Source organism: Pteronotus mesoamericanus, unplaced genomic scaffold (genome assembly GCF_021234165.1).
Source record: "Pteronotus mesoamericanus isolate MK-2021 breed Mesoamerican mustached bat unplaced genomic scaffold, CSHL_Meso_final scaffold_705, whole genome shotgun sequence".
Classification (NCBI taxonomy): Eukaryota; Metazoa; Chordata; class Mammalia; order Chiroptera; family Mormoopidae; genus Pteronotus; species Pteronotus mesoamericanus.
The window spans coordinates 13,924,716-14,047,112 of NW_026555326.1; the positions used below are offsets into that span (position 1 = coordinate 13,924,716).

The window sequence follows — 122,397 nt, forward strand, 5'->3', positions numbered from 1 at the left end:
ATCCTGCGGGGCTACCCCCTGGCCTCAAGGGCTGACCATGTTTCCTCGTCCACACATGCAAATGCCACCTTGCCAGTGTAGCAGTGAAGGTAATGAATTAGGCTTATTTTCCCTTACTTTGGAAAAAAGAAGCTGGCTCAGAATTCTAAGGTGCTCCTAGTCCTTTGACATATCTGGTCCTCTGATCCCTCCCTCCCTCCCTCCTTCTCTCCCTTCTTTCCTTCCTCCCTCTCTCCTTCCCTCCTTCCCTTTCTTTTTACCTTTATTCATTTCTAATCTAAATCCTTTCCCTTTCTCAGTCAACACTGGCTCCCCTCTCCACCCCTGCCCCGAGGTTATGTAGAGAAATGATGCCACCAGCTGGCCAAGTCTAAGAATTTCACTTTGGGCCCTTTCATTTGATAAAATTTAATAAAATAAGGTCCTCATAAAATATAATAAACTTCTTGAGATGAATAGGATCTTTAAGATCATCTAGTTCAAGTTATAATTTTATAGGGTATGAAAGTGACTTGCCCAAAGCCACCAGGGAAGTAGTGGCAGAGTCAGGATTTGAGTTAAAAGTCTCTTGACTCCTAGAATCTGGTTCTTTCCGTTATATCACAAAACTCTTTAGTTATTTTCACCTATAATCTCTTCCCCTTTTCTGAGTACAAGAAGCACCATTCCTTACCTGTGGGAAGCTTCTAGGCCGCAGATGGAAACAGGATATGGACGGAGGGATGATGCAGTTTATTTTTATTTATTTTAGAGGTTTTATTTATTTTATTTTTAGAGGGAAAGGGAGGGAGAAAGAGAGGGAGAAAACCATCAATGTGTGAAAGAAAAGATGCGCAAGAGATGGACCGGCTGCCTCTTACATGACCCCAACTGGGGACCTGACCAGAGACCGGGCATGTCCCCTGACTTGGAATCAAACTGGCGACCTTTCAGATTGCAGGCCAGCACTCAATCCACTGAGCCACACCAGCCAGCGCTCTAGATGGTTTTCATTTACAGCTGCTGGGAGATGAGGAGGAACTGGATTAACAAAAATGACTTCACAGTCCCTCACATTTATATACTTCACCAGCCCCATTTTCTGTCTTAGTAGAACACAAAGACTTGTAGCAGTAGATTATGGTGTCTGTCTAACTTCTAATGACATGGCCTTCCCTCATTACTGAATATCCATCCACCCCTCCTCAGCCCACAAGTCTCTCCACCCCCCATCCCTGTCCCTGCACTTCAGAGCCTAGGCAAAGAGGATGGGAGGTGGGGAGGCCAGAGAGTCTGAGTTATCTTTCTACAGAGCAAAAAGAGAAAAAAAACTCTGCATTTGTGGCAGAGGAGACTACTGTATTTTGCTGTCCATAGTGTGTACTTTTTTTGCCCAAACTTTTGATGGGGAAAATAGGGATACGTGTTATACATGGGTAGTACTAATTCCATATCTATATAAATGTTTTAAATTCTTATATTTATGCTTATGCGTTAAAAGTGTAACTCTGGAAAGCAATAACAATATCCATATTCAAAATAATACCCTGGAGTACAATACTTGGTTTTATATGTAAGTAAAAAATTGAATTAAAAAATTAAAATGAAAGATTTTTTTTCCTGAAAGTTTGGACCACAAATGTGGGTGGACATTATACATGGCAAAATACAGTAGAGGCTTGGGGGACTACCCCTAATCCAAATCCCCAACCCAACATTAATCCACTCAGCCACCATCTCATACTCCTTCATAGGTCTGAAGGATCTGTTGAAGAAAATCCCCTAGTCTTTGTAAGGGGAATGGGCAGCTCTAATGTTCTGAGTCAATCTCTCTCTCTGTCTCTCTGTCTCCCTCCCTCTCTTCTTCTTCCCTCTCTCCCTTTTCTCAACTTCATATATATATTTAATCCTTACCTGAGTATATATTTATTGATTTTAGAGAGAGAGGAAGGAAGGGGAGGAGGGAGAGAGAGTGAGAGAAACATCAATGTGACAGAGATGTGAGAAACATTGCTTTGTTGCCTCCCATACAAGCTTTGACTAGGGATGGAACCTGCAACCTAGGTATGTGCCCTGACCTGGAATCAAACTTGCAAACTTTTTGGTGTACAGGATGATGGTCCAACCAAGCCCCCTGGCCAGGGGTCAACTTCATATTTTGGAATAGTTTTAGATGTACAGAAAAATGCAAAGGTAATGAGAGTAATCCAACTCTTTTATTTTCCACATTAAAACTGGAAGAGCATCAAAATTAAAAATCTTAGGGATAAATCTGACAAAAAGTGTGCACTATTGGCACACTGAAAACTACAAGGCACTACTGAGAAATTAAAGAAGACATAGAAAAATGGAGAGGCACAAGTTGTTCATGGGTTGGAAGACTCAATAACTTGGTTTTCCTCATAATGGGCCTGTAGATTTATTGCAATCCTAGTAAAAATTCTAGCAGCCTTAAACAGTTTTTAATTAATTTACTTATTGATTTCAGAGAGAGAGAGGAAGGAAGGAAGGAAGGAAGAGAGAACAACATTGATTTGTTGCTCCACTTATTTATGCATTCATTGGTTGATGCTTGTGTGTGCCCTGACCCTGGATGGAACCCACAACTTTGGCATATAAGGACAACGTTCTAACCAACTGAGCAACCTGGCCAGGGTGCAGCCCTCTTTACAAACAGGAATTAAGTCCTGGCTGGGTGGAGGCAGTTGGATGGAGTATCGTCCCATGCACTGAAGGGTTGTGGGTTCCATCCCCGGTCAGGGCACATATATAGGTTCTGGGTTCAGTCCCCTGGTTGATCCCTGGTTGGGGTGCTGACTGGAAGACAACCAATTGATATTTCTCTTTCACATCTCTCTCTCTTCCGCTTTCTCTTTCCTCCTTCCTCCCTCTCTAAAATTAATAAATTTAAAAAAATAAACTAAACATGCTAGGCAAACAGGACCTCTCTGGCACCCTAGTCTGCTGGGTCCCTGGATTGACCCACAGGGGTCAGGCACCAGTGCAGGTGTCAGCCAGCCCACACTTACTCCTCCGAGCCTCCCCTGGGCAGTTGTAGGGCAGCTATCAAGACTCTGAGTATGTTGGGTGCAGGCACAGAGCACCTCAGAAGATAAAATAACATAGTCCTCCCTTTTTGATGTTTTGTTTCTCTTTATTAAGGAACTATTAGACGCTAAGGCAGACCGCTCCCCTGAGTGGCAGCAGCATGAGAGGACACAATAGCCCTGCCCAAAGGAGGGACTCTGCCCTGGCCTGGTGGTGCTAAAACCTGACTGCTGAGTACAGACTGGCAGCCACAGATAGTAGATCCCTGGCTAAAGGGGGCACAGAATGGTATAGAGACACTTAAGGAGAGTCTGGAGCCGGAGGCTTTGGGGAAGGAACTGAAAGAGCAGCTGGCAGGATCCCCGTGTTGACTCCTCCCCCATATGGCAGCAGCCATCTGGCTCAGGCAGACCACGCTCCTGAGCAGCAGCAGTGTGAGAGGACCCAATAACCCCTCCCCTACAGGGAATTCTGCCCCACTCTGTGGTGCCTAAGCCTGACTTCTGAATGCAGAGTAACTAGATTAACAACTGAAGGAGACAGCCAGACAGTAGATTCCTGGAAATCTCGAACAGACTGCCTAGGGTCAGAGAGGGTCACCATCTGACATCATCAGAGGCAGATCCAGAAAGAAAAAACAGCGGTCTCCTACCATAGAAGTTCACACCACAAAGTCAAGAAGTCAAGACAGATCAGCTTAAGAAGCAGAAGCAAAAAAGAGTCTCACAAATCATGGGAAGACAAAGGAACACCCCCCAGTCAAAGGGAAAGGAGGAATCCCCAGAAAGAGAACTAAATGAAATAGAGGCAAGTAAACTATCAGATATACTCAGTTCCAAACAGTTCTAAGGAAGCTCAATGAGCTCAGTGAGCTCAGAGAGAACGATAAAAAACTACAAAGCAACTATGAGGAACTTACTGCAACATATATCAGCATTAAAAAAGACATAGAAACTATCAATGATTTAAATCCATTTTTAAATTTTAAAATAATTTAAATCCATTATAAAGTCTCAGTGATTAAAACAACATCAATGAAATAAAATGAGCATTCTAGAAACAAGTGTATATATCTGTCTAACAATGTAATATATGATTAAATTGATGTTTCAAATCAATGGGTAAAATAAAGCTTATTCAACAATTAAGGTGCATGGACCAATATTACTTGAAATAAAACAAATATAGAGCACTATTTCACACATTATACAAGAAGTATTCAGGTGAATTAAAAATCAATAAGCAAAATCTAAGGAGTTTTAGGAGAAAACACAAAATAATATTTTTCTTATCCTGAAGTACCATATTCAAACCCAGAAACTATAAAGTAAAATATTGACAATATGACTATATTAAACATTTAAGACTATATAGTAATATACATATAAAAAAAGTTAAAGGACAAGTACTAGAATAGGAAAGTATTTGCAACATATCTAAAAAAGGGTTAATAGTTTTGTTTTTTATTAGGGAAAAATTCTATAAGCATTTATTTTAAAAAAATGGATAAAGAATACAAGAAAGTCATTTAAAGCTTTTTAAAAATAATAGAAATAGGCAAGAAATATACAAAAACAGGTTTAGTTTCAACAAATAATGAACAATTAAAATAACACATCATTGTCACAACCAGATTAATAAGTATTAAAAATATTGGTAATAGCAAATATTGGTGACTGTGAAAGGAACTGGGTATTTTTAGATCCTTTTTCTTCATCTTCTTAAAGCAGTCCCTTTATCATATTTTGCAATGCTGGTTTGGTGGAGGTGTATTCTTTTAGTCTTCTTTTGTCTGGGAAACTCCTTATTTTGCCTTCCATTTTAATGGAGAGTCTTGCTGGGTAGAGCAGTCTTGGTTGCAGGCCTTTGCTTTTCATGACTTGGAATATTTCTTGCCATTCCCTTCTGGCTTGTAGTATTTCTGGTGAGAAGTCAGCTGCTAGCTGTGTTGGGGCTCCTTTGTATGTTACTACCTGTTTCCCCCTCGCTTCCTTTAGGATTCTCTGTTTGTCTTTGATATTTGCAATTTTAATGATGATGTGTGCTGGAGTGCGCCTCATTGGGTTGCTCTTGAATGGGACCCTCTGTGCTTCCTGGACTTGTGCGACTTTTTCTGTGTGACGTTGCTGCCACTTAGGGGAGTGGTCTGCCTGAGCAAGATAGCTGCTAACGCACGGGGAATGAGTCAGCACCAGGATCCCCCCAGCTACTCCCCCTCAGTTCTCTCCTCAAAACCTCCTTCCGCAGTCTCTCTTCAGACATCTCTAGCTCACTCTGCCCCTGCCTTTGCCAGAGACCAGGGTAAGTGGTTGCAAATAAAAATGTGTGCATTGGCACTTTAAATGTCTCTTTGTGTCACCAGCTGCCTGTCTCTGGCAGAGAGCAACCCTGCCACTTTTCGCAGCTGGCTGTTCTCTGTGTCCTTTTTGAGCTCTGGTGCTGTAGGCTAGAAATCCTTCCTTGTGGTTTAGACCCTGCTCCTCTCAGGGGGATCCAACTGGCCGTTTCAATATCCTTCTGGTGCTGCGGCCCGTGGGTACCCTGCCCACATTCATTAGTCTGTACCGCACTCCTTACCAATTAGGTTGTGCTAAAGTTGATTCTTCTGTCTGTCCAAGGTAATAAGTCCCCTCTCTTGCTATTGTTCAGTTGTTTGTTCCAGGTGGTTTCTCCACAATTGTAACTGTAATTCCAGGTTGGTCCTGGGAGGAGGTCAGTGTGACTTTCACTCACTCCTCCACCATCTTGAGTCCTCACCTCAATTTATATTTAAATTTATTTATTAATATAAAAATTCAGCAGCCAAATACAGAAAATATGATTTTTGAAAATATCAAAGTTATATCTAGAAATAATTGATAAAGAACTATTAACCTTTCAACAATTAGACTAATCTTTGAGAAAATTTACTGACATGAACCTTTGAATGGTACTTTTTAAAATTAAAGTGAGTTAGATTGTCTTTCAAAATGTTTAATGGCATCAAAAACTAAGGCAGAGATAGAGGTATCAGAGTAGATAGAAGCTACACTTACCTTTTTCCAGGACCAAACTGGAATTACAGCTAAATTATAAAACAATCATCCTGAATAACCAACTGAAGACAGGCTGAAGAGAAGCCTTATAACCAACAATTTACAGAAGTCACATTAAAATGGTAGGAAGGGCAGAGATACAAAAGGCGCTGGCTCTCTCCCATGGGTGGTAGTTTAGGTTCTGGAGGGATATCTTAGCTCTGGTGGGAGGGTTCCCCCGAAGAAGCCTGGGCTCTAAACCCCTGGCTGGGCTCTTCAACCTAGAGCACCAGAGCCCGGAAGAGGCAGCTGTGAAAAAAGGGCTTTCTGAAAACCAGGGAAAGATGGATAGAGAAAAAGTCACCCTCTTAAAGGGCCAACACATGAAATTTTGTTTGTAGCCACTCACCTTAGGCTCCAGTGGAGGAAGGGCAGAGTGGACTAAAGTTGCATGAGAAGAGTCTGGGTTTTGTGGCTCTGGGTAGAGAGTTAACATCATTTTTCTTGGGTGGAGCACTCCCCTCCTTGCAGCATCAGCCTGGGGGAAATATTAGCCCCACTCTCTGGACCCCCTGTAGCCCCATGCTATGGAGCTTATGCTCTGCTGAGGAGTACAGCTAGAGGCTCTTTCAGTGACTGGGTCTAACAGATACCTGCAGGCAGAGACAGATCTTTGGGTGGTTGAGGACTTGTGCTGATCTGCCCCTGGGACCATTGCTGGTAAAAGCCAGCTTTGGTGAGCAGCTTGGTCCTTCCAGCCTGCACCCAGGTCAGCAGAGACAACCACAAACTATGGATTGCTTGTAGCTCCAAACAGGTTGTTCAGAGCCAGTCACAAGCAGCATCAGATATTGATCTACACCAGAGTCCCTCCCAAGAGGCCCAGACCAACACATCCAGTGGCCAGCTTCAGACAACAACAGAGTAGGTTCCAATAAACTTCACAAGCAGCATATCCAACAGGAGATCTCAGCAGGCACCAAACCCTGCTGAAACAATTTCCGCTTCATGTGGTCAGCACCTAAACAGCAGTTTGCACACTGTCTCTGGGGTTGAGATTCATAATCAGTCAGGCTGAGGGATGATCCCAAGCATGAACAGGCCAATAGCAATTAAGACTCAATTACATCATGAGGGCCCACATAACCCACACAAGGGACATTCCTGGAGCACCCAGCCCAAGAGATTAAGGAGACTGCACCAGAGTCCCCATAGGACACCTATAACATAAGGTTACCTATGAATACTAGGAATCATAGCAGATCTATTTAATACATAGAAAAACAATGAGGCAATAAAAAGAGGGTAACAAAGAAATAATCCCCAAATGAAAGAATGGAAGAAATCTCTAAGAAAAGAGCTAACTTAAATGGAGGCAAGCAATTTAGCAGATAAAGAGTTCCAAGTAATGGTTGTAAAGATGCTCAACAGCATGAGAGAGGGCATAGAAACCATAAAAAAAAAAAAGACCAGATAAAAGTGAAGAATACACTGGGAGGGATAAACAGTAGGTAGGATGAAGTAGAGGATCAAATTAGCCATTTGGAAGACAAGGTAGAAATAAGCACCCAATCAGAGCAGCAAAAAGAAAAAAAGATTTTAAAAAATTAATATAGTTTAAGGGACCTCTGGCACAACATCTAGCATAAATACACCACAATATAGGGATACCAGAAGTGGAAGAGAGAGAAAGAGATTGAGAACCTATTTGAAGAACTAATTGCTGAAAACTTCCACAGACTGGTGTCAGAAAAAAGACTGACAAGTTGAGGAACTGCAGAGTCTTAAACAAGATGGACCCAAAGAGGTACACACCAAGGCATATCATAATCAGAATGGCAAAAATTAAAGACAAAGAAGATCTTAAAAGCCACAAGAAAAACAGTTAGATACCTACCAGGGTGCTCCCATGAGACTGTCTGCTGATTTCTCAACAGAAACATTTCAGACCAGAAAGGATTGGCATGAAATATTCAAAGTGATGAAAAGCTAGGACTTGCAACCAAGACTACTAAACCTAGAAAGGCTATCATTTAAAATTGAAGGAGAAATAAAGAGCTTCCCAGGGGAAAACAAAGAAGCTAAAGAAGTTTTTTACCGCTAAAGCAGTATTACAAGAAATGTAAAAAGACCTCCAAAGAAGAAGAAGAAAGAGGAACATAGATAAAAGAATAAAATAGCAATAAATGCATATCTATCAATAATCACTTAAATGTAAACGGATTAAATGCTCCAACCAGAAGACATAGGGAAGCTGAATGGACAAGAAAACATAACATGCATATATGCTGTCTATAAGATACCCACCTCAGAACATAAGACCTACACAGACCAAAAGTGAAAGCTTGGAAAAAAATATTCCAAGCAAATGGACAGGGGGTTGGGGGGAGATCCAGGGTAGCAATACTTATATCAGACAAAATAGATTTCAAAACAAAGGCCATAAAAAGAGACTAAGAAGGTCACTTTATAATTCTAAAAGGAAGAATCCATCAAGAAATTATAAACATTGTAAACATATATGCACCCAACATAGGAGCACTCAAATATGTAAGGAAAACCTTGAAGGACTTCAAGAAAGATATAGACAGCAACACACTTATAGTGGTGAATTTTAACACCCTGCTATCAACAATGGACAGGTCTTCCAGACAAAGAATCAACAAGGACATTGTGGCACTGAACGACAAGCTAGATCAAATGGACTTAACTGATGTATACTGAAACTTTCACCCCAAAGAAGCAAAATATACATTCTTTTCAAATGCACCTGTAACATTTTCAAAGACAGACCACATGATAAGGCACAAAACAAGCCTCAACAAATTCAAGGAAACTGAAATCATATCAAGCATTTTCTCGAGTCACAATTACTTTAAACTAGAAATCAACCTTAAGGAAAAAACTCAAAAACAATCAAATCCATGGAGACTAAGTAATATGTTATTAAACAATGAATGGGTAGGTAATGAAATCAAAAAGTTTCTGGAAACAAATGAAAATGAACACCAACAACACAAAATCTATGGGATACAGCAAAGGCAGTCCTGAAATGGAAGTTCATAACAATACAGGCCTACCTAAAAAAAGACAGAAGAATTTCAAATAAACAACCAAACCCTACATCCACAAAAACTAGAGGAAGAACAAACAAAGCCCAGAGCAAGTAGAAGGAAGGAAATAATCAAGATCAGAACAGAATTAAATGACAGAGACTAAAAGAACAATTCAAAGGATCAATAAATCCAGGAGCTGGTTCTTTGAAAAGATAAACAAAATTGACAAACCTTAACCAGATTTTTCAAGAAAAAAAGAGAGAAGATCCAAATAAATAAAATCAGAAACAAGAGAGGAGAAATGTCAACTGATACCACAGAAATACAAGGATTGTAAGAAATCACTATGAAAAACTATACACCAAGAAATTTGAAAACCTGGGTGAAATGGACAAATTTCTATAAATATAAACCTTCAAAAGTAAGTCAAGAAGAAACAGAAAGCTTGAATAGACTGATAACAGCTAGTGAAATTGAAGGAATAAAAAACAAACAAACAAACAAACAAACAAACAAAAAACTCCTAGCACACAAAGCCCAGGGCTGGACAGCTTCACAGGAGAATTTTACCAAATATTTAGGGAAGGGCTAACCCTGATTCTTCTCAAACTATTTAGAAAAATCCAAGAAGAAGAAGAAGACTCCCAAACTCTTTTTAAGAGGCCAGAATAATTCTAATTCTTAAACCAGATAAAGACACAACAAAGAAAGAAAACTACAGGTCAATATTACTGGTGAACATAGATGCTAAAATTCTCAAAAAAATATTCGCAAAATGGATCCAGCAATACTTTTTAATAAAGATCATACACCATGATCAAGTGGGATTCATCCCAGGGATGCAAGGGTGACACAATATATGCAAATCAATAAGTGTAATAGATCACATAAACAAAAGGAAAGACAAAAACCACATGACCATATCAATAGATGCTGAAAAAGCATTTGATAAAGTACAGCACTGATTTATGATAAAAACATTCAGCAAAGTGGGAGTAAAGGGAGCATACCTCAACATAATGAAGGTCATATTCAAGAAACATACAGCCAACATCATACTCAACAGGCAAAAACTAAAAGCTTTCACTCTAAGATCAGGCACAAGACAAGGGTGTCCTCTTTCACCGCTTCAATTCAACATAGTATTAGAAGTTCTAGCCATAGTGATCAGACAAGAAAAAGAAATAAGGGATCCAAACTGGAAAAGAGGAAGTAAAGCTGTCACTGTTTGCAGATAACATGATACCATACATAGAAAACCCTATAGACTCCACCAAAAACTATTCAACCTAATAAATGAATTTGGCAAAACAGCAGGATACAAAGTCAACATTCAGAAATTGAAGGCATTTTTGTACACTAACAATGAGATACCAGAAACAGAAATTAGGAGAAGAAGTCGTATTTACAATAGAAACAAAAAAAAATAAAATACCTAGAAATAAACTTAACCAAGGAGGTAGAAGAACCATACTCAGAAAACTACAGAACACTGAAGAAAGACATTACGGAAGACACAAATAAATGGAAGCATATACCACGTTCATGGATTGGAAGAATTAACATCATTAAAATGTCCATACTACCCAAAGCAATCTATAGATTCAACACGATCCCTATCAAAATACCAATGACATATTTCACAAATATAGAACAAATATTTCAAAAATTTATATGGAACCATAAACGACCCTGAACAGCCTCAGCAATTTTGAGAAAGAAGAACAAAGTAAGAAGGATCACAATACTTGATATCAAACTATATTACAAGGCCACTGTAATCAAAAACAGTTTTGTTCTGGCATAAGAACAGAGACAATGGAACAGAACAGAGAGCCCAAAAATAAACCCATGTCTCTATGGTCAATTAATATTTGACCAAGTGGGAAGGAACAATAAATGGAGTAAAAATAGCCTCTTCAATAAATGGTGTTGGGAGATCTGGATAAGTACATGCAAAAAAAAAAAAAAAAAAAAAAAAGAAAAAGAAAAAGAAAAAGAAACTAGACCACCAACTTATACCATACACCAAAATAAACTCAAGATGGATAAAAGAATTAAACATAAGTTGTGACACCATAAAAGTCCTATGGGAGAACATAGGCAGGGAAATTTCAGATATCCCATGCAGCAATGTTTTCACCAAAACATCCTCTAGGACAAGGGATATAAAGGAAAGAATAAACAAGTGGACTACATCAAACTAAAAAGCTTCTGAACAGCTAAAGAAAAGGTCAACAAAATGGAAAGAGAAGCAGCTGTATGGGAAAACATATTTGCCTATGATATGCAACTGTATGGGAAAATATATTTGCCTAGGAAACCTTGGACAAAGTTTTGATCTCCAAAATATCTGAAGACCTCACATAACTCCACACCAGGAAGACAAATAGTCCAATTAAAAATGGGCAGAGGACCTGAACAGACACTTCCTCAAGGAGGACATACACAGGGCTCATAGACACAGGGAAAAATGCTCAACATCACTAGCCATTAGAGAGATGCATATTAAAACCACAATGAGATACCACTTCACAGCAGTCAGAATGGCTATGATTAACAAATCAACAAACAACAAGTGCTGGCGAGGTTGTGGAGAAAAGGGAACCCTAGTACTTTGTTGGTGGGACTGTGGACTGGGCAACCACTGTTGAAAACAATATGGAATTTCTTCAAAAAACTAAAGATGGAACTACCTTTTGATCCAGAAATCCCACTGTTGGGATTATATCCTAAGAATCCCAGATCACCAATTTGAAAGAACTTATGCACCCCAATGTTCATTAGCAGTGTTATTTACAATAGCAAGGTGCTGGAAACAACCTAAGTGCCCATCAGTAAATTACTGGATCAAAAGAACTGTGGTACATTTACACAATGGAATATTGGAAATGGAGAAATAAAAAAGGAACTCCTACCCTTTGTGATAGCATGGATGGAACTGGAGGGTATTATGCTAAGTGAAATAAGCCAGATGATGAAAGACAAATATATGATCTCACCTGTAAGTGGAACCTAATCAATAAAACAAATAAATGAGCCAAGTATAACCAGAGACATGGAAATAACGAATAAACTGACAGTGACCAGAGAGGAAGGGGGAGGAGAATAACTGGGGAAACAAGGGGAAGGGGCAATCCAAGGAACACAAACAGAGGGGTCATGGGCGTGGACCATGGGGCAGGGAATTGACTGTGGGAGTAATGGGGGCAGGGCAAGGGAGAGCAATGGGGAAAATGGCGGGACAACTGTAACTGAACAACAATTTAAAAATTGCTACAAAAAAGAAGATACTAATGTTATAATTCACAGAACTAGAACAAATATTCCAAATATTTATATAGAATCACAAAAGACCTCAAATAGCAACAGCAATCTTGAGAAAGAAGAACAGAGTTGGAGATATAAAACTATCTGATGTCAGACTATGCCACAAGGCCACAGTAGTCAAAACAGCATAGTACTGGCATAAAAACAGCCACATATATTAATGAAACAGAATAGAGAGCCCAGAAATAAACCTACACCTTAATGGCCAATTAATATTTGACTTAGGAGGCAAGAACATACAATGTGATAAAGACAATCAATTCAATAAATGGTGTTGGGGAAATTGGACAGCTACATGCAAAAAAGTGAAACTATACCACCTTCTCACACCATACACAAGAATAAACTCAAAACAGATTAAAGACTTAAATGTTAGATGCGAAACCACAAATATCCTAGAAGAAAACATAGGCAGTAAAATCTTAGACATTTCTCATGGCAATATTTTTTTTCTGATATATCTCCTTGGGCAAGGAAAACAAAAGAAAAAAAATAAATAAATGGGACTACATCAAACTAAAAAGTTCTTGCACAGCAAAGGAAACCATCAACAAAATGAAAAGACAATCCACTGAATGGTAGAACATATTCACCAATGATACATCTGATAAAGGGTTAATATCCCAAATTTCTAACAAACTTATAAAACTCTTCCTTGGCCAGGTAGCTCAGTTGATTAGAGCATCACTCTGACATGCCAAGGTTGTAGGTTTGATCCCTGGTCAGGGCACATACAAGAATCAACCAGTGGAAAAAATAGAATCACCCAATCAATGAATTCATAAATGAGTGAAACAACAAATTGATATTTCTCTTTCTTTCTCTCTCTTCTCTCCTTCAAAAAATCAATAAATAAAGAAAAGATTTTTAAAAATAACTTATACAACTCAACACAACCCCCCCCCAAACAGTCCAATTCAAAAATGGGCAAAGGACCTGAATAGACACTTCTCAAACATGGACATACAGATGGCCAAAAGGCATATGAAAAGATGCTCAATGTCATTAATCATCAGAGAAATGCAAATTAAAATCACAATGAGATGTCACCTCCCAACTATCAGAATGGCTATTATCAATAAATCAACAAACAACAAGTGTTGGTGAGGATGTGGAGAAAAGGGAGCCCTTGTGCACTGTTGATGCAAATGCAGACTGGGGCAGCCACTGTGGAAAGCAGTATGGAGTTAACTCAAAAAATTAAAAATGGAACTGCTTTATGACCCAGTGATTGCACTTTTGGAAATTCATCTGAAGAAACCCAAAACACTAATTTGAGAGAATTTATGTATTTTTATGTTCATTGCAGTGTTACATACAATAGCCAAGATTTGGAAGCAGCCCAAGTGTCCATCTAGATTTTTTGGAATTTCTTAGTAAGTTCAGGGGAGATATAAGTAGTGTGATAATGATGGCTGCATTATAGTTAAAGTCCATGCTCATTTCAAACTTCTAGATTTTATAAAGTAGGTCATCTAGTTCCTTAAAAGATTCGTGTTTACTTTTTAAAAATTTATTTTTAGAGTGGGGAAGGGATGGCACATACCCCCATCCAAGGACCTGGCCAACAACCCACGCATGTTCCCTGACCAGAATCGAACCTGCAACCGTTTGTTCTTCAGGGCAACCCACTGAGTCATACCAGTCAGGGCAAGGTCCATGTTAAAGAATAGTTAAAGGTTTGGCATATTAGATTCCACCATCAAGGTGTATCTACATATTTTCGGTTTACATGCATTACATACATAAAATACACCTACGTAAGCATACACACATAGGAGCAATAACTTAAACATAAAATAGCTATCATGGACACTTGATGTATTTTCAGGCACTTACACTGTTAGGTTTCCTCTCATATTATAGGTATCCTATTAACTAACTACCTCAAAACACAAATCAAAATATGTTACCTCTGTTCAAACAATACTGCACCGTATTATAGAACAGAAAGTATCACAATTAGCTCAAGAACCGAGTTAGTGGTAGATTCTTTGAGCAGAGTGGTATGGAATGGTTTGAGGCAAAACTGAAACATTGAGTAACCTTAAGGAGTGGGGATCATATGGGCAATTCATGAATTTTTTTTGATCCTCACTCAAGGATATATTTATTGACTTTAGAGAGAAAGGGAGAGGGGGAGAGAGAGAGTGGGAGGGAGAAAGAGAAACATCGATGAGAGAGAGAAGCATTGATAAGTTCCCTCGTGTATGCTCCCCAACCAGGGATCAAACGCACAACCTAGGTATTTGCCTTGACTGGGTATCGAATCTGCAACCTTTTGGTGTGTGGCACAATGCTCTAACCATCGAGCCATCTGGCCAGGGCAATCATGTGATTTTTTTATCCTCCATTTTGTTTATATGTTGTATCATGTTTATTTTTAAAAAATTTTTATTGATTAGTGAGTATTGTACCAATCTTGCATCCCCTGGATAAATCCCATTTAAACATGGTATACGGTCTTTTTAATGTATTGCTGGATCATGATTGCTAACAGTTTGTTGAAGATTTTAACATCTATGTTCACCAGGGATACTGGCCTATAGTTTTCTTTCCTTGTAGTGTCTCTTTCTGGTTTTGGAACGGAGCTAATGCAGCCCTGTAAAATGATCTTGGAAGTCTTCCCTTCTCTAGAATTTCTTGGAGATGTTTGAGAAGGATGGGTGCTGGTTCTTCTTTGAATGTTTGGCAAAATTCACCTGTGAAGCTATCCAGTCCAGGACTTTTGTTTGCTGGGAGTTTTTTGGGTTTTTTTTTTTTTTTACTGGTTTGATTTCATTAGTTCTAAGTAGTCTATTCACATTTTCTGATTCTTCCTGATTCAGTTTTGGAAAATTATATGTTTCTAGGAATTTCTCCATTTTGCCAAGGTTGTCCAATTTGTGGGCATATAGTTGTTCATAGTATTTTCTCTCTTTTTTAAAAAGATTTATTTATTTCTAGAAAGAAGGGAAAGGAGGGAGAAAGAAAGGGAGAGAGACATCAATTTGTGGTTGCTTCTTACACACCTTGCTCTGGGGACCCCGCCCACAACCCACGTATGTACCCTGACTGGGAATCAAACCAGTGACCCTTTGATTCATAGTCCAGTGCTCAATCCACTGAGCCACACCAGCCAGAGCTATTCATAGCACTTTCTCACAATGCTTTGTATTTCTACAGTGTCAGGTGTTAACTTTCTCTTCTTTCGTTTCTGATTTTATTTATTTGGGTCCTCTCTATTTTTTTTCTTGACGAGTCTGGTTAAGTATGTCAATCTTGTTTATTTTTTCAAAGAACCAGTTCTTTGTTTCATTGGTCCTTTGAGGTTTTTGTTTTCTTGGTTTTTATTTTTTTGTTTATTTGTCTGTTTGTTTTTAGTATCTATGTAATTTATGTCCACTCTAATCTTTATTATTTCCTTCCTTCTGCTACTCTGAACTTTTTTGACATTCTTTTGCTAGCTTTTTTAGATGTAGGGTTAGATTGTTTATTTGAGATTTTTCTTGCTCCTTTAGTAGGCCTGTAATGCTATGAATTTCCCTCTTAGGACTGCTTTGGCTGTGTCCCATAAATTTGGGGTTGTTATGTATTTATTTTCATTGTCTCCAAGTAAATTTTTCTTTCTTTCTTGATCTCACTGTTAACCATTCTTTTTTTTTTTTTTTTAATAACATGTTATTTAGCCTCCATCTATTTGAGTGTTTTTCAGGGTTTTTTTTTAATTGAAACCAGTAATTGATTTCTAGTTTCACAGCATTGCAGTCATAGAAGATGCTTGATATGATTTCAATGCTCTTGAATTTATTAAGGCTTATCTTTTGTCCAACATGTGGTCTGTCTTAGAGAATATTCCATGTGCACTTGAAAAGAATGTATATTCTGCTGCTTTGGGATGAAATGTTCTGTAAATAATAACTTAATCCATCTGATCCAGTGTGTCTTTTAAGGTCACTGTTGCCTTGTTGATTTTTTTGTCTGTAAGATCTATCCATTGATGTCAGTGGGATGTTAAAATCCCCTGCTATTACTATATTGTTGCAAATTTCTCCTCTAATGTCCACTAAAATTATCTGCATATATTTAGCTAATCCTATGTTGGGTGCATATATGTTTACAAGGATAATATCCTCTTGTTGAGTTTTCTCTGGCTGGCAGAGAAAACAGAATTAGAGTACCAAGCATGAGAGACACAATGCACCATTACTCCTCTGACCATGGAGAAGGCCACATGTGAAAGAATGCAGCTGGCCTCTTGAAGCATAGAGTGGCCTCTGGCTGACAGGCAGCACAAGAATCAGGGACCTCAGTCCTACCATCACAACTGAATTGGGGCCAAGAACTGTAGTGAGCTTGGAAGAGCAGCCTGAGCATGTGATGAAGATGCAGCCAGCTGACACCTGGATTTCAGCCTTATGAGACACTGAGCAGAGAATGCAGCCAGTTTCGTCCAGACTTCTGATCTACAGAAGTATGAGATAACAACTGTGTGCTGTTTTAAACCACTATTTTTGACATCTGTTAATATCCCTGTGTTAGTGTGGACAGTGGCGGCTAGGGAGGTGGAGAGGAAAGGAAGAGTAGTGGCAACCAAGGAGGAGGGACAGGAGCAGATGGAGGGTTGTGGAGAAAATGAGTGGGTGAGGAAGACAGAAAGGATTAGAAATGGGGGAGAGGAAATCCCAGGGATTCTCAAGTCCAGTTCTGGGCACATTAGAGCTCCAAGGCAGTGGAAAGAGGACAATTGCAAAGATTAGGAAAAGAACACTTTTTTTCTTCTGGAAGAAATTTTACTCCAGGACAAGAAAAGCCAGGGATTTAGGTGGAGCAGGTGGACTAGGGAAGAGGCCTAAAAACCCTTCCCTGTCACTGATCCTCAAATGGATTTAATCTCTTTCCTGAGGGAGCAGCCAGGAGAACAAGAGTCTGGGACTCCTGGCATCTTGCAGGACCGGGACTGGGTACCGGGTAAGGAAGGCAGGGGACTGAGGTGACCTCGCCTCTCACTCCCCTCCCTCTCCTCCATCGTGGGTCCAAGGTGCCACCACGATTCTGAGGGGTCACAGCATGCACTCTGGACTCTGATCCAGGCACCAGAGTTCCAGGCACCAGAGTTCCAGTCACAAAGGGATGTCTCCCCACAGGCCTGGCCTTATGGCCTTTAACCCAGGCCCCACCTACTGAGGGAAGGGATGGGCTCACCTTGAGTCTCCCTCAGGGCCTGATACAGGACAGGAGGGTTTAGTCTGAGTCCTGCTGCTCCTTGCTGAGTCTGGGCCTCCAGCCACGTGACCCCAGTTCTTGCCTTCCCCTCAGGTATCGTGTCCAGACACCCAGTCCTCAGAGTGGCGAGGTCCACGCTGACATGGCAGGCAGACTCCCAGGGGCCCAGTGACTGTGCCAGCGTCACCTTCTCCTTAGGGTCAACCTCGGACTTTAGAGGTAAAAGGCAGGTGCTATGTCCACTGAGTCCTGGCCTGCGAGGGGGTTTGCACAACTGCACATCGTCCTTTTATGAGTTAATGGGAGGCATGAGACCCTGACGTGGCAGCACTGTCATTGGTGATGAGTCTTAGTTTGGGGTCAGGGGTTGGAGACCTAAGTTGGGAGTCCTGTGTTTTATTTAAATGGCCTCCTTTATTCTGAATGTTAATACATTCTATTCTACTTTATTCAGATTTATTTATAATTGCTAGCCCTTAGTGGGCATTGGACACTAAAGCCACAGACACACTAAACTTGGTCACTTGATTTCAGGAAATCTCATTCTTTGATCCCAACCTCCGGGCTGGATGCAAGTGTCTGTGGAGATCAGTGGGCCCCGGACGCTCCCTTCCTATGTGGCAGGGACTGGGTGGACCCACACTCCTCTTCTGCTCAGTAGAAAAATTTGGTCACAAGCTCTGAAGAACTGCAGAGCTAGTGAAAATATTTGCCTCCAGAGTTCACTTAATTCTGGTGCATTCAGCAGTTAAAAATGACTGCAAAACACAACTTTTTTAAAGAGCTTACTTTAGGTGTTTGAAAAGAAAGGGATGAGGCTCATGGAAGGAAGCTGAGGCAGGAAGGGGAGAAACGGGGAAGAGGAGACTTGAGGAGAAAGGGAGAAAGCGGGGATGAAAAAACAAGAAGCCGGGTGGTCACAGACCTATTTCAATTGTGGCCTCAGGCAATAGAGGCCTCTCACTCTGGAGCATTCCATTCATGGTTGGAGTTTCTTATTACCCTCCCCAGAATCTTGGCTCTACCTGGGAGGACTGAGCCTGGTTGCCTGGCATTTATCCTTGCAAAGTCTCTTTTCGCTATGGGGGGGGGGGGGGGGGGTGTCAGGGTAAGATGGTAAATATGCTTGCAAGTTTCTGGGAACCAGATCAGGACCTTGTTGAATTCTTTGGAGTTTACTGGCAAGTCAGCTTCTTCCCCCGCCCCCGCCCCCAACCCCACCTTATTTCTTTCCTTGCAGGAGGACTGCCTGCAGGGCAGGGCCTGGAGAGGTCCAAAGCACCCAAGACCTGGAAGATGTGGCTGGAGAGGTAATGGCTGAGCCGACTGTACTTCCAGGGCCTGGAGTCTGGGCGTCTGGCCAGGAGACGGAGCAAGGAGACCGGTCAGGGTTAATCAACAGGCTCTCTCCACAACATCGCAGACATTCCTTTTTCATCTCTGCCCTCCATCAGGTCTTCTACTTCCTCTCCATAAGGGCCCTTTACTAGAGCTATTCTTTCAATAGAACTGCAAATTTATATAGAGATTTTAGTACCCTTATCTGGCTATCTTCAGCTGCCAGTGGTGAAAGTTGCCTCACTCCTATCAAGTACCTGAGCTCCAGACTTTACTCTGCTTCAAGGAGAAAATGCCCCTTTCTTTTCCCAGCAGAACTGCCCTAATACAGGCCCAGTCTCTGCCTGGTGACATGGACAAGCACCCTGGGCAGATTCTCCTCAGCTTCCAGCTCCTCTATGGCCCACAACAGGTGTCTGTGACATCAGTCCATAATGACCTATGGAAGACCCATATCTCTCAAAACTCCTTTCCCTTCACCCTGAATCCATGCTCCACTACATACACCCATCACTGACTGATATGCTTTTATTCTTGCCCTTGCTGCTACCCAGCACTCCAGGATTTTTCTTCTTTCTTGGAATTATCGCTTCATCTTTGGCTTTTGTCTTCCTGGTACCTTCATGAAAGTTCTTTGCCCTTATTTGCTCAAGGAGAGGGCACTTGACCCAAGCTGAGCCAATCAGATCTGGTACTTCCCTAGAATATGAAAATAGGGAAGGACAGGTGACCTAAGATTAAATAAAAGTCTGATTTATCCACTTGAGAGAGCAAAAACACTATTATTTTGTCTCTTCTATTTATGTCCTATAGAGCTGCACTGTGAACAGAGTTTACACACTAAAGTAGTATAATAATTGACCCATCAAATTATGATTCAAATATACTGGAGAAAAAGGCAATGGGAGGTGTGTTGGAATGTGGTTGTGATGATGGAGGAATATGTTAAAGAGATAATGCCTAAAATTTGAAAATCAAGAAGTAATATATTTATTTAGAAATAAGAAGATAACTAAATAATTTGTTATACATGCTAAAAATGTGTTGAGCCACATCAGGGGACTGCTGTTTTCCTAAACAAACTTATGAGTATATATAGCATTGACATATACTCATAAGTTTGTTGCCCTAAATATAAAATAATTCCATTGCTGTATATGTATATGTACATATGTATATTGAAAGTTCATTGGACCTTGAATATAAATTTTTATGTAGTCATATTAATCATTTTTCATTAAAGGATTCTGGGTTTGGTGTCATGCACTGCACAGGGTGCCTTCCCTCCGTGGATTTATTAAAATGTTGGTAAAAATAAGTTCAAAGGAAATGGTCGGTAATTACCATCCAGTTTTGGCAAAATGATGGAGAAAAGAATATTCTCATAAAATGTTCAGAATGTGACCTGTTCCGTCTTTCTTTCAGGGTAATTAGGCAGAAATTAGCAAAATTAGAAATGTACAATATTTTAATATGGCGATTCCATTTCTAGGAATCTATGGAGTAACAGACAAGTGATGGTAGATATATGTATAAGGCTGTTCCCTGTAGTAGTACTTGTAATAATAAATGTTGGAGCCGATTTCATAACCATCAGTTAGAGAATGTTGATGGCAATGGCACTGATAAGAGCTAAAGTGTATTGAAAAGTTACTACATCTGAGGCACTGGGCTTTACGTGCACATCTCACTTGGCCCATTTTACATGTAGAAATGGAGGCGCATAATAGTCTGTGGACTGATTGGTCTTCCCACTCAGGCTGAGGTTTCACCACAGGCGTGACCCATGTTCTCTTGTCTCCCACTTTCGAGATTTCCGGTGTTTCAAATATGCTCAGCTGTAAAAACCCAACCCTGGGGAAAGTAAGGAAAGATGTATGGTGTGCTCCAAAGCATACTTTTTTACCCAAAACAGTACTCTTTGCTAGAGGTGCCATAGGAACTAGAGCCTTGTGATAAGAGGAAGGGAAGCTTGAGCATAAAGTGAGGACTCAAAGGAAAGATGAAAAACAGAATTCGCAGAAATTAATGTCCTTGAGTGGGCTCACACTACCATTTCTTCGGTTAATAGCCCAGCACACTAACTGATTAGGCCACTGGGACACCATATAGCAGCTGTGGTGGGTTATTTATCAGTCACGTTATATATAAATGTTTTGTATAAAAGTAGTCAAAAGGTATGAACTTTCAGTTAAAAGATAAGTAACTACTGAGGCTGGAATGTACAACATGATCACTGTAGTAAACACTGCTGTAGGGTATATTTGAAATTTGCTAAGAGAGTAGATCCTAAGAGTTTTCATCACAAGGAAAAAAAATCTTTGTATCTATTTGAGATGGTGAATATTATCCAAACTTATTGTGGTAATCATTTCAGAATATATGTAAGTCATGTCATTATACTGACTTAAACTTATAAAGTGCTTTATGTCAATAAAACTAGGGAAAATTGCATTATACATAATTCTCTCATTGTACAGAGGTACAGAGAAGTGTTTTCTAACCCTAAGCTGGGGCACCCTCAACTCTTGTTTTGCCTCGCCTCCCTTGCTTCTCCCAAGCACCTCTCTTGCCCAATGAGTGGAGGACTCCGATGGTCAAACGCCAGGCCCCCAGGTAACAACTGCGGCCTCTCCATCTGAAGTATCCATTTTCCAACTTTTTGCTCCTTTTTACCCGTTGTACTCCTAGCCAGTTCTCCCAGATCCTCGCGGGCGCGCCACTCACAAGCAGAAGGACAGAATCAGCTGTGCCTCTACTGCGCCGCCCACTGTCGGTGCCTTTAGGTGGGGACTCCACAGGGCAGGGACCTTGGGTTTGCCCACGATCCAGCCCCTCGCCCAGAACATTGCCCAGCACCTGGCAGGCCCCCAGTAAAAGCTGGGTAAAGGATGCATTCCACCACAAGATCCTGGGGAAGATGGGAGAGGACACCAATAATTCCACCGTGAACTATAAATTTTAGTCCTAGAGGGTCCTCAGAATGGGAAGACGTGAAAGGCTTTTCAAAAGCAGCCATTCTTTAATATCTTTATATCAGCAGCTGCTTTAGAACCATGTCAAGATCCTGATCGTGGAATCGCCTAGACTGCACCACCTGGAATGGCTGAGATTCCACCCAAGACGCTGCTGCGGCCTCGCCTGGGGGATGCTGGTGGGAGGGAGGGGGTGAGCATAGAAAGCTGAAGAGAAGAAAGTGAGTGGCAATGAGGGGCAGTCTGGAGTATGAGAAAGAAAAGGGTGCAAGGGCGGGGAGAGAAAAGACAGCTCGAGCCACCGAAAAAGAAACCGTAGCCCCTGAAAGCAAAACCAGTAAGAAAATGTTGAAGCTACCTGTGCCCCTAGCACTCACCTACAGCACTGTAGGTTGTTAGTGGCACGCGGTAATTGTACAGTGGTTAATACTATGCCCCCAGCAACCTGGGCTCGAATCCACTTAATGACGTTACCCTACTCGCTATTTTCCTCTTTAAATCCCCATCAACACTGACAATATTGTGTGATTCCCTGCTTTGAAATCGGAGACCCGGAACTTTTTTTTTTTTTTTTTTTAAGATTTTATTTATTTTTAGAGAGAGGGTGAGGAAGGAAGAGAGGGATAGAAACATCAATGTGTGGTTGCCTCTCCCGCGTGCCCTACTGGTGACCTGACCTGCAACCCAAGCATGACTGGGAATTGAACCAATTGCAGACATCCATAACGCACCAGACAGTTGAATGAGGCTCTTGAGGCCCCGTCTGGCGGGTACTCCCAGCGGCATTACCTGGCAGAGGGAGGAGGCCCGCCTAACCTTGAGGAAACGCTGCAAGTCATCAAGCGCAGGATCTGCAGCGCCCGAGTTTTCCCCAATAAACGAGGCAAAGACAGCGCAAGGGCCTAATTAGGCGGCATGGAAGGAAAGGTGGCCACGGAGACCGTGCACCTGGAACCAACTTAAAATTATGCGTAAGGCTCTGAAGAAAAAGCATCTAGCATTGCCTTGGAAAGCGAACCCTGAACATTTTGGGCAACTGAACTGATAGGTAAAAGGCAAAATCTCTGCTTTTCATCATCAGCTTGCTCAGTCTGTAATATATGACTTCTACTGATGTTTTAATTACCTTATAGTGATAGTAACTTTTTCTTTTCTTTTGGTAAAAAATTCTCCATCAATTTTAACACGTGTAGATATGTTGTAGTCATCACCATAATCAGAATACATAACAGTTTCATCTCCACAAAAATATTCCTTGTGTTCTCGTTATAGCCACATCTTACCACAATCATAAACCCTGGCAACTACTAATCCATGAATCACGATAGTTCTACCTTTTTGCGAATGTCATCAGAATAAGAGCATTCTTTCTGGACTAGCTTCTTTTACTCAGCACACTGACTTTGAGATTTGTCCAAGTTGTTCAAGTTTGTTCCTTTTTATTGCAGAGTATTCCATCTAGTAGGTATACTGCAGTTTGTCTGTCAATTAGGCTGATGAAGGATATTTTATGATTCTAGTTTTGGCTATTACAAATAAAGGTGCTACGCCCTGACTGTTGTGGCTTACTGGGTTGTCATCATTCTCTACTGAAATGTCCATGTCTTTTGCCTATTTTTTTGTTGTTGTTTCCTTATTGTTAATTTTAAGATTTTTAATATATTCTGGTCATAAGTCCTTTGTCAGATTTGTGACTTGCTAGTTTTTTTCTCTCAAACTGTAGCTTTTTATTCTCCTTTTGCAAAGCAAATATTTTCATTGAAGTCCAATTTATTCATGTTCTCTGTAATGGATTATGAGTTTAGTGTCATACTTAAGAACACTGCTTAACCACATGTCATGAAGCCTTACTAATATGTTTTCTATAAATTTTCTATTTTTACGTTTTACATTTAATCTGTGCTCTACTTTCAGTTAATTTTGTATAAGTTGTGAGGTTTAGGTGGAATTTTTATTCACATGAATGTCCAATTATTTCAACACAATTTGTTGAAGAAAGAAAAAGAAGTCTTTCTTCACTGAATTGCCTTTACACCTTTGTAATAATCAAATGGCCCTGTCTTGTGATTGTGCTTCAGAACCCTCTATTCCTTTAATTCAATTGATCTGTGTGCCTACCTCTTGGCCAATATGTATTTTACTAACTGTAGCTTTATAATGTCATAAAATTGAGTAGTGTGATTACTTTTTCTTTTACAAAAATATTTTTAGTTCTTTTAGGTGTTTTTTTGCCTTTGAGACCCCCACTCACAAACAAGAATTTGTTTACAGCTAAAATCTTGTGCCTGTATTTTGATTGGTGTTGTATTAAAACTATAAATCATTTTGGGGAGAATATAGATCTTTCTTTGATGAGTCTTCTAAACCAGGAACACAATGTTTCTCCACTTCTCCAGGTGTTCTTTTATTAGTTCTTTATCAGTTGTTACTTACAGATCCTGTACATGTTATGTTAGATTTATATTTAAGTATTTTTTGGGGGGAGAACTATTTTAAATGACATTGTTTTTAATTTTTTTGTTTTCAGTTTTTAAATTGCTAGTACATAGAAATACATTTAGTTTTTTGTATGTTGACCTTTTATTCTGCATCTCATTAATTAGTTATAGTAGTTTTGCACCGCCCCCCCCCCCCAGATTCCTTGGGATTTTCTATGTGGGCCATTATATTGTCTGTGATTTATGGACACTTTTATGTTTTCCTTTCTAAGGTGGATGTTTTTTATTTCTTTTTCTTGCCTTATTGCCCTGGGTAAAACTTCCAGTACAATATTGATAGGAGTGGCAAGAGTGAACATCTTTGCCTTATTACCATGGCCTAATTTTACCATGGCATAATTACTATGGCATTATTTTAAGGATTATAGGGAACCAGGCCACACAGCAGGAGGTGAGCAGTGGACCAGCGAGCAAAGTTTCATCTGTATTTACAGCTGCTCCCCCATCGCTGGCATTATCGCTTGAGCTCCACCTCCTGCCAGAATAGTGTGGCATTACATTCTCGTAGGAGCATGAATGCTACTGTGAACTGCACATGTGAGGGATCTAGGCTGCGTGCTCCTCATTAGAATCTAATGCTTGATGATCTGATGTGGAACTGAGGCAGAGATGCTAGCACTGGGGAACGGCTGCAAATACAGATTATCATTAGTGAGAGGTTTGACTACACAGAGACTATAATAAATCAAATGCTTGCGACTCATATCAAAACTATCAGTGAATGGCATGTGACAATTACGCTGGTGGCAGGCTGTATAGTGGCAAGTGAGTTGATGTGCTTCAATTGTATAGATGCATCTGGTAGCAGGCTTTAAGTCACAATCCGACATTTTAGTCAGCGTGTGTCCCACCCATTATTTTATTACCACTCTGTCTGTGCCTCGTCCCTGCACTGCACACATGTCTCAGTCACAGTTTTGGTAAGGCCACATGCTAACTCTAGCCAAAATGAGTAAAAAACAAATGAGGCTGGAGAGCTTCTTTCAAAAGAGGGAAAGCCCTAATGATGAGACAGCAGAAGACTCTAAGACCGCCAACAAAAAGAAAGCTACACTTAACAGAAAATACCGAGTCCTATTTAAATTACAGGTTCATTGCAACAGGTGATCCACATTCTCCAAGCCTGCTTTGTATAATACATGGTGACCGGCTATCCAAAAAGCCATGAAATTCTCCAAACTGCTTCAGCACATGGAGACAAAGCACCCTGCATTAAAAGATAAGCCTCTGGTGTTTTTTAAAAGAAAAATATGTGACCATGAAGAACAGGAGCAGTTATTGAAGGCCACCACTTCATCCAATGAGAGCATCATTCTTAGTGGCTAACTGCATTGCAAAAACTAAGAAGTCCTTACGGTTGGTGAAGAGTTGATCCTGCCTGCTGCTAAGGATATTTGTCATGAACTTTTAGGAGAGGCTTCAGTTCAAAAGGTGGCACATGTTCATCTTTCAGCTAGCACCATAACTAGATGAATTGATGAAATAGCAGAGGATACTGAGGCACAATTTTTAGAGAGGATTAATAAGTCACCATGGTACACAACCAGGTTGATGAGTCTACCAATGTTGAGAACAAGGCAACAATGCTTGTTTTGTGCAATATGTTTTTCAGAAGGATGTGCATGAGGATATGCTGTATGCACTTTCATTGCCAACCAACACCACAGCTACAGAACTATTCAAGTCTTTGAAGGATTACATATCAGGGAAACTGAATTGGTCATTTTGTGCCGGTATATGCATGGACAGAGCAGCTGCCATGACTAGAGGGCTTTCTGGTTTCACTACTCAGGTCAAAGAGGTGGCTTCTGAATGTGAGTCTATGTACTGTGTCATCCATAGAGAAATGCTGGCTAGCTGTAAAATGTCACCTGAACTTAACAACGTTTTGCAGGATGTGATTGAAGTTATCAACCACATTAAAGTACATGCCCTTAACTCACATCTGTTCACGCAACTCTGTGAAGAGGTTGACATAGAGTTCACATGTGAGGGGGGACACCCCATCCTGCAGAGTGCCCCGTGCCACTGTGGGTGAAGAAATAAGTCATACCAGACATGATTTGCCTGTCAGGAGAGGGGGTGGCAATTCCCTCCAGTGAGGAATGCCCCAGCCCTTCACTTGAAGTGGCTTTTATTGAGAACCATATGCACAGGGGCATACAGCATGCATGCAAAACTTATCAATCAATGCCTAAAGGCTATATTTACAGAAAACAGATAGAGATCATAGATAACAATGGAAGGAACAGAGAGATTTGTCTCAGGTCATGGTCTGGTAGACAGGGTGACACCTATTCAGCCCTAAAACCTGGGAAAATAAACTCATCCTATGCTCGGACCCCGAACATGAGTAACTCATTAACTGGAGAGCATTCTTAGCAAAGTAAGTTTCATAGGATTTAATGCATTCCTTTCCCAGGCCTAATTGCCCCTGGGAACTGCCTGATCCAGATCAGGGTTGTACCTGCCTCTAGTATTGTATCAAGCCTGAGTCAGGTGGGTGGAGCAGAGCAGCCAAGAGATAAGGAGACTTCTTTCAGATAGAATGAGGACTCCAGCCTTGACAAAGCCAAGGGGTGAAGGTCTTTAGCCCCTTCTCCATGTCCCCCAAGTCCTTCCCTGATGGCCCCTATGTGACTGTGTCTGTCTTAGGTTGTCCCTGCCATTGGGGGGTCTTACTAATCATTGACTAATCAGCCATCCTCTGGGGCCAAGCAGGGTGATGTGAGGAGGCTGGGGCTGCACCCCTGCCAGGGCAACAGGTTTTGTCTCCTCAGTGGCCTATTTTTCCAAGGACTCTTTGCTCAGCTCTAGCCTTGGGGTCCTCTTGCCTGTTGGTGAAGCTGCAGTCTCTGAAACCAGGCTGGACGGTTCTCAACACAAATGTCTTCCCTTATACACAGAAGTGAGATGGCTTTCTAAAGGCAGACTGCTGGCCAGAGTTTTTGAGTTATAAGAGCCGCTCCAGAGATTACTTTTAGAAAAACAGTCACCACTGGCAGCACATCTCAGCGACACAGAATGGGTCGCAAAACTTGCTTACTTGTGTGACATATTCAACCTGCTCAGTGAACTCCAACTGTTACTTCAGGGGAGAATGACAACTGTGATCAAGTTGGCAGATAAAGTGGCTGCATCCAAAGCCAAACTGCAATTATGGGGGCAATGAGTGAACATTGGGATTTTTGACATTTCAAACATTAGCAGAGATTTTGAAAGAGACTGAGCCAGGGCCTTCTTTCTCCCAGCTGGTGCCTGATCACCTATCTCAGCTTTCAAAAGAGGTTGAGCATTACTTCCCACCACAAAAGACTCCTGAACTGGGAAGGAATGCATCCGTGACTCATTTGTGAATAAGTCAGGTCAATCGACTTTGTCCGTGCTAGAAGAGGGTCAACTGCTGAAGACTACAAATGACAGTGGCCTTAAAAGTATGTGAGACAACGTCAAATCTCCATATGTTCTGGATTAAAGTCAAGATGGAATATGCTGAGATTGCCACAAAAGCACTGAGAAGCCTGCTTCCACTCCCCACATCCTATCTTTGTGAAGCAGGGTTTTCTGCAGTGACAGCAACCAGAATGGGATACAGAATAGACCGCACATAAGCAACTCACTTTAGGTGTCACTGTTTCCCTTCACCTCCAGATGGGGCTGCGTAGTTGCAGGAAAACAAGCTCAGGGTTTTCACTGATTCTGCATTATGGTGAGTTGCAAAATTATTTCATTATATATTACAATGTCATAATAATAGAAATAAAATGCAAAATAAATGTAATGAATCATCCTGAAACTATCTCCCCGACCCCCTGGTCCATGGAAAAATTGTCTTCCACAAAACCAGTCCCCAGTGCCAAAAAGGCTGGGGACCACTGCCTTAGAGTAAGTATACTTGTTAGATTCAGTGGATGATTATAAATAAGCCACAGCTGTGGTTTATGTCCTGCTAACAGTGGTTGCTCTTAGGGAAGTTAGTATGGGGGAAAGAGATTGAATTTTCCCCCTCTACCTTTTGTATTATGTTGCTTACCAAGAGAATATATTCATGTGTTTCTTATGTTTAAAAAAGAAAGAAAATGAGGAAAAAATGAAAAATGCTTCGGATGCCAATGCGGAGGCAATTTAGCTGGAGAAGGGGAGGGAGAGCCTCTTTAGGGAGAGAACTCTGAGAGGGTGCCAGAGTTCTGATAATATCACAGAGCAGACAAGGGGGCTTAGGAAGTGGGCTGAACAGCGTTCTCCCACACATGGGTCGTTTAACAGGTAGTTCTTTAGAGATCTATCCCCACCCTCTTACTCTCCTTTAAATGGTTCTCAAAACCACCTTCCTCCTCTTAAGGCTTGTCGGTGAAATGAGGGTTTGACCACAAGGGTTAATGATTTCATAATAATTGTATCCCATTTCCCACATTTAAGGATGACCAATACATACAACCATAAACAGGAGGAATATCTCTATGAACCAATATGGAGTTACTTCCAAAATATTTTTTATGTGAAAAAATGCAGAGCACCAAAGAGTGTTACACAGCATACTATCTTTTGTGTAAGGAAAAGGAGAAATAGATAAGGTGGTTTTGCAGGCAGGATAGGTAAAAAAATAATGACAATTTTTAATCTAGAGATGCATGGGAATGGAGTCTAAGATATAGAGATGGGAGGGGCTTTTTTAAAGTGTATTTTAATTCAGTTTTTATTTGTTAAGCCATGTCAATGTTTTACATATTCCAAAAGAGACTGAAAAAGCTAACCTTAAAAATGAGAAATAAAAGCAGGACAAATTAATTTAATTATATATGAAATGACGGTATAAACACATAGAATATAATTAATTCAAATAAATTTTGAAGGCAGTGTTTTTCTTTATACCCATAGTGGGGTATATCCTAAGCACATCTTGAACTTTACTTAGGAAGTTTATTTTTGGTAGTGGAATTAGTATAATAATTGTTAAGCTGTTTTGTGTGTATTGTAGGATAGAGGAAATTAGTGAAAACATTGATACTGTCAGGAATCAAGGTTATCAGCTTGGGAGAAGGAGAACAAAATATGAAATGGGAAAAGCTGAAGAACTTTATGATGTTGGATTGGAATTGGAAATATCCATATGAACTCATGATACCCACTGATAGGATCTGGAAACAGTGAGCATATTTAGTACTTCGTTTCTAAATACCATTTTCCTCTAAAAGAAATTAGGATTCTGGGGGAAAAGGAAGGGAATGGGAGGGTCGGGGAACGTGTAGCAAGGTCTCATGGACAAAACCAAAGGGGAAGAATTGAGGGAGGGAGGGGGGAGGGAGCAAGGGAAGGTGGTAGGGGGAAGGGAGAGACATTTGAAAAATGTATTTTGAAAAATGTATTTGAAAAATAAATAAATAAATAAAAATTTTTAAAAAATAAAGGAAATTAGGATTCCTTGCCTGCTTTAGGGTTGGGGAAGTAAAAATACAAGATGTGCCCAAAGATTAGTAGGGACATGTCAAAAGGTCACAGAAGCCAGTTTGAAGAGATCTTGTGGTCAAATTAGAGACCATTGGAACAGCAAACAGAATGATTGTAGCCATGGCTGGTGTGGCTCAGTGGATTGAATGCCAGCCTGTGAACCAAAGGATCGCCATTTCGATTCCTAGTCAGGGCACATGCCTGGGTTGCAGGTCAGGTCCCCAGTTGGTGGCGAACCAGAGGCAGCCACACATTAATGTTTCTCTCCCTCTCTTTCTCCCTCCTTTCCCCTCTTTAAAAATAAATAAATTAAAAAATTTCTTAAAAAAAGAATAATGACTGTAGCCCTGGCTAGTGTGGCTCAGCAAGATTGAGCTCCTGCCTGTGGACTGAAAAGGCACCAGTTCAATTCTTAGGGCACAAGCCTGGGTTGTGGGCCGGGTCCTTAGGTGGGGGCATGTAAGAGGCAACCAGTTGATGTTTCTCTTGCACATCCATGTTTCTCTCCTTCTCTTTCTCTCTCCTTTCCCCTCTCTCTAAAAATAAATAAATATAACCTTAAAAAAGAATAATAATTATAATGCATTATAACATATTTGATAAGGGAATCCATATAGATACATGTCACATACACAGAGTACATAATTCATGTACTATACTTAAAGAAAAATGGAGGAGGTTGTGTCTTTTATGGAGGAGGTTGTTTCTTTTAGAGTCCAGGCTTACAAGAAATGTCTAAGTTTTCATCTTTTTGCTGGACCAAAGCCAAACATGATAACCCCATTTACCTCGGGTTTTAGATATGTTTATATTCTCAACTGTAGAGCATGATGTGTATACATGTTGGTGCAAAGGGCATCTTTTAGTATCTGTAAGTCTGAAATTCCATAAGCCATATACCAAGAAAGAGGCCATTTTCCTAAGTGGACTTTATAGGAATCATTTCTATACGTGAAGTATGGCTCTTATTTTTTATAAAGGGTTTGCACACCAAATTAAACAAGATTTGTGACATAGTCATGGTTACAATATATTATATCTACTTGTGTTCTGGTGGGAAGTGCAAGGATTCTTATTGGTTATTTCTAAGTAACTACCAGATCATGAGAAGTAAAGGAAATTAATAAAGGCACTTTCCATAATATTAATCAATTACATTGTGCTGAGTAGTTTTGTAGGCCAATCAATACATATTATTTTCTATAGAATCATTATTTTTAAAGTTTCCTAATGGTTTACAATCTATAGTAAGATTTCCACAGGATGTTTTTTGACTAATCCAAAGACTCAGTTGGCACAAATGCCACTTAAACAATGTTTCACTCCAGTTTGTACAACAGACACTGTTAAATTGAGGAGTCAGTATATATTAAAAAGAAAATGGATCTTCTCATATACACACTAAAAAGAAAACATTAACTACAATGTGATTAGCTCTCTTGGTCCATTTAGCCCTAGTAATTAGTTCATGTTTTATTGATCTTGGGATAATCTACTTCCACACAGTAATCAGCTTTTGGGTAAAATAGTCCTGAAAATCCTTGCAAGAATTTTTGTACAAGTTGCAGCCACTTGTACAGTCTGACAAATGTCTGTCTAAGGCAGTGATATTAGCCTACACTGGGAAGTTGTACCCATAGTACTAGTTCCTGTACTATTAACAGTTAGGAATACTAGATACAGTCTTTTACTGAGGCTCTTTTAATGGTTCTTTCAAAAGTCTCAATTTCTAATCTGTAGTTATAGAAGGGGGCATTATGTAAGGGAAAGCAAGCATCACTGTGTATGATAAAACTGAAAGGCTCTGGGTAATTCAATATCAGTGATTTTAACCAGTGAGTTTCAAGAATTTTTAAAACATGCAATACCTAACTGTTTAGTGAGGGGCACTGACCTCTTACCCCTTAGACTGTAAAGTTAAAAAAGTGACAACAGTCAACACACTAACTGTCGGGTGTGAATGAATCAAAATTGTATCTTTTTCTGTCAGATTGGCAAAAAAAAATTTTTTTGGTGCACTACAGAATTTTAGAAATTATGTGTGCCATGAGATGAAAAAAGGTTGAAAATTGCTGTTCTATATCATAACCAAAAATCTCAGTATGGCCAAGAGTACAATTCTTTATAGAAATATACACAAAACAAATTAATAAGAATTTGATCAGTGATTACCCTGAGGCTTGCGCCAATTAAGCCATTAAATTATAAGCCATCCTTACTAACATAAAAGCAATGGAGAGCATTTATGCTTCGGGCATACAGATAAGATGGTGTTAAATCATTTATTCTCTCTCTCTGTGTCTGTCTGTCTGTCTCTCTCTCTCTCTCTCTCACACACACACACACACACACACACACACACTCACACACACACACACACACACACACACATCACTGCCTCATCAGCAGAGAGTTGGTATAAATAACATTGAACCTTTAGTAAGTTACAGGCCAGGTAGATTCCTGGAAGTCTTGAAGAGACTGCCTAATGTCAGAAGGGTCAACATCTGACATAATAAGAGGCAGATCCAGAAAGAAAAAACAGCAGTCTCCTACCACAGAAGTTCACACCACAAAGTCAGGAAGTCAAGACAGATCAATTTAAGAAGCAGAAGCAAAAAAGAAGAGTCTCACAAATAATGGGAAGACAAAGGAACACCCCCCAGTAGAAGGGAAAGGAGAAATCCCCGGAAAGAGAACTAAATGAAGTAGAGGCAAGTAAACTATCAGATACTGAGTTGAAAACAACATTTAAGGAAGTTCAGTGAGCTCAGTGAGCTCAGAGAGAACTACAAAAAACTACAGAGCAACTACAAGAAACTTACTGCAAACTATATAAGCATGAAAAAGGACATAGAAACTATCGATAAGAGGCAAGAGGAAATGAAAAATACAATTTCTGAATTGAAGAACATAGTAGAAGGAATCAAAAGCAGGCTAGATGAAGCAGAGGTTCGAATCAGCAAGCTGGAGGACAAGGTAGAAAAAAGCTCCCAGAAAGAGCAAGAAAATAAAAAAAGACTAGAAAAGAATGAAGAGGCACTGAGGGAAATGCAGGACAACCTGAAATGTAACAGTATCCATATAATAGGGATACCAGAAGGAGAAGAAGAGGAGGAAGGGATAGAGAACCTGTTTGAAAATTAATGCTGGAAAACTTCCCTAATTGGAGGACAGTAAAAGTCACACAAGTCCAGGAAGCACAGAGGGTTCCATTCAAGAGCAACCCAATGAGGCCCACTCCAAGACACATCATCATTAAAATGGCAAATATCAAAGACAAACAGAGAATAAAGGAAGCAAGGAATCAAGGAAGCAAGGAATAAAGGAAGCAAGGGGGAAACAGGTAATAACATAGAAAGGAGCCCTAACACAGCTAGCAGCTGACTTCTCAACAGAACACTGCAAGCCAGAAGGGAATGGCAAGAAATATTCCAAGTAATGAAAAGCAGAGGCCTGCAACCAAGACTGCTCTATCCAGCAAGGCTCTCCATTAAAATGGAAGGCAAAATAAGGAGTTTCCCAGACAAAAGAGTCTAAAAGAATACACCTCCACCACACCAACATTGCAAGATATGCTGAAGGGACTGCTTTAGGAAGATGAAGAAAAAGAGTGAAAGAGAGGGGAACACAGGTACAAGGGGAAAAATTAATAAGTACCTATCAATAATAACTTTAAATGTACATGGATTAAATGCTCCAATCAAAAGACATAGGGTAGCTGAGTGGATAAGAAAACATGACCCGCACATAGTAAGTTAGAGACCAATAAATTCAACTGAGCTGTTGTGAAATCTAATGTGAAAGGGCCTGTGAAACCTTAAAACTAAGAGTTACAGTGTTTACAACGTGTCTTTGACTAGTGAAAGGGAGTATTTGGTTTCCTTCTTATTTCAAACTACAAACTGATAAACTGTTATTTGATTAGCTGCCCAATGAACATATTTCATATCATTGCTTTTGGTCAGAAGCATTATAACTTGCATGCACTTAAACCCAAACAAAGCTCTCATATTTTTGTTGAACAGTTGTAATGCATGTGCAAAAATATTTCCCGAAAGTCAAGATTTTCAAGTCTACCTTGGTCATGTTAAATTTCAGCATCCTGCTGACAGCACCCCTAGATCTGGCAGGGTGTTCTGTGGGTTTGTCACCGTAAGTTCCTCAAAACAAAAGGCTTCTTTGTATAGTTGTGTTCATCTATAGTTCTTGCCATGCTTTTTGGTTCCCAACCAATTGTTCTAAATACTAATTCAAGTTTATCCTGAACAGCATCCACATTTGCCCTGGGGCTTTAAAAATTTCTTTATTTTTCAATTACAGTTGCCAATCAATGTTTTATTAGTTTCAGCTGTACATAATAGTGGTTGGATAGTTATATAATTTACAAAGTGACCACCCTGATAAGTCTTGCACCCACCTGACAACATATATAGTTATTGCAATACTATTTACTATATTCCCTAAGTTGTACTTTACATCTCTGTGACTATTTCATAACAGCCAATTTGCATTTCTTATTCTCTTCACCTTTTTTACCCAACCTCCCCAAAATCCCCTCCCATATGGCAACCATCAGTTTGTTCTCTGTATTTATGAGTTTGCTTTTTTCTTGCTTGTTCATTTATTTTGTTTTTCAGATCCACATATAAGTGAAATCATATGGTACTTGTCTTTCTCTGCCGAAACTATTTCATTTAGCATAATACCCTCTAGGTCCACCCATGTTTAGCAAATGGTAAGACTTATTCTTTTTTATGACTAATATTCCATTGTATATATGTACCACCTCTCCTTTATCCATTCCTCTTCTCATTAGAACATTTGATTCATTTACATAGGTATGTAGTTAATGCTATTTTATTAACTGTTTTCTGATTTTTTTAGTTCCTCTCTTTTCCTTTCTATTCTCTTGCTCTCTTCTCTTGTATGTTGATGACACTCTGTACTATTGTATTTGGAGTCCTTTCTCTTTATTTCTTGCATAACTCTTGTAGATTTTTGGTTTGTGGTTATCACATGCTTCATATATACCAAGCTATCTTTATAACAGTTTAAGTTGGTCATCATTTAAGTTCTATAATCACATCTTTAAATCACCCCTCCATGTTTGTTTCTGTCATTATTTTATTTCTTTTGTATATGTATTTGTGTATATCCTTTAATTTATTATTGATCTTCCTACTGTTGCTTTTTAATCTTTATACTAACTTTAGTGTTGGTTTACCCACTGCTTTTATTATGTGTTTGCCTTTGCGGAGTTTATTTTCTTTGCAATATTTTCTTACTCATACTTTCTTCTTCTTAGTGAAGTCCCTTTCACATTTCCTGTAACACTAGCTTGGTGGTGATGAACTCTTTCAGCTTTTTCTTGTCTAGGAAGCTCTCTACCTGTTCTTCAATTATAAATGATAGCCTTGCTGGGTAGAGTAATCTTTTTTGTAGCTCCTTACTTTTCATTACTTTGAATATTTTGGGCCAATTCCTTCTGGCCTGTGAAGTTTCTGTTGAGAAATCAGTTGACAGTCTTGTGGGTGGTCCCTTGCAGGTAACTAGCAGTTTGCTTTTCTTTTACTGCTTTTACGAGTCTTCATCTTTAACCTTTGGCATTTACATTATAATGTGTCTTGGTATGGTCCTCTTTGGTTTCATCTTGTTTGGGATTCTTTGCAGTTCCTGAACTTATGTCTATTTTCTTCTCCAGGTTAGGGAAATTTTCAGTTATTATTTCTTCAAATAATAAGGGGTTTTCAATCCCTTATTCTCTCTCTCCTCCTTCTGGTACCCCAATGATGCAAATGTTGTTACACTTAATGTTATCCCTGAGGTCCCTTAAACTATCCTCATTTATTTAAATTCTTCTTTTCTTTTTGCTACTCTGATTGGGTATTTTTCACTACCTTGTCTTCTAAATTGCCAGTTTGATCCTCTGCTTCATCTCATCAGCTATTGATCACATCTAATGAATGCTTCATTTTGGTTATTGTTTTCTTCATTTCTGACTGGTTCTTTTTTATGTTTTCTATATCCTTTTTAAATGTTTCCTATCTCTTTGTTAAAATTCTCATTGAGATAATCTATTCTTCTCCTAAGTTCACTGAGTATCCTTATAACCAGTGTTTTTTTAAGTGACTTTTTAAAAAATATTTTATTATTTATTTATTTTTAGAGAGACAGGAAGAGGGAGGAAAGCATCAGTGCATTGCTTCCCACATGCCACCAACAGGGGACCTGGCCTGTGATCCAGGCATTTGCCCCGACTGAGAATCAAACTGATGACCTCTTGGTCTGTTGGATGATGCTCAACACACTGAGCCACATCAGTCAGGGCATAACCAGTGTTTTGAATTTTACATCTGGTAAATTGCTTGCCTCCATTTTGTTGAGTTCTTTTTCTGGGAGTTTTGTCTTATTCTTTCATTTGAGACGTGTTTCTTTGTCTTCTCATTTTGACTGCCTCCTTGTATTTGTTTCTATGTATTAGGTAGAACTGCTATATCTCCAAGTCTTGGCAGAGTGATCTTACGTACTAGGTGTTTTGTGGGGCTCAGTGGTGCAGTTTCCCTGTTCACTTGACCTGGGTGCTCCAGGAGTGTCCCTTAAGTGGGTTTTGTGTGCTCTCCTGTTGGAGTTGAGCCTTGATTGCTGTTGGCGCAGAGTGTGTGGGGATCTACTCCCAGGCTGACTGAGAAGGCTAGTCATGGCTACAGCAAACAAGGTGTTATGCAGGATCTGACTTCACGAAGCCAGACTCCCTTTAGCAGGGCTGTGGTGTGTGACAAGTCCACTTTTTGCATGTGTCATTTGTGGCACTAATTGGGTGGTGCTCTGTGTGGTCTGAATCTGGTCACAGGTATGTTAATTCTGGGGACTCTTGGGAGGGGCTCCAGTGCAGGCCAAGGTCAGCTGCAACCTGTATCCAGCTGTGAACCACCTAGCGGAAGCTACAAAGTGATCTGAAGTTGGTAGCTGCCTGTGCTGGGCTTGGAGTGGTGCCTGGGAGCAGTTATGTGGTGAATTGAGGCCAACTGCCATAGTGACAGGCTTGGGGCCCCTTAGCAAGATGTGCAGGGCATGCCTAGACCAGCCACTGCTTGTTTGGGGTTTGCAGACCTTTGAGAGATTTTAGGAAAGTCTTCAGCATGGGCTCAGGCTGGCAGCTTGTATGGATTAGCTTTTGAAAGAGTGTCAGGGTACATAAATTAGATGAGGTGGGGCCTCAGAGAAACACTAGAATGGGGGTGAGGGCAGTGTTAAACAGATTGGTGAAGACTCGTATTTGGTGCTCACTTGCACCTGCAGGCTGAGTGGTGGAGGGCTCAACAAAGAAACAATGGGAACTGCTAGTATTTTACTTTCTTAGAGAGCTTCCCCTCCAGCTTTCATCCTGAAGTTAAATAATTCATTTCCTCCCTGTATGTTCTTGATGCTTTTTGAGCTGCTGTCCCTTCTCTGGAGCTCAGAGCAAGTGTTTGTAAACAAGTGAGTCTATGCTTGCGCCCTTTAAGGGGATGCCTGGGTCTGCAGTAGCTGTCTGTCTCACCTGGACTGAGTCCCTGCTGATATGCAGACGAGCAAGCTGCTGTGGGAACTCCTCTTTGGGCACTGGTGCTCTGGGCTGCGAGTTCAATGTGGGGTTGGGACACCTCACTTCTCATTGGGGACATCCACAGCTGACATATCTCCCTCATTTTTTAAATGCCACACATGGGTGTGGGACCAGTCTGGTTCTCATCTCTGCCCCTCCAACCAGTCTCCATATGGTTTCTTCTTTATCTCCTTAATTATAAGGGTTCTCTTCAGCTAGTCTTCAAGTCGTTCTTCAGGATGGTTGTTCTATAATCTAGCTGTCGTTTTGATATGGTTGTTTGAAGAGGTGTGCACAGTGTTTACCTGTTCTGCCCCCTTGACTGGAAGCCTCCCCTGGGGCTTTTTGACTGTCAATTTTATTTTTCTTGCAGCAGTATCAATTGGATCTTCTTGTAAAATTGGGTCATATGGCTACATCCCATCAATGTATCTCTACGTGGCATCAGATTTCCCTTGACCCTGACTGCCAGGAAACTTCAACTCCTGAATTCAAAACAATACCAAGGCATACTGACCTTAGCCCAGGGCTACAATCATTGCCTTCCACAAGCATATTCACTAATTAACTCTTCGATTTCTACCATATAAACACTATATCAGGAATTTTCTTTCCTTTTTCTCATTTCATCTCTCATTTCTTTCCAAGTAATATTGTAAAGCTCTGAGGTCTTTGCCATTTTTCTAGAATCTACAGGCAGCTAGGTGAGAGGGTGAAGAGACCCATTTTTTCTTTGAGTGCCAAGGGCCAGTTACTGAAAATTTCATGTCATGAAATTTTTCATTTCAATTTCATTTCCGGTGGTGCACAGCACTGGACGTGTTCTACCTCTGGTTCATGCCCATTGTCTCACTGCCTGATAGAAATTGTTTAAACTTCATTAAACCTCAAGACAATGCTGAGTTGAAAAAAACTTAGAGGTCACACTTACTATTCTCATTTTACAGCTGAGAAAGTTGAGGTCCACAGAGGTAAAGTGACTTGATTGAAGAAGCCCAATAGTTTATGGCAGAAATAATGCTAGGACCTGGGACTCTAAAAGCACAAAAGCATTCCTTTCCTGGCACCATCTTCTTTTGAGGCAAGAGAGTAAGAAGCTAGGAAAATTCCTGAGCAAGTAGAATGAGGAAACCAAGACAAGATAATTAAGCAAGGCCAAATAATTTGAACAATTCACAGACAACTAGTGAATCACAAGACCTTATCTTCCCTAACCAAGGACACTTGAGAACAAATGGGTTATACTTCTCCCTGACAAGAAAATAAATAGCTGAAATCACCCTGGTCAGTGCCCTGGCCTGGTATCTCAGTCAGTTAGAGCATCATCCCCATATGCTAAGGTTGTGGGTTCAATTTCCAGTCAGGGGACATACAAGAATCAACCAATGAATGCATAAATAAGTGGAACAACAAATTGGCATTTCTTTCTCTCTTCCTTCCTTCCTCTCTCTCTAAAAATCAATAAACAAAAATTTTAGCCCTGACCAGGGTGGCTCAGTTAGTTGGGTGTTGTCCCTCTGGGTGAAAGGTCGCCAGTTCAATATCTGGTCAGGGCACATGTCTGGGTCGCGGGTTTTGTCCCCAGTTAGGGTGATAGGAGTGGCAACCAGTTGATGTTTCTCTCACATCAATGTTTCTCTCCCTCTCTTTCTCCCTCCCGTCCCCTCTCTATAAAAATAAGTAAATAAAATCTTTAAACAATGTTTATGTATGTTCAAACCTATAAAGAATTAAAAAACTAAAAATCACCTTGGTCAGTAAGATAAAGGACAGAGGACCAACAATTAATGCCGTTTGTGTCAGCCAAACCCAGGAACAGATGAAGTCAGCGAGCAAGTACCAAAAACCCAGTTAGAGCCAGAGAGACCCAAGACAAAAGTAAAACAATAGAACCCACCAAAGAATAATCCCAAACTCCCCTATGTATTCATTTTGATGTGTCAACATATATAAAACACACCTAGAAAGATGATGACTATTCTGCTGAAACTCTCCCCTAAGATTCTTACCTGCGGAAGAGAAATAAAAACCCTCAGGACAAAGACCCAGTATTGGCTCTCTCTGGAGAATGTCCATGCCTTTTCTCGGGCAAGAACTTTTCACTTTACTTCTCCTAAACTCAAAAGGGTCCCCATGAGATTTGCAACAAGGGGGACAATGGGCGGCAGCAACTCATCCAGGTTTACCTTCTGAACCTGTCTCCACAGCCCCCTTTTTCTCTGACTTTCCAGTAGGCTAAAAGCATCCCCACCTTGGCTCACTTCTGTCATTGTGACCTTTACTCCCCAGTGAGCTAACAGCTGCCCCATCTTGGCTCACTTCTTTCCTATAATGTTTCTATGGAGCCAAAGCAAAGCACCACCTAGGCTCTCTCCTGTTGCTTCTCCTAATCCTTCCTTTGTTTCACTGTCCCCAGCTTTAATAAATGTACTCACAAAATCTCCTGGACTTGCATAAAATCTTTGCTGCATAAAGTCGAGAACCCACACACTATAGGCCAGCCTGAGGCAGACCTGTTCAAGGCCTGGTCCCCATCTGGTGACATTTTCTCTAAAGAATTTCTAAAATTATAATCTTGTGATCATTTTTTCTTTTTTATTTTTTTATTAACTTTTTTTATTTTTTTATTAACTGTTTTTATTTTTTTTATTGTTCAAATACATTTGTCTCCATTTTCCTGTCACCACTTTCCCCTGCCCCACCCACCTCCACCTCCCACCCTCAATTCTTCCCTACTTTGGTTTTGTTCATGGGCCCTTTATACATGTTCCTTGACTTGACCCTTCTTCTTCTTTTCCCTGTTACCTCCCCCCACTTCCCCTCTCATTATTGTCAGTATGTTTTTTCTTTCAATGTTGCTGATTATATTTTTCTTGCTTGTTTTGTTGATTAGGTTCCACTTATAGGTGAGATCATATGGTGTTTGTCTTTCACCCCCTGGCTTATTTCTCTTAGCATAATGTTCTCCAGTTCCATCCATGCTGTCATGAAGGGTAGTAGTTCAAGACAAGGTTGGGTCCACTTTCACCACTTCTATTCAACATGGTATTGGAAATCCTAGCTACAGCAATCAGACAAGAAAAAGAAATAAAAGGCATCCAAATGACAAAGGAGGAAGTAAAACTGTCATTGTTTGCAGATGACATGATAGTATACATAGAAAACCCCATAGATTCCACCAAAAGACTACTTAATCTAATAAGTGAATTTGGCAAAACAGCAGGATACAAAGTCAATATTCAGAAATTGAAGGCATTTTTATACACCAACAATGAAATATCAGAATCAGAAATCAGGAAAAAAATCCCATTTGCTATATTTGCTATAGCAACAAGAAAAATAAAGTACCTAGGAATAAACTTAACCAATGAGGTAAAAGGCCTGTACTCTGAAAACTACAGAACACTGAAGAAAGAAATTACAGAAGACACAAATAAATGGAAGCATATACCATGTTCATGGATTGGAAGACATCATCAAAATGTCCATGCTACCCAAAGCAATTTATAGATCCAATGCAATCCCTCTTAAAATACCAATGATGTATTTCACAGATACAGAACAAACATTTCAAAAATTTATATGGAACCATAAACGACCCCAAATAGCTGCAGCAATTTTGAGAAAGAAGAACAAAGTAGGAAGGATCACAATACCTGACATCAGACGATATTACAAGGCCACTGTAATCAAAACATTCTGGTACTGACATAAAAACGGACACATACATCAATGGAACAGAATAGAGAGCCCAGAACTTAACCCAGTACTCTATGGTAAATAAATATTCAACAAAGGGGAAAGAAGCATAAAACGTAGTAAAAATAACTTCTTCAAAAAATGGCATTGGGAGATCTGGACAGCTACATGCAAAAAAATGAAACTCAACCACCAACTTCCACCATACAAATAAATAAACTCCAGATGGATAAAAGACTTAAATGTAAGTCGCAACACCATAGAAGTCCTAGAGGAGAACATAGGCAGGAAACTTTCAGATACTCCATGCAGCAATATTTTTACTGCTATGTCCCCTAGAGCAAGGGACATAAAGGAAAGAATAAACAAATGGGACCTCATCATATTGTCATTCTTAATGTCAGTCCTTTTATCCTGAGTCATAATAAAGTGACTTGCCTGACTTAAACTCTAACCAAACTTGGATGTATGATATTTTGGACAAGTGAAATGTAGCTTTGTTTCCAAATTTAAACTTACAATTGAATCATATCAAGATACAATGATGAATTGTTTTCTTTATTTTTCAGAGTTACTGACCTTAAACACCAATTTGATTATTTCCATGGTCTTGAGAATTCCTGACAATGCAAAAGAGAGGCTCTCCCTAATGCACAACCCTACCTGTCAAGGAGTTATCATTGAGCTTTTCTTTCTAGTCTATGTCAGGAAAATAGAGGGATTTTTCCTAAACATAAAATGAATATCACTTTTCAAATAATACATGTGCCACTTTCTCTCCCTCTTCTACCCCAGTATTGTTTAAACACCTGTGTTTTCTTCCCCTTTATGGACAAACCCTGTCCTAGTTATTCTGTTCCCTATTCCCATGTTTCAAAACATTTTTCCTTGATCCCACACTAAGCACTGTGCTTCTTGTTCTACAACTGTAGAACCCTGAGAAACCTAATTTACAGACTGAGCCAATCACTACCTATTTACTTTGCTAGTTTAGTGCTTGTATAGGAATCACCTAGGAAGTTTGTGGGGAGGGGGAAGATTTCTGTGCCGTATCTCTATGGCCAGAGAGTCTTAACAAGTTCTTCATGTGTAGGGAATCTCTAGATCTGCAGCCAGTACATCAAAGATTAGAGAAGCGGGAATTCACATTAATTGCCCTTTCAGACACTAAACTTAGTACTCTCTCTCTCTGTGTTTCTCTGCCCCTATGTCTCTCTCTCTCTCTCTCTCCCTCTCTCTCTCTCTCTCTCTCTCCATATATTTATATTAATAAGGCAGTTGTGTGGATATGTATATCCATACATACACATACAACTCCCATATTATCAGACATTTAGTATAAATAACATTGAGCACTTAGTAAGTTACAAGCCAATAAATTCAACTGAGCAGTTGTGAAATCTAATGTGTGAGAGCTTTTGAAACCTTAAGACTCAGTGATTTACAGTGTTTCCAACATGTATTTGACTGGTGAAACTGATCTGCAATTTAAGGATAAAATAAGTTCTAAAATTCTAAGAATACGGCTAACATTTAAATTATTTTTGATATGGGGAGAGAATCTTGAAATCTAGAAAGAAGTTAATTTAGCAGAGATTAGACAGGCTATCACTGATCATTATGGCAAGGATAAGCCTATGAGACATTTAATTTGCCTATTTCTACATTTGGCAAGGACACAGACAGTAGCTACTGGTATTAGCAGTTTCTTCCCAAGACCTTGACAGTGTTGATTGCTTTGAGCCAGCATGGAATCCAGGTGTTGGTTGTGCCTAAGGCTAAAATTTGCCTGAGATCCAAGTTTATTGGGCCAGTTCAGATCATCCAACTATTGAAAAGAAACAGAAAGGGGACCAGGACAACCACTGACGTCATCCCTAGGCAATATTGGCCACTACCTTCAATGAACCCACCAAAACTACACTTCTCATAACCTCCTGATTACTAGACAGAGAGGCCTATAAAAGTTAAGATGGTTTATTCGTCTCTGTATGGCTTATGGCACCAAGCCATGCACTGAGCAGGCTCATTCACTGATTGAAAAAAAAGTGGTTGCAAATCTTCTCTCATCTCAACTACATCCCTGTCCCAAATCTCCTGTCAGGGAAACTGTGCTTTCTTTCTTTTTAATTTTTAATTTTTCCATTTTTATTCAATTTACTGGGATGACATTGGTTAATTATGTAGGTTTCAAGTGTACAATTCTATAATATATAATCTGCATATTGTCTGTTCACCATCCAAAGTCAAGTCTCTTTGTATCACCATTTATCCCCCTTTAGACCCTCCTCCTCCTCCCCCAACTCCTTTTTCCCTCAGGTACCATATTTTGCCATATATAAAGTGCATTTTTTTTGCCTAAATTTTTTAGGGGAAAATAAGTATGTGCATTACACATGGGTAGTACCTGAAATAACTTGTATCTGTTCTTGTGTTTTGTAATTATTTGTTACATAAAATTTCTTGTACCATATGTTCAAAAATAAATGTTAAAATTCCTTTATAATACAAAAAACAAGTATCTAAATATAAACAAACAAATTATTGAATTTCAAAATTAAAATGAAAGTTTGGGCCAAAAATATGGGTGCGCACTATACATGGCAAAATACAGCAATCACCATACTGTTGTCTGTGTCTATGACTTTTTTTTTTCTTTTTTGCTTACTCCTTTCACCCAGCCCCTCATCCTCCTTCTTCTCTGACAGCTGTCAGTCTGGTCTCTGTAACTATGGGACTGTTTCTATTTTGTTTGCTAGATTACTTTGTTCACTAGATTCCACATATAAGGAAACCATATGGCATTTGTTTTTCTCTGACTGGCTTTTTCACTTAGCATAATACTCTTCAGGTCCATCCATGCTGTTGCAAAAGGTAAAATTCTCTTCTTTTTTACAGTCGAGTAGTATTCCATTTTCTAAACATACGTCACTAGATGAGCTTTTTATCTACTCATCTAGTGATGGGCACTTGAGCTGCTTGCAAATCTTGGCTATCGTAAATAATGCCACAATGAACACAGGGCTGCATGTATTCTTTTGAATTAATTTTTCAGGTTTCTTCAGATATATTCCCAGAAGTAGAATGGCTGCATCAAAAGGCTATTCCACATTTAATTTTTTGAGGAAACTCCATACTGTTTTCCACAATAGTTGCACCATTCTGCATTCCCACCAACAACGCACAAGGGTTCCCTTTTCTCCACATCCTCACCAATACTTGCTTATTGATTTATTGATCATAGCCATTCTGATGGGTGTGAGAGGATAGCTCATCATGGTTTTAGTTTGCGTTTCTCTGATGATTAGTGACATTGCATACCTTTTCATGTGTCTATTGGCCACTTCTATGTCCTTTTTGAAGAAGTGTCTATTCAGGTCCTTTCCCATTTTTAAATTGAATTGTTTGTTTTTCTTTGGTGTTGAGTTGTGTAAGTTCTTTATAAATGTTGGATGTTAATCCCCTTATCAGATATGTCATTGGCAATATGTTCTCCCATTCAGTGGGTTGTTTTTTCATTTTTGTTGATGATTTCCGTTGCTATACAAAATTTTTTTTAGTTTGATGTAGTCCTGTTTATTAATTTTTTCTTTTGTTTTCCTTGCACAAGGAGATATATCAGGAAAAAATATTGCTACAAGAAATGTCTAAGATTTTACTGCCCATATTTTCTTCTAGGATTTTTATGATTTTGAGTCTTACATTTAAAAGTCTTTGATCCGTTTTGAGTTTATTTTTTGTGTATGGTGTAAGAAGACATTCTAGTTTCTTTTCTTTTCCTTTTTTTTTTTTTTTGCATGTAGCTGTCCAATTTTTCAAAAACCATTTACTGAATAAACTGTCTTTACTGCATTGTATGTTCTTGCCTCCTAAGTCAAATATTAATTGACCATAAAGGCATGGGTTTATTTCTGGGCTCTCTATTCTGTTCCACTTATATATGTCTGTTTTTATGCCAGTACTATGCTGTTTTAATTTTATGGAATTGACATCAGGTACCTGTGAAACCTCCAATTTTGTTTTTCTTTCTCAAGATTGCTGTGGCTATTTGGGGTGTTTTGGATTTCCATATAAATTCTTGGAACATTGGTATCTTGATAGGAATTGTGTTGAATCTCTAAATTGCTTTAGGTAGTATGGACATCTTAACAATGTTAATTCTTATCCATGAAAACAGTATATGCTTCCACTTATTTGTATATTCTTCAATTTCTTTGTTCAGTGTCTTATAATTTTCTGAGTACAGGTGTTTTACATTCCTGGTTAAATTTATTCCTAGGTACTTTTCACTGCAATTATAAATGGGATTTTTTTCTGAGTTTCCCTTTCTGATAGCTCAGTGTTGGTATATAAAAATGCAGCTGATTTCTCAATATTTATTTTGTATCCTGCTACTTTACTGAACTGATTTATCAGTTCTAGTAGTTTTTTGGTGGAATCTACAGGGTTCTCTATATACAGTATCATGTCATCTTTTCCAATTTGGATGCCTTTTATTTCCTTTTTTTGTCTGATTGCTATGGCTAGGACTTCCAGTACTATGTTGCATAAGAGTGGTAAAAGCGAACATCCCTGTGTTGTTCCCAATCTTAAGGGAAAAGTTTTGAGTTTTTCCCTGTTGAGGATGATGTTACTGTGGGTTTGTCATATATTGCCTTTAATATGTTGAGCTATGTTCCCAGTCAGTTGAGAGTTTTTATCATAAATGGATGCTGGATTTTATCAAAAATTTTTCTGCCTCTATTTGATATGATCATGTGGATTTATGCTTCATTTTTTTATATGGTGTATTGCATTTATTGATTTGCAGATATTGTACCAAACTTGCATCCACAGAATAAACCCCACTTGATCATGGTGTGTGATCTTTTCAATGTATTGATGGATTTTATTTTAATGTTTGCCAATATTTTGTTTAGAATTTTAGTATCTGTGTTCATCAGCAATATTGACCTATAATTTTCTTTCTTTGTAGTTTCTTTACCTGGTTTTTGAATTAGGATAATGCTGGCCTCATAAAATAAGCTTAGGAGTTCTCCCTCCTCTTGCAATTTTTGGAGTAATTTAAAGGATTGGTGTCAGCTTTGTTTTGTTTTGTTTTTGTTTTTGTTTTTTGAACATTTGGCAAAATTCACCTGTGAAGCCATCTGGCCCAGAATTTTTTTCTTTTTTTTAATTTTAATTATAGTTTATTGATTATACTATTGCAGTTGTCCATTTCACCTCTTTGCCCCTACTCCACTGAGCACCACCCACTCTCTCAGGCAATCATCCGACCACTGTTCATGTCCATGGGTCATGTGTATAAGTTTTTTGGCTACCCCATTTCCTGTACTGTACTTTACAATCCCATGGCTATTCAGTAACTACCTATTTGTACTTCTTAATCCCCTCATCTCTTCACCCATTCCCCCACACCCCCTCCCATCTGGCAACAATAAAAACACTCTGTTTCCATGACTCTGTCTCTGTTCTCCTTATTTGCTTAGTTTGTTTTTTAGATTCAATTGTTGATATATTTGTATTTTTTGCCATTTTAGTGTTCATAATTTTGATCTTCTTTTTCTTAAATAAGTCCCTATAACATTTCATATAATAATGATTTGGTGATGATAAACTCCTTTAGTGTTTTTCTTGTCTGGTAAGCTCTTTATCTACTCTTCGATTCTAAATGATATCTTTGCTAGGCAGAGCAATCTCGGCTGTTGGTCCCTACTTTTTATGACATTGAATATTTCTTGCCAATCCCTTCTAGCCTGCAAAGTTTCCTTTGAGAAATCAGATGACAGTCTGATGGGAACTCCCCTGTAGGTATCTAACTTCTATTGTCTTGCTGCTTTTAAGATTCTCTCTTTATCTTTAACTTTGGGCATTTTAATTATGATGTGTCTTGGAATGAGCCTCTTTGCATCCATCTCGTTTGAGACTCTGTGCTTCCTGGACTTGCATATCTTATTTTCTTCATCAAATTAGGGAAATTTTCTTTCATTATTTTTTCAAATATATTTCCAATTTCTTGTTCTTTCTCTTCTCCTTCTGGCACCCCTGTGATGTAAATGTTGGGCCTCTTGAATTTATCCCAGAGGCTACTTATACTACCCTCATTTTTGGGGGTCCTTTTTTCTTCTCATTGTTCTGATTGGTTGTTTTTGCTTCCTTATGCTCCATATCATTGATTTCCTTCTGGGCTTCATCCACTGTACTGTTGTTTCCCTGTAAATTGTTCTTTATTTCAATTAGTGTACCCTTCGTTTCTGACTGGATCTTTTTTATGTTGTTGGGGTCCTCACTAAGTTCCTTGAACATCTTATAACCAGTGTTTTGAACTCTTCATCTAATAGATTGCTGATCTCCATTTCATTTAGCTCTTTTTTTCTGGAGTTTTGATCTGTTCTTTCATTTGGGCCATGTTTCTTTGTCCCCTCATTTTGGCAGCCTCTCTTTGTTTGTATGTATGTATGAAGTAGAGCTGCTTTGATTCCACGTCTTGGTAGTGTGGCTTAATGTAGTACGTGTCCTGTAGGGTCCAGTGGGACAGCCTCCCCTATCAACCAAACTGGGTATTCGAGGTGCACTCTTTGTGTGGCTGAGTACACCCTCTTCTTGTATCTGAGCCTTGGTTGCTGTTGGCAAATCAATGGTAGGGATTTATTCAAGCCAGTCAGCTGCAAGGATTGGCTGCAAACATTTACCACCAACCTCTGCCCTTTGTGGAGGATCACCTGTTCAGGGACAGGGTGATGGTGCTCCAATGTGGTCTGTAGCTGTCCACTGGGTGTGCTGGCCCTGGGGATTCCTGGATGGTGCAGGCCAATGTCAGCCCCAACCTGTATTTTGCCTGGAACCACCCTGCCTGAGCTATAAAGCAACCTGAGACAGCTGCTACTTGTTCTGGATTTACAGATTCCTGGGTGAAGCCAAGCTATGAGTTCAGGCTGGCTGCTGCTAGTGTCTGGGCTGGGACTCACTGAAACTGGCTGTGTCTTGTTTGATAGGATTTAGGAAGTTGTGAAGCATGAGCCAAGACCTGCCATTCATATGGAAAATCAGCTTGGCTGGACTTATAAGTTGGATGGGGTGGAGTCTCTGGGAATCTCCAAGGCAGGCCAAACAGTGTTAGCCAAACTGATGAAGTCTCAGACATGGCAACAGCTTGACAGCTGTCTGAGGTGAGGGTTTAGAAAAGGGACAATGGTCTCTGCTCACCTTGATACCAGACCCTTCATTTCTCCCTGTATACAACTGGTGTCTTTCAAGATGCTACCCTGGTGCTGGAGCTCAGAGGGAGTGAGTCTGTGTGGGTGAGTCCATGTATGGGTTCTCTAGGAGGAATTGCTTGGGGCTCCAGAAGTTTCTTCCACCAACTCAATCCCCGCTGATTTTTGCAGCCAGAAGCTGTGGGGACTTATCTTTCTGGCACTGGAAAACTGGGCTGGGGGGCCTGGTGTGGGACTGGGACTCTTCGCTCCCAAAATATCCCTCCTGAATTTTTATCCACCACACATGGATGAGAGACCAACCCATTCTACGCTCCATGCTATGCACCCCTCCTACCAGTCTAGATGGATGTGGTTTCTTTAATTCTGTAATTGTCAGACTTCCATTCAACTTGATTTCTGATGGTTCTGAGTTATGGTTGTTCTATATTTTAGTTGTAATTTTGATGTGGCTGTGTGAAGAGATGCTCACTCTTACCATTCTTACTCAACATAGTTCTGGAACCCAGCCAGATCAATAAGGCAAGAGAAAGAAATAAAAGGCATCCAAATTGGAAAAGAAGAAGTAGAAGTGTCACTTTTTGCATGCTACATTTATTGGGACATAGAAAACCCAAAAGACTGCAACAAAAAACTATTAGAAATAATAAACAAATACAGTAAATTTTCAAGACCAAATTAATGGACAAAATTCCACTGCTTTCCTGTATACTAACAATGAAACTTCAGAGAAGGAAATTGAAAAAAAAACCCAAACAAGTCCTGTCTTGGCCAGTATGACTCAATTGGTTGGAGCATTGTCCCATAAACTGAAATGTTGTGGGTTCAATTCTTGGTCAGTGCACATGCCTAGGTTGCAGGTTCAGTCCCCGGTCAGGGTCTGTAAGAAAGGCAACTCATGGATGTTTCTCTTTCCCTCTCTCATCCTTCCTTCACGTCCCTCTAAAAATCAGGGGGCAGAGAGGACGCACAGTATGGCAGCAGCTGGAGGACAGGGTGGGTAAGACAGCAGCTGGCAGACAGGGCAGTCCCATATTTTCATGTGGATAAACCAGGAGGAACAGCTAGGGAGCAAGACAAACCACACAATCCAGGGTTCCAGTGCAGGAAAAGAAAGCCTCAAAACCTCTGGCTGTAAAAACCTGTGGGGGTTGCAATGGCAGGAGAAACTCCCAGCCTCACCAGAGACCCCATTGCAGAGACCTACGGGGTCCTAGAATGTACACAAACTCACCCATCTGGGAATCAGCATGAGAAGGGCCCAATTTGCTTGTGGGTAGTGGGGAAAGTGACTGAAAGCCGGCTGAGAGCCAAGCAAGTGGCATTGTTCCCTCTTGAACACCTCCCACACACACATCACAACTATGTGGCCTGGGTTGCCCCACCCTGGCAAATACCTAAGGTTCTGCCCCTCCCAATGTAAGAGTCACACTGAGACAAAAAAATATGGCCCAAATGAAAGAAGAGATCAGCCGTAGCTGGCATGGCTCAGTGGATTGAGTGCTGCCTGCAAACCAGAGAGCTGCTGGTTCAATTCCCAGTGTAGGGAATATGCCTGGGTTGCAGGCCAGGTCCCCAGCAGGGGGCATGAGAGATGCAACCACACAAAGATGTTTCTCTCTTTCTCCCTCCCTTCTCCTCTGTAACAATAAATAAATAAATAAATAAATAAACAAACCTAAAATTAAAAAAAAAGAAAGAACAGATCAAAGCTCCAAAAATAGAACAAAGTGATGAAAAGATAGCCAACCTATCAGATGCACAATTCAAAACACTGGTAATCTGGATGCTCACTGAATTGGTTGAGTATGGTCGCAAAATGGAGGAAAAAACAGAGGCTACTCAAAGTGGAATAAAGAAAAATATACAGGGGGGACAACCAAGATGGTGGAGAAGTGAGTGGAAGTCACATTGACCTCCTCCCAGGACCAACCTGAAATTACAACTAAATTGTGGAGAAATCACCTGGAACAAACAACTGAACAATAGCGAGAGAGGAGCCTTATAACCTCGGAGACAGAAGAATCAGCTTTGGCACAATCTAGCTGGTAAGGAGTGCGGTAGAGACTCAAGAGGGCAGGCGGGGCGCCCATGGGCAGCAGCACCAGAGGGATATTGAAGGGGCCGATTGGATCCCCCTGAGAAGAGTGGGGGTCTAAACCAAAAGCAAGGATCTCCAGCCTACAGCACCAGAGCTCAAAAAGTACAAAGAAAACGGCCAGCTGAGAAAAGCAGCAGCATTGCTCTCTGCCAGAGACAGGCGGCTGGAAACACAGGGAGTTGTTTAAAGGGCCAAAGCATAAATTTTTATTTGCATCCACTTACCCTGGTCTATGGAAGAGGTGGGATAAGAGTGGGCTCGAGACACCTGAGGAGAGACTGAGGAAGGAGGCTTTGGGAAGAGAGCTGAAAGAGTAACCGGCGGGATCTCGGTGCTGACTCATCCCCCATGCAGCAACACCCATCTTGCTCAGGCAGAGACCACTCCCCCTGAGTGGCAGTAGTGTTAGAGAACCCAACAGCCTGGCGCCTAGGTGGGATCCTGCCCCATTCTGTGCTGTCTAAGCTGCCTGCTGAGTGGAGAATGGCAGCAACAGATAGTAGATCCCTGGCTAAAGGGGGCGTAGAGTGGTCTGGAGACACGTGAAGAAAGACTGGGGATGGAGGATTTGGGGAGAGAACGGAGAGAGAGGCCGGTGGGATCCCAGTGCTGACTCCTCCCACATACAGCAGCAGCCATCTTGCTCAGGCAGAAACCACTCCCAGGAGCGACAGCAGCATGAAAGGACACAATAGCCCTGCCCCCAGAAGGGACTCTGCCCCACCCTGAGCTGTCTAAGACCACCTGCTGAGTGCAGAATGATTAGATTAACAGCTGAAGCAGACAGCCACAGACAGTAGATTCCTGGAAGTCTTGAACACACTGCCTAAAGTCAGACAGGGATGACGTCTGACATCATCAGAGGCAGATCCAGAAAGAAAAAACAGTGGTCTCATACCATAGAAGTTTACACCACAAAGTCATAAAGTCAAGACAGATCAATTTAAGAAGCAGAAGCAAAAAAGAAGAGTCTCACAAATAATGAGAAGACAAAGGAACACCCCCTAGTCGAAGGAAAAGGAGGAATCCCCAGAAAGAGAACTAAATGAAATAGAGGCAAGTAAACTATCAGATACTGAGTTGAAAACAACTGTTCCGAGGAAGCTAATGAGCTCAGTGAGCTCAGAGAGAACTACAAAAAACTATAGAGCAACTACAAGGAACTTATTTCAAACAATATCAGCCTGAAAAAGGACATAGAAACTATCAATAAGAGGCAAGAGGAAATGAAGAATACAATTTCTGAATTGAAGAACACAGTAGAAGGAATCAAAAGCAGGCTAGATGAAGCAGAGGTTCGAATCAGCAAGCTGGAGGACAAGGTAGAAAAAAAGCTCCCAGAAAGAGCAAGAAAATAAAAAAAAAGACTAGAAAAGAATGAAGAGGCACTGAGGGAAATGCAGGACAACCTGAAACGTAACAGTATCCATATAATAGGGATACCAGAGGAGAAGAGAATGAGAAAGAGATAGAGAACCTGTTTGAAAAAGTAATGGTGGAAAGCTTCCCTAATTGGAGGAGAAAAAAAATCACACAAGTCCAGGAAGCACAATGGGTCCCATTCAAGAGCAACCCAATGAGGCCCACTCCAAGACACATCATTGTTAAAATGGCAAATATCAAAGACAAAGAGAGAATCCTAAAGGCAGCAAGGAAGAAAGAAGTAGTAACATATAAGGGAGCCCCGATATGGCTAGCAGCTGACTTCTCAACAGAAACACTGCAAGCCAGAAGGGAGTGGCAAGGAATATTCCAAGTAATGAAAGGCAAAGGCCCGCAACCAAGACTGCTCTATCCAGCAAGGCTCACAATTAAAATGGAAGGTGAAATAAGAAGTTTCCCAGACAAAGGAAGGCCAAAAGAATACATCTCCACCAAACCAGCATTGCAAAATATGCTAAAGGGACTGCTTTAAGATGAAGAAAAAGAGTCTATGAACACCCAGTTCCTTTCACAGTCACCAATACTTGATATTACCAAGATCTTTAATACTTACTAATCTGACTGTGCCAATGATGTTATTTTAATTGTTCCTTTATTATTTGTTGAAACTAAACCTGTTTTTCTATATTTCTTGTCTATTTCTATCATTTAAAAAAAAGATTTAAATGACTTTTTGGTAGTCTTTATTGATTTATTGATTAAAGGTTTGTAGGATTTTTTCCCTAAAAACAAAACAACTATTAACCCTTTTTGAGATGTGTTGCAAATACTTTCCTATTCTATTACTTGTCCTTTAACTTTTTTTATGTGTATATTACTATATAGTCTTAAATGTTTAATATAGTCATATTGTCAATATTTTACTTTATAGCTTCTGGGTTTGAATATATTACTTCAGGGTATGAAAAATAGTTTGTATTTTCTCCTAAAATTCCTTAGATCTTACATATTGATTTTTAACTCACTTGAATATTTCTTGTATAACATGTGAAACAGGGCTCTATATTTATTTTAGTTCAAGTAATATTGGTCCATGTACCTTACTTGTTGAATAAGCTTTATTTTACCCATTGATTTGAAATATCAGTTTAATCATATATTACATTCTTAAACAGATATGTACATTTGTTTCTAGAATGCTCATTGTATTTCATTGATCTACTTGATTATTTATGTGCTGGTGTCATGTTGTTTTAGTTACTTAGACTTTATAATGGTTTAAAATTTTTTAATATTTTATAATTGACTTTGACATTTAAAAAATAAATAAATAAAATCAATCTGCATTTAAGAACAAAAGAAATAAGGAAGGAAGGAAGGAGGGAAAAGAAGGAAGGAAGGAAGAGAGAGAAAGAAGGAACTCCTACCTTTTGCGAAAACATGGATGGAACTGGAGAATGTTATCCTAAGAATATATTAAATAAGCCAGTTGGTGAGAGACAAATACCATATGATGTCACCTATAAGTGGAATCTATTCAACAAAATAAATTAACAAACAAAATAAACCACAGGCATGGAATCATGGAGCAGACTGAAAGTGACCAGAGGGGATGGGGAAAAAGGACTATGGTGGAAACAAGGGGAAGGGACTAGACAAAAAACATGTATAAATGACCCATGGACATGGACAACGGAGTGGGAATTGACTGTGCGAGCAGGAGGTGGGGGTCGGTGGGTGGAGAAGGGTAAAGGGGGAAAAATTGAGACAACTGTGATAGAATAAACATGATTAAAAATTTAAAAATAAATAAATAAACAAACAAGAAAAGGAGGAAAAATATACAGGAAACCAACAGTAAAGGGAAGGAAACCGGGACTCAAATCAACAATTGGGAACAGGAGGAAGAGATAAACATTCAACCAGTACAGAATTAAGAAACAGGAATTCAAAAAAATGAGGAAGGGCTTAGGAACTTTTGGGACAACTTTAAACTTTCCAACATCCGAATCATGGAGGTGCCAGAATGAGAAGAGGAAGAGCAAGAAATTGAAAACTTATTTGAAAAAATAATGAAGGAGAACTTCCCCAATCTGGCAAAGGAAATAGACTTCCAGGAGAGCCAGAAAGCTCAGAGAGTCCCAAAGAAGTTGGACCCAAGGAAGCATACACCAAGGCACATCAAAATCAATCAATCAATACCAATAAGCACGTCCTCAGGTGAGGATTTTTTAAAAATCCTTTTGCAATTGCAACCAAAAGAATAAAATACTTATGCATAAACTTAAAAAAGGACGTGAAAGACCTGTATACTGAAAACTACAAAACATTATTTAAAGAGATTGAAAAAGACAACAAAATGGAAAGATATTCCATGTTGATGGATTGCAATAATCAATATAGTTAAATGGCCATACAACCCAAAGCAATATACAAATTTAATATAATCCTCATCAAAATCCCAATGTCATTTCTTATTTTATTTTTTTAAGAGGTGGCTTTTTATTTTTTAAAGATTAGTTTTATTTTTGTAAGGAGAAGAGAGGGGAGGGAGGAAAAGAAACATCGATGTGTGGTTGTCTCTTGTGTACCCCCCAGTGGGAACCTGGCCCACAACCCAGGCATGTGCCCTGACTGGGAATCAAACCAGTGACCCCTTGCCTCTCAGTCCAGCACTCAATCCACTGAGCCATACCAACCATTGAGCCCAATGTCATTTTTTAAAGAAACAGAACAAAAAAGCATCAGATTTATATGGAACCACAAAAGGCTCCAAATAGCTAAAGCAATTCTGAGAAAAAAGAATGTAGCCAGAGGCATCACATTACCTGACTTCAAATTATACTACAGAGCTATGATAATTAAAACAGCATGGTACTGGCAGAAAAAGAGGCACATAAATCAATGGAATAAAATCGAGAGTCCAGATATAAAACCACGAGTACATGGGCAGGTAATTTTTACCAAAGGAGCCAGAAACACACACAATGAGGACAAGAAAGCCTCTTCCATAAATGGTGCAGGGAGAATTGGAAAGCCACATGCAAAAAACTGAAACTAGATTACAGTTTGTTCCTATGTATTAAAATGAATTCAAAGTGGATCCAAGACCTAAATATAAGATCTGAAACAATAAATTACATAGAAGAAAACATATGCTTTAAACTTATGGACCTTGGTCATAGAGAACATTTTATGAATTTGATCCCAAAGGCAAGGGAAGAAAGGCAAAAATAAATGAATGGGACTATATCAAATGAAAAGCTTCTGCACAGCAAAAGTAACCAACAACAAAACAAAGAAGCAATCAACTGAATGGGAACAACAGCACCAACAAGAGTTTAATATCTAAAATATATAAAACTCACACCAAACAAATAATCCAATTAAAAATGGGCAGAGGACCTGGACACCCCCAAGAAGACATATAAATGGCCAAAAAAATATATGAAAAGTAGTTCAACTTCACTATATATTAGGAAAATGCATATCAAAACTACAATGAGATACCACCTCACATCTGTTAGAATGGCTGTTATCAACAAGACAAGTACTAAGTGTTGCAGAGGCTGTGGAGGAAAAGGAACCCTCAATCACTGCTGGTGGGAACGTAGACTGGTACAGTCACTGTGGAAAACAGTCTGGTAGTTCCTAAAAAAAAAAAGTAAGACTAGAGTTACCATATGACCCAGTAATTCCTCTCCTGAGTGTACCCCAAAAAACTCAAAAACATGTATTATCAAGATATATGCACCCCTATGTTCATTGCAACATTATACACGGTGGCCAAGACATGAAGGCAACCAAAGTGTCCTTCGATAGAAGATTGATTAAAGAAGATATGGTACAGAGTTCTGGCCAAGATGGAGGCTTCCCTTTCTCACACAAACAAAAGAAGGATAACAACCAATTTAAAAACAAAAAACAAATGGAACTGCCATAAAATCTAACTTTATAGAAGTCCAACAACCAAGGACTTAAGAAAGAAACATTCATACAGACTGGTAGGAAGGGCAGACATGGGAAGACTGGGCAGAGGGGACATGATACAAGGCTGCGGCTGGTGGACTGAGCAGTCCCACATTCACGTGTGGATAAGATGGGAGGAACAACTGGGATGAAGCCAGACCGCACAACCCAGGATTCCAGTGCCTCTGACTATAAAGAGCTGTGGAGGTTGAGGTAGGTGGAGAAACTCCCAGTACCACAGTAGAGTTCATTGGAGAGGCCCACGTGATCCTAGAATGTACACAAGTCCACCCACCTAAGAATCAGCACCTGAAAGGGCACAATCCACTTGTGGGAAACAAAGGAAGCAAAATAAAGTGGGGTGAGCAAGCTACTAAGTGGCACTGTTCCCTCTCTGACCCGTCCCCTCATATTGCACCACAACCCTGCAAAGTGAGTTACCCCACCATGGTGAATACCTAAGGCTCTGCCCCTTACAACCTAACAGGTACACAGAGACAAAAAATATGGCCTAAATTAAAGAACAGATCAAAATTCCAAAGAACTAAGTGACAAAGAGATAGCCAACCTATCAGATGCAGAGTTCAAAACTGGTAATCAGGATGCTCACAGAAATGATTGACTATGGTTGCAGAATAAAGGAAGAAATGAAGGCTATACATAGAGAAATAAAGGAAAATATACAGGGAATGAACAGTGAAGGGAAGGAAACTGGTATTCAAATCAACAATTTGGAACAAAAGGAAGAAATAAACATCCAACCAGAACAGAATGAAGAAACAGTTCAAAAAAATGAGGAGAAGTTTAGAAACCTCTGGGACAACTTTAAACATTCCAGTCATAGGGGTGCCAGAAGGAGAAGAGGAAAAGCAAGAAATTGAAAGCTTATTTGAAAAAATAATGAAGGAAAACTTTCTCAATCTGGCGATGGAACTAGACATGCAAATCCAGGATGCTTAGAGAGTCCCAAAGATAAATCCAAGAAGAAACACACCAAAACACATCATAATTCAATTACCCAAGATTAAAGATAAAGAATCTTTTTTTTGAACTTCTTTTTTTAAAAGTATACTGTATTGATTATGCTATTACAGTTGTCCTTTTTTCTTCCCTTTATTCCTCTCCTCCCTGCACCACCCCTCCCACCAACATTCCCCCCTCCCCCTCCTTAGTTCATGTCCATGGGTCATACATATAAGTTCTTTGGCTTCTCCATTTCTGATACTGTTCTTAACCTCCCCCTGTCTATTTTGTACCTATTATTTATGCTTCTTATTCCCTGTACCTTTTCTCTCATTCGCCCCCCTCCCCTTCCCCTCTGCTCTCCATTTCTGTGATTCTGTTCCTGTTTTAGTTGCTTGCTTATTTTTTCTTTTCTTTTTTCTTTTTTTAGGTTCAGCTGTTGACAGTTGTGAGTTTGTTGTCATTTTACTATTCATAGTTTTTAATCTTCTTTTTCGTAGATAAGTCCCTTTAACATTTCATATCATAAGAGCTTGGTGACAATGAACTCCTTTAATTTTACCTTATCTGGGAAGCACTTTATTTGCCCTTCCATTCTAAATGATAGCTTTGCTGAATAGAATAATCTTGGATGTAGGTCCTTGTCTTTCATGACTTTGAATACTTCTTTCCAGCCCCTTCTTGCCTGCACGGTTTCTTTTGAGAAATCACCTGATAGTCTTATGGGAACTCCTTAGTAAGCAACTGTCTCCTTTTATCTTGCTGCTTTTAAGATTCTCCCCTTATCTTTAATCTTGGGTAATGTAATGATGATGTGCCTTGGTGTGTGCTTCCTTGGGTCCAACTTTTTTGGGACTCTCTGAGCTTCCTGGATCTCCTGTAAGTCTATTTCCTTGCCAGATTGGGGAAGTTCTCTCTCATTATTTTTTCAAATAACTTTTCAAGTTCTTGCTCTTCCTCTTCTCATTCTGGTACCCCTATAATTCAGATAATGGAACACTTAAAATTGTTCCAAACATTCCTAAACCTCTCCTCATTATTTTGAATTATTGTTTCTTTATTCTGTTCTGGTTGAATGTTTATCTCTTCCTTCTGCTACATATCATAGATTTGAGTTCTGGTTTCCTTCCCTTCACTGTTGGTTCCCTGTATATTTTTCTTTATTTCACTTTTCATAGCCTTCATTTTTTCCTCAATTTTGTGACCATACTCAACCATTTCTGTGAGCATCCTGATTACCAGTGTTTTGAACTTTGCATCTGATAGATTAGCTATCTCTTCATCGCTTAGTTGTATTTTTGGAGCTTTGATCTGTTCTTTCATTTGGGCCAAATTTCTTTGTCTCAGCATGATTGCTACTTTGGAAGGGGTGGAGCCTTAGGTATTCACCTGGACAGGCAATCCAGGTCTCTGCGCTGTGATGCTGTGTGTGTGGGAAAGGGTCCGAGAGGGAACAATGCCACTTGCTCTGCTCTCGGCTGGCTTTCAGTCACTTCCCCCACAACCCACAAGCAAATTGGACCTTTCTAGTGCTTATTCCCAAGTGGGTGTGTTTGTGTATGTTTTAGGACCCTGTGGGTCTCTCCAACAAGCTCCTCTGTGAGGCTGGGAGTTTCTCCCTCTGCCGCATCCCCTACAGGTGTTTACAGCCAGAGTTTTTGAGGCTTTCTTTTCCCATACTGGAACCCTGGATTGCATGGTCTGTCATGCTCCCCAGCTGTTCCTCCCAGTTTACCCGCACACCAATGTGGGACTGCCAGCTGCCGACTCAACTACCTGGCCCTCCAGCTACCCCTTGTCTCACATCCTCTCCGACCCAGCTGCCCTTCTCTGCCCTTCCTACCAGTCTGGATGAATGTTTCTTCTTTAACTCTTTGGTTGTTAGATTTCCATACAGTTCAATTTTTTGGCAGTTCCGGTTATTTTTTGTTTTTAAATTTGTTGTTGTCCTTCTTTTGGTTGTGCAAGGAGGGGAAGTGTATATACCTATGCCTCCATCTTGGCCAGAAGTCCTCTAAATTTGTTAAAGAGAGAATCTTAAAAGCAGCAAGAGAAAAGGAGACAGTTATCTACGAAAGAGTTCCCACAAGACTATCAGGTGATTTCTCAAAGGAAACATAGACAAGAAGGGACTGGAAAGAAGTATTCAAAGCCATGAAAGGCAAGGGCTTACATCCAAGATTACTCTATCCAGCAAAGCTATCATTTAAAATGGAAATGGAAAAGTGCTTCCCAGATAAGGTCAAGTTAAAGAAGTTCATCATCACCCAGCCCTTATTATATGTAATGTTAAAGGGACCTACTTAAGAAAAAGAAGAAGATCAAAAACTATGAACAATAAAATGACAACAAACTCACAACTATAAACAACTGAACCTAACAAAAAAACAAAAACTAAGCAAACAGCTAGGACAGGAATAGAATCACAAAAATGGAGATCACATGGAGGGTTATCAGTGGGGAAAGGGAGGGGGAGAATGGGGGGAAAAGTACAGGGAACAAGAAGCATAAATGTTAGGTACAAAATGGACAGGGGGAGGTTATGAACAGTATAGGAAATGGAGAAGCCAAACAACTCATATGTACAACCCATGGACATGAACTAAGGGCAGGGGGATTGCTTGAGGGAGGGGGGTGCATGGTTGAGGAGGTTAAAGAAAAAAATGGGAAAATTGTAATAGCATAATTAATAAAATACACTAAAAAAAGAAGTAAAATGGACTAGAAAAATTGTTTGATAAAGTGGAAAAAACAAACAAACAAAAAAAGATGTGGTTCATATGCACAATGGAATACTACTCAGCCATGAGAAAAGACAAAATACTGGCATTTGTGATAACATGAAGGGACCTTGAGAATATTATGCTAAGTGAAATAAGTCAATAAGAAAAAGCTAAAACCCATATTATTTTACTTATATGTGGGAAATAAAACAGAAACTCATGGACACAGCAATGTGGTGGTTGCCAGAGGGAAGAGGGTGAGGGGTTGGAATCATAAGGGGCCTAATATATGACAGAAGATGGTTTGACTTTGGATGGTGAGCACACAGTGCAACATACAGATCTTGTATCACAGGAATGTACACTTGAAACCTAAACAATCTTATTAACCAATGTCACTCCATTAAATTTAACCTAAAAAGAGAATAATAATTAATGAATAATAATAGAAGGATAAAAATAAAAACAAAAAACAAATTTTAAACAGAAAGTAAAGTGTTGAGGAGGATGTGGAGAAATAGGAACTCTCACATGTTGCTAGTGGGAACGTAAAATGGTGCAGCTACACATGAATGGATAAATAAATTGTGGTATATATATCCAATAGAATACTATTCAGCCACAAAAAGGAATGAAGTATTGATATATGCTACAACCAGGATGAACCTTGAAACCTTGCTAAATGAAAGAAGACAGACACAAAATATTCCATATTGTATGACTATATGATTTAACTCCTTGGTTGTCAGACTTCCATACAGTTCGATAACATATATAAAGAAAGTAGATTGATGGTTACCAGAGGATGGGGGACAGGGAGGAATGGGGAGTGACTGCTCTGCTCATTGAGTATGGAGGATTCTTCTAGAATGATGAAAAATGTTTTGAAAGTAGAGAGAGGTAGTGGTTGTGAAACATTGTTAATGGACTAAATGCCACTCGATTGTAAGCTTTAAAATGGTTAGTTATATGCTATGTGAATTTTACCTCAATTAAAAAAACATTGTACTGTATATTGCTTATGTATCTGTACAATGCTGTAACAATATAAAAACATGGACAGGAAGAACTTACAACAAAATCGCGATACTGCTGCCTCTGGTAAAGGTGGTGTGGAGGACAATAAAGGGTGGTGTAGAGAAAGTAATTAGGGGACCTAAACAGTATTTGTTAAAATAATTGAGAGAATGTTTGTTTAATAATATAAAAGTACTCTGAAATGAAAAGAAAGTGAAATTAAAGTCAGAAATACAATAGAACTGTTCACTCATCACTATTTTTCACTATTTGGTAATGCCCCCCCCCCAAAAAAATAGAAAAAATTAATGGTACAAACATTACAAATGAGATATTAATTTTATATTCTTTGGAAATTGTATTTTACATCTGGAAAATAATTAGAAACACTTATACATTTAGTATTCTAATAACTTTTCATGTATTAATTCATATAGCCCTCACAACAACTCTGAGGTAAGCACTATTATGATCTCCCTTTTAAGATAAGCAAATGTTAAGTAGCTGGCCCAAGGTCACACAGGTAAGTCATTGCTGATTTTGTCTACAAAGGTATTAGAACTACTTTGAGTTTAGCGAGGTGACTGGATATATAAAAAATAATATATTTCTGTTGTACTAACAGTAACTTGTTTAAAAAGAATTTAAACATTTTTCAAATTAGCAGTCAAAAATTTAAAATAATTATTAATATATTCAAGAAGAACAGAAGCAAAATCCAAATGAAAAACACTATCAGATTTATTAAAGGGGATAACACGACTCCAAAAAAATGTTAAATCATACCATACTTCTGGGTGGGAAACAATCATTTTGTGAACTAGTCAATACTCCCCAAGTTTAAAAATAAAGAAAATGCTTCTTGAAAATTTTTAAGTGTTTGTGCTTCAAATGACACTATTAAGAAAGTAAAACAGACAATCAACTGAATGGGAGAAAACATTTGCAAATCATATATCTGAAAAGATTTCTATCTCTAATAAAAATTGAACTCATACAACTCAGCAGTAAAATCATAACCCAATCATAACCCAATCATAAAACCCAATCATAAAATGGGCAAAGGATTCTAGTATGCATTTCTCCAAAGGAGATATAGAAATGGTGAAATCTATAAACAAATAAGTGAATAAACAATTTGTGGTATATCCAACCAATGAAATATGATTTGGCCATAAAAAGGAATGAAGTACTGATACATGCTAAAATGGATGAACCTTGAAATCATGCTAAGTGAAAGAAGCCAGATCTAAAAGATCACGTATTCTATGATTCCATTTATATGAAATCCAGAATTGGCAAATCCACAGAGATAGAAAGTAGATTAGGGGTTGACAGTGGCTGGCAGGAAAGAAAAATGGGAAGTTATTGTTAATGGGTGCAGAGTTGCTTTTGGAGTGATGCAAATGATCTGGAATTAATAGCTAACAGTGATGGTTACACAATTTTGTGAATACACTAAAAGCCACTGAATTGTACATTTAAAGTACCTCTTTAAAACGGGTAAATTTAAAAATAAGTAAATAAAAGAGTAAACTTTATGGTACATGAATTAGATCTCAATTTTTCTTACAAAGGAAAAAATAAACAATGTAATTACAATCAGAATCCCACCAGTATTGTTTTTTGGGAGACAAGGGAAAGGGAAAACAATGCTGTTTTAATCTAAAATTCATTTGGTGGGGGATAGGGGCAGGACAAATTGGGTAAAAAGAGTCAAATATATGGCAATGGAAAGAAACTAGACTTTTGGGGTGAGCATGCATAGAGTACACGATATTGAATTATGTTGTACACCTGGAATTTAGTTATTAATTTAAAAATTAAATAAACAAAATTCACTTGGAAAAAAAATACACCTGTATGTAGGAAATGTAGAAAAATGAGAATCAGCTTGCCCTAAGTACCAAAACAATACAGCAAATCAACTACGACATATATGATATATGCGGCACTTGTTTGGAGAGGATATTTATTAAATGCTGAAGAAAAAACACTATAAATTAGACTTTTTAAATGAATTTGTATTGTTAGTCCTATCGGAATATAAATTCAGTGGAAAAATAGCGCTATTATATTTATTTTAGTTACTGACTCCTTGCAGCTCAAAGAAACCCCAAATGTTGGATTCCAAAGTCAGCTCAAACTTCTCAGCTGATATTCAAGGTCTTTCATGATCTGGCCCCCGACATTGCAGCCAGTTGAACTGTAAGTACTAGATCGCAGAACAGTTTCATAACCTATTGCTGCATCACTTCTCCGCCCTCACCCAGAAGTTCAGTTTCCGTTTCTTTCAAATACATGCGTGTTAGCGCCAGCAAGTTGAGCGTTTTGTCTTCTTCACCACTGCTTATTCATCATACAGCCTTACTATACGCATTTGCCTGCATGCCTTCCCCGCCACGTTTAACTATAAAGGCAGGATCCGTAGCTTATGAATCTTTACGTTTTTACATATGCCTTCCTCTTAAAAAAATGCTTGGTGCTCAAAAATTGAAAACAAATGACCTTTGGAACGAATTATTTTCCTTTTCCTAAATAGGTAACTGAAACGTGAACTAGGCAAAAGCCGCGAGAAAACTACCCCCATCCCGCCCCGGATAGAGTCTGGACTTCCAAGCGAATATAGACAGCTCAATTTGAGGAGATACTGGCTTAATTCCAAGACTCATGCGTATTTATGTAGGTTACCAACTTGCCCACAACAAAGATGGATTCTCCCCGCCCCAATTTCGCCTTAAAATGAAGCTTAGTAACCATTTTTCTCCAGGAAGTCACACCCTACCGGTGTCAGACGCCAAACGCCTTGAAATCAACGACAGTCCAATCGGAATAGACGTTTTAACCGGAACTCCTTTCCCCCGACCGGAAGAGACTGTGCGTGAGGGCGTTGGGGGCGGAAGTGACGGGAAGGTGGTTGTAGGGTAGTTGGCGGGTGGTTGAGCAGGACCGGTCGCCATGTCCGCGGGGAGCGCGACACATCCAGGGGCCGGCGGGTAAAGCTTCGCGGGCGAGGGAATCACAGCAAGCAGGGGCCCTAGGAAAGAAGGAGGGACCGTGGGGGGCTGCGTATGGGTAGAGGGACGCTCAGGTGGGAAGTGTACGCATAAGAGGGCCAGACTGTTGAGAATGGTGGTGAGCAGGCCTGAAACTCCTGTAAAAGGCCGCGGGGATCAGAGGGAGGAAGGAACGGACTTTTGGAAGGACGAGTCGAGGGGAAGGCGAAAACGAGGGCATGTGAGACAGAGTGAAGTCTCTTAATATTGGTGACGGGAGGGGAGGAAAGTAAATACTGGAAAAAGATGGAAAGAAGTAAGGATATGGGGAAATACTGCAGTAATTTTCTATTTAAGATGGTAATTTCAAGCCTCGATAGGAGTTTTGAAGGTGTGAAGGGAACATGATAGAGAAAAAAGGGGTGCTAAGGCATAGTAAGGGAGTAGTACTATAAATGAAAGCTTTTGGGGAGCCTATTATTTTCCTTTTACTCACGTAGGCGGCGGAGCAAATGGGACCAACCAGCTCCAGCACCCCTTCTCTTCCTCCCACCGACGGCCCCAGGTGGAGAGGTTACCAGCAGTGGGGGAAGCCCTGGGGGTACCACAGCTGCTCCATCTGGAGCCTTAGATGCTGCTGCTGCTGTGGCTGCCAAGATCAATGCCATGCTCATGGCCAAAGGGAAGCTGAAACCAACTCAAAATGCTGCTGAGAAGGTATTTGCAGTTGAGGAGACTCTGCTAATTGCGATCTTAAGAGTTATTTCGTAATCCTGTACTCACAATCATTTGTGTTAGTGAAGGGGAAAACGGTACAGTAATTTAAAGATCACTTAGTTTTGGAATATCAGATGACATTTGTCATTTGTTTTTACGAGGCATTTTTGGTTGAGCTGATTACATTTATGGATCAAATAGATTGTTTGGTCTATGTTCACTCATTTCAGCTTAAGTTTATGTAATCATGTAAGGCAATAATGTAATATGTTTGTAGATATATATACATTTTCCCTAAATTTAAAAGAGAAGTTCAAATAAATTAAGTGAGCTTTAAAATGACTCTATAATCTATAGATTCAACTTCTAATGACTGCCTAACTCAAGTATAATTACACGTGAAATAAAAGAATAATTTCCATGGGTAGTAGTTTTCAGCGCAAATTGAAATTACTTGGTCATTTTATAAAATCCCTGGTATAATTAGAATCTCACAGCTAGAATGGATCTGAACTTGGAAACCTTTAACTTAACTGCCATAGTGTGCAAGAATCTTCCTACAGGATAATGAGTATATAGTGACTGTTTTGCATGAATGTAAAATAACTTGTCCAAACTCTGTAAATGGTAGGCACTGATATCTACTTAAAGAGTCACCTCAGACAGTTGGGTGTTTAGCTTTTGCTTAAAAGCCTCTAGACTTGGAGATTTTAGTGTGCTTCAGGGCTGCCCATTTAATTGTAAATAAAATTTTTAAAAATTCTTTTAGCTTAAATTTGCTGTCTTTGGTACATGTGAAGGGATGATTTCCGTATTTGAAAATGCAAGGAATGTAAGTTGATGGATATTTTAATTAGCATGTTTTTGGTGGCTATTTCACCATGTAATTTTAAAAATTATACCTCAATAAAACTGGGGGGGAAAGAAAATGAAATTTTTTGTCAGCTTTCCAAATTGTCAGTAAATAACATTAATAGAATGTTTATCAGTAGTCCTTAACCTGTCTGAATGCAGAATCAGAACTTTTAGAGAATTGGAAGTTTATCGCTCGTGTTTTTATGGTTTGCAAAGATTGCGTGAGTCAATTATCCGTTTCTAAGATACACAAGGAAATATTAAAAGGACATTGATGAAGCTGGAATGCAACTTGTATATTAAAATTCAAAATACTGGTGTTAACCATTTAGACTCACTTTTTTCTCTAAAAATAGTCTTTAAAATAGTAAATGGACTCAGCAGGAGACAGTATGGTTCATAAATACTGAATTTAGAACCAGAATACCTAGGTTTAAAACCCAGAATCCTCAATTACTGGTTGTGTGGCTTTGACAGATGAGCCTGAGTTTCCTCCTTTGTAATGGGGTTGGTAATACATACCAGTGCAGTCCAGGCCGGTAGCTATATAAATTAAAATTTGAATTAAAAATGAAATTTAAAATTTAGTTTTTTAGCCACACTAGACACATTTTGAGTGCTCAGTAGACATGTGGCTAGTGGCAGCCAGATTGGACTGCCAGCTAGAGAACACCTAACATCATCCCAGCAAGTTCCATTGGACAACACCAAAATGTACTTTTAAAAGAGGCCGTAAGGGTTCAGTGAGATAGGAAGTGTGGTGCATACTGACGTGGGCTAAACAAAGGTAAGGGGATATGTCTATGTAGTTTGCGTCCACATTTTAAAAATTTATCTAGCACAAAGAAAACTCTTTTACCTTCCTTGAGCAGATTTGAGAGACATCAGTCTAGGACAGCTGTGGTTGGAGGAGGCTATCTTTAGAATAACATTTTTTCATGTAACACTCAAATCCAGCTATCTGGAGTTGCCTGTAATTTAAATTGAGCGAAACCTGCTCAGATGTGGGGATCTTACTTGGCTTCTCACCCATTCTCTTTGTTTTTCCTTAAAGAAAGTAATAGGGTGGAATGTTAATTAGATACAGTTTAAGAGTTTTTGATATTGCAAGGGTGGAATTAGTCAAATTTGATATGTTGTGATTATAGTATTGGCACTAAGGTAATTTCCCATTACACAGATGTGATGTGTGAGTTGTGCATTGTGTCTTGAACTCTACCCTGTTTTTACTACATGCACAGCTAGATAATTTGCCCTGTAAAACATCATTACTTGGCCCTTTAGTTTTTCTTTTGGAGATAACAGCTTCTAGCCTATAGAGTTTCTATAGTTATATGATCATAAAAATGCACACATGACCAAGCTTGTAGACAAATCTGATGGTGGCCATGAAGTAAATGAGTTGTACAGGGTGTTATTTTAGCGAGGTTATATTTGCTTGTTTTATTTATAAAAATGACTGAGGAGTGTTTCCAAGTATATTTGCAGGCAGGTGAAGGGAAAGGTAAGGAGGTGGCAGGACTTGGAAAGTGTCCTTGTAAATTGGACAATGAAGAAATACTAATTTCATTAAGTAAGCTTTTTAACCTAATTTCTCTTTATAGCTTCAGGCCCCTGGAAAAGGCCTAACTAGCAGTAAAAGCAAGGATGACCTGGTGGTAGCTGAAGTAGAGATCAATGATGTGCCTCTCACATGCAGGAACTTGCTGACTCGTGGACAAACTCAAGATGAGGTGCGGAGATGTTGGGCTGCTTTGGGGAATGTTGTGGATGGGTGTGGTTTCAGAAAATATGACTACTAAATACAGACAGGCATGAGTGAGATGTTTATTAGTGGATTTGGGCCACAGTCTCCAAAGTCAGGGTTGGGTTTGATTTAACTGCAGAGGAACTTCTTAGTGAAGATAGACACAGATACGTGTGAATTCCCTAGGTTGGTCTGAGTGAGAATAAAACTACGATTTTAGGTATCTGAGAGAACTCATACCTGCCTTATTGGTGGGATGAATGGATGGGCAAAATGTGTCCTCTTACCTGTCATTGAAATTAATTGCCACATCATCTTTTTAATAGAATGTTTCCTTTTTAGATTAGCCGACTTAGTGGGGCTGCAGTGTCAACTCGAGGGAGGTTCATGACAACTGAGGAGAAGGCCAAAGTGGGACCAGGGTGTGTATGCATATCCTCTACTTTGGTGAAGGGCTGGGAATATGACTCACATTAGCTTCATATCTTTTATTCTTAGGGAGCATAGATAAATGTTTGATTAGTAGCTACTTTGGTTAATAGATATACTTGTATGTGCATGTATATGCTTTCTTGCAGAATACGGGACATCTCCAACAGATACAAGAAGTGTTACGGTTATTCTCTTTGCTACTGTGCTTTAGTTTTTTATTTCACGATGTTTTTATTAAAGGCAACAAATTATACAAAAGTATAAGAGAAGATAATTATTGTTAACATTTAATGTCTATACTTTTTAAAAAATTTTATTGATTTTTAGAGAGAGAAATACCAATTTGTTATTCCACTTATTCATGCATTCATTGGGATTCTTGTGTGTGTCCTGACCAGGAGATCAAATCCACAACCTTAGTGGATCAGGATGAAGCTCTAACCTACTGAGCTACCTGGCCAGGGCCATATATACTTCTAAACTATTTTCCCATGAAACTATTTTCCCCCAACAAATGAGCTCATACTTTGTTGTAATCTTCCGTTTTAAAAAAATGTCTTTATCAGACTCCTTAATGCCTCCCTGATGATTATAAGTTGTAGGTTATCCATGTAAATATTTCATGTCAGTTTAGTTTCATCCTTTCCGGTATTCAGTTTTTTAAGGCAGGTGCTCAGGCAAGACATTTTTAAAAAAATATTTTATTTATTTTTAGAGAGAGGAGAGAGAGAAACATTGCTCAGTTGCCTCTTGCACACCCCCAACTGGGGACCTGGCCCACAGCCCAGGCATGTGCCCTGACTGGGAATTGAACTAGTGACAATGCCCAACCCACTTAGTCACACCAGACAGGGCGAGACTACATTTTTAACATTGGTTGAAATTAAATATAATTGGGGGCAAAAATTTGCCCCTCAGTCCAACAGTATATTTCAACTTTAAATGTTCTGGGAGCTGTTTCAAACTTGTCTTTAAACGCAGTTATTTTTTTACCTACAGCTTATTGTGGTATGGTTATTGGTCACCTTCTGCATTATTATAATCAAAATTTGAATCTAAGCCACTTGTGTACTTGTAATCTAGAGTCTTGGTGTGGGCCTTCAAAGAAATGTATGTGCCACCATCACTTTGTCCCCGTTAATTTGTACAGCCATGAGCACATTTGCCCATGACCTATTAGACACCTAACAAAAAGGAAGGAATTCTGTTCTCAAACTTGGAGTTATCTCAGTTGACTGTATACTAATATTTATGAACCCATAGGAACAGATTTGATCCCTATGTGAGTCAGTTGGCCGTAAGCAACCTGAAAAGTTGATCAGTCCCCTACTGTTAAACCATGCCCTTAGAAATTAGCAATCATCATTTCCATGTACTGTATAGTCCCTTTTACTGATTGGGAAATTTTAAATGTTACCAGTTAGTTTTGGTAACTCATTTAGCTTCTCATTTGGTTATGATGAGTTTGGGATCATTTATATTTTTCTTTATAGGGATCGTCCATTATACCTTCATGTTCAGGGCCAGACACGGGAATTAGTGGACAGTAAGTAATGTTTTTGGCTCATATACACATTTTGTGAAAGGCAAAGTACAGGGCTGTGTGTAATACTGTTTATGAACTACTTGTAAATGTACATAGCGGCTTACAGATTGGGAGCCAAACACCTGAGTCACCTATAAAATGGATTAAAACTTGAATAAATGAGTATTGGCCTATGTTTATCATTGGGTACTAGTCAGTTCATTCATTTCTTTGGTATAGTGTCTTACTTTGTGTTTTTCCCTAGGAGCTGTAAACCGAATCAAAGAAATCATCACCAATGGGGTGGTGAAAGCTGCCACAGGGACAAGTCCAACTTTTAATGGTGCGACAGTCACTGTCTATCACCAGCCAGCGCCCATTACGCAGCTGTCTCCAGCTGTTAGCCAGAAGCCTCCCTTCCAGTCAGGGGTATGTTTTGTAGTGAGAGCATTCATTTACAGCTTTATCATTTCTCCAAAAATGATATATGCCAAATATAATGGACAGTATAAAGAAAAAAAATAAAATTCTGAAGTTCCATTCTGAAAGTTACCTGCTATTGATACCATATTAATGGATCGTTTAGGTTTCCAAGATGTAGTGAACATCTGAGCACACATCTCTTCCTCCTGATACATTCCAGAAAGAGGATTTTGATAGGTCAAAGAGTATGCACATTGTACATTTGAAGTTAGTGGTTTGAATATAAATATATATATGTGAACTCGGTGGTGACTGGAGGACTAAGAAGGCAGGGTCTGATGAAGCAAGACTCCGCTGATACAATCCTCCTAGAAAAAAGGGTTGGAGAGAGCAGCCCTTATTGGAGGATATCACGGGGCTGACTGTGCTACCCAACATTCTCCTCCAGTTTTACAGTATGCTGTCTTTGCTATAATTTCTTAATGTATATCAGTCGAGAGGAAGTGGGTATGTTTACTCAGTATTGGATATGGGTTTTCACCTCTTGAATAGATTTTGCTGGACAGTAAAGTGTTAAGTGTTGTAAGTACATATGTGAATTGTAGTTCTCCTTTAAATTAAGCTACCTGATGCGGCTTGTTTTTATGCACTCTTGGTAAAAATTATAGGGGTCCTTATTCTGCAAGTGATTAAAAGTATCTGGAGAATTAAAATATTTTGTGTAATTATTTTCAAGATTAGGATTTAATTATGTATTCTCTGTTTAACCAGAAGTATTCTGTTCTACAGATGCATTACGTTCAAGATAAATTATTTGTGGGTCTGGAACATGCGGTGCCCACTTTTAATGTCAAAGAGAAAGTGGAAGGTCCAGGCTGCTCCTATTTGCAGCACATTCAGATTGAAACAGGTGCCAAAGTCTTTCTGCGAGGCAAGGGTTCAGGCTGCATTGAGCCAGCATCTGGCCGAGAAGCTTTTGAACCTATGTATATTTACATCAGGTATGGATGGATGGGGCTGACAACTTTTGAATCCTTGTCAACTCAACATTACAGGCAGCAATGATTCACAAGGAGTAAAGAGAACAATGGGATTAATAAGTAGTAACACGAAGAACTTAAGTATTAACATTAGGAGTAATCATTCTATAATTAGATAATAAAATTTTTTGGATTAAGAGGTAGATTATCTTTTTAGTATTCAAGTCCTTGGGTTTTATACAAGTCTGTGATCCTAAAGTGATCTGTTATGAGCCTACAATAACTTTGACTTAAACCTATCACAGTGTTTTTTTCTTTTCATTAAATTTATTGGGGTGGCACTGGTTACAATATTTTTAAATTTCTTTATAGCAAGAAGTACTATTACTCAAAGACCAATAAAATAATGTGGTAATGATACTAGTTATACCTTATAGGGCTTACAACATTATTTTGTGTCCCTATTTTGTGGTTTATAGAATCTTACGTTTGTGCTACATTGAATATATTCAGTTTATAAAGCAGCATACAAAGTAGAAACAGAATCCTGTATCCTTTATTTTTCTGCCCTTTGAATTGTTGGTTCTTAATTCTTTGCAGTCATCCCAAACCAGAAGGCCTTGCTGCTGCCAAGAAGCTCTGTGAGAATCTTTTGCAAACGGTGAGGTACATTTGTCTGCCTGACACTCATTTAGAATAGCTGTTGCCATTTTGGACCATGTCTTAGCTATTTTTCCCACCTGTATTAGTTTTCTAGGCTGCCACACACAAATACCACAAACTGGGTGACTTAAAACAACAGAAATTTATTCTTTCACACTTCAGGAAGCCAGAAGTCCAGAATCAAGGTGTGAGCGGAGTCGGTGCCTTCTGAAAGCTGAGGGAGAACCCATCCCACGCCTCTCTCCCAGCCCTTTGTGACTGCCCGTAGTCTTGGGCATTCTTTGCCTTGTGTCAGCATAACGCCAGGCTCTGCCTCCATCTTCTCTGTGTCTGTCTTTCCTTCTTAGTATAGCAGTCTTTGGATTTAACACACACTTTAGTCCACTATGGCCTCATCTTAATAATCTATAAGCAAAAAACTTGTTTCCAAATAAGGTCATATTCTGAGCTTCCAGGTAGACGTGAATTTTGGGGAGATGCTATTCAAACCACTACACCTTTCTAGCAATTAATACTCTCTTTAACGAAGACACATTCTCCTAGTCAGGGGCACAGTTAGCATGTATGTATTCTTCAGCAACTATTTCACTATGGACTTTTGAAACATATTACATTAGTGCCATAAAATCTCAATGTTAGCAGTTATTTAGATTAATGCGTTTAATCCTGGCCAAGTTATTAGGGTGGGCATTCCAAATTCTTTTTAATACTAGCTTTAGCTAAAGTAATTGTAGAACTGTAATAGTGTAAAACCAATTAGCAATGCCTTTAGTATAATTGCTTATTTGATTATCCATTCTCTCTATTTTATAAACAAATGACCAAAAAGTTAAACCACAGGGCTGTTTTTACAGCACCTAAAGGAAGTCAGATTTGGGGGTTGAATATGTTCAACCTTGTGTTCCATCATATTGAAGGGTGCCCTTTTTGGATGCTGTTGTTTTCTTTGCTCTTGTAAAGTAACCTCATTTACTAGCTCTTGAACCAGAAGCCTTCCCTGACCATTCTCTGTCTTTTTCTTTGTTGCTACTTGAAGTTATGGACTTAGTGAAATGCTAAGAACTGGAGGGGGAAAGCACTGAATACTTATTAAACCATGAGCTCCTTGAGGACAGGTCACTCAATAATTAAAAGAATAAACAAGTTTAAATTTAATTGAAACGTTCATGGAAATATTTTAATTCCTAATTGGTTTGGTGCTCAAGTTACATAATTAGATCCCTTATAAATACTCAGAAATTAGGACTGTGCCGTATTTATTTGTTTTCCCTTCTCTTTCAGGTTCATGCTGAATACTCTAGATTTGTGAATCAGATTAATACTGCTGTACCTTTACCAGGTGTGTATGTCTTGAAGTGTTTAAGAAATATTTTACTAGTGATATTTATGAATAAAATAACGATACTTGAGGCTAGACTAACTGTGCCAGGGCACTAATAGTGTTCCCTTCAATTTAGGATAATTTGGAAAGCCATTTGCGCTTCAGTATTTTTCTTCCCTAGAGATTAAGTTTAATATTCAGCTAAAATGTCTCATTCTGCTGCAGCTGATTAAACACTTTTTTTCTTCCCCCTCAGGCTATACACAACCCTCTGCTATAAGTAGTGTCCCTCCTCAACCACCATATTATCCATCCAATGGCTATCAGTCTGGTTACCCTGTTGTTCCCCCTCCTCAGCAGCCAATTCAGCCTCCCTATGGAGTTCCAAACATAGTGCCACCAGCTGTTTCGTTGGCACCTGGAGTCTTGCCAGCATTACCAACTGGAGTCCCACCTGCACCTGTGCCAACACAATACCCGATAACACAAGTGCAGCCTCCAGCTAGTACTGGACAGGTAAGATGCCAGGACATGAAACATGATACCATTGAATTAGGAAACACTGGGGCAGGAAAGGTTGTGGTGTTATTCAGAAGTCATATATAATGTGAGGTACTGTTTTCCTGTTACCTTCCTGTGTTACTACCATCAAACTACCTGAATACTTTAGTGTGTACGTGTACATTTCATCACGAAGTTCACAGTTAGTTTCATGAGTCTTGCCACCTTACAGTTAGGAGCAGGAGTCGGCAAGCTTTTTACAAAGGGTCTGATGGTAAATGTTTTAGGCTTTTTGGGCCACTTGGTCTCTGTCACCAACTACTGCAACTCTGCTGTTGTAGCACAAAAGCAGCCACAGACAATACCAAATGAATGTGCATGGCTGTGTGCCAGTAACACTTGATTGACAAAAATAGGTAGCATGCCAGAATCATAGTGTGCCATGCTGTGGCCATGATTTACCTGTGTGACTTTACAACATTAAAAAACAGTCCTCAAGGATAAGGAGGCTCGCCTATACTGCACCTTTAGAGGATTGGAACGGAATTCCTAATCTTAGAAATATACCATAAACAGGTGTTCAAGATATATGTGAAATTGCCAAACTTGAGGATTACAAGTGCTGGGATAGCCCTGGCTGGGTAACTCACGTAGTTGCAGTGTCGCTCTGATGTGCCAAAGTTGCAGGTTTGATCTCTGGTCAGGGCACACACAAGAATCAAACAATGTATAAATAAGTAAAACAACAAATCAATGTTTCTCTCTTTCTCTCTTTCTCTCATGTCAGTAAATTTGTTTTTCTCATGTCAGTAAATTTGTTTTAAAGATAAATGCTGGTATATATTTCTCAAACCATAAGAAACCAGAATTTTAGGGGAAAAGTAGACAGCTAGCTCAGTTAGATGCATTATATACAACCCTTGGTGGCAGGGGAGTGACCAATGAGAGAGCGTGGTAATGGGTTTATGGTGGGCCCTTCTCTGTGGGCCTCTCATAGTGTGCCCACGCCAGAGTAAACTGCAACCTCGAACCATTGCCCAGCCTCCTGATCTGTGGGCTGTGAGCACTGAAGGGGTTTGTACACTGTGAAACGAAAAAAGGACTTCTGGACTAAATTCTGTTGTAGTCCCTAGTCATAATTACTTGTACCTTTTATTCTTAGGCAGAGCTGAATACTACAGTTCTCCAGCTTTGAGCCACACTCTTTTGTAATTAGAAAGCAGTATAGCAGAGTGATTGGAGTGGTCATTTTTGAGCTGTGTGATGTTGGAATATGATATAACCTATTCAGGCTTTGGTTTTCCCTCTGTGTAAAATGGGTATCTTAATATCTCAAAGCGTTGGAAGGATCAAGTAAGATAATCCAAGTAGTCAGTAAATATTAGCCATTTATTATTCATTAGAGTTTTTCTTTTAGAAGTGCTTGTTTAATCTGTACTGTCTTTTGATAACCCCTTATTCCTTTTTGGAACAACCTCTTAAAAGATTAGACAGACTTTTGACATAAATGACATAAGAGCTTACCCATGGAAATGGTAGATGAAGTTGCCTTTGCCACAAACATTAGCAAAACGTATCATCTAGAAAGAGCTAGTCACGTCAGTTGAAGAGCTCTAAGTAAGAGTGTTCTTGCTAAATAACTTCTGAACTAAGTAAGTGGCTGGAGTTTTTGTTAAGGGTCATGTTTGCTCCTAATAGCACAAATGCACAGCAAGCTTTTCCTGAGGGTTGAAAGCACTATAGAGATTATCAGTTTTATGTTCCCTTCCATGAAGGTGAGAAGGCTAGATAATACTGTTAGCAAATTATACATGAAGGAAACTAAGGACCAGAATGTAAAAGATTGATGTAGTACATGTTGATCATTGAAGTATATTGTAATCACTGTTTATTTCGCTAGGGATTCTCACACTTTTTTTTCCTCTCGGTTTGTTTTTGCCCCAGAGTCCGATGAGTGGGCCTTTTATTCCTGCTGCTCCTGTCAAAACTGCCTTGCCTGCTGGCCCCCCGCCCCCGCCCCAGCCCCAGCCCCAGCCTCAGCCTCAGCCCCCACTCCCAACTCAGCCCCAGGCACAGAAGAGGAGATTCACCGAAGAGCTACCAGATGAACGAGAATCTGGACTTCTTGGATACCAGGTTAAATAAACTACCTTGTCTTAGTTTCCTAATCTTACTTGATATTCTCCCTTTAAAGGAAGATAAATTCACATCTCTATCAACTGTCCTCCCAACAGCAGGATTCCTGCTTTCTGGAATCCATGTAGATTAGGTTTTTTATCCTTGGGGGATTAATTTAAAGCAAGAGTGATTGCTTTTGAGTGGGTTTTGTATTTGGAGCATATAAAACTCTCTACCTGGAGAGCTCTCCTGACTAACATTTGGAAGGAGTTCCATAGAATATTGTACTACTCATTCATACTCTTGCAAGCTTCTGATAGTTCTTACTTCCCTGCACATCTCACTGAAAGCTCATTCTACCAATATGTGGTTATATTTAAAACCTTGGCTTTTGGTTTACTATTCTCTAAAAGAGGGCGATATTTTTTTTTTCCAATGCCCTGCTCCCCTGCCAAAAAAGTGCCAGAAATGCAGTGATTCTGTGCATACACATAATTATAAATACAGTCATTCACTAAAGATTTTTTTTTAAAGATAAGTTTTAAAATATGTAAGTTTTGATGCAATTTTGTTTTATCAGGAAAGGCTCCTTTTTGCTGGAATCGTTGAAACACTCTTTTGAAATAAACTTAAGTATTTCTGTATTTTATAACTAGGTTTATACAGATAGACATAGCATAACGAATCACAACGTCCCTGACCATCCCGACAGAGAAAAATAAGCTCTGTTTTGACTCTAGTTATGCTCCAGGTCTCATGGAGCTGTGTAGTTCAGCTTACTTCAAATTATCAGATGAGGTACTTGACAGTTACATTAAGGAGCTAAAGTCTATACAGCAGTTGTAGATTTGCTAATGCCACTGTATTTTTCTGCTCATAGCATGGACCCATTCATATGACTAATTTAGGTACAGGCTTCTCCAGTCAGAATGAGGTTGAAGGTGCAGGATCGAAGCCAGCAAGTTCCTCAGGCAAAGAGCGAGAGAGGGACAGGTAAGTTAGTTGGAAAATAATTATATGAATGTATTCATATGCCATTTGTTTACACCATTAGTATAAATAGTGACCATTGTTACAAGCTTCCATGTTCTAAAACAAATGATAACACTTGGATCAAACTCCTGTTGTAATTGCTAGAGTAGTGGAAAGTGTGGTGGTATGACTTCCCCCATCTTAGAAGCAGTTATACTTAGCTTTGAGAAATTCAGTGCCTGCTTATTCAGGCATCTTCCTTTAATCTCATTGTCTGCATCTTGGCCTGCCCCGCCCCCCCCTTTTTTTTTCAGGGTAGGCAGTAGTTATACAATCAAGCCATTTTTGCTACTTAGAGTCATGCTCTTGAACAGGAGTCCAGCCTGCTGTCCAGTGCTTGAATTCCCCCTCCCTCTATTATTATTATTAACCTTCATAAGAGGGAGCTCACTTCTACAACAGTTCATTATGTTTTTGGCATGGCCTGGCTATGTAGACAAAGCCTCATAATCTTACAACTTGAAAATAGCTTAAAGTACAGAGGGTCAGGTAAAAAGATTGAAATTAATGGTGAAAAGGAACATGAAACATTAACTACAGGCTGTATTGTTATCCTTACTGGAGAATTTAAAATTTAATTTATCTGAGTCATGTCTGTTTTTTGTGGTGGTGTTTTTAACAGGCAGTTGATGCCTCCGCCAGCCTTTCCAGTGACTGGAATAAAAACAGAGTCTGATGAAAGGAATGGGTCTGGGACCTTAACAGGGAGCCATGGTGAGTGAGGTATCACTGGGGGGCTGTGGGGGTATCTTTAAGCTAGTAGTTTTCTAACCCGGTGTTCATTAAAGGTGTGATTCATTTAGGTATTTAATCCAACCTCTATAATCTAATGAGAATACTTTTTTTTTTTATTTATATGGACAGCATATAGTTACACAGCCTTTTATTTTCAACCGACGTGTGTCTAGAAAAGTCAGTCGACTTACATTTTATATATAACATCAATGATATTAAACTGTAGGAAATACTAATGATTGGTAGGTCATTTCAAAATTTTGTTGACTCATCTAAACACTTGGAGCTAATTGAAACAGATTTAAATAAAGATTGATTTTTTGTGTGTGTTGAGAACTGAGCCACATCTCCGCTCAAAGCTCTGTTGGTTGGGAATGGTCAGCGTGTGGCTATTATAAAAAATGTTGCTTCTTAGTATTGCAGAACTCTAGAAGTGCATGCCTATAGTCATAATAAAAAGGAACAGAAGAAAGTAAAATTTTTTCTTTTCTTCTTTTCTTTAAACTCTTTAAAAGGTGAAATATCAGCCTCCAGAGACTCACTTGCTAACTTTCCTTTTTTCTTTTCTTTTTCTTTTTTTTTTTTTTTTTTTGTGTTTCTTTTTTTCTTTCTCTGTTTTCTTACATGGTTCTGGTGGATTCACATTTGCTGATGCTGGTGCTGTTTTTCGTGTGACCTTCAACGCTTTTGGGTGACCACTGACCCTGTGACCTGAAAATGGTGTCCAACTAACCACTTAAAATTAACATCTTTTTTTTAATTAACGAATTTATGGTATTATCTTTTTTTTTCCCTTCTTGGGGAACGGGGTTGGGGTTGTTTTTCTTCATTCTAGATTATCCAGTCAAGAAGATGAAAACTGCAGAGAAGGGATTTGGTTTGGTGGCTTATGCTGCAGATTCATCGGACGAAGAGGAGGAACATGGAGGTCATAAAAATGCAAGTAGTTTTCCACAGGGCTGGAGTTTGGGATATCAGTACCCGTCATCACAACCACGAGCTAAACAACAGATGCCATTCTGGATGGCCCCGTAGGAAACAGTGGAACAGAGTTTTGACCCTCGGTGACTCTTCTTTAGCAATAATGCATGCACTTGATTTAACAAGACTTTGGCCTGTACTGGGAACCATCGTGGACCTTTGCAGAAGTTAGAGATGCAGTGTCCCATTTCTTAAAAGGCTTTCATTCCTTTTAAAATACCTTTTTCTTCAGTGGCATAGCATCTGTTAAAATTTACTTAGGATCACAAATTTGTCTCAGAAGATTTTTTTTTTTTTTTTAACAGTTGGTGAAATGTGCTTGTTCAGCAGAGCATCTCAGTGGGGTCATTCCAGTATACATTTGACCTGGTCCGGCATTTCCAAATACATAGCCCCTATTCTGACATAGACAGTTTTATTTGTATTTTGCTATTGTATGGTCAGCTTTAATAATAACTTGTTAAAAACCAAGCCTTACTATTTATTGGTGGGGAAATGATTTTAAGACCATATTTTCCTTTCGGCACTAAATCTACAAATTCCTCATCCCTATTCCATTGTTGGATTCTTTCTGTTTTGGAGAGTGCTGTTTTACTAATTTAAAATGGTCAGATATAGCTGGATCCTGGGTAGTAAAATGAAGTTTTGTGTTTTTTTTTTCATTGTATCTTTTTATTGGGATGATCCAAAGCTGGCATCCTCGGGCACACTTGTCTCACTCAGATAGCCGTTGCTGTTGTTATTGCTCGTCTAAGCTCTTGTCTTCAACTGGGTCAGAGAAAACTACTTGATCAAAAGCTGGTCAGAACTCATCATAGAAATGAAAACAGTGGTTCTGTCTCTCTCAGAACTGGTTGCAGCTAAAATAGAGAGATTTGACTGCTGGCAATAGGATGGTGGACTTAGTGACTGAAATTGGAACTTGTCTTTTTCTTGGCATTACAGGTTTTGCCAAAAGAACTTTTTTGTATCAAATACTGATGTGTGAAAGTGAAGGAGCTAGTCTGCTGAATCAGTAGTTTGAGATACGGAACTGTCATTTTTTGCACATTTGAATACTTTGCAGGCTGGCTTTGTATAAACTTACCCTCTGGTTTCCTATATGTTGTAAATATTTAGACCATAATGTCATTATTAATAAATGTATAAACTGCTTGTGGTTTCTGTTTTTTATTCCACAACCCATCCATACATTAAATTCATAAATTTGTTCACTTACAGCACAATGACATTCTAACCCCACCAGGAAAATACATGGACCCAAAAGTTTGCATACAGTTGTATGAGCTTCATGGCTTTCCAAAGTAAACCCCTGAAAGTTCAGATGAAAATGTAAAGGACTGTATCATGGTGGGTGTTTATATTTTAGCTCTCCTGTGTTAAATGTGGTTCAAGAGACTGAGTAAATGAAACATCTTTAAAAGAAATGCAAATTATTCTTCGGAAAGCATTCTGAAAAAGGAAGTAGGGTGGGCAGAAGTTTCAACAGACTGAAGATTTCCCTTCTATCCCTGGCTAGTATGGCTCAGTGGATTTGATGTGGTTTGGCCTGCGAACCAGGGGGTTGCTGGTTGGTGTACCTCCCGTGGTTGTGCACCAGGTCCCCAGTTGGGGGCGAAGGGGGGAGGGTGGGAGGTAACTACATTGGTGTTCATCTTCCCTCCCCCACTCAAAATCTTTTTTAAAAAGAGATTGCCCTTCTAGTAAAATAGAGAAATACAGTGATATTTTCATTTATTTCTGTATTCCAAGACCACCTGAAAATTCCAGTTTATTTCTTGTTGGTGGGTAGTCCATTTGTATACAACAAAACAGTTTTAATGGGTTTCATTTACATATGTTTAGAATTCAAAACTGCCCAACTACAACAGGGAGTTTAAACTGCAATACCTGACTAGTCAAGGATCCTGACCTCTTTTCCCATTGATTGTCAAATTAAAAATGACAACAGGCAACACAATAGCTGTCTTGTGTGAATGAGTCAAAATTACATTTTTTTGGCCAGATCTGCAAAAAATATTTTTTGGTGTACCACAGAATTTTAGTAATTACCTGTGCCATGAGATGAAAAAGGTTGAAACTCAACTATATTACCTGGTTTTTGACATCAGATCTACTGTTTTCAAGACCGCAAGTCATAACTTTCCTTGGGGAAATCTTGCTGTTGCTGCTGCTGCCATTAAGCCCTAAACTGAATCTCGGTTCTGTTTTGGGGGAGGATTTGGTGGGTGCCGATTTCCGGTTTCCCTTTACATTTGGTCAATTAATCACAAGCAGCAGGCAATCCTGAGTAAGTTATTTAAAGGGACCCCTATATGTCTCATCGCATCCTCCATCATCCTTGACTTGTATAAATAATAGCTTTAGCATGTTTTTGTGTGCATACTTGGAGCACAGTACTTTACCGAATAAATGCCCTTTAGTGGTGAGTCGCCGGAACTGGGCTAGAGGACCTGGAAGGGTCAGGTCCCTCCCCGGTCGCTACGTCAGGGGGCAGCTCCGCCCCTCTCGCTGGTGGCGCCATCTTCCCCCGCTGCGGGAGGGGTCACGGGTCAGTACTGGATCGTCGCCCAGAGAGAAGGAGGACGGAAGGGTGATCAGACTCGGCGTGGCCTTCACGTCCTGAAGGTACAAGCAGCGGGGCTCCTCTTGTGGCGGAAGGGTGGGGGACGTGATGGCGGCGGAGGTGCCCCTGAGGGAGGGGCGCTGTCTCAGAGAAGAACGGGAGGGGCGGAACCTTGAGACTGCGTGGGGGGGGGGGGTCGTAAGAGCACCCCTGAGGCCTGAGCGGTACTCTGCCTTTGATCCCCAAACCTTAATTTTATTTTTTATTATTAAAATTTTTTAAAAATATATTTATTGATTTTAGAGGGGAAGGGAGACAGAGAGAACATTGATGTGAGAGAGAAACATCGATTGGTTGCCTCCCCATACTGGCCGCTTCTGGGGACAGGGGATGGAACCCGCAACCTAGGTAAGTGTCCTGACCAGGAATCCAGTCCCCAACCTTTTGGTGTATGGGACACAGGCTCCAACCGACTGAGCCACTAGGCCAAGGCCCCAAACCTCAGTCTCCTTTTCAGAACCTTACTGTGCAGTTCCCCGGTCTGAAAAGAAATTCTGAATTCCTTTGTGCCTTTTATTTTTCTTTTGGAAAACCTATGATGTGTTATGGGACTGAACTGACCTGGAGCGCCCCTGCAATGCTCCAGCAGGAAGCAGGAGTGGTATGGGCATGCAGGGCACGGGCTCTGGGACTGTCCTCAGGGTTGTTGCCATCCTGAATTAAATATTTTCTTCTTTCTTGGTAGGTGCCTTTTCCTTTGTGGCAGCCCAGGAGTCTCAAGAGAATGGATTCAGGAACTCGCCCAGTTGGTAGCTGCTGTAGCAGCCCTGCAGGGCTCTCACGGGAATACAAACTAGTGATGCTGGGTGCTGGTGGTGTAGGGAAGAGTGGTAGGTGAAATTTTTCTTCCTGTTTATAAGAACTAAGGATGAGCCCTAGCTTCTGTGGCTCAGTGGATTAAGTGCCAGCCTGTGAACCGAAAGGTCACCGGTTCGATTCCTGGCCAGGCCCCATGCCTGGATTGAGGGCCAGGTCCCCAGTTGGGCTTGTGTAAGAGGCAACCCTATCGATGTATATGTATCTATCACACATCGATGTTTCTCTCTCTCTTTTTCTCCCTCCCTCCCTCTCTCTAAAAATAAGTAAATAAAATATTTTTAAAAAGAACTAAGGATGAAATTCTTTAAAAGAAATGACTTTACTCAAACCAAATGGGATACTGGCTATCATGCCATTTTGATACTTAGAATTCTCTCCGTGGGTCAGTAACCTTTGGGTGGGTTTTAATATTCATTTCTTGTTTTGAAGCCATGACCATGCAGTTCATCAGCCACCGATTCCCAGAAGATCATGACCCCACCATCGGTAAGTCAGATTGTCACATAGGTTTCTAAATAAACCCCATAAAAGTGTCTTGGTGTCAGGTTTTTGCTGTTGTTGTTTTTAAAGATTTTATTAATTTATTTTTGGGGGGGAAAGAGGGAGAGAAATGTCAATGTGTGGTTGCATTTCTCCCCCCCCCCCTCCCCGGACCTGGGCCTGGCCCACAACCCAGGCATGTGCCCTACACTGGGAATCGAACCGGTAACCCTTTGGTTCGCAGGCCAGAGCTCAGTCCACTGAGCCACACCAGTCAGGGCTTGGTGTCATTTTTAAAAAACGGTTTTTAACTTTTTATATTTGGAGCCTTTCTTGGTGTCTAATTTAACAGGAGTATCAGAGCAGTTGGTAAGCAAATGAATGTATTTTTTTCCTCACTTAATTCTATGTGGACATAAGCTATCTTTAGTTTCTGTCTTTTACTGAACATTAATGGGATACTTTCTTTGTCATATTTTTATGGTTATACTATATTGCTAGATTAAAGGAAAAGTTTAAAGGCCACTTAACAGAAACCTTTTGCTGTCACTTCTCTAAGGGTCTGACTTGAGACTGACTCTGTAGCTATGAGTCAGCTGGTTTGAACTTCCACAAAAGGAAGCAGAAAAACAAGTAGAGCCAGTCTGCTAAACTCTTTAACAGTCCAGACATGGAGAGACTGGACTTCCACTGAAGCTCTTCATTTACTTCCTTATAGCTCAAGTTCATTAAATAGTAAGGTCTTCCTTCATGTCTTTTATAATCCTTAATACTGTTAGAGTAAAAAGTAACTTTATTTTGCCTTTTTTTAAAAATTGCTTTTCTCTACAAAGACTTAAGAACATTACTGTCATTCCTAAACCATAAGGAAGCAGGTTTGATTCAAAGGGGTTATGTCTCAGTATAAAACCTGAGAGTGTTGGTCTGCCAAACTAGTATTTTCAGGATGTGACACTTTGTCATGGTCTGTGGGACTCTAGGAAAGATTTGCATTAACTCAGGCTTCCGCTGCTTTGTTTTCCACAAAGCCAGTGAGTGTCTGTGCTAACCCAGCTTTGGATGTGGTCATTTTGTATAGCATATGCTGTGGATGGGGGACAGTAGCAACAGCGCTTGCTTTTTAATGTGCTGTACTAAATTTAAAACACTTTTCAGGGATTCAAACTCTGGTGAGAATTCTAGGAATAAAACCAAGTTAAGGCTTAGGATAATGTACTTAAAATTCCAAAAATATCTTTTTTTTTCCCCCATTGATAATCAGCTACTCTCCTGACAATATGAACTGATTCACCAACAAATACTTAGGTCACTTGAGTTCCTTTTATGTCCCAAGCACTGTGGTAGGCCCTGGGGGTAGAGTGGTGAGCAAAAGGATACTGTGCCTGTTCCCATTACGGTTATAATTTAGTGTATTTTGTTTTAAACTGCGGCTGCTAACTCTAAGAAAAAGTTTATATTGTAACTAGTACACGTATTAAATATGTGTTTGCATATATCATATACATATGCACATGTAATTAAAATAACGCAAAACTGTGTACCTCACTAAATGTGGTGCACTTCTTGCATTTTCTCTTTTATTTAAGGTTTCTACTAGTTTTAAGAGAATGAGTTGGAACTAGCTCATTAAATTCATTCACAACTCACTAATCTTAATGGACTTGTAGTTTGAGAAACATTGATTTAGTGGGATCTTCACTTTGAGGAAGAGTCAGAGCAGGGGTTCAAGGAAAAAATGTGTAAGAAAATACATAAGGATTTAAGTAGCATTTGTTGAAATGATGGACATAGAGGAACTATAGCATATGGTTAAGTATATGTGGCTTTTGAGTCAAGCAGCCTTGAGTTTTAATTCTGGCTATATTATTAATTTACTGTATAATGTGGGGAGATTCAATTTTTAGAGTTTATTTACTTTTTTATCTGTAAGGTGGAGATGATAATTCCTCATTGCATTGTTATTGAATGAGTTAATGTATATAAATTACTAAGTGTAATACCTGGCATCTAATAACTTTTTTTTAATCCTCACCTAAGGACATGCTTCCTGATTTTAGAGAGAAGGGAAGGGAGGGAGAGGGAAACAAACATCTATGTGAGAGAGAAACATCAATCTGTTGCCTCCCATATGCAGCCTGATCAGGGACTGAATCTGCAACCCAGGCATGTGCCCTATCCAGGAATCAAACCCATGACCTTTCAGTTTACAGACTGTCCTTCAACCAACAGCACCACACTGGCCAGGGCTAATAACTATTTAATAAATGGTAAAGTTACTTTTTGGCCTAATATTTAAAAAAAAAAAAAAAAACTCTCTCAGAATCCTTCTTTAGTTTAGAATTGTAGGTGGCCCTGGCCGGTGTGTCTCATTGGTTAGAGCACCATCCTGTAGACCAAAAGGTCATGGGCTTGATTTCCAGTCTGGACACACACCCAGGTTGTAGGTTCAATCCCTGGTCTGGGCGCATAAACCAATTGATATTTCTCACATCGATGTTTCTTTTTTCTTTCTCCCTTCTCTCTTTCAAAAAACAATGAGAAAAGTCTTCAGATGAGAATTTAAAAAAATAGAGTTGTAGGTAAAGTTTTAAACAAGCTTAAGCTGTGGAGGGTAAAAACCTTAGGTGAAGACCCATTGTATGTATCTCAGTGGATTTAGCATGCTTCCTGAGAAAACGTGGCCACTGAAAGAACTTGTGCAGTCTGCTTTTCCATAAAATGAATTTTAAAGTAGAGTTGCATATTCCTGCATTTTGGATTCATAGTACACCTTTCTTCTTTCTGTAGAAGATGCTTATAAAATCCGAATCCGTATTGATGATGAGCCTGCCAATCTGGACATTTTGGATACGGCTGGACAGGTATCAAATCCCAGAATGCTATGAATAAAGACCTTTTCCCTCTAGTAAAGAGGAGAAGGCTTATGCCAAGAATATCACTAGTTCATGTCTTTTAATTTTTCATGCACTCTCTGACTCAGGATAGCAGGTAATCAACCTATCTCTTCTTTAATCTGAAATAAATAAGTGACATGTATGTAGGTCTAGGTTGCATCAGTACATTAATGATCCTTTTTCCCTTCTAGGCAGAGTTTACAGCCATGCGGGATCAGTATATGAGGGCAGGAGAAGGGTTTATCATCTGTTACTCTATCACCGATCGTCGAAGTTTTCATGAAGTTCGAGAGTTTAAACAGCTTATTTATCGAGTTCGACGTACTGATGATACACCTGTGGTTCTTGTAGGAAACAAGTCTGACCTAAAGCAGCTAAGACAGGTGAGGATAGAGTTAAAAATGCTGTCTGTAATTTAGTGGGATTTTGTTGTTCTGCTTACAGCGTCCTCTGTCTTAAAGTAAAAGTTTAAAATGAGCTTCTTCAGCCCTGGCTGTTGTGATTCAGTGGATTGAGTACCAGTCTGCGAACTGAAGGGTCTCCAGATCAGTTTCTAGTCAGAGCATATGCCTGGGTTGTGGGCCAGGTCCCTGGTTGGGGGGCATGCGAGAGGCAACCAATTGATGTTTTTCCTCCCCCTTTCCTCTCTCTCTAAAAATAAATAAATAAAATCCATAAAATAAAGTTAGCTTCTCCCTAACCTTGAAAATTTCCTGGTATATACTAATTTGCTATTATTTGAGATAAAATCTAAATTTTAGGAATCAGTTTACAGGACAAAATCCCTAGGTTAGTAATCAGATGACACATAGAATATGCATAAAGTCAGCAGTCCCCAACCTTTTTGGACCAAAGACTGGTTTTGTGGACAATAACTCACAATGTTTCCTGGACCAGGTTGGGGGAGGAGAGTTTCAGGCTGATTCAAGTGCCCTACATTGAAGCTCACCTCTTATTGTGCAGCCGGTTCCTGACAATTGAACATTGGGAAATAAGTCCATCAGAAATAAATCTGTTTATGCTGCATCAGAAGAAACTTAAGTTAGACTTTAAGATATACTTCCTGATGGTGCGGATTATGAGCCCTGGAAAGAGAGAATAAGAGAAATTGTAGAGGATTTTAGAATGTGATACCTTTCAAGTTAGCAATGATGTTTAAAGTTTTTCTGTTTGGTGTAGAGTTTCTGAAGGTGTAGCGAAACAGGCACTTATGAGTAGTAGCAGAAGCAATGAATGGTACACATTTTTGGAAGTAGTTTGACTCCAGAAAATCTATTCAGGGATTTATACATAAAATGTTTATTGCCAGGCTATTTATAGTAGCAAAAAATTAGGAAAAAGTCTAAATACCCAAAAGTAGGAGAAATTATAGCATACCCCTAACTGGACGTATCAATTTTGGGTTCCTTATAGTTTTCATTATTATAGTTAAAGTATACATCTGTTTGCCTTGTGTTTTACTTTCTTAAAATGAAAAGTATGAAGAATAGTAAGATTGCATGTTTGATACCTATAACTGTTCCCTGTTCCAAAAAGTTATCTTTAAAATAGAATATTAATAGATTCATATAATTTGAAGGCAGAAGGAATCCTAGAACTCATGCAGTTTAGCCTCCCAGCATTACAGAAAGCACTGCATTGTGCTTAAATACTCCCAGAATAGAGGAGCTCTCTTCCTGTCCAGGTAGCCCCTTCACTTTTCTGGGTGGTTGCAATTGTTTTCCACTGGTACCACTATAAATTTTCTCCTGTTTACATTTTTAAAGGTCACCAAGGAAGAAGGATTGGCTTTGGCCCGAGAATTCAGCTGTCCCTTTTTTGAGACATCTGCTGCATACCGCTACTACATCGATGATGTATTCCATGCCCTTGTCCGGGAGATACGTAGGAAAGAAAAGGAGGCAGTACTGGCCATGGAGAAAAAGTCTAAACCCAAAAACAGCGTATGGAAGAGGCTAAAATCACCATTCCGGAAGAAGAAAGATTCAGTAACTTGACGTTGGGAAGTGTTTGTAACTGCAGTGCTTAGTCACAGCAGTCCGGTAAAAGTAACTGATGAAGGAGGCATGCCCGCTGGGAGTTTCCAGTGATGTGGTATTTAATATATTGTCTCTTAGCTAATTCTGATTTATTAACCCAGTGGAGCACTGTCTGCTTTTAAGTCACATTAGAATTTGACCTACTATAGTTTTGGGTTCTGTTGCTATTAATTAATTAATATAAATTGTTTTTATCCAGGGGACTATGTATACCATGTGTGCTTGACTAAGCTCACAGGAAGAATTTTTTGCCATGTACTGCTACACATTATCTTTCACCTTCAGTCTCCTGGGATTATTCCAGAAAAGGACCTCAGTCTTTTCTATTTACCTTGTACTTCCTGGAGACAGAAGAAAAATAATATAGAGAAACCAGTGCTAAAGAGATCGGTGCCGAAGTTCAGCAAATAGCTGTGGAACTGACCCCTGTTGCCAGTTACGCAGTGATGAGATTTGGGAGATTTGGGCCATATGTTCTGGCTAGAAAAACAGTAGGGTCAGAACAGTATTCCCACTATGGGCCTAGCTTTGCTAAGAAGTGTACTGGGATGGGTGAGAACAAACAAGCATTTAAGATGTAATGAAGGGTTCTCTTACAAGGTTCTTTTACTCTTCCTTTTGGGCTTTGGACTTTCTTTTACCTTCAAAGGTAAACAGTTTGGGAACCTTTACTACATTACTAAACTCAATTAATCTAAATCCTTAGTTGGAACAACCATTGCTTTGTACAGGTTCATTTTTTTTCACCGGAGATGCATTCACCAATATATTTACATTAATTGTTTCCTGGTGCTTTTCCTTAGCTTCCCTGTGCTCTTTATAAGAGCTAGGCCTGGCAAAATGTTTTTAGGCCCTTCGTGAGACTGACTGAATTTTCCGTACAGAAGAGACATCAGTTTGAGTAAAATTGTATACGTGCCTCCATGACATTGACAATCACTAGACTTGGTGTTCTAAGAAAGCCTGTGGTATTTCTGTTTAGCGAGCCAGCCTTGAAGCTTTAAAATTCCCGTGCGATGAGTTTCTCATTGAAGATTTCTTTACAAGGATCTTACTAAGTTCACCTCAGGGTGTCTGAGCCTTGACAAAGGTTAGCTTAAGAGAATACCACTTTGATAATCTGCATAATTGAGAAACTGTTTTCCTGGGAAGAAACAGCTTTAAATATTGGTGGTTAGTTCTCTCTTTTAGAATCAGGATAGTTTAGTATCTGAACTGGTTATGTGTGGAGATTAAATGCAAAAGTGCTAAGAGTAGTGTAGTATATATTGAACATTACATGTCACTAAAGCAGTGTTCTTGTCCACATCAAACTCTTAAGAACAGGATTTTGTGAAGTGCCTCTTAAAGAGCACATAGCTCAACTTACTGTGTCCATTTTTATTATAGGCAGAAGGACAGGGTTTTTGTATATTTCCTTATAATCAATACTGTATGTTCTAAGCTTAAAAATGATGGTTTTAACTTTTTTAGCTGAGTAGTTGGTTCCTTTTGAAACTCCTGGAAATGTTTTTGCTACTAGATAAGTCATGTTTTATGGTACTCAAGCCATTCAAAAGCAAAAGACCCAGAATTAAATTTTGCAGGACAGTCTTACAGGAATAAAATGGTTCATGGAGAAGCATGAAGATAGAAAATAGATACAGTGCAATTCAGTTTTAACAGTATTTCACCACATAAACTAGCCCGTAGCCTTTTAAGTTTAATGCATTTGCTGTCATTACTAATGACCTAAGGAAGTGTTATTAGCATCAAGCAAGAAGTTGACAGCTATATATTTACTCGTGACAGACAAGGTAGCCGAGAACATTGCCAGAAAGATAGATCTGTAAGACAGGAGGGAATTTGTATTCTGTAAAAGAAAAAATAGAAATTAATGTTTTTAAGACTGTCACTATCAGGGCCCTCCCTCTTGGGAACATGCCTAAGCATGTGTTGCTTCTCAGGTGTGCATCTCCTAAACCCTAAGGGTCCCCGTGAGACTTGTACCCAGGGAAGCAATGGGCAGCAGAATCTTCTCTGGGGTTAGACCCCCATTTCTCTGACTCTTCAGTAAGCCAGTAGTAGCCCCTCCTTGGCTCACTTCTGTCACTGTGACTTTTACTCCCCAGTGAGCTAACAGCAGGCCCACCTTGGCGCACTTCTTTCCTATAATGTCTCTGGGGAGCCAAAACAGCCTCACCTAGGCCCTCTCCTGTTGCTTCTTCTATCCTAGGCCCTTCCTTGTTTCACTGTCCCCAGCTTTAATAAACATACTCTCAAAGTTTTAAGAAAAAAACTATCACTGTCATATATTTGATTGTTGGATTAGTTAGCCTATCAATTAGTATTCAGAATTCTCTCCATGGTGCTAAATAGTGTGAGGGGTATCACGTGTATAAGTCATATCTCTCAGTGATCATATAGTGTACATAATTTATAAGCTCTAAGTAGTCAGCTTTATCAAATTTGTGGGCATTAAAATCAATTACTGCCTGAAACATTGCAGAGACAAAAATTCAGGGACAAGTTGAAAAGCACTGGAACTATTGATGTCCGTACCAGATTCGTAAGTTACAAAATTTAGAAGCTAGTGTCTACAATTCAGAAAGGGATATATGTTTTAACTTCATGATATATTAGCAAGAATTGGTCCACTGTGATGTTTGGGGAGGAGAAGGAAGAGCCATTTTTCACTTACACCCTTGTATATGAAGATGGTTTGTATGGCACAATACAGAACTTGTAAACAAATTATTGGGCTTTTCCTTTACTTACCTATGTGGGGAGAAAGGTTTGGAATCATTGCAAAGAGTCTTTTTAAGGAAAAAAATGCCAAGTGACTTTATATTCTGGAAAATATCGATTCAAAAAAATTTTAGTGTTCACCATGTACAGAACACCTATGTCAAGTGCTAGGGAGCATGCCATGAATGCTCCTTCGTTCAGATGAGCTCTTGGGTGGGGTGACAGGAAAAACACATTGAAAATGATAGCATCTTTGCCACCTGATCAAGGGTTAAAGTTGTTTCAAGTATGTAAACTAAATGTGAGAGCATGAAGAATAAATTTTTATGTGAAGGTCATTGCTTTTATCCTCACTTCTAAATGGGCATCACTGTTTGTAGAGAGGACTTAGCTGAGACATGAAAGGGGTTTATTTTTGTGTCTTCATTATTTTAGTGAGTGGGTCAGTAACTGTCAGTGTAGTTCACTATTGAGATTGGTAACAAAGGCATGGCATTCCATTTTCTAGTGTAAGGTTTGTTGAGAAAGGCAATGGAATTACAGTCAAAGTATATATGAGCCTCTTCTGTACACTAAGCACTCTTTTAAGAGCTGTGAGGGATTCAAAGGAGCATGAAATAACCATGCTTTTGAGCGTTGATAAAATTATGAGTATAAAACATCTAGATATTGATTGTAAAGTACTGTAGTATGTTATGTGCTCCAAACTGGGAATGTTAGAGGAATTCAGAGAAGGAATTAGTATGGCTGGGCAGACCAGAGGAGCTGACTCTTTAAGAACAGGCTAACTGAGCCGTGGCTGGTGTGGCTCAGTGGATTGAGCACCAGTTTGATCCCTGGCTGGGGCACATGGCTGAGTTGCCAGCCAGGTCCCTTGGAGGCATGAGAGAGGCAGCCCATCAATGTTTCCCTCTCTCCTTCCCACCCCCTCTCTCTAAAAATAAATTTAAAAATCTTAAGAAGAAGAGGCAAATTGAGAGATTGAATTTAACCTGAATATAATAAGATCAAAGAGATGTAACTTCTGAAGTTTCTCATGCCTAGTCTTTATTGCTTATTTTCTTCTTAAGATTTTTTTCTTAATATAAATTTAGTAAGCTCCTGACAAATAATTCGGAGTGTTGCGTCTTCCAAATTTAGTCTTAAGAAGGATGAGACATAGAGTCCTTGCTAAGTTTGACAAACACTTGGCTTTGAAACATAGCCCAATACTGAAAATGTTGGATATGTAGTAATCCTGGATTTTCCCAGCTTCAAATTAAAATTTATTTTCAAATTATTCCTCTTTTCATCAGCTCAGTTGGAACTGAAACTTAGTTCCATACAAGTTCTCTGACTAAAAAATTATTCACCTATCCTCAAAATACCTCTAAATGATCTCACTGCACAAAATAATGTCTTTATCCCTTTTTTCACCAATAAGAATTGCTATGAAATAATTAGGTAAATCATGAATTAGAATAAGTAAATTTGACTTCTGGTCATGATGGAGACATGGGTAAACACAGCTTGCCTTGCACAATCACAGCAAAAATTACAACTAAACTACAAAACATCTATCACCCAGAATCGTCAAAAAATCAAGCTGTGTGAAAGTCAGCCAAGGAATTCAAGAAGTCACATTCATTCAGATGGGTAGGAGGGGCAGAGATGTGGAATGAGTAGTTCCATACCCACGTGTGGTGGGTAAAAATCAGGAGGGGTATATTGGGAGTGAGGGATCCCAGCCCCACACTAGACCACCTAGCCCAGGTTTCCAGTGCCAGGAAGATAAGTCTCCATAACTTCTGGATGCAAAAACCAGTGGGGGTTGGGGTGGCAGAAGAAACTGGGGGATTCTCAGGCATCTCCCATTAAAGGGTCTGCAACAGATTTGGGTCTCATGCAGACTCACTCCCTCTGGCGTCCAGCACAGGGGCAGCAGCTTGAAGAAGACCAGTGGCATATGGGGAGAAACAAGTGTTTGACATCAAGGTGAGTGCTGGGGGACAGATTCCTTCCAGACAGAACTCCAGAGGCCAGGCAATGGCCATTATACCTTTACTGAGCCCTCTCCCACAGAGACACATCAGAGACTCCATCAACCTGGTTCAATGGGTCCTCCTGACCAGGCAATTACCTACGGCTTCACCCCATCCAACTAATGGGTATACTTTTCTACATTAGGTCACGCTAGTAAGACAGGATGTCAAAGTAGCTCTATCTAATACATAGAAACAAACACAGGGAGGCTGCCAAAATGAGGAGACAAAGAAATATGGCCCAAATGAAAGAACAACAAAACTCCAGAAAAAGAACTAAACAATATGGATATGAGCAATCTATCAAATGCAGAGTTCAAAACATGGTTATTAGGATGCTCAGGGAACTCATTGGTTACTTGAACAGCATAAAAAAGATCCAGGCAGAAATAAAGTTTACACTAAGGAAAAGAAAAATTTACAGGGAATCAATAGTGGAGTGGATGAAGCCAAGAAGCAAATCAATGATTTGAAACACAAGGAAGAAAAATTCAATCAGAACAGCAATAAGAAAAAAGGGGAAAAAATGAGAATAGAGTAAAGGAACCTCAGGGAGAACTTCAAATTTACCAACATTTGAATCAGAGGGGTGCTGGAAGGAGAAGAGAAAGAGCAAGAAAATGAAAACTTATTTGAAAAAATAATGAAAGAAAACTTCCCTAGTTTGGCAAAAGAAATAGACATACAAGTCCAGGAAGCACCAAGAGTCCCAAACAAGTTGGACCCAAAGAGGACCACACCAATACACATCATAATTAAAATGCCAAAGGTTAAAGATAAAGAGAGAATCTTAAAACAGCAAGAGAAAAGCAGAGAGTTACCTACAAAGGAGTTCCCATCAGACTGTCAACTGAGTTCTCCAAAGAAACTTTTGCAGGCTAGAAGGGGCTGGCAAGAAGCATTCCCAGTGATGAAAAGCAAGGACCTAAATCTAGATGACTCTATCCAGCAAAGGTATAATTTAGAATGGAAGGGCAGATAAAGTGCTTCCCAGACAAGGTAAAGCTGAAGGAGTTCATCATCACCAAACCATTATTACATGAAATGTTAAAGGGACTTATTTATGAAAAAGATTTAAAAAAATGAACATTAAAATGGTAAATTCACAACTATCAACATTTGAATCTAATAAACTAAGCAAACAAGCAGAACAGAAACAACTATAGACACGGAGATCATTTGGATGGTTACCAGTTGGGAGAGGGAAGGGGAAAAAAGGGGGGAAAGGTGCAGGAATTAAGAAGTACAAGTTGGTAGCTACAAAATAGACAGGGGGATGTTAAGAACAGTATAGGAAATGGAATAGCCAAAGAATTTACACACATGACCCATGTATGTGAACTAAGGCAGGGATTGCTGGAGAGAATGGAGGGTCCTGAGTAAAGGAGGGCAAAGGGGGAAAAAATTGGACAACTGCAATAGCACAATCAATAATTTTTTTTTTTTTTTTTTTTTTTGCCCTGGCTGGTGTCGCTCAGTGGATTAAGTGCTGCTCTGCAAATCAAAAGGTCGCTGTTTCAACTCCCAGTCAGGGTACATGCCTGGGTTGCAAGGCAGGTCACCAGTTGGGGGTGTGTGAGAGGCAGCCAATTGAAGTTCCTCTCACACATGGATGTTTCTCTCCCTCTCTCAAATAAATAAATAAATAAATAAATAAATAAAACCTTTCTTAAAAAGAAAATAGCAACTGTATATTTTACTCAGAAGTTTTGCCAAGTTTTTCCTCAGTGAAACAAGTTTGGGGATGAGTCTGTTGCTATTCTTTCTTGGTTTATTGGTTAACTGTTTCAATGGTGTGCTGTTCATCTATTTGGCTAGACTGCACCAATATCCTTGAAGAAACCTAGAGCTTCCTTAGCTCTTATTTGCAGAAAGACTGATTCAGTTGAATTCCTAGAACATTCCCAGTTTAGAGAACATAACTGACTTGCTGCCTGTTTGGCATCACTATTTAGGAGTGTGGGACCAAGTATGACCGGGAGGAGCCAGGATAGATTTTAAGAAAAATGTAGTCAGACAGCATTGAGTCAACTTGTCTGTCAAGCCTTGAAGACCTATTTTCCTTCACTAGCCAGGGCTGGTGCATGGACAGCTTTCTTATGGTGAAATGAGTTAACCTACCTAAAGACTCTTAACACATGGTTTTCTCCTGGGAGAATACAATTGATTGGCAAGACAAGGCAACATAAAAACAGACTTTACATTGACTAATTAAAACAATGTATTGAGAGATCTAGGATTAAATTTGTAGGTGGAGTTAGACCACAAAGATTTCTCAAAAGGAGTAAAAGTGACTTGGAACAGAGAAGTCAAGAACTGTATATATAGGACAATTCTGATACAGGATTTGAGAGTGGGAAAGCCAAGACTATTATGTTACACACAGAATGGACATCAAGAGGCAAGTTTGGGGTTAAAGGAAATGAGCTGGCATAAAGCAAGAGACCAATAAGCAGGGATAACTGGGTAGAAAGTCATGAAGTCCAGTCTGAAGTGTACGTGGGTCCCAAATACCTGGTTATTCTTGTTATTCTTGTTTTTTCTCATTTTCTCAGTTTAGCCTCTGGAAATTTTCACTTGATAGATCTCTGATAGGAATCTAGTAAAACAAAAACTTCCCCGGGTGATTCTGATTACCACCGTGCAGGCATTCCTAGATTAGGAATCACTGAGCTGGATGATGTCAAAGTGTCTGGGAAGATCATCGCAGGACTGTGTAAAGCAGTGCTGGGTGGAATTAACAGGTGTGGAAAATTTCAGTGGGTGTATTTCTACGGAATGGTGCAGGGATGGGGAGCAGCTGGGAATAAGGAACAAGAAAAATGCACTTATAGTTCACAAGTAAGGAAACAAGGGACAAGCAAGGAAAGTTCACAAGTAAGGGACAAGGGACTGAGGACAAGCAAGAAAACTAAGCTCATACCTTGTTATGAAGGAAAGTACTGTGTCAAACAAAGGACTGGTAGGTGTTCCTCTATGGGGTATATTGAAATTTCCAATCAACTTTTTTTTTTTTTAAGAGAGAGTAAGAGAAGGAGAAAGAGGAATAGAAACACGATGCAAGAAACATGTACTGGTGGTCTTCCCCTGACTGAGGACCAAGCCCTCAACCCAGGCATGTGCCCTGACCATGAATTGAACAAGTGACACTTGGGTCTGGGGGACGATCCCCAACCAACTGAACCACACTGGCCAGGGCTCCAATCAATTTTTAAACATGAACTGATCTTGAGACAAAATTACTAAAAATGTTCAGCCTTGTCTAATAGCATAGAACAAAGCAAAACAAATCCAAACACCTTGATGAACAGCTTTTGGTTTAGTGTGTACCTTCCCCAGCACACATGATCATGTTATTAAGCCACCCAGTTGTGTTGTTTTGTTTTGTTTTTTTAACAAAAGCTGCTGGGGTGGGACATGTGTCATTTCCTGCCCTTCCCAAAGCTGGTTATTGATAGAGTTTATTCCAGTTTGCTCTGAGCCAGGAGAAAGTCTTTAACTCCAAAAATATCTCCCCCCACCAGATGCGTTCCTTAGTTTCCTAGCAGAGGAGTCTCTAAGTGAGGGAGTGGAAGTAGAGAAACTTAAAGGTTTACATGAAAATGGTGCAAATAATGTTCTCAGCTACAGTATAATCCAACATAAAATCTGTTGGCCAGGAAGGGATGCACACACATAAATTTAGTCAGAAATAACTTACACAGTCCCACCCAAAATTGTGGTCACTCTTCCTTTCATATCCATAGATTTCTCAAGAGAATATGTGGGTCTGATTGTAACTAATATACACCCACCATCACCACCAAAAAAGTAATAACAAAAACAAAACTCAACTCTAGACCAAACTTCTTTTGAAACTCTGACTCAGAATAAGTAGGAAGAAGAGACATTTACTTTAGGTCTGTTTCCTCGCTGGTATTCTGCTTTCATTTCCTAGCTGTCTGCTTTCATTCAACAAACCTTTAGCGAGTGCCTGCAACATGCCAGGCATTGTGTTGTGTGTTGGGAATTTACTGGTGAATAAAAACAAACACACAGTTCTTGGAGTCTTAGTTCTCTTCTTTGGGCACCTCTAATTGTGTGTGTAAAATCTCATGTGAGAGACTTTGATGGAATGGTGGAAGAGTGACACGGGGTAAGGCACAAGTAGGAATTTCAACTGCTTAGTAAAGAATAATTAAATATTGACTTCCAATAAAAATAGAGGTGTAGGTAAACATGCTTCACCTCCTTGCACAACCACAGGAAGAATTACAACTAGATCTCAAAACAAATAACACCCAGATACATCAGAAAATATAGCTGTATGGAAGTCTGACAACCAAGGATTTAAAGAAGCCACATTCAACCAGACGGGCGGGAGAGGTGGAGACATGGACACAGGCAGAGAGGCAGTGGCAGCAGAACAGGCGGTCCCACATTGACGTGTGGTGGGTAAAAGCTGGGAGGGATACCTTGGGAGTGAGCGATCCCAGCCCCAGGCCAGATGGCACAGCCCAGGGTACCAGTGCCAGAAAGATAAATCCCCATAATTTCTGGCTGTAAAAACCAGCTGAGGTGGTGGAAGGAACTGCCGGATATTCAGGAGACTCTGCTTAAAGAGCCTGCACAGACTTAGAATGTATGCAGACCCAGCTCCTCTGGGATTCAGCACCAGGGCAACAGTTGGAAGGTGCCAGTCATATACAGGAAGTAAATGAAGTGACTGGAAACAGAGCAAGTGCTGGACAAACCTCCAGAAGCCAGGCAAGCACCATTGTCTCTTCTCCCAGCCCTACCCGATACAGAAGCACAAAGCAGTGAAGTGGGTCCCCCCCGCCCCTGAAAATAACCTAAGGCTCTGTCCCACACAATTTACAGGTGCGTTTTCTACAATAGGGCATGCTATTAAGACAGGGAGTCAAAGCAGCCTTACCTAATACACAGAAACAAACACAGGGAGGCTGCCAAATTGAGGAGACAGGAAAAAATGGCCCAAATGAAATAACAGAACAAAACCCTAGAAAAAGAACTACATGAAATGAAGATGACCAACCTATCAGGTACAGAGTTCAAAACACTGGTGATCAGGATGCTCCAAGAACTCATCAGGTGTGGTAACATCATAATAAAAGACCCAGGAAGAAATGAAGTTTACACTAAGTGAAATAAAGAAAAACTACAGGGAACCAAGAGTGGAGGGAATGAAGCTGAGATTCAAATCAACAATTTGGAACATAAGGAAGAAACACGCATTCAATCAGAACAGCAATAAGAAAAAAGAATTTAAAAAAATAAGGATAGTATAAGGAGCCTCTGGGACATTTCCAAATGCATCAACATCCAAATTACAGGGACACCAGAGGAGAAGAGGAAGAGCAGAAATTGAAAACTTATTTGAAAAAATAATGAAAGAAAACTTCCCTAGTTTGGCAAAAGAAATAGACATACAAGTCCAGGAAGCACCAAGAGTCCCAAACAAGTTGGACCCAAAGAGGACCACACCAATACACATCATAATTAAAATGCCAAAGGTTAAAGATAAAGAGAGAATCTTAAAACAGCAAGAGAAAAGCAGAGAGTTACCTACAAAGGAGTTCCCATCAGACTGTCAACTGAGTTCTCCAAAGAAACTTTTGCAGGCTAGAAGGGGCTGGCAAGAAGCATTCCCAGTGATGAAAAGCAAGGACCTAAATCTAGATGACTCTATCCAGCAAAGGTATAATTTAGAATGGAAGGGCAGATAAAGTGCTTCCCAGACAAGGTAAAGCTGAAGGAGTTCATCATCACCAAACCATTATTACATGAAATGTTAAAGGGACTTATTTATGAAAAAGATTAAAAAAAATGAACATTAAAATGGTAAATTCACAACTATCAACAACTGAATCTAAAAAAAATAAACTAAACAAACAACCAGAACAGGAACAGAATCATAGATAGGGAGATCATTTGGAGGTTTATCAGCAGGGAGTGTGAAGGTGGAATATGGGGGAAAAGGTACGGGAGTTAAGAAGCATAATTGGTAGGTACAAAATAGACAGGGGATGTTAAGAACAGTAAAGGAAATGGAGAAGCCAAAGAACTTATATGCAGGATCCACAGACATGAACTAAGGGGACAGGTGGCAATTGCTGGAGGGAATGACAGTACCGGGAAGAGGAGGGAAAAGGGGGAAAAACTGGGACAACTGTAATATCGTAATCAATAAAATGTATTTTAAAAAGAATAATTAAATTTTAATTTGGAATTTGGTGTGAGTAAACGTAAATCGTGTTTGTCCAGTTTCATACTATTGCAGGTGACCCTCTAAAATGTTCTTGAGGACGTTTGTGTTAAGATCATGAGCACACTCTAACTTGCCTTAGTTTCTATTAGGCTCTTTTAGCATGTTTCCAGCCCAGCAATGATGGTAGAAAAATACAGGTTCTGGAGCCAGACTGCCACAGTGCCGATCCAGCCTCCGTTGCTTATTGAGCTGTGTAATTTGAAACAAGTTATTTAAAATGTGGACTTCAGTTTTCTCACCTGTTAAGTGAGAATAATAGCATATATCAAATAGGGTTGTTGGAAGAACTAAATGAGTTTTAAATGTATAAAGTGCTTAAAACAGTGCCCAGTTTTGGTATACATTCAATCATCTTAGCTATTTTTGCTCTTATTATTAAAAAGAAAATGAGTCACCGTTTATGGTCCTGTCAGAGATTTCCAATTAGATTGAGATTTAATGTAAGGTTTAAGGTGAATTACCAGCTTCCCAGGCTTGAACACAAGAGCAGTTAATGAATTCCTAGGCTTTTATCCAGATTTTTCTTTTTTCCTTTCTCTCTCTCTCTCTCAATTTTAAAGAGAGAGAGGAAAGTGGGGTGGGGGCGGAGAGAGAAACATTGAGGAATAGAGATAGAGAATGAAACGCTGATTTGTTGTTCCACTTATTTATGCATTTGTTGATTGATTCTCATATGCGCCCTGATCAGGGATCAAACCTGCAACCTTGGCATATCCGGATGATGCTATAACCAACTGAGCTACCTGGCCAGGACTCAGATTTTTCTGTTAGCACATCTATTCCCTGGCCTGTTAAGCCATAAGACCTCCTCTAGGAGTCTCTTCTTGAATACCAAGTTGGTATTTAACTTAGTACAATGTTAGACAGTTGGTATGATGTCTAGTTTGCTATCTTATAAAAGTTGTAATGATGAATATTCTCAGCTTTCTCAAAAATTTTGCCTTATGGCTAAACTTATGTTGCTCTTGAGTCATTTAAAGAGGACTCCATGCTCTGGGCGGTGTGACTCAGTGGATTGAGTGCTGAACTGTGAACCGAAAGGTGGTTGGTTCAATTTCCAGTCAGGGCATGTGCCTGGGTTGCAGGTCAGGTCCCCAGTTGGGGGGTGTGCGAGAGGCAACCACACATTGATATTTCTCTCCCTTTCTTTCTCCCTCCCTTCCCCTCTCTCTAAAAATAAATAAATAAAATCTTTAAAAAATAAAATAAAGAGTACTTCAAGCACTAGGCTGTTTGTGTTTCAAACCACAAAGTATGGAGGGATGGATAAAATCGATATGTGAGGCACTTAATAAGTCGGCAACTCTTCTTGGAGAGTTGGTTGTGACAGTGATTTTCAACCTCTATGTTTCAAGAATTTTTAAAATTTGCAATACCTATTTAGTCAGGGGCACTGACCTCTTTCTCTTTAGACTGCCAAATCAAAAAAAATGACAATAGCCAACACAAAAATAGCCACCTGGTGCAAATGAATCAAAGTTGCACCTAATTTTTAGGTCAAATTGGCAAGAAAAAAACATTTTGCATGTGTGCTGCAGACTTTTAGCATTCGTTTATGTGTGCCATGAGGGGAAAACGTTGAAAATTGCTCTGTTATAAGATGATCGCAGGAGAGAATAACTGGAAAGGTCCCACAGAATACAATGTTGTATTCTTTTTCAGTTTCCCACTCAAAATCCATTCCTCCTTCCAAAGAAAATGGCGTTTTATTCAAGAATCGAAGTCATATCACCTCTCAGTCTTTTGGCTAAAATCAAGTGCAGAGAAGTCCTAAACAGCCTGGATAATCCCACCCCCTCCCCCCACCCCTCTTGCCTGTGATTAAATCAGAAATGCCATGAGGCACATTTTGGATCAGCGAGTTTAGAGGAGAGAATAGCTAGAGGCATCTTCTTTTTCTGGGAGAGGTCCTGAAGCAATCTCCTCTTTCCCTGCAGGAAGTGAATGAGGAAGCATGAAGTGCTAGAAGTGTTTCTGTAAACATCATAAAAGGTTTCGGATTAAGCTAACATTGAATGTCAGAGTGGGCCCACAGAAAGAACCTGGGTCCCTGATGGTTTCAGTGACCTTTTTGCTGCAGTCAGCCCTGAAGCCTGCCCCCTACCTTCGAACTTCTAGTTAGGTGAACCAATACATTTTCTTAATGTTTAAGCCAATTTGAATTGGTTTTCCTGTTACTTGTAGCCAAAAAACACCCAAAGTTCCAAGTTACTCTCATTATCATTTTGTTATATGTTACTTTTATTAAGACTATCACCTACTAAAAAGAATATACAAAATCATATACATGCCATGATTGTAATCATAAGATAATTCAAACAAAGTGGAAGGAAGTGTGCCAAAATGAGTAATGTTTGTCTGTAAGTGGATTTTTTTTCCTATTTCTATGAACTTATACTTCATTTTCTATGTTTTCTATAATGACCCTGAGTGACGTTATCAGGGAAAAAATGCACAGAAAGTAAGACTGGAAGACAAAATAGTTGTTAATGTTTTGGAATTGATTTTTTCCTCTTATATTTCAGTTTTCTTATAATTAGCTTATATTAGTTGTGTAATATAAAAATGTTTTTGGCCCTGGCTGGGTAACTTAGTTGGTTAGAGCATTGTCCCTAAAATATCAAGGTTACGGGTTTGGTCTCAGGTCAGGGCACATATAAGAATCAATCAATGAATACATAGATAAGTGGAACAACAAATTCATGTTTCTCTCTCTCTTTCAAAAAATCAATAAATTAAAATGTTTTTTAATTCCTTCACTGAAAGTTTAGAAGAGCAGGGACTTTCCTCCTTCTTTTCTCACTACCCTAGGCATGTGCACAGGGAGGAGTACTTACACAGAACAGAATATATGAAAACTGAATCATTCTAGACTTTAAGGCCAGCAAAGAAATCCACAAAGAACAGTTGCAATAGTCTTACCACCCCAGTATATGATCCCAGAGTGATGTATTAACTGGTGTTCTTTTCCTTTCAGAGCATTTCTCAGTTTGTATTTATACATTTATTAGTATGATTATTTGATTAATGTTTGTTCTCTGGTAAGCTCTACAAAAACAGGACTCATATCCCCAGTGGATGATATGTGGTAGACACTCAAATAAATAGCTGTTGACTAATGAACGAGTGAATGAACTGAACTGGTTGGGATAAATATTCCCAATTACAAAGGCACACTTCTTCTCAGAACTCAAAACCAGTATCTTTTGGCCCTGGCCGGGTAGCTCAGTTGGTTAGAGCGTCATCCAGATATACCAAGGTGGTGGATTCGGTCTCCAGTCAGGGCACATACAAGGAACAACCAGTGAATGCATAGATAAGTGGAACTATAAATCAATTTCTCTCTCTCTTTCTCTCTCTCAAAACAAACAAAACCAGCATCTCTCCCTCTCTCTCTGGTGGTTATGGTCTTAGGAATTAAATTTTGAAGGGAATACAGAAAGACTACAAAAAGGACTAGAACAAAGAGCAAAACACGCCACCTACCAAATGAGAGTCTCTGGTACAGGACCCTGAAATCTGCATTTTTTAACAAATGTGCCAGATGATTCTGATCAGGCGGTCTGAAACTCACACTTTGAAAACATGCCCTAGAATATCCTATTGGGATCTGAGTGTTAGCTTCATTCACAGTCATCCAGTTTTCAAGAAAATCATGATGACATCACTGTTTCTATTTAATGTGAATCAGTTTTTATTTTGCACTTGTGTGGTGCATTAACAAATTCAACATACAAGATAGCATTACATATTGTAGGTTAGCGTTACAGCATTATGCAATTTCACACAATTTATGTTAGCTTTTTCAGATTTTTCTTTTTTTTAATTTGACACATTTATTTTATTCTTGAATTTCATTTTTACAAGAGAAGACACAAGGTAAAGAAAGACAACCACATTAGAGAAGGATCATGGTGAGGGAAATGTCACTATCATTGCCATAATAAAAGCCTTCCAAGAAAAGGACTTGCATTATTCCCTCTCCTGAGCAAGCTGCCCCGTGCCCCAAACCAGTTCTGTCTGTTTTCATATCTAGAGCACTGTTCATAAACATGTACATCTTGCCTGTGCTCCACTGAGAAGAACTGAAAGAGGAGTAACTCATAAAGGGACTTTTGTTATTAGGAAAAACTCTTGTCTTCCCAATGGAATCAAGTTATCAGTAGAGAAGGACTGACTCTTGGAAAATCAGAAGTGATCATTCCCTAACTTATTCCTGACCATGAGTGCCTTGTGCAAAAGCTAGGATGTGACTCTCTTGTCTTTCAACTGACTCTTAAAAGGAGGCATTCCTCCTTCACCCTTACCAGTTAGCTCTGGGAGGAACAAATGTGAAAGCCAAAGTCAGCTAAGAAACTTTGGGACAGCAAAGTCAAGGGCACGATGGATCAGGCCTGAGGTAGGAGAGAGGAACCCTGTATTGTCTGTCACTTGGCCTTTTTCTGAGAAAGACACCAAGGCAGCTCATAGACTACAGAACTACTGGTTCCTCCCCTATCACCTCACCACCCACTGCTCAGTAGACCCAAAGAATGCAAGGAATAAAGCTACAAGGAGCTGGGGAAGAGAGGAGTGGGGTGAGGCTGTTTTCCCAGACTTATGTCAGGAGGAGCTACAGAGGCACACACAGTGGGGCAAAGACCAGACTATCTCCACCTGTTGCTTTGCATTGTTTCTGGGAAGGAAACAAAAGCGGATTGCTCAGCAATTTCTGATCTTCAGACATTAAGGCGATGAAGAGGAATCATTTAAATTTTTTTCTAATGGGGTTTCAGAATGCTCCTGTCAGATTTACATCAAACTAGCTCAAAATGCCATTTTTAGAAAAGAAGTTATTTTCTCCTACGTATGATACAGTATTTACATTCCATGGAGTATAGGACAGAGACTGGTGGTAGGAACCCGACTGATGGTGAGCAAGTGAGTCAGACTGCAGGGCTGACAGGGAGAGAACAGAGAGTGGGCTTTGTGCCTGCTCTGCCTTGTCAAGGATCTGGGTTTAAAAAAACAACGAAAGGATTGGGTAGGGGGAACCAGATTTGTTTTAAACCCCCAAGAGGTAAGGGAGCATCAAAGGCAACATCGCCACCCTCTCCATGGAGACACATCTTTTCAACTTCCTTCTCAGAAGCAAGTTAGAAAGTGATGTTTTTGCATGGAAGTGGACCTGCAATTTTAGCTAATCCCTCAGGCCTTGCATCAAGCTGCTGCTTATTTGAGCTCCTCTTCAGGCTTGAAAAATATCTACTGCCTATCCAAGCATACTTATTGTCAGTGAAGTCTCTGCCACCTGAGAAGTCTTACCATTAGAGACATGGCTGAATTAGGAGTAAGGAGACTTGAATTCTAATCCCAGCAGGACGCTGAATGTCTCTCAACCTCCACTGCCCACTGGCAGGAGGAGGGTTGACCTCTGTGGTTCCCCTCATCCCTCCACTTTGTTGTGAGACTCATAAATTCCAAGAACCAAGCACTTTGTTTTGAGGGAAGAGTGTCCTGAAAGAATCTAAGCTACCTTTGTGACTCAGTGTTATTTTGAAGAGCCATTACCAGAACATTTAAGGAGAATGATCTTTGAAGGCCCTTAGCCTTATGAAGCAACACTAACCACATCTAGGCTACTTGAGAAGACTAAAGCTTCTCAAGGGTCAGCATTTCTGGAAAAATGAAGGCCAATTTAATCCTTCAAACCTCTGATGCTTTCTAACCCATGAACCAATGAATGGCTGTTGCTTCCCTATGGAGCTGTGAAGGGGGTGGGGGGGTGGGAGTCATCTCATTTCTCCTCTCCCTGCAAACAGTGTTTGGGATCAGTATGCTGTGTTCATGGGTACTATCCTACAGCTGAATCTGAAGTCTCGAAAGCTCTTTTGAGAGATGTCATCTTGTTCTGTGATCCCAATCATACCTCATAAATCTGATGTGTCCATGTGCTTCATCACAATTTGATCAGACTGCCGTCTACCCCTTCATAGCAGGAGTGCTGACAGCAAAAACACCCCACTTCTCAAACATTCTTTCTCTTGCAAACCTTGCCTAATCCATTCCACCTTTGTTTCTCGGCTTACTACAGATTTCTGGACTTTGAACTCAGTTAAAGAGCAGATATGTAAGAGGTAATAGGAAGAAAAGAAGGGAAAGATAAAAATGAGGTTTTACAAGAGCAAAATATTCTTTTGCAGAGGTGGGGAGTGAGAGTAACTCTCCAGAGAAGCCCAATAAAAAAGGCCAATTTTGCCCTGGCCAGGGGGCTAGGTTGGTTAGCATGTCGTCCTGTTACACCAAGGTTGCAGGTTTGATCTCCGGTCAGGGCACATTCAAGAATCAACCAATAAATGCATAAATAGGTGGGACAACACCCCTCTCTCCCCATCCCACCTTCCTCCCTCTCTCTCTAAAATCAATTTTTAAAAAAAGAAAAGAGGCCAATTTCAGGTAATCAGCAAATATAGTTCGGCACAAAACACAATTTTCATGGATTAAAATCTTTAACTTGATATTGGCAGTCAGGCTAATTTCTTCAGTTTGTATTAGACATGCAAGTATAAGGTTACATTGTTATATATAAACTTGTAGAGGTCTTTCCCTCTCTATTTTCCCATTTAAGAAAAAAAGGATTCCTAGTGCCTTGCAAAAGAGAAAAATCACCATCCCTAAGAACTAATCTGCATCTGTGGTCATGTGGGGTGTTCTTTGTGGGGTTTATTTTGTAAGAAATTTTCTTCTATAACTAAAATGAGATTTTGAGTCCGCTTCTTTCTATCACCTCTGTCCCCACCACGTCCCTGCCCAGCCTGGCCCTGGGGTGAGAGGTGAGAAACACAGGATTAGTACTCGCTCAGACTGTGCCACTTGGCCACAGGCTTGCGGGGGCTCTCGCAGACCTCTCTCCAGTGTTCGGCGCCGCTGGCTGTGACACTGTGTGCCCCCAGGATCAGCCTCCCCACAACCTCATTCTTGGTGGTGCGATCGAAGTCGATGACAAGGAACTCAATGCTGATGTCAGGCAGGAGGTCAGAGGGGATATCATAGATGAAAGATTCGTTGAAGACTGGGTTCAAAGTGCACTTCTTCACGTGGGTTTTCTTCTTAGCAATGCGCTTTCTGCCGTAGTAGACGTTCACCTTGACATAAGGATCTGGGGCCCCCAAAGAGATAAGAAAAAGGAAGACAGACCTATGACACAGTCCTCTCATATGTAATGGTGGTTTCATATTGGGAACGAAGGGGTTATGCTGTCCATCTCTTGGGTGGCCACGCCCACGTGGTCTTTAGTGACAGCACAATAAATGCACACTGACAGTGTTCGAGTCTGCCTGCCTGGGCAAGGGGCCGAGGAAATCAAGCAGGGAGAGAAAAGAACTTCCTCAAGCCAGGTTTGAAGAAACCCTATGACACCAAGAAGCATCACTGAGAGCACAGAGAAGAACGACAATGCCGACAGTCTTTGGGATAAGTCTCGTCTGGAACAAGGACTCAGCACCTGGCAAGCATACTCTGTAGGGTACCTTGCCCAAGGTAAAGTCCCCATTTGCTCACCCAAAGCACCTCCCTGACGAGGAAAACCTATAATCTAGATATTTATCGGGAAGAGAAGTACACAGAGAGAAGAACGGCTACAAAGTGACAGGTCTAAGTGGTCCTGACACAGGGGTCTGTCTAGGCCACAGGCAAGATGAGGGGGGTGTCATTTGGACATTTTAGAAATAGGTTGAAGTAAATAGCTGCTACCTGAGAGACCGGTGATATCCATCTTCGGCAAGTGCCTGGCTTTGAGGACCACCACTGTCATTCTTTGTGCCGCTGGCTGATATGATAGAGACACCTGTAGTTCCCCTCTGCTAATGCACTTCTGTGAAGGAAAAACAGCAGATGAGAATCCCGAGGGAAGACAGGCTGGGGAGGGAGCACAGGGTGGAGAAGGCTCTATGGCAGGTGCTCATCCCCTGAAAAGACTGAACAAGGAGGGAAGGAAAGAAATGTTCTAATTATAATCCTGACACTAAATAAAATCATTTGCATGGAGCGGCAGCACAGCCTAATATTTAAAAGGGCAGACTCTGAAGCCAGCCCGGCCTGACCTGGGACCAGTTATTTGACATCTCTGTACTTCAGTTTCATCACCTATAAAATGGAGATAAAAATAGTACCTAACTCAGAGGGTTATGAAAAGGATTGAATAAGTTAAATTTTATAAAATGCCACAGTGCCTGGCGCATATTGTATGCTATAGAAGTATATTTTCTCCTATTCTTTCATTTGGTTCTTGTGATAAAAATGTATAGTGGGTGGTAGGAAACTTGGGTCTGAGTCTTAACTTTGCCATTTACTCACCACCTGGCCTTGGGCAAGTCCCTGACCTTTCTGGAGCCTGTTCCTCCATTTCACCGGGTGAATGTCCACATCCGCTCTGCCTGCCTCAGTTATGCACTTCAGAGTGTCTTCTCCAACCAAGATGGCTTTGTCCCCATGCCCACATCTTTGTTTTCCCATCTTCAAGTTTATTCTAGGTTCTATTCTAAGTTTGAAAAAAACACTAGTCCTCCAAGAACATTTCACACACATTTGGATACTCACTACATGCCAGGTGTTGAGGACCCAGAGCTGACAGGACTCAGCTGCTCCCAAGGAGCTTAACACGCAGTAGAGGAGACAGAGATGCAAGCAAAGATGTACTTGTCAGAGAAGTAAGAAGCCTGTCTAAGTGCAGCTGGGAGATCCAGGGAAGGCTTTGCCAACTGACGCCTAGGCTGAGTTTATGAAGAGTAAGAGGGCATGAGACAATGGGTAGAGGGGAGCTCACATCAGGAAGAGTGGTAGGAATGGCTGGTACAAAAGCATTGGATTCTGAAAGGGTACGCTGTGTTCAGAGAGTGATGAAGCGCCTGTGACTGACGCTGGGGTTTCTGGAAGGAAAGATGAGCCAGGAACCTGGAGAGGTGGGCGAGGGGAGGGTGAAGAGCAGGAGGGGCACTCTAACTAAACAGCAGAGTCGCCAAGGCAAGAGGAGGTCTGTACGTATAGGAGCAATAAAGTTATTATGGTTGTTGTTAATATTTTATTAATAATATTTTTATTCTAGCCCTGGCAGGGTGGCTCGGTTGGTTGGAGCATTGTCCTGTACACCAAAAAGTTGCGGGTTCAATTCCCGGTCAGGGCACATACCTAGGTTGCAGGTTTGATCCCTGGTCAGGGCGCGTGCGGGAGGCAACTGATCGATGTTTCTCTCTCACATCGATGTTTCTCTCTTTCTCTCTCTCCCTTCCTCTCTCTCTAAAATCAATAAATATATCTTTGGGTAAGGAATAAATAATAATAATAATAATAATAATATTCTAGTGAAAGCTGGAGAATAAACTAGAGAAAGACCAAAGTTGGAAAGCTCAGTTAAGGGGCAACTACAAGAGGCTAACAAAGAAACGAGGGGGCCTGGAACCAGTGCTACAGCAGAGGGGATAGATGTGGGGGCAAAATATGTCCCAGGAAGAATTGTCAGGGCCCTGGCCAGGTATCTCAGTTGGTTAGAGCGTTGTCCCGATAATGCCAGGTTGCAGGTTTAATCAAGGCACATATACAAAGCAACCAATGAATATATATATATAAGTGAAACAACAAATCGACGACTCTCTCTCTCTCTCTTTCTCCTTCCCTTTCTCTCTAAAGTCAATACATTTTTAAAAAATTGTTAGAATTTTCTAGGTTTGGGTGGCTAATTGGATGTAAATGTAGGAGAATGGGAAGAGATGGAGGACTATTTCCTTTTTTGTTTCTTTTGTTTGAGGACTAGTTCTTAAGTTTGCAGCTTAGAAAGTGGGGCTGAGACTGAGATAAGGAGAAGAAAAGGAGGTACAGTTTTGAGGAATTTAGGACATAAGTTAAATGTGGGATAAAATCATTTGCCCACTATCAAATCTTATCCCTTGTATTCTTCAGAGCACCACAGAAATGTTACCTACTTCTGGAATTCTTCTTAGATTGAACAAAAGTGGAATATTCTCACCGCCAGCCTAGACACCCACCAAAATGACTTACTGTGCACTTACTAAGTGCCAGGAACTCGGCCAGCAGTTAGGCCTGAAAGAGTAGACAGCGAGGAGTCCTACCCTCAAGAAGCTCATGGGCTAGTGTTCTATTGCTCCAGTGTGTCTGATACAGGAAAGAACAATAGCAGTAAATAGTTTAATTAGCTTATCAATGAAAAACAAGGGGAAAACCTAATAATTTGTGTTTTGATTATAAGCCTTAAGTCATCTCAAGGAACAAAACTGTGATAATATTTCACAGGCTTTAAAAAATTTCTTGAGACTATATTTCATACAAGGACCATATGAAAATGTCTCTCGGGCATAGAATGTGATTAAATAAAATTTAAACATAGTCTTTAGCTTTTGAAATTGGAGTGGACAAGCAAATAGACTTTAAAAAATATTTGATGGCTGTTCTCTGCTAGATTGAGGTCCCAAATTTTTTCCTTACCCATAACATACATATTGTCACCACTTGATTATATCCATGGGATGCACTCCTCAGTCAGTTTAGAATCACAAATCACAGGCTGGTTGCCGTTGCCAACCAGTATACTTTTGAGCTGCTTCCTTTTGGCATGAATCAGAACACCATCGGAGAAAATGTAAACTCATTTTTACTATTAGCCACAGCCAAACAGCATTAGGAAAGTAATCCCCCAAGAAAAAGAAAATCAAATGCCTTCCAAAACACTCAGAACCAAGGCACCCAATACAGCAGCCCTAGCTGCATGTGTCTATTTAAATTTTAATTCATTAACATTTAATAAAATTTACATTTTAGTTCCTCAGTCACAGAAACCATATTTCAAGTGTTCAACAGTCATATGTGGTTACCATATCGAACAGTGCAGATAGTGAACATTTCCATCATCATAGGAAGTCCCATCAGAGTTGATCTAGAAAGAAAGAACCTTTGGATTGCTTGGGCCACTGCTCTCCCCTAGTTCCATGAAAAAATTAAATGGTAAGTAGACTTGATATCTATTTCTGGGACAATCCTTGAATACTGCTATCTAAATATTAAATATGTGATTTTTTTTAATTCTCAGCTGAGGACATTTTTCATTTAATAGAGAGAGGTAGGATGGGGAGCGAGAGGCAGAGAGAGACAGAGACAGAGAGAGGAAGAGAGAGAAACCTCGATTGGTTGCCTTCTCATACATGCCCTGATGGGGGATCAAACCTGCAAGCCAGGTATGTGCCCTCATCGGGAACCAAATGCACAGCACTTCAGTCCATGGGACGACACTCCAGCCGAGCCATACCCGCCAGGGCTAAATATACAATCTTTAAATATAATTCTAACTATACACAGAAGATGGATAGGTAGTGTAAAAAGGATATTTGATTTGAATAACAGAGTTTCATTTGTAAAAACACTGACTACAAATTATAGTTTAGGTTTTCTGATTATTTGTTTAAAACTGTTTCCTAAATCATTCCTTATAGCAAAATCTTTCTAATCTAAACCCCTGTGCCCCTTCCCTAGTTCTTTGAAAAAGTAGACAATTTCTGGTTACCCTTTTAATACTTTTCTCCCCTAAAATCACTCCTCAGGCAACTGTTATCCCGCTAGTCCCCTTCACCTTTGGCATTTTACCTGGGCAGAATGCCCGTCCCCATCAGGCTGCCCTTTTGTGATGCCCAAGTCTGCAGCCACACCACCGTCTGAATACCATTCCGTTCTGCATTAAAGAACAGAGTTTCACATCCCTCACCCTGTCCCCCTCCCCTTCTTTTCCTACCCAATCTCATTCCAAGCAGCATTGTCAATGCAATGGCTCTTTCTTAAAGGCTCTTTGTCAAGGGCTGGGAGCTAGCTCTGTTTCCCAGCCCCTTGACTTAGTGAGGCAAAGACCCTGTTGGGGGCAGGGGCAGGGGAGAAGGACAAGCAGAAGGAAAAGGGGGAGAATGGGTTTTATCCAGGCCTGACGAAGCTGAGAGCCTTTGCCCTAGAGGAACAGACAGAAGCATGGTCCTAGACAACATCCGGACAAGGAAACATTTGGCGAGGGAGAAGTCTATTTCCTTTAATTAACAGACCCCCTTCCAGACTGATTTTCTAGCCACAGAGCCTTTGCATTAGGTAGACCCACACATACTCAGTAAACCTTTACTGGGGTTAGAAATCCCAAGGGCCACCTCCCCATAATTCTCAAACATGGGAAAACAAAAGAAACAAAAATCTTAATGTTCGATTACATCCCTCCTCTCAACCTCCTCAATACACAGACATAGCAACCTTCTTTAGTTCCTGGAAAACGGGCATTCTTTTTTCTTTCTTTTCAGTCTCTTTGGCTAGAATGTATGACCTCTAAGGTCCCTTGTAAATCTGCAATTTTGAGAATCCTTTCGTTCTCTTGACCATTGTCCCAGGTCATCAACACCAGATCTGACTCTGATGGTGGCAAGACAAGAAATGGTTTGGAAAATAATGGCCTGAAGAAATCAGGAGTCTAACAACTCTCTTTATCTACTTTGTAAATCACTTCATTCCCACTGTCTGTTTTTTATTCCCCAGTCCTCTCTGTATTGCCTCCCATCTCCTTGTGGGGAATTTATTATGGGAATATAAATTTACTTTTAATTTCTATGTGAATAAAATACTAGTAAAAAAGCTGCCACTAAAAAAAGAAAAGTAGTCCCAAGGTCCAATATCCAGATTTTATACTGTTTATGTAATGGGGCACAGCCAGGGCCTCCCCAAAGGGGGGATTTGTAACGGGGCCTAGAACTTGGGGAATCCAAGAAAAAGATAAGATATTCTCCCAGCCCTAGCTGGTGTGGCTCAGTGGATTGAGTGCCGGCCTGCAAACCAATGCTTTGCCAGTTCGATTCCCAGTCAGGACACATGCCTGGGTTGTGCACCAGGCCCCCAGTAGAGGCATGCAAGAGGCAACCACACATTGATATTTCTCTCCCTTTATTTCTCCCTCCCTCCCCCTTTCTAAAAATAAAAAAATAAAATCTTAAAAAATATATACCCTCCCCTACCAAGGCTGGCTGGCTGCCATGGGGGATGGGAGACATGGAGCAAGGGCGTGGAGAGTCATTTTGCATGTCAATAACAGCAGGATAGCTTCATATGTAAAGACAGTTATTTTGCACAACAACAGGCTAACCAGGAGGTTTGCATAACTTTAATGTAGGATGTAACTGGGAAGGAGTTAGGAGTTACAGGGTCTGCGTGAGAGACAATGGGGCACAGACTAGGGAAACAGTGTGAAGACCATGTGGGAAGTAAAGGGGAGAAAGGACTCTTGCTAGTGGGCCATGAGAAGGTGCTACGTGGTTTTGGATTAAGAGCTGGAGATCGCGGCAACACAGCTGATGGCGCTGGGAACTGCGAGAGGCCTGCCTAGCCGAGCTAGAGTTCTGTTCTTTGTCTTCTGAAGGATGCTACCCTTGACTGGTCTGACTAGGCAAAGGCAGGGAAAGTCAGGACTGTGTGTATTGGTGGGTGTTTTAAAGGGATTTTTAGATTTAACAGAGACATTTAGCCATTATTCAAAATCTGTATAACTTTTGAGTAGTTCCTTTCCTTGCCACCAAACTCTGCCATTGAGATCCATAATTTCTAAGGGTGGCAGGCAAAGCACCTAGAACAGAGGGACTCCGAGAAGGGGGGCGTTATTTTAGTAATAGTATCTGGGGCAACCCCTCCCCCCGCCCGAAGCAATGGGTCCATTATTCGGTAACATATTGGGATCTTCTTTCACTAATAATCAAGGGTTAATTTTTCATGCTTCTTATATCTTTTTACATATTCATAAGAACTGAATGATCTCACAAAGAGATCCCTTCATGATCCAGCCAAGAGGGAGATTGAGGCCCAGTGATAATAACTACTTGCCCAGAGTAAGGTAGTGAAATGGATAGAGTAAAAAATGTCGACCAGTCCTGGGCTTCTTCAACCAGACTGCACTGGATAATGGAAAGGACGAGAGATGAATTTTCTGCTAAAAGTCAGGATATGCAGTTAGGAGTGAGGAGTTGTGTAGAAAAATGCAGTTCTTGCCAGTCTCCACCCAGAAATCTTCGGAGGAAGATAATTTGGCCCCATATTGTAAGAGGATGCCTTACACAGAGCGGAAAACGCTTTTACAGACAGGGTGGAATCATCCAGGGCAGCCCTCACTGATGAGCTAAGGGGAGATCTAGGAAGGGCAGACTCTCAGCTACAGCAGGGAGGATTTAGGGTAGACGTTTAGAGGCTGCAGCGCTAGGGAATCACCAGGACGAGTGACTAGGGGGATGACCGTTAGGGCCCAGGATGGGACACAGGCACTGGCTGGGGAAAACGTGTTTAAGAAGCCCAAAAGGCTGGAAGGCTCCAGAGTGGGGCTGCACAGGCTCTGAGTCTCCTGTCTGGGGCCTCTCCCAGGGGATGTATTACTCAGGATCCCAGCCCTGGCTTACTCCTCCTGAGGGAAGTTAGTAAAATCGAAAAAAATTTGGCTCATGGCAACAGCCCCTGGCAGTTCAGCAAATACTCCTTGCCTAGTGTCCTGGATTGGAGGCTAATTTGTTCCCAGCCCAAGTCCCTTTCCTTGCCAGTCTCTTCGCAGCTGCAGTTTGGCACAGAGCCACCCCCGCTCTCAACCTTGGGCTGAAAGTGCATTAGCCGCCTGAAGGAGTCCAGCTAGTTGGTGGCTTCATCAAAGCTGGGGCTACCGGGAAGGCTGAGTTGGAAAGGCTCCTTCCTGGGAGAAGGGCTAGATGAAGGCAAGCAGTGGAGCCCTGCAGCTGCTATAAAGGGGAGTCAGGAAAAGGGGAGAGGGTGGCAGAACCTTGTGGATGAGGGATGGAGGGAGAGGGAATGGGACAGAGGGGGATTAAATAGGACAGGAGAGACACCATACCCTCAGACCCCCGCCTCCAAGGCTATGGGAATCCCTGCTACGTTGGCCTCTAGGATGTCTCATTAGATCCTAACATTGGACCAGTGTTTATATCATGACCAAAGGCCTCTAATATTCTTCAAAAGTTTTGGACTCCCCTTGCCCCTGTGGGGTAAGCTCAGCGTGCTGCAAGGCAGCAGCAGTTCTTTGGGCAATTGCCTGACAGGGCTGGCTGCAGTGGGACAGGTGCCTATTACCTAGCTGAGAAGGTAAGAACCCACCTCTGGGGATGCTCCCTCCCGCCTCCCCAACAGCTTGGAGCAGTGCCCTTCTTCAGTGGACAAACCTCGTTCCCAGAGGCTCACTGCACACTCAGCCCCCGCTGGCCTGGACGCCTCTTTTGTCCAATCCTGAGCCTCTTGCCTCCCTAGAGTCCAGTGTAGTCTTGCAGGTGGAAAATACATCAAGAGGTAATTATGGCGCCTATAGCCAAGGGTCTTTCTGGGGGGATGTGTAGTTGTTTTTAAGTGACCCTGATATCCTTTCGGAACCTTCTACCTGCTTCTCCACTGATGCAGGTCTCCCTTTACTTTGTTAAAACAAAATAAAAACATCTCCGAACTATGTACATCTCCCAGGGACCAAACTTTATTAATAATAATAGTTGTTATAATTTATTGAAGGTTTATTAAGTGCTAGGGGTGATGTAAATTCATCACCTTAATTCCTATAAGAAAGTGAGGTAAGCAGCTTGCCCAAGGTCAGCTGGTTGATGGCATTTGGATAAAAATTGAGGTCTGACTTCCAAGTCCTTGCAATTAACCACTTATATTTTATCCTGAAAAAGGAATGAAACTTTGAGTTTAAAATGTTAACAATTTCTTTCAAAGCATCTAGCACACTTCACTATATAGTAATTGTCAAAGATTATCTGTCTTTCCTCCACTAAGGTAAAAGCTCCTTCAGGGCAATAATATGCCAGGGTATTATCTCATTTGAGCCTCATCACTGTAAGGAAGGCAGTATTAGCAGCTCCCTTTTACATCTGGGGAAAAAGAAGCTTAGAAGGGTTACTCACCCATGTAAGCCAGCTGGAAAGGGGTGAGCTGGCACATGAAGTCAGGCAGTCCAACTCCAGGGTCCCAGGGCTTAACTTTAGGATTACATTGCCCCCGCCCCCCAATTGTGGAAGAAATGAATGAACTAATGGAGGACAGGGGACACACACTTCTTGCATTCTATCATTCAGGAGCTGATGATGGCCCAGTGGGAGACATATTCCCCTCCTAACACAAACAGGGAGGAGGAGTGGAGAGAGAGAGAGATGTATGGGAAAGGTTTGGGCCTAGGCAAGGGGCTCCAAGGTGAAGCAATTCATTACATTATAAAATGGCTAATAAAAGACATATATACATGATAGTATTTACACCCCGAGGTTTGGGTTGGGAAAGGAAATCTGAGGGAGTTACTGGACTACTTTTATAGTTTTTCAGCTGTAAGAAATAAGTTCACTAAGGGAAGATCGTACATTATTTGAGATAAAAAATTAGCCCCTATATCCAAGCAAGCTGGATGCACTATCAGGATGCCAACCACTAATGTGGCATTTCAGAAGCTACCTGTCCCTCTCTTCCCAGGAAGTTGCTTCTTAGAGGAGACCTGCCAGGCCCTCCATCTTATTCTGTCCACTGCTTATTCTTGAGAGCTGAGAGTTTCCTCCCCACAGTCCCACTTTGCCACCACCCATTTCATCCCTTTCCCCTTCCACTCGTCCCCTAATATCTTGTCTCCCCCCAACCTACCATCCCTCCCCAACACACAGTTCCTCCTCACCTGGATGTTCCTTTTGATGATGTCCCTAGTCAGTTGCACCTTGCCTGTGCTGGGGTCCACCCCAGCCAGTGGCACCATGACCTCCCCAATGACGTCATCCCGAGAGAAGCGGTCAAAGCTGAGAACAAGGAAGTGCAGCACCAGGTCCTGGAGCTGGCTGTACGGGATGCCATAGAAGGTGAAGGTCTCGTCAAACACAGGGTCCAGGGTCTTCCGCAGCACTCTGGTCTTTACTCGATGCCGCTTGTCAGGAAGGATGGTCATTTTGATGTAGGGGTCAGAACCCTGGGTCTGGTCATCCATCACAGGCAACCCATGGGCCTCCTGGATTGTCACTACCAGGGCTTTTTTGGGGAAGTTATAGTCCACTGAGAAGATGAGGGATCCCAGCATGACGTCCTCCTCTGGAGATGATGGAGAAGTAGTTTTGCTCTCCCCAGGGGTTAGGCTTGCAACGGGGCTCCTCAGTTCTTCCCCATAGTCCACTTTGATGGGTAACTGGTCTATACAAGATCCAGAGCTAGGTCCCCTGGGACCCTTGTCTCGGCTCAGGAGGCCAGCTTCTGCGGCATCCACCAACAGGTTCCCGCGCCCACCTTCCCTCCCAGGGCCATCTTTGTCTCTTCGTACTTTGATGATTTTCTTCTTGTTGCTGAGGGTCTCTGGGTATATGCTGATGCCTTTGAGCATATGAATAAATTTGTATGGTGGGGTCTTGTGCTTCTTCTCTGCCTGCTGGTGGCAGCATGTCCAGACAAAGACGGTCACCGAGACACACACCACCAGTACAGAGGCCCCGATAAGGCCTGCCATCACTGGTGACACATCTGAAGGTGGAGACCAGAGATGTGTCAAGGCAGGCGGATCTCAACCCCTGTCCAGAGCTCTCCTGATCAGTGCCCCTGCTGGAGCCAAGCTAATCTGCACCTTGCCTCTAAACCGAAATTTGCTCATCTGGCCTTATGAACTTCTCCCTTCTCTTAGAAATGCCCCTATCCATCCTCTCAACCAATCCATGACTCTTCCTTTTCACCAGAAAGACTTCCCTGAAGTGCCCCACCTGACTCCCTGTTCTTTTCTTGGCCTTCCCTCAGCACTTATTAATCTGGATTGCTCATAATGATTTGTGTTTCACATAAAGCTGCCCTGTAAGTGTTACAAGGTCACCTTTTTACATGGGAACCCATTTACCTCAACTGTTACACAAGGGCACGGAGCATGTCTGGTTTCAGGAGGACATTCCACAGCATCTAGTACAGGGTTTGTAAACACTGGGCCTGAGTGGACTGGCAGGTGGGGTAAAAGGAGGTGCAGTTGACTTTGGATGGTTTTAGAACGGTGCTCAAGGGCAGTAAAAGTGGGTGGGTAGTAAAAAGAAGAACTGTGGGTCTAAGTACGTTTAAAATGTGGTCCAAATTTCAGCTCCCAGGTATTTAAATTAGAATAATTTAAAATAGAAAAATGGCGACTGTAAGGGGCAGGGGATGTAAGGGACTAAAAGGTAATGTGAAAAAAACACAATGAAATACAAAAAAAAAAAAAACCACTTTCACATGTCAAAAAAAGAAAAAATAGAGACTAGAAAATGTCAGATCTTTGCTCAAATGTCACCTTCTTAGTAAGATCTTTCCTGACCACCCCATTTAAAAGTGCAACCTTCTCCACCCCCAAGACCTGCTTAATTTTCTTCTAGGTGTTCATTTTCTCTCTCTCTCTCTCACTCTCACGTATGCACAAGAATATATATAGACACCAAGATATAAGTTTACTGTCTTTTATCTTCACTAGAATATGTTTCATGAGGACAGGGATTTTTGTCTGTTTAGTTTATTTCTATATCCCCAGCACTAAAAACACACAGCAGGCACTTGATTTATATTTGTTGAATAAACAAATAATTAAAGAGAAACAGATTTTTTTCCTCCCCTTCTTCTGGTCTTGTCTGTCTGTTCCCCATGCAAGTTGGGCCTCTGACTTAGATAATTAGGTTTGGGGTTATTTTCCCCTTTAAGTTTGCTGAAGCCAGTTGGTCTAGATACAGCCTCTAGTTTTCCACATGAGTTTGTTTTTTTGAACTTGTTTACTTTTTTTTCCAATTACAGTTTACATGAACATTATTTGGTATTGGTTTCAGACGTACAGCATGGTGGTCAGACAATTATATACTTTACAAAGTGGTCCCCCTGATATTTCCAGTACCAAACTGGTACCATAGTTATTATAATATTATTGACTATGTTCCCTATGCTGTACTTTATATCCCCATGACTATTTTGTAAGTACCTCAACATTATTTTTTAAGGCAAGATTTGGGCAGGGAGAAGTAAAGAAATCAATGTGACTCCAGCATATTCTAGATTCTTCCTCGAACATCCTTTCAACAGGTATCTGCCTGGCTCTCTGTGCCTCAGTGCAGGCCTCTGTTCAAACATCACTTTAGCAGAGAAGCATTTCCTGACTGTCCCAAGTGAGATAATATCTCTATCATCCTGCTCTATTTTTCTTCATAGTACTTAATTACCCCTGACATATCTTATTTGTCTGTTTTTCCTTACTTGATAAGCTTAATAAGAATAGTGAATGTCTGTTTTTCACTGCCATATCCCCAGGCCCTAGAATCATGTGGCACATATTAAGTGTTCAGTGAGCAAATGAGTTAATAAATTCAAAACAGCCTCCACAGACTGGAAAAAGGGGGTAAGGTCAATATGATTGCATATATCAGGAAAAATGTAAAATTCTATTTGGTCTTTAAAACCTATCATTGAGCAACGGCAGACCATACTGACAAATATGAGCAAAAATAACTTGGTAGTTTAAGTGACCACAAGCTTGGAGTATAATTAGGCTAATTCCAACTTATACTATGAATATGCAGTCTGCATCACAGGAAGGTAATATAACTTCATCTGTACGGGTCACAACACATATGGAGTGTTCTGTCTGGCACTGACAGGCATAAAAACTTTTGTGTGTGTATACATTAATAATGTCCATGCCAGGTATTACACTAGAGCTTTCTCTCTCTGGGTCAAAGAACTCATTAAATAGATACTGTTAGTATCCCCAATTTACAGTTGAGGAACCTAGGGACTCAAATCTGCCCTAGGCCAAGTAGCAGCAAATGGCAGTGATGGGATTTAAACGCTGGTTTGCCTGGTACCAAAGTGACTCTACATTATGAATAATCAGCATAGTAAAAGATCTGGAAATAATATCAAATGAAAAAAAATGAAAAGAACTGAGGGGCTGAGAGGTCTAGGAAGAATAATTTTCTTCAATTATTTAAGGCATTGTGATGGAAGGTGTGACTTGATTTTATTTTCGAGGGCAAGTCTAGTACCAGTGCATACCACCCATAAGAAGACAGATTTAACTCAATGAAAAGAGTCAAATTATTATTAGAACTGCCTTCCAGATTGTTTCATGTGGCAGTGAATCTACAGTTGAAAACTTTCAGAGGTTGTATCACCATTGGTCAGTCATATTCTAAAAGGCATTTCTTTCAGGGGGATTACTCTAAGTGTCTCTTAAGTTTTTTCTGCTTCAAACATTCCATGATTCTATAAAAGCTGGAAACAGGAAAGGAAAGAAGCGGTTACCTTTTAAAGAAGAAAAGCCATTAATCAAATAAATCAAGGTGACTGCCAATACTGAAAAATAGTTTATTCTCAGAGAATTAAGTGAAATAAGAGTTATTATAGAGAGTTTTCACAAAATGTAGCTTTGATGTTCAGCTCCTTAAGAGCAGGCCGAAACAGCATCCAGTCCATCTTTGAATCCCCGAGTCTCTTGCATCTAATACAAGCTCAGTAAATACTTATTTAAACAATTGATTGGTTTCAATTGTCAATCAAATTGGGCACAAGCTAAAAAACTGGTTCTCTATTCACCAGTTAAGGACTATCTTGAAAACTGCTTGCTACAGATCAGTGAAACTGAACTTTGATGGTCTTTGTGAGAAGAGGAAAGCAGGAAACTAACAAGACAAGCATAGTTTTGAGAATGATTTGAAAGAGATCTAAAGGCCCATGTTGGGACACATTTGAGTGACCCTTTTGGCTCTAACATAAACTTACTCTGTGATCTTGAGGGAACCCACTGCTCCTTACCATGCCTCAATTCTACTGTTAGAAAATGGAGGTGGTGTGGGTAAAAGAGAAGATAAAGGAATCTTATCTTTCAGGAGGTCAGAGAAGGAAGAGAAACAAATACTCCATTTATAAATCACCTAGGCACTTTCCTCCACCTTGTTTCCCACCTTTGCCCTACTTTCTTATTCATTTGGGTATCTGTTAATCTCTGCCTCTCTTCCCCACACTGAAGACAGTGAATTAGAAACATCGGGGATGTTGAAATTCAGAACCCTCTTTCTTTAGTCAAAAGTTTGGTGGGAAAAGGAAGCTGGAACTAATATTTAAAGTGGGTGTTGTAGTTGTGAATTGCAGTGACACCTGCAGATTATTCCTTTTGTTCTCCAAGGTCATGGATAATTGAGTGTAGACTTGATGTATCTCCCAAGTGCTATGGCATTTGAAGTGAAGTACTCTATGAGACATGAAAAAGTCAGAAGTAACAATTCTCTATGTAGGAAACCCTCCGCAAGGTTGAAAGACCTAAGAGACACACTTGGGCTATGCTCAACTCTGTCATTCTCTGACCAGACCTGCTTATTGCCTTCCTGTACCAAAATAGCCTTTCCCTGTCAAATAGACCAGTGTGATACAAAAATAAGAATAAACTTTGGCATCAATTGGACATTGGCACTACCCTCATTAGGTTGTGTGACTTTATTTTCCTAAGCCTCAGTTTCTTCACCTGGAAAATATATGTAATAATGCCTGCACCAAAGGGTATTTGTAAGGATTAAATAAAATGTAGTATGTAAAAGGCTGGTAAAATTTCTTTTAGCTTTTCCACTAATATTCCCTCTAAAGGAAATCACTACATTATACTCCAAACCATCTCACTTTCCAAGAAATCGGAAACTGCAATTAGAAAAAAGAATATATTGAAAAGAGGGCATAAAAAGAAAAAGAGCAGAAAGAAAAGCATAGGGTGCTCATGCAATCATGAAAGGGACATCTATTTTGGAAATTTAAGACTCAAACAATAGTGATACAGAAGGTGAAGTGGAAGAAAGAAATGCTATCAAGACTTAGCCTTGGGAATCAGTGGGAACAAGCAGATAATGGGCATGATCTGTTGCCTGGGTACTGTCCCTGATTTGATGTCTTCTCCTGATACCGAGAGAATGGAGCACATGAAGTTCTACTCATTTCCATAAACCTCTTATTGGGGTGTGAGAAAAACCATTTCCTAGCTGGATTTTGGCCCCACCCTAAACACTGGATGCTCAAACCTTCTGGATTGTTTGAGGGCTAAGGATCTCTTAAGGCAAAGAAGGAAACGCAGGCTGACAGCAACTCTCACTGCTTCTACTATGCTAACCAGAGTAGAATTGAGGGAGAAGCAGGGCAATTCTTTTTTTCACTATTGCACCAGGAAGGCATAGCACAGGTAGTTTGTTAGCCTACTATAATTTGGAGACATTCCCTAAGAGGAAAAAACTTACTTCTCGAGCTTTTATTTCCTGTCTTCCCTATTTTCCACGCCACTAGCTCGGCTCCAAGTAATGAAACTGATCTTGGGGCCCAAAAGGCTGGGTCAGGGACCAGCTTTGCCGAGATGACGTAATGCTTTCTCTGGTACACAAAGCGCCCTCCCCCAGGCTTGGCCTCTCTTGCCCCTCCCCCTCCGGCCTGGCTCGGGACCCCGCTAGCTCCAGCACTAGCGCGGGTGAACTCCCCCTTTTTGAAAAGCCGTCCCAGGGAACAGGGAACAAAGGCCTGAAGGAAGCGCCTAGGCGCTGCCAGGAGGCCCAGAAATAGACATCACGTCATCCCCCAGCCCAGCAGCACCAAGCGCCATTTGGTAACATCGGACGGACCCCACCATTACGATGCAGAATAGAACTTGCGGGGCTCACGTTTCCTCCCAGCTCCAGCATACAGCTGACCGGCATAAGGAGTGGCTTCCTTTTTGCTCCCCACCCCCGCACCTCTCTCTCTAGAGGCCGCTGCCTCCCTTGGCTGCCAGCCACCCAGCCCACATTCTCCAAGCTGCCATCTTGATGCCCCATCCCCCCTTACCACCTCCCTCCCCCGCAGTACTGAGGAGTAGGAGGGGGAGGAAGGGGCACCGCCCTGCGTGCCCCAAGGGGGAGGGCTCGGCCTACCCCACCTCTCCTCCCCCAGAAGGAGGGGTTCACCTCCTCCGCAAGCTCTGTTTCTCATCTCCAGTAGTGCTGACGGTGCACCATACAAGGTTTTACATCCTGGACCTTCAGCATCCGTATGGCTCTGGCCTTCCCAGCCTCTGCAGCTCATAGCTCAAGTTCAGGCTCTGTCCACTGCCCGCTACCAACCACCACAAGCCCGATTCTAGCGGGGCTGGCACTTGAAGACCCTGGTCTGGGCTTCATTCTCTGCCCTGCTGCTGGGCTCCCTGGCTTTTCCACGCTTTTGACTATACCAGGCTTAGTTTTCCCAACTTGTACTTACCAAAGCTAGGTCGGATATTGGTGATCTCGGCCATGTCGTAACCAGAAGATATTGCTACAAATGCTTTTGCAATTCTGGGAACTCCGGATCAGAACCGAGCCCGCCGCTGTACAGCGCTAGGTCAAGGGAGGGGGAAGGTATCTGGTGGACACCTCCTGCGACGGTATGGTCCCTGGTTGCCAGCTGCGGTCGCCTCTTAAGATGCTCCAGGGATGCTCTGAGCCGAGGATGCAGGTGCAGCCAGACTGGTCCTGATGCGAGGTAGGCCCCGCCTTCTTCCGAACGGCCTTCGGCAGAAGACTCCGCCTCCGTCCGAAAAGTTCCGGAAGGCAGGCCCCCCCTTTCCGGAAAATCTTGGGGAAGGAACCCCATCGCCGTGATTTCCAGAGAACGAGACCTCGCCCACTGTCGAGCTGTGGGTCTAAAGGAGAAAACCTGTAGGGCGAGGACGAAGTAAGAAGTGTAGGTATATTATCATATGAGAGCCTATAGATCCTGTGATTCTGGTCCTCTGGGCTTAATATAGTGGCAGAATGTTCTGGGTGAGAGGGAGCTCAGGATTTCAGTATCACTTGCCATTATTGCTCTGCATTTCTGAGCCCACTAAAGGTTATTATGGTAATTTTCTTAAGCTTCAGAAACTCTAATTGCAGATCAAGCCTCGTGGTGGTTGCACAACTCTGAAAATATACTTATAATAATTTATACTAGTAAAACGAGTGAATTCTGTGGCATGTAAATTAAAGCTGTCTGTATAAAAAGACCAACGAAGAGTGCCAAAGTTAATCAGCAATGGATATTTCTTTTCTAAAGTGTCAAACGCTTGGTGCTGCTTAGGGGAGAGAGAGAGCGCACAAACCAACAATTACGCGTATTTCTGCAAGTTCACAAGCAGGACACGAATGAAACTCCAAGTTTCTAGAGACTTCCTTGGTGTTTGGAAGAGTTAGGGTGATTCAGGTTAAAATCAGACTGCGGTTATGTCCATGATTACATCAATTTCACTCTTCATTTTGGCTGTGTATACTTTCATCCTCTTGGAATCTCTTTACTGAGAGGATCAGGTCAAAATAGATTATTTAAATGTTAATATTTGTTCACTTGTAAAATGAGAGTTGAATGCATTTTTCCAACTTTGACATTCTTTCCTTCTAGAAATGTGAAAATAGTTCTAGGAGTCATTCATTTCTTCAAAACACAGGTATAGACCTATCAAACAGCGACTATGCCCCAGGCACCTTCCTGGGCACTGGATCAATGCATTAGAAGATAGTTAAGGATGCCTGATTCCCCTTGATAGCTGTATGTCTTTGTAAAATCACTTACCCAGCTGAACCAGAAATCACCCAACTAGCTGAGCCAGAAATTTGTCCTTTGTAAATTGGAAGGTATAATAATATACATTGTTCCACAGAGTTTATCATGAAGATAAAATCACCTATAACATAAGTGAAAGCATTTTGTAAAATGGCAAAGTATTATACACACATGAATAATTACTATGGAGTGAGTCCATTATGGCCTTAGCTTTATTTGGGAAAACCCACTATTTGTAACCGGGAACTCCTTTCTGAAATTTTCTTAATTCTCCATTTCCTTGGTCCCTTCTTCCTGGTGTCTCCCTGCCAGGAGGATTAGTTGTCAGGTTAAAACAACTGAATCTCAATCTACAGTTTTGTTT

The 122,397-nt window shown here is 40.3% G+C and overlaps 3 protein-coding genes, 2 non-coding genes and 1 pseudogene across 8 annotated transcripts; 4 read left to right on the forward strand and 2 right to left on the reverse strand.

Moving 5' to 3' along the window:
• Positions 1-33,733: 33,733 nt before the first annotated feature.
• LOC129062108 (ER membrane protein complex subunit 2-like) lies at positions 33,734-39,749 on the reverse strand (annotated as a pseudogene).
• Positions 39,750-63,467: 23,718 nt separating this feature from the next.
• On the forward strand, positions 63,468-78,749 carry KHDC4 (KH domain containing 4, pre-mRNA splicing factor). 2 transcript variants are annotated; one of them, XR_008528268.1, is made up of 14 exons: positions 63,468-63,547; positions 64,048-64,264; positions 66,724-66,852; positions 67,209-67,288; positions 68,792-68,844; positions 69,089-69,252; positions 70,036-70,247; positions 70,827-70,887; positions 72,171-72,228; positions 72,467-72,726; positions 74,656-74,847; positions 75,738-75,822; positions 76,484-76,575; positions 77,432-77,470. XR_008528268.1 is itself a non-coding variant. In XM_054563400.1 (14 exons), the coding sequence occupies exons 1-14, from the start codon at positions 63,510-63,512 to the stop codon at positions 77,629-77,631; spliced, it is 1,869 nt and encodes a 622-aa protein (XP_054419375.1). In that variant the 5' UTR covers positions 63,468-63,509; the 3' UTR covers positions 77,632-78,749. The 2 variants fall into 2 exon arrangements, 1 of the variants encoding a protein (XP_054419375.1); XM_054563400.1 differs by having other exon boundaries at positions 75,710-75,822; positions 77,432-78,749.
• LOC129062502 (small Cajal body-specific RNA 4) lies at positions 69,558-69,686 on the forward strand. Its single transcript, XR_008528291.1, has one exon. It is a non-coding gene; the product is annotated as a small Cajal body-specific RNA 4 (non-coding RNA).
• LOC129062497 (small nucleolar RNA SNORA42/SNORA80 family) lies at positions 73,661-73,797 on the forward strand. Its single transcript, XR_008528287.1, has one exon. It is a non-coding gene; the product is annotated as a small nucleolar RNA SNORA42/SNORA80 family (small nucleolar RNA).
• Positions 78,750-80,081: 1,332 nt separating the features above from the next.
• On the forward strand, positions 80,082-88,713 carry RIT1 (Ras like without CAAX 1). Of its 2 annotated transcripts, XM_054563472.1 has the most exons (7): positions 80,082-80,205; positions 80,447-80,551; positions 80,889-81,033; positions 81,452-81,508; positions 84,290-84,363; positions 84,588-84,779; positions 86,163-88,713. In XM_054563472.1, exons 3-7 carry the CDS (start codon positions 80,928-80,930, stop codon positions 86,391-86,393), a joined length of 660 nt encoding a protein of 219 aa, XP_054419447.1. In that variant the 5' UTR covers positions 80,082-80,205; positions 80,447-80,551; positions 80,889-80,927; the 3' UTR covers positions 86,394-88,713. The 2 variants fall into 2 exon arrangements, with proteins under 2 accessions (XP_054419447.1, XP_054419448.1); XM_054563473.1 differs by lacking the exon at positions 80,447-80,551.
• A 14,531-nt stretch (positions 88,714-103,244) lies between these two features.
• On the reverse strand, positions 103,245-120,980 carry SYT11 (synaptotagmin 11). Of its 2 annotated transcripts, none has more exons than XM_054562969.1 (4): positions 120,717-120,980; positions 114,154-114,980; positions 105,183-105,303; positions 103,245-104,589 (listed from the first exon to the last, which is right to left on the reverse strand). In XM_054562969.1, the coding sequence occupies exons 1-4, from the start codon at positions 120,748-120,750 to the stop codon at positions 104,279-104,281; spliced, it is 1,293 nt and encodes a 430-aa protein (XP_054418944.1). In that variant the 5' UTR covers positions 120,751-120,980; the 3' UTR covers positions 103,245-104,278. The 2 variants fall into 2 exon arrangements, with proteins under 2 accessions (XP_054418944.1, XP_054418943.1); XM_054562968.1 differs by having other exon boundaries at positions 105,180-105,303.
• Between the last annotated feature and the right edge of the window lie 1,417 nt (positions 120,981-122,397).

Excerpts from the sequence above, each read along its gene's own strand:
- KHDC4 (XM_054563400.1), top strand. The coding sequence starts at position 63,510 with ATGTCCGCGGGGAGCGCGACACATCCAGGGGCCGGCGG. Across the intron at positions 69,253-70,035 it reads AGCCTCCCTTCCAGTCAGGG|ATGCATTACGTTCAAGATAA; the intron begins GTATGTTTTGTA and ends TCTGTTCTACAG. Across the intron at positions 70,248-70,826 it reads CCTATGTATATTTACATCAG|TCATCCCAAACCAGAAGGCC; the intron begins GTATGGATGGAT and ends AATTCTTTGCAG.
- RIT1 (XM_054563472.1), top strand. The coding sequence starts at position 80,928 with ATGGATTCAGGAACTCGCCCAGTTGGTAGCTGCTGTAGCAGCCCTGCA. Across the intron at positions 81,034-81,451 it reads TGGTGGTGTAGGGAAGAGTG|CCATGACCATGCAGTTCATC; the intron begins GTAGGTGAAATT and ends CTTGTTTTGAAG. Across the intron at positions 84,780-86,162 it reads ACCTAAAGCAGCTAAGACAG|GTCACCAAGGAAGAAGGATT; the intron begins GTGAGGATAGAG and ends ACATTTTTAAAG.
- SYT11 (XM_054562968.1), bottom strand. The coding sequence starts at position 120,750 with ATGGCCGAGATCACCAATATCCGACCTAGCTTTG. Across the intron at positions 105,304-114,153 it reads TCATCAAAAGGAACATCCAG|AAGTGCATTAGCAGAGGGGA; the intron begins GTGAGGAGGAAC and ends TTTCCTTCACAG. Across the intron at positions 104,590-105,179 it reads TATCACCGGTCTCTCAGGTA|ATCCTTATGTCAAGGTGAAC; the intron begins GCAGCTATTTAC and ends TGGGGGCCCCAG.